The sequence below is a fragment of the Gambusia affinis genome, linkage group LG06 (assembly GCF_019740435.1).
Source record: "Gambusia affinis linkage group LG06, SWU_Gaff_1.0, whole genome shotgun sequence".
NCBI lineage: Eukaryota > Metazoa > Chordata > Actinopteri > Cyprinodontiformes > Poeciliidae > Gambusia > Gambusia affinis.
In genome coordinates, this window is record NC_057873.1 from 1164508 (window position 1) to 1302244 (window position 137737).

Sequence of the window (137737 nt, forward strand, 5' to 3'; positions counted from 1 at the left end):
TGGTTGGGATTTGAACCCACAACCCAGCAGTGCCACCAGTTTAGCTTAACGTAGCTCCCTCCTAACATTTTTAAAAGATTGTTTCTCGGAAAACCGGTTGAGGTTTATTTTCTTTCCTTATCGGTCCGATCTGAGGAGCCGGTTTGTGAGGCAGCATTCCTGCTACCAGGAAGTCTGCAGGGATCCTCCCTGAAGACAGAAATGCATCAAGATTAGACAAACTGCAGCTGGAAGAGGAGCAGCTGTTTGGCTCCTGCTGAGAAAACCAGTTCTGGTCCAAACCAGGAGTCCAACCAGCTGAATGAACCAAACCGGACCGCACAGACTTTACTCTGAGATTTGTTTTCATTACAATCTAAACTTAACAAACAGAACAAAACTTAACGTGATTTTTACTTCATTTCTGGTAAAAAAAAAAAAAAAAAAAAAAATTAAATAACTTTAAAATTAATCAGAGGCAATAAACAGAATCTTATGAAACAGTAAATATGTTTGACTGAAACCGGTTTAATACAGAAAAGATTTTTATCCCCAACAACTTCAGTGCTCTTGGTTCTCATCAAAATAGATCCTGTGTGTTTTATGTTGCAGTTATTGGGAGCAAAACTGACATGAAGTGATTCTATCGGATGGATTATTTCAGCAGAAATAAGTGGAATCTGTTGGATTCTCACCTAATATTCAAAACTTTTAAAACTGGAGAAAAAACGGGAAAATGTACCAGTTCATGCTGCCCTCTGGTGGTTATGAACATTACTGCACCACTGTGTCAAAATGAAGAAAAAAGATAAAAGCATGACAGTGACAAATATAATAATAATAATAATAATAATAATAATAATAATAATAATAATAATAATAATAATAATAATACGACTGGATAACAGTTAAAATGTCTGTGTTTATTTTATTATTGTTTGTTAAGAAGTTTATTTGTAAGATTTTATGACACAGAACCAGTAAAATCCTTATGAACAACAATAAAGCTGTTTGTCTCATACAGACTAATGAAGATGTCAATTCATGGGGAGGGAAAACTTCAGAGCAGAAACGTTTCTGCATGCAGGTTTATGTTGTTACACACTTTAAACACTAGATGGCGGCCAAGAAAATCAAAATTAGAGGTCCTTGTGTCATCGCAGCCATTCAGGACTTTAATTCAACAAAATAATCCTGATAAAATCACTGCTTGCACAATTACTGGCACCTCCAATATTTTTGTTAGTTAAATACAAATGATATTTTTTGTAAATACTTTTCCAGGAGATTTTAATAAGCTATCCACAACTTCCTGTTTTAATGGGATATAAATACATGTATGATATAAAAATAAGCCCTATTTCTTTGTGCTACTGTTCAATCTACACCTAAAACAGAAGTGTTGACTATTATAAGTCAGAAAAGGTCTTAAAGAAAATATCTGCTGGTGTAAATTAGTTTATTTAGACCAGTCAGAGCAGTAATTTAAAGTTTAGATCCACAGAGACTTGAACCTTTGTGATGCTGTTTCTTTTCCAAAGACTTCTTGATGCCTTCCTAGAGGGCAGGACATCAAGTTTCCACCTGCTGGAGGAAACCTGCAGGTCGAGGTAAAGACAAAATATCCACTTTTTAGTCTTCTGGTACTTCAAATCCTGACATGAAACCTCTGAAGGTGGTCCTCCTCAATTCCTCAGAGAATCTTCTGATCTGGATCTCCTGCATGTCAGAAACGTTTCAGGCCTCCAAGAGCCGTTTTGTGCTTATCTGATCACCCTAAAAGCTGAAATGTGGATTAACTGACAGCTTAGATTACAGTTCACAAAAAGCTTTGTTTAGCATGACAGTGAAGATTCATTCACTGTGCGATTCTTAAAATGTACAATCTTTCACTCAAACTAGCTCAAAAATGATTGGCTCACCAATCTTTGCTCTCTCGTTCTTCTTCTGTGGATCGTTCTCTTTAGAAGAGGCCAAAGTGGAATATTTGCCTCTATCTTCTTTATAGCCAACATCTCTGTTATGACATCATGACTTCATTGCACCAAAGAAGCTTCATTGTCATCTCCTCTCTATATCCTTGTCTCTTTGTGAAAATCTGAACATTTTCTTTGTGTCAGTGTAATCGTCTTCAAACCGTCCATCACGGCAGGTCTCAGGGCCTTTTTGATAACCTTTCCTTTACCCCCATGGCTCTCCTTCCATCACTGATCTCCCCAACTCTTGCTTCCATCCTCCCACCATGTTCGTTCTTAATCTTATTGACCTTTAGCTCCTCTGTGAAAGCATCTGCCAGTCCCACAGCACACCTTGCCACTGTCTCACTGCCCTTGTCCGGTAACACCCGCAGTCTGCCATCATTGATCTCTTCATACAGATTTGACACCTAATTGTCTCTAGATCAGCAATAACACATGGGAACTATGTGACATGTTCTGTTCCTTTCTGTTAACGAACTTAAAGTAAAAAAGACAGAAAGAATGTTCTGAAATTAGGCAGTTTTTATTACCAGCATATTATTGGACATACAGGACTCATATAGTCATGACATGAACAACAAAAACTCATTGTGTCAAACCTTTATGGTGACTGCTATCTTATCAGTCTCCACTTAAAGTCTCTCTGTGTCCTGATTTGGTTGGTATTTTCATGTCTCATATCAGTGCAACAAGAGATTCTTCTAAGGACACGGAAAGCACCAACTTTCCCCTAAATACAGGCTCCTACCATCCATAATGTTTCTGGACCACAACTTTGGCCTCATAAATGTTCTCGGTTTGAGGATTCCTCACCAGTTTCTTTCTCCATTGGTGCACAAAAATGTTCAGCCTCCTGTCTCTTGTTGGCCAAGATGTTGCCCGACTCTTTGTGGGCATCAACGATCTGCTGTGCTCTGATTGCCTGCTCTTCCAGGATCTACTCTGTCCTTGTCTTTTCTTTCAGTGTCTCCTCTTGCTTTGCATCCATTCCTCCATCCCCCCTCTACATGTTGCTCAGACTCTGATTGGTTGACCGAGGTTTCCTCCTCTTTTTACTGGACAGTTTTCTTATAAGTGACTTTCTGAAGTTTCGACACATTAGGAAGTAGATCAGGGGGTCTAGGCAGACATTCGTCGCCGACAGGAATAGAGTTCCCTCTTTGATCTGATGAAGCAGGATACTGGTACCTTCACTGAAGCTTGATGATGACATCTGGCTCATGGTGTAAGGCACGCGGCAGATGTGATACGGCACAAAGCAGACAAAGAACACTGCCAGAATGCTGAAGATGTTGCGGTTGGAGTTCCGGTAGATGCCCCTGCTGTCGCGCCGCATGCAGCGGTACGTCTTGTAGACCTGGTAAGCTATGAAGGTGTAGGAGAAGCCTACGATGAGTAGTGTTACCCAGAATAGAGACATGTTAATAAGGACGGATACTCTGTGCCACTGGGCACCAAGTGGCGTCTTCAGCTCCATGCATTTTGTGAAGTTATGGTCTTTGGTTGGCCAGGTTGCCAGCATGGCGTTGGGTGCAGAGTATAAGAAGAGGAGACCCCAGGTGAGGACCGCCAGAACCCGTGCAAAGGTGGTGTTCTGCATAAGATTTAGATCAGACACTCCACTACATTTTGTCTTTAAGGAGGAGGAGCTTGTGGAGGAAGATACATGTTGGGAAATCTTGACATAGCGCTCAAGGCTGATGTAGCCTATGAAGAGCATTCCTACATACATGGACATGTAGAAGAGCACGGCATTGAATTGGCAGTTGAAAATCCAAAGGTGGCAGCTGTTGAAGCCCATTTTCACCGCCACCCTGACAGGGAAGGAGAGCAGCATGAGGAGGTCGGCCACCACCATGTTCTTCAGGTAGACCACCAGAGCAGAATCTGCTGGGACTCTGAAGAAGATCCAGGCGGCCATGCCATTTAGCACCACACCCACAACGAAGAGGACGATGTAAAACGACGGGAGGACCTGGTTGGTGAAGACAGTGCTACTGCTGGGTTTGTTGGTGGAGAGCTTGGAGCAGTTAAAGAGGTCCATACCTGGGAAAAATCAATAACACATGATACAAACATGTTTAATAAAACTTCAAAGCAATTTTTATTCAAGACTGAAATCCTCTTACAGAATTGGTATTCTTAGCTTAACTGAGTTACATTTTTAAATGATTGCCTGATCGTAATGTTATGCTCCCGGGATCTGCTGAGCCTAAAACCTCGGCAATAATAGCAGTAAAGGTTAGGAAGGTGTTCTATTAACTCAGGCTTTTTTGTAAAGGTTTTGTTGGTTCTAGTGGCCTTTATTTGAAAGTACTTCGACAGGAAAGACGGTAACGAGAGAGAGGGAAGACATGCAGCAAATGTTGGCAGGCCAGGAGTCGAACCTGCGACCATCTCATAAAACATTTAAGTCCATTTCCATCTGTTGCTTGAGACTGCCGTCATCAGCTGCCAGTTTGACGTCAGTGGGAAAACGACCATCATCAAACTGTTTTCATGCATCATATGCAAATCTCCAATTCCACTTAATGGTGCTGAAATGCCACACATGCTGTTTCTGGTTTCCAGTTAAAACACTGTAATGATCTTCCCAGCTGCTTCAGTAGAAGTGATGTTTGTACACAGTGGGACAATTTTTGCATGAGTCATTTGTTAGGCAAATCTGCCTCTGTGTGCAGCTCTGTGTGTCCAGCAGAAAACCAGACTGGACCATATTGTTCTGGTTATGGTCCAGTCTGATCAACTGGACCAGGTGTCTAGGAAGATGCCGTCTGATGATTCCCAGATTTTCCTCGACCATGTTGACGTGTGGGCAGAGATGAGACACCTGGAGTAACCTCGGTTACCAGCCTCCCTCACCTGAACCCAGGTGAGGTGGTAGCAGAGGAAGTTTCCTCTCTGCAAGTCATCATAGACCAGGGCTGGCCAAACCTTTGACTAACCAACGTGAACAGAGACAAATACATTGTTGCTTAGCAAGGCACCGGTACCGGCATCAGGTACAAACCTGAAGTTTTCTTTTTTCTTTTCCATGATTTTTTCTCCGAAGCGTTTCTGCGGCGCTAGTGGCTCATATTTTTGTGACAGTAGGCAGACAGGAAAGAGGGTGAGGAGAGGGGGGAAGACATGCAGCAATGGTCGCCGGGACCGGGAGTCGAACCCGCGACGTCCGCGTCGAGGACTAAGGCCTGCAAACGTGGGGCGTGCTAACCCGCTGCGCCACCACAGCACGCCCCCAAACCTGGAGTTTTGCTTTGATTCTTTCATGGATGTTTGAGAAATCCTTTTATCTCCATGGCAACCATTCAGCTGCACAACACCGGGACGGCCCTAGCCCCGCCTTCAAGGCGCGGCACCTCCCCCCTCAGCTCCTTCAGACTAGCCAGTAGCAATTAGCAAACACCCGATGGAACTGCTGAGCTCGTCAGAGGAGCTACTGCTCAGAGCGGCGCTGGTAAAAACATTAAAGTGATAATAGAGGAGCCATGTTGGGATGACTTCCTTCAGAAAGCTTCAAACTTTCAATCTGATTTTAAATACATGATTCAGAACCATCAGAATCCCAGAACAGACAGATCCCCCTGACCTCTGACCCCCACTCCCAAACAGTGTTACATGACAGTAGTTATACCGTTTTGTACAAAAATTAGGAGTCATCCTTCATTGTATTTGTTTTTGTCCAGCATTCTGAGTTTGATGGAACAATATCTCACCACTTGTGAATTGAGTGACTACTTGGAGAAAAACATACTTCTGTTTTTACAACACCACACTTTTTGCTTTTACATGATTAATGTTGTTTTGAAGTAAAGTTTCTGCATACTCTACACACTGTGAGTAATCTCACTGAATGGAAAGGAAACATGACTGAAACAGAAATGCACCAAACTCTGAGCTCTGAAGTGAGACCTCTTGTCTTTACACCGTCTTCGTTGTTTTAACGTTTTCTTCTATCTGCCAGCCTTGATGAGCCGCTTGGAGGCCGACTGAACATACAGTAGAGTCATCAACAATTCAATCCAACAACACTTTATTAACCCCAAAGGGAAATTAAATAAACACTTTTCCAAGTTTTATACAGTAAATAAAATGTTCTTGTGCCTGAATCTGATATTTATTTATTAGTATTTAAAATATTAGAATATGCACATAACTTTAAAAATGTCATCAAGGTGAATTCACTGAAGTCTGCTACTTTTGGTACTTTTACCAAATATGTCTCCACTCTTACCTGAGTAATTTAACGGACCCGGTTTTTAGTAAAACATGATGGAGTGCTACTCTTACTTGAATCCAGTGTTTGGGTTACGCCACCCACCTCCGGCTGCGTATGAGAAGGTTGGAATTGGACCTTCCTCCCTGCCGTTGTCTCTGGCTCTCAGACCCGTATCCTGGTTCTGCTCGGCTCCGACCCGTTGAATTAATTTGCTGTGTTGCTGCAGAGAATCTGCCTTCCTGTCCAGGTGCGCAGCATGTTGCTGTCATCGTCAGTGTGACCACAAACCACACCTTCCTGCATCAAACACTCATTTCAGACGTTTCCATGATGGTGCTGATCTGGTGTCAGACTGATTAGGATGAAATAAAAACAGACCTGAAGAGAGCAGCTTTACTGCACCGAGGAACCCGATCCGGTCAGCAAACATCTGAAAACATCAAAACAATTATTAAAATCTGATGCAAAACTGAATAAACACGACTGACACCAGGATGAACAGTCAACCGGGTAACAGCGTTGATGGCTGGAAGCAGAGGAATCAGAACCAATCAGAACCAGCTGCATTGGTCCAGTTTCATTTACGTATTCAGGGTTTTTACAGGACAGGGAGCCTCTGGAGCTGCTTGTAAAGTTACACAGTCAAAGATTACCAGCAATAATTTGGTTTTTTAGCCTATTTAGAAATAAACTGGTTTCATTCTTCAGCATGTTTTTCATTCATTAGTAAATGTTTGAGTTTTAAGCTAAACAATTAGCCTCTTAACTAAGTTAAGCTGAAGGTTTAGTTTCAGGCTGAATATTTTACTTGCTGACTAAAAGTAGAAACTAAATATTTAGTTTGTTATTAAAATGAGTTTAAAACTGTAACATTTCTATATGAATAAATGATGGTGGATGTGCTGTGGTGGTTCAGGGATTAAGCACAACCCACAAATAGAGACCTTCATCCTCTATGCGGCTGTCGCTGGTTCGATTCCTGGTCTGGTGGCCTTTGCCACAAGTCTTCCTCTTCTCTCATTATCCACTTTCCTGTCAATATCAAATAAAGGCCACTAGAGCCAATAAAATAAAATAAAAAAAGACAATTCAATTTTGAAAAATGAACCCTGATTTTAGTTTTCTCTGTCGGCGTAAAAGTTTCCACATAGTTCACCTGAAGTCCCAGATTCGCCTCTCGTTGACATTCCAACAGCAGGCCAGACTTTATCAGAAGTCTGTGTGAATGTCGAGGGGTTTCTCAGACGTTTGTTGTCGTGTTTTATACAAGAATTTACTTGGAGTGCAATGTTGATACTAGTCGGCTCCACTTACTTGGCTTCGACATCCGCAGGACATGAATACTTTTTGTTTATCAGAGGCGGTGAGGATTGATGTACATTTATAGATGTCAGGTTTATGCACCTAGAACATTGAAATACACAGGAAAAGACAAGAGGGAGTTGGATTCCTTTTACTCGTGAGGAGAACGGACAGACGTACTCCAGTTACAATCTCTTCCCGCTCTGCCTCTCCTTCTATTGACAATCATCCCTAGTTACAATGAATGTTTCAGCTCTTATCATAACATATGCAGCTCCAACGTGATTCACAGTTTCATAAGATAAACTGGAACATTTACTACAAACAGTATGACTGAATAAGGCTAATCAGCACCATTACACTATAAACTATGTTATTACAAACATGAAGAATAGGATGTCCTTCTGCTGAGCAGCCGTCTGACCAGAACAAGCTGGCGCCGGATGTCTCTGCATCCTGCAGCAGAGTCTCCTTCAACATACTCAGAAACACAGTTAAAGCAATTCAACATGTATGATGCATGAACAAAAGAAGCAAATGTTTGATAACTTAATTGCATATACAATTTCTCTAACAGCATCATTCATGTTAGCTGCTGTTTTTCTGACTTTAGACTGGTACAATCCTGGATGGAGGGAAATTTATTCCTGATGGTTCCCTCCAGTCTGGTCCGGTTCTGTAGATAATCCAAGCCACACAGTGATGGATGAACAGGACAGGCTGAGTAGAAGATGACGAGCCGCTCCTAAGGAAGTTCATCCACAGGAGACCCAGTGTTGTTGAGGAGTTCTGCAGAAGCCCATCATCTCCACTGTGGTTCTGATCACACTGGTGGATGAGCTGACCCACATCCTGTCAGTCTGCAGACTCATCCCATCCTGCACCAGAACAATAAATGATACATTTTGACAGTTATTTTGCTGCTTTACTCTAGAAAGCAGTCACCTTTTCAAATGCACGTGTATTTAAACACCAACTGGTTGGCAACTTGGGGTTAAGTGCCTTGCCCAGGGGCACATCAACGGGAGGAATCAAACCTACAACATCCTGATTGCAGGACAACAACTCAACTCTACACTGAGCCACAGTCGCCCCTCGGTGTCATCTGAGGATTTCAGGAGTTGCGAGTCCTTCTCCAAGTCCGCTTCAGGAGGAAATGTCAAAGCAGAAGAAAATGTGAAGATGGTTCATCCTGCTGCGGAGGGCGAGACGGTTGAGTCTGTGGCTTCAGAACAGAAGCTGCAACCAAAACATCAGGAAGTGGTTTCATGGTCGTTCCGTCTGTTTGCTTTGGGTTGACGATGATTGCTCTCAAGTTGTGATTGTACAGAAAGTTGAGTATCTGTACCAGTCCGAAGCTGATAATCAGATGCATTGACCAGGAGGGGGAAACCTTCAGAATAGCAGCTAAATGTTTACATTGTAGTTAAATATCTAGTAAAGTAAATGTTTAGTTAGAAAGCTGAAGATTGAAATAGAGGCTAAATATTTAGCTAGCAAGCTGAATGTTTAGTTAGTTTCCAAAGTAAGTCCTAAATGTTTTGTTCCCAGTAATCAGATTTTTAACTCTATTTTGGTCTCATAAAATATTTGTTTTGCTTTCATACAGGTTTGTGTGTTGAACCCGGGACCTACTTGATGCAAGCCATGTGCTACCGCTAATCATCTATGCATATTTAACCGGATAAAAGCCAAACATTCCTCCACTCCGCCTCCTGTGCAGAAATCCTGTTATTATAGATTTTGGCCACCAGATGGCAGCAGAGAAAAAGTGAAATTAAAAACATATGTCGCCGTTCCCCCATGAAAGGAGCCAAATGAAAACAGTTCCAAAGGTTGATGCTTTATTGAATATAACAGTGACATAGATAAATAAAAAGCATGTTTGCTGTTCTTGCGAGCTAAGCAAAAAGACAGCTGGTCTGAGTTTTTCAAAAGCTGCAGATCTACGAGGATTTCAACCCACAACCATCTCTCAGATTAAGAATGTTCTGAGAATGTTCTGAAAAAGAGAAAATATCTAGTGAGTAGCAGTTTATCGGATGAAGAGTAGTTATTGATGTCAGATGAATTTTCCGGTCCAGAAAGTCTCGGGTTCAGCTGGTTGGGTCAGTATTTGGCGTAAACATGAAGGCCTGGATCTGTTCTGCTTTGGTTCAGGCTGCTGGTGCTGGTCTAATGGTAGGGAGGAATATTTTCCTGGAATCAACTGAGCATCACTGAAACTTCAAGGCCCAGCTGAGTATTGTTCTGGACCATAATCAGTCCTTCATGGCCACAATGGACCCGTCTTCTGATCTTCCAGCGGTATAATGGACCCTGTTCTAAAGCTCAGATCATCTAAGATTTCTTTCTGGACAGCTTGGCATGTTTACGAGGTCCACACCGCAGTATAGTCAAACTATGTAATTTCAGCAACAATGTCTATTATTGCGGCTTCTGCACAGTCCAAGTTTTACGCACCTTTGAAGCTTAATGGATGCTAATATCTGGACCTGGTAATCTGGAAGATCATCGGTTGATTCAGGTCCGGTGGAGAAGTGAAAGATCTAAAAGATACCAGCCCATAAGGACTGGTTTTGGTCTCCATATAGTCCAGTTTGGGTAGTCGCCAAGGATCTTGTCGCTGCTCACCGCCTTCTTTCTTTTGCTCCCCTTTTCTCTAGGACTGGACTTTGTCCTCTGACTCCTAGATGTTGCTAAGACTCTGAGCAGTGGTAAGTGACTTCCTCCTCGCTCTCAATGACATTTTCCTCAGTAGGGACTTTCTGAAAGTCCCACACATCAGGAAGTAGATCACGGGATCGAGACAGACATTCATTGCAGACAAGAAGAGTGTTCCCTCCTTAATCTGGAAAAGCCAAAATTTGACATCTGAGCGGAAACCTGAATGGCTGAACTGACTCAGAGTGAACGGCACGCGGCAGACGTGGTACGGCACAAAGCAGATGAAGAACACCACCAGGATGCTGAAGATGCTGCGGTTGGACTTGCGGTAGATGTTGGTGTTGTCGCGACGCGTGTGGCGGTACGTCTTGCACACCTGGCGAGCGATTGATGTGTAGCAGAAAGTCACAATAACAAGTGTCACCCAGAACAAGGACACGCTGATATGGCTTGAGACTTTGTGCCACTCCTGGCCCAGTGGTGTCTTCATTTCCGTACATCCTGTTGTGTTTTTCTTGTGAAGATTGCTTGTCAATATGGTATTGGGGACACAACACAGGAAGAGCAGGCTCCATGTGAGGAGCGCCAGAACCCGGGCAAAGGTGGCCCTCTGTATATGCTGTAGCACAGACACAACACTGAATCTGGACCTGAAGGAAGGGATGGTGGAGGAGGAAGGGGAGTGGCAAACAACCTTGACGTAGCGCTCAAGGCTGATGAAGCCAATGAAGAGGATTCCAACATACATGGAGAAGTAGAAGAGTACGTCGGTGTAGCGACACCTGATCACATTGAGGTCCAAACTCTTATAACCCAAGTAATCAAGCACCCTGAAGGGGAAGGAGAGCAGCATGAGCAGGTCGGCCACCACCATGTTCTTCAGGTAGACCACCAGACCAGAGTCTGCTGGGACTCTGAAGAAGATCCAGGCGGCCACAACATTTAGACACAGGCCCAGAACGAAGATGGCGATGTAGAAAGGGGGAAGGACCTCCTGGGTGAAGATGCTGTGAAAGTTGGACCGGTTGGTGGGGTTAGACGAATTGAGGATCTCCATTCCTGGCAACAAAAAAGACAAGATGGCTTTAATGTCTCAACAAAACAGCGAACCCAAAAAAATACTCTTCATACAAATACACAATAATGCCCACAGTGAGACCATATCCATGTAAAATCAGTGGCTTCTGTCATTGAAAACTTACAATAAGGTCACATCTGCTAGTCATGTTGTATGAAATGTTTATGAACTCTCAACAAAAGGACTATTTGAGTTTCATGTAGAAGGTTGGAAGTTGTTTTCTACAGCTGCATCAGAACCAGACTGTCTCTCCTCTTGTTGATTCTTTATCTTTGGTATAAAACTCTTGTGTTTCTCTGACTGACAACTTTTCATCCAGACCTGCTTCATCACTGTATTGTGCTCAATATATGAATAAACCTGACTGAGTGATTTTACCTAAACGGTGTTTGGAAATAGGTTTTTTTCCACGACACCTGGGAACAAACTATGGGAGGGCAGGACAGGACAAAGACTCAGAGACAGGAACTCAAAATAAACACACAGAGAAACTCAAATCATGACATTAACACAGTTGTTCAAATGTGAAAATTGGCATAAGCCTGCATGCAACTTAAATTTAAAAAGTAGAAAATTAATCAAAGAGTGGTATCACAAGCAGAAATTAGTATTAAAATAGTGATTGAAACGTAAAAGCAGTGGCAGAAACTTTAAAATACCAAAGACGTGCCAGCAGATAACCCAAGTAACAGGACAGCCTGAAGGGGAAGCAGTAGTGACAGTTGGCACCAACCATTATGTGGTGGCAGAACAACACGTCCACTGCATGGCATCAGCTCTAAGAGGGATCGATGTTACCAACTTGCTGACGCTGTCACTTTATTTAGCAACTCTCAAACTCCTACAGTGAATTTCTTTTTCTTCCAAAATATTGAGTGATAAATCCAGCTACAGTTTCTGGTTTATTGGAGACTTTGGTGACTAAATGCCAAAGCACCGATAATCCTGCAGGGCCAGCACGGTGCGCTGCAGGGCGGCCAGCAGGGTGCGCTGCAGGGCGGCCAGCAGGGTGCGCTGCAGGGCGGCCAGCAGGGTGCGCTGCAGGGCGGCCAGCAGGGTGCGCTGCAGGGCGGCCAGCAGGGTGCGCTGCAGGGCGGCCAGCAGGGTGCGCTGCAGGGCCAGCAGGGTGCGCTGCAGGGCGGCCAGCAGGGTGCGCTGCAGGGCGGCCAGCAGGGTGCGCTGCAGGGCCAGCAGGGTGCGCTGCAGGGCGGCCAGCAGGGTGCGCTGCAGGGCGGCCAGCAGGGTGCGCTGCAGGGCGGCCAGCAGGGTGCGCTAGCCATGCTTCATTACTCAACTCACTTTTAAAAAACTGCTTATATTCTTTGCGTTTTGCTGAAATGCTGCTGTGACTCCAACACACACCGCCTGCAGCTCTGCACAGCAGCGTGTGTCCGTCTTTTCCCCCGGAGTAAAACCGGCGGCTCGGGAAAACTCATTTCAACGTGTTAGCACTGATGAAACAGCTGTAATGGATGGAAAACGTGCAGAGGAGCAACGGCACAAATACGGTCAAATACATCAGATGGAGATAGAAGTAAAAGGAAGTCAGTCGCTCCGAGGTGAAAAACAATAAAACCAAATCTGAATAAAGTCAACAGCTTCCAGTCCAGGTGACCAAACATTTTCTCACAATAACTCATTCAAGAGATTTCAAATGAACAAGGATTTACATTTTTAGTTGCATTTTGTAAAATAATCATTCTAGATTAATTTAATTCCCTCTTGGTCATTAGTTCATGGTAAGGTTGCTAAAAATATGTTTTTATATATTTTTTAACAGTTAAAGGACTGATGCTGTTATGTCTGAAGGATAATAAATACAGTTTTTAATGTGTTTAATGTGCTTTTCTCCAACAACCAAACTCGTTTTAATTCTTCGCTCCTCATTTGATTTATATTGTGAATTTTTGTTTTCATTGATTTTTAATTGTTTTTTTGCTTTTTCATCCAGTCACATTCAGTAGAAAAAATAAAAACTGGAATCAGCTCTAGAATCAGCCTGAGAACAGGGTCAATATGAAGTCATGAAATGTGATAAGAAGCTCTATCATTTCTCAGAAAAGGAAATACATCATTGATGGTTTTAATTTCCTGGAAACTGACTGATCATTTTTAGTTTTGTTATTTAAAGTCCTGGACTTTTCCTCCAGATCACATTCAGAACCAGACCAGAACCAGGTTAAATGTTCCAACCTGCTGAGTGAATCCTCTCTAATTCGGCTTTCAGATCTGATCTGATCTCTGCTGGATCAGAGTTTCCATCCATCTGGGACGTTGGAATCACCAGAGGAAACGAAGCCAGTCGAGGCGTTAAAGTGTCAGATCAGATGTGAGTCTCCAGCCGATGTCCTGCATGTGTGCGCTCACCTCCAGCAGAGCCAGCTGTGCGGCAGCCGTCTGTGCAGATGTTGCCTGTTCCTGCAGTCTGAGCTCCTCCTTGTGAGTCGAGTCATATGAGGGAAGATGAGCTGCGCTGGAGATAAACTTCCTCCTTTCCTGTGTGACGTTGCGTCCTCTGGTCATTCTCACGCCTTCTCTCCTCTAATGACTCTACAAACCACATCACTGTGGCAAACACTGCATGCCCACATTACTGCTACAGCCACGAATTCATGCATTCCTTCCTGCTCCACTTCATTCAAATCACCCTGACAGTCAGAGTTCTGGTCCGCCTGCAGTTTCATCAGTGGCAGCAGAGGAAGTGAACCAGCCGTTCTGTTAACGTCCACTGTGGCCTCGTCCAGCTCAGTGCAGACGGTTTCCACTGAGCTTCACACGTCGGTCATCCTCCTGCAGGCAGCGACGGTTTCTGGACCTTCTGGACGAAGCAAAACGTCGGACAACCAGGACAGTTAAAAACATTCAGCTCTCAGTTTAAACCCAATAAGATCATTTTAAAAGAAACGTTTAAAAATACAAAACTTTCACTCTTCTATGCATGAGTGCATGGTGGAGGTTCTGGTCTGGTTCTGATCTGGTTCTGGTTCTGGTCTGGTTCTGGGTCTGATCTGGTTCTGGTTCTGGTCTGGTTCTGGTTCTGGTCTGGTTCTGGTTCTGGTCTGGTTCTGGTTCTGGTCTGGTTCTGGTTTTGGTTCTGGTTCTGATCTGGTTCTGGTTCTGGTTCTGGGTCTGATCTGGTTCTGGTTCTGGTTCTGGTCCCAGTTCTTTATGTTTTGTGTTTTTTGGTTCCTTTCTCTTGTGGTTCATCTTTAACTGTTTCTTAGAAACGTTTCTTCATTCCTGTGTTAACAGCTTCCTGTCAGACGGGTCGGTACCGGTCGGTACCGGTCGGTATCGAAGGATCCGGTTCATCCTGTAGTCCAGGTCACTGATCCATCAGCTTCCATCTGCTGCAGAAAATCTCTTTGTGTTTCTGGTTGATTCCTTGCAGGTTAGGAACTGAAATGGACCCACCAGGTCCATCATGTTCCCCCAGCAGAGGAACTCAGAGGCTCCTTGGTACCATCAGACTCTGGATGGTGGAAACGAGAGAATCCAGGTCTGGATTTTCTCTCCTGGTGGTTTTTATTATGTTGTTACTGGTTTTACTCCAGTAACGATGGAAACTTGCTCGGTTATCGTCTCTTTGTGCTCCTCTCTGTCTCCATGCTGCCTAATCCTTTTAGATTCTCTGTTTTCATACTTTTTGAATTGCAAATTATTGATCTGGTCTTTGGTTTCTCTACGCTGCTGATCTCATCGTCTCTGATCAGACGGGACAAAGACAGTCCTCTGGTCCAGACGGACACATGCAGCTGGAAACAGGATGTTGTCCATGTTGTGGTTGGAAGACATTGAGGATTTGTTCTTATCTGGATTTCTGGTAACAGGATTTCTGCAGTTTGAAGTTGGTGGTGTCAAGAAAACCTGAGATCTTCCTACTTCCCCATTTTAGTTCAGATTATTACTTATTTCAAAGGATGAAAGTTTTAAAGAATGAAATCTAAACATTTTGAGTAATTGGATAAGATTCAAAGTAAAATAGTTATATTAATATTTACATTAGTGGGAACTCTTTGTAACTTTGGTGTCAAATAATTAGGATCATGGATTATTCTTGGTTTCTCTTCAGAAAACATCTGAAATAACTCACATTATGATTATAATAAGAGTAACTAATAAATTATGGTTATCATAACATTATAAATGAATGATAAATCAGAAAGTTAAAGAAGTTATAAATGTGATTTTTACTCTGAACTTGAAATGGTGTAGAAGGTGTAACTGCAATTAAAGATCAGAAAAGTTAGAGGAGAAAGAGGAACTAACAGGAGAGCAGAGATGGAAACAAACTTATTTAGAAACAGGTTGTTGAGCAACCAGAGACATTAACACAGACATCAGGACACAAAGTCTCTAAGACAGTGATGGACATGAGATCATCTGTCCAAGCAGGCAGCCAATGAAACAAACAGCATCAGTGCTAGTCAATGCAAATGAACCAAAAGGTGGATGAACCCTATAAAAGGTGGGAACAAAAGAGGAAACTTTGGTTGGATCCTCCAGGCAGCTTCGAGTCAAGAACTCTGCAGCTGAAGAAGAGCCGGGGCCACAGAGCCCAAGACTGTCCTGTTCATGGGGACCAACCAGTCAGACCAGCAACATGTGGCTTCAGATCAAACTTCTGTCATCAGCTGGTTCAGACCACAAAGACAAAGAAGAAGAACTGATGTCTTCCTTCCTGCCAGCACCAAGTCCTGTGTGACCTCACCATCCATGAGGAGAAGAAAGATCATCAGACCTACAGAGATCCCTGCCTTCGTCGACCAACATCCTCCTACTGCTGCAACACCTTCATCATCATCATCATCATCAGGCCAGGTCTGGGGTTCGAAAAGCCAAACTGTCCGTCTCTCTCAAAGGTTCCCTTTTTAGTTCTCAGTGTCAGCATTAGGGAAAGATCGACTAGATCAGGGGTCTCAAACTCCAGTCCTGGAGGGCCGCAGTCCTGCAACTTTTAGATGAGCCTCTGCTGCACCTGAACAGAATAATTAAGGCTCTGGAGAACTGATCTACACAAGGTGGAGGTAATTAAACCATTTTATTCCAGAGTTTTGTACCTGTGGCTCATCTAAAAACTGCAGGACTGCGGCCCTCCAGGACTGGAGTTTGAGACCCCTGGACTAGATGATTGATTTTTCTTGTTTGATTATTTCTGCTGGACTCATCCTTGCAAAATTGCCTTAGTAATAAAATATTTAGCATAAAGAAAATCTAAAAGATGTTGTGGACATTCAATTAATGAGTCACCTTAAAGTTCTTTGATGGTTGTAAAATAGCTCTGATGTTCGATTCTGGAGAGGAAGAGGTGGAAAATGTTTATTGGTTCCTGATAGCCCATATTTAAAACATCATCCTTGGGACTCGCTGAGTCACTAAAACCTACCTGGTTCAGTAACAAGAGCAAGTTGTACTAAAGAGAAGGAGCGACCGTTAACAGGTGAGCTCTGTGAAACTAGTTGGCTGCAGGCTGATCAGTCTGGATGATTCACAGAGGGAAGAAGGTTGGGACACCTGGATGGAGGTCGTCAGAAACCAGGCCAATCGTTTCTCGATGTTTGAACAGAGTTTACTTCAGTTCAGGGTAAATCTCAGCAGATTTAGGAAACTCAATTAACCCGTTAGACGGAGAGCTGGTAGCATCTCCCCTCTCAGAAGAGGAAGTAGAGAGTAGAGAGAGAAGGGGGGATGTTGTGAAACAACAGCGGTCACCTGGTATGTCGTGAAATTCGGAAGGTGTGAGCAGCAGCTCTGGCCGTCGTCAGGCTGCCCGGCTACGAGGGAAACAGCCGAGCGCTAAACGCTCAGGATGGGGCATTTTTCTGCCATAATTCCAGAGAACACGTTTTCATTTTGAAAGCAGGACTTCATGTCTTTCTTCTACTTGCTTACATTTTCATTTTGATAGATAGATGTGATCAGAATCAGACGTTGCGTGAGCAGAACTGAAAACTGGACACGATTCTTCCAGAGTCTCCAGCCAGCTGCGGATCCAGGGTGCAACGGGCCGGTCTTCCCGTCTTATTGTCGGTTTCTGGTCTTTCTTTGGACTGACTGGAATGAAATGACATTTTGTTGAGCTTCTGTTTAGTGGCAATAAAGGCATTCTGATTGTGAAGAGTTTAAGGCCGTTCCTGCTGGAAAAACCTCTGGAGAGTCTGAATGGGTTCATAGGAACAGCTAGTCGTTAGGGTTAAGGTGTGATTCCTTTTTCATATGAATCCCAGTCCGAATAGATAAATGCATTCACCTAAAATTAAATCATTATTTGGAAATTGATTTTTTATTTTCTCAAGATATGTTTTTCTGATATTCTTGTTTTTCTAATCAAAAACATTAAAATATGATTATAAAGCAAAACATCTGAAAGAGGGCCAACACTTTTTCATTTCACTGCATTTTGTTCTTATTCAAAAGGTTTAACTTGTGAATATGGTGCTGCTGAGAGCTGCTGGCATGGAAACCTGTTAGTGGAGGATGAACGTCAGAAACAGGAAGTTTATCTGAACCGATCTAAAACAATTGGTCCAATTTAATGGGTTTCTTTGTCTGGATGTAAATATTTGGTTCAACTGTTCAGGTTTAGTTTCATGATCAAACTCTCCTTCTGTTTCAGATATTAAAGTGAATTTTGGTTCAATTGGGGAACTGAAACAGTTTCTCTGAACTGGTGGAGAATTTGTTCGATTTAGATCTGAAACCTCCTCCGTGGTCGAGGTGGTTGGCGTCTTGCTCGTAGATGGTGCCACCATCGTGGGTGAATGTAGGAAAATGCAAACTGCTTCTGCACACTGAAGCAGCTCTTTACCCGTTAAAGCATGAAATTATGTCCAATCCACAAAAACCTTAAGTTGTGTTTTTGAGCATTTCATCTACTGTTAGTGTAAATGTAGGTCTGATGCTGATTACATTCACCAGGCATTAAACCAACTAAACTGACTTTTCAATCTCAATATGTTGATTGTTTTATTGAAGCTGCTGATTCTCAAACAAGACTTTTGAACCGAGTCAAAATGTTATTGAACCATGAAGGAAGATGGAGTCTGCATGTTTCCTGAATTTCTCTGTAGTCGAGCTCTTTGGAACAGGAAACAAATAAACTGAACTTATAGGAGATGACACCTTTAAAAATATAAATCTCTTTAAACTCCAACATGTTTTACAACATTCACTCTGGTACCAGATTTATTTCTGAGGATTTAAAACCAAGAAACACTTTTGATACCAAAACCCCATTTTACTCAAAGAACTTCTTGTTCTGCAGTTTCCTTCAGTTTGAGTTTGAAATCAAAACTCTCATGGATAAATCCAACTTTCTACGGAAGCCTCCTGTGCAGAAATCCTGCTATTATAGATTTTGGCCACCAGATGGCAGCAGAGAAAACGTGTGAAATTAAAAACAGACGTCGCCGTTCCCCCATGAAACGAGCCAAATCAAAACAGTTTGTTGGATTTTTTATTCTTTATTTCTTTATCCATTTGAATTTTGTTAGTTAATTCTTAAATGTATATTTTTTTTATTATTTACAGAGTGTTTTTGCAGGTTAATACTTGTTGATTCTGGTTATATTTTGTTTTATTATTTTTCTTGTTTATCTTTGTTAAGGCAGACAGGAAGTCATGTGGGTCGGTCCACTTTCTATAAATGTAGGGGCTGGTAAAGGACCAGCAGGTGTTTGGGTTTGGGTCTCGTGGTTTTTACCAGAGCGAGAGAAGTAGACAGGAGAACAAATGAAAGTTTGAACGTTGTAATTGTTGCTGAAAAGGAAAATAAAAGCAACCAAGACAGTCAACAAGTTTGGACATTGAACTTCTTTTGCCTGCGTGAGGAAACTGGACCCAGTTCAACACAAGTTGATGCTTTATTGAATATAAAAGTGACATAAATAAATAAAAGGCATGTTTGCTGTTCTTCTAGCAGGATGTGCTCCAGTTTCTGACTCTTTCTGCCTCAAACCGACTCAGCTGAAGGTGAAGAGTTCACAGCAACATGATGAGGCTGCAGCCACGTTCACTTCACTCCACACACTCTGCTCTTCCTTTTTCCTTCAATAACAAACACAAACTAAATATGTGCTACTCTTATATACAGAACACATGCATTTACTGGCCACTTTATTAGACACACCTGTTCAGTCCTTGTATATTAGCCAGCTGAATGCATTGAGGCATCTAGACCTGTTGACTACAGCCTGCTGGAGTCCAGCTGACCATCAGAATGAGAAAGAAAGAGGATTTCGGTGACTGTGAACGCAACATGGTTGTTGGTACCAGACAGCTGGTCTGAGTTTTTCAGAAGCTGCCGATCTACGAGGATTTCAACCCACAACCATCTCTCAGATTAAGAATGTTCTGAGAATGTTCTGAAAAAGAGAAAATATCTAGTGAGTAGCAGTTTATCGGATGAAGAGTAGTTATTGATGTCAGATGAATTTTCCGGTCCAGAAAGTCTCGGGTTCAGCTGGTTGGGTCAGTATTTGGCGTAAACATGAAGGCCTGGATCTGTTCTGCTTTGGTTCAGGCTGCTGGTGCTGGTCTAATGGTAGGGAGGAATATTTTCCTGGAATCAACTGAGCATCACTGAAACTTCAAGGCCCAGCTGAGTATTGTTCTGGACCATAATCAGTCCTTAATGGCCACAATGGACCCGTCTTCTGATCTTCCAGCGGTATAATGGACCCTGTTCTAAAGCTCAGATCAGGCTTTCTGGAACATGACAATGAGCTTAGCGTACCCTAAAGCCTGATTAACGTTGGCATGTTTGCAAGGTCACAAGATCAGTTGGGACGAGCTGCCCAGGCCATAATATGAACCAGAACCTCTGAGGAATGGTTCTGATGGCTTGTTGAACCATTGATATGAAAAGTCAAGGCAGTTCTGAAGGCACAAGGCTTTCCAACGCAAAAACAGCAAGATGTTTCTAATGAAGTGGTCAGTGAGTGATCATCAGCATATATTCTGCTTCTCTTGCCTTTAAATACAAAACCATCACATTGCTTTCCTTCCATCGGGGATGTCCAACTGCAATCCTCAAGGACTGGTGTCCTACATGTTTCAGATGTGTTTCTCTTGCAAGACAGCTGACTTCTCAACATGTCCTCCAATGCTGTGAGAGTCTGGTAATAAACTGTTGATTCAGGTGTGAAAGATCTAAAAGATACCAGCCCATAAGGACTGGTTTTGGTCTCCATATAGTCCAGTTTGGGTAGTCGCCAAGGATCTTGTCGCTGCTCACCGCCTTCTTTCTTTTGCTCCCCTTTTCTCTCACTGCTACACATTTCTTTGACTTTGACTCCTTGTCCTCTTCTCCTCGATGTTGCTAAGACTCTGAGCAGTGGTAAGTGACTTCCTCCTCGCTCTCAATGACATTTTCCTCAGTAGGGACTTTCTGAAAGTCCCACACATCAGAAAGTAGATCACGGGGTCGAGACAGACATTCATCGCAGACAAGAAGAGTGTTCCCTCCTTAATCTGGAAAAGCCAAAATTTGACATCTGAGCGGAAACCTGAATGGCTGAACTGACTCAGAGTGAACGGCACGCGGCAGACGTGGTACGGCACAAAGCAGATGAAGAACACCACCAGGATGCTGAAGATGCTGCGGTTGGACTTGTGGCAGATGTTGGTGCTGTCGCGACGCGTGTGGCGGTACGTCTTGCACACCTGGCGAGCGATTGATGTGTAGCAGAAAGTCACAATAACAAGTGTCACCCAGAACAAGGACACGCTGATATGGCTTGAGACTTTGTGCCACTCCTGGCCCAGTGGTGTCTTCATTTCAATACATACTGTTGTGTTTTTCTTGTGAAGATTGCTTGTCAATATGGTATTGGGGACACAACACAGGAAGAGCAGGCTCCATGTGAGGAGCGCCAGAACCCGGGCAAAGGTGACCCTCTGTATATGCTGTAGCACAGACACAACACTGAATCTGGACCTGAAGGAAGGGATGGTGGAGGAGGAAGGGGAGTGGCAAACAACCTTGACGTAGCGCTCAAGGCTGATGAAGCCAATGAAGAGGATTCCAACATACATGGAGAAGTAGAAGAGTACGGCTGTATAGCGACACCTGATCACATCGAGGTCCAAACTCTTATAACCCAAGTAATCAAGCACCCTGAAGGGGAAGGAGAGCAGCATGAGCAGGTCGGCCACCACCATGTTCTTCAGGTAGACCACCAGACCAGAGTCTGCTGGGACTCTGAAGAAGATCCAGGCGGCCACAACATTTAGACACAGGCCCAGAACGAAGATGGCGATGTAGAAAGGGGGAAGGACCTCCTGGGTGAAGATGCTGTGAAAGTTGGACCGGTTGGTGGGGTTAGACGAATTGAGGATCTCCATTCCTGGCAACAAAAAAGACAAGATGGCTTTAATAAATGGTAACTGGTTAATGGCCTATACTTGATAGAGTATAATCAAGTCCAGAGGACCTCAAAGTGCTTCACACTACATTCATTCATTCACCCATTCACATGCTGGTGATGACAAGCTACTGGACTGTAGCCACAGCTGCCCTGGTGCAAAATAAAACATCAACACTAGAATGTCCATGTTTTATGAAATACACCCTGTTTATGCTAATTTACATTTATATCCATGTAAAATCAAGAGCTGTTCATCAGAGTGAGAGTGAATTTCTCAACGTCATTTCTTTGGTTGCCAGTGATAAATTCAGCATTTCAGAGTTTCAACTCCAAACTCGGATCAGCTGGACTTTCAGTCAACAGATTACACTTTTCAAGTCTGTACCTTTTTTTTTTTTTTACATTTTACCAAATGTTTTAGCACTGCCCTCAGCTTGTGATGCAGGTCCAAGATTAATCTTTTGTCTTTTCAATGCAGGAAGGTTTCTTCCAATTTTCACATTTGAACACCAGTTTAAACACTTTCTTCAGGATCTTTAGTAACATCTTGTCTTGTTCGTCTTTGTTCAGTTGACAGTTTTACTATTTATGCACATCAGTCTTGTGATTCTAATGTTTCTGCCACTTTGTTACATTCCAGCAGTTTTTCTGCTGTTGAGTTAACAATCTTTACCAGTTTTTGTCGCATAAACATTAATCTGTAAATTGTCTTACAACTTACAGCATTTTTACAGAAAATGCAATTTTCCTAGTTTTGTTTCCTAAAGCCAGACAGACGTCGCCCCCTGCAGGCGGTCAGCGCCAACAGGAGAAATGGCCGGTTAAATCATCTCAGTGGTTCTGGATCCGTCTGGGCCGGCACCAGGATCCTCCCATCGGCAGGTTAAATCAGTCGCACTGTGACGCGGTTTGCAGATCATCCCCCAGATGTTCTGCACATGTAAACAACTCAATCTGTGCAGTGGCTTCCTCCTGATCTTCTCCTTTTAAGTCCGGTGGCCTTCAGCGCTGCGCTCTGTTTGCTCTGCACCACGTGTGCAAATAATGAGCATCTTTGAGTCCTGGTTGCAACTTCCTGTTCCGATTGATCCCGGTCCAACGGCGCTCCTTCATCCACTCCTGTGAAAACAGGACGGAGGCCTTCCTGTCCTCGCTCGCTTATTTTAGGGTTAAATCCTGACTACTGTTTGTCTAAAGATTATTTTTCTACTGTTTGAAAAAAGCATAAACCGCCTCACATCAATAATAGCACTAAAGAATGCAGCAACGTTTCTCAGTATTTTTCGTTGGTTTAATGTAGCTGCCTCTTCTCTTTCCTCTTCAGTTTCACAATCACTGAACAGTCGACCAGATTAGCAGAAACGGAACGAGGACCAAGTTAAGAAGCATAAAAATAAATGTCATGCTAGCGTCATGCTCATATATTTGAGCTGTAAATATCACTTAAAAATCCAAGTGGCTCCTTTCAGTGAAAATAAAAACGTTGCAGCAGGACTGAAGCCATAATTAATGTCTGTTTACAATTTCTCTGAGTTTCTCCTGTAAACAAAGATCAGAACAACTAAAAATGAGGTCAAAACCAATTTTCTTAGACGGATTGTGGATGTTTTACTGCAGTTTCATCACCACAAACATGAATACAGCAGAAATCTGACAGGTATCCGGTTGAGTCACTTTAACCTCATTTCACTGGAACTCAGTTGAGTTCGTTCATGCGAACTTCCTCAGGGCTTCACAGCCCTTCTCTGATGCTTCGTTCATGTTTTTAGACTCGGAGACGATCAGAAGAATCCTGTCAGCCAGATTCACAAACATCAGCTGAATTAATGCAAAACGCAGATTTTTAACCAGGATGTCATCATTTAGATGACAATCATTTTCTACCTCATGAATGAACTGAGAGTGAAACATTTCTGGTTAAATCTCACAAGCTGGACTCGGACCTGCAAACGGCACCGGCTGCAAGCTGAAGACGGCTAAAAGCAACGAGTGAAGAGTCAGGCACGGTGGAGGCAGAGTGATGATCTGGGCTGTTTCTGCTGAATCAGCTGGTGACGCTAAGCTGGAGCTCACTTAGCTTCAGAGTCTTGTTTTAATATTTACAATAAAAATGTAAAAAATATAAGAAATAAAAATAAATAAAATTAAATAATAATTCAAATTTTTTAAATTAAAAGTAAAAAAATGTAAATAAATATAAGAGAAAGGGTTTTGAAACCCATTTCAGATTTTTAAAATAATTAAAAATAGAAAATAAGATGCAACTAATGAAAAAAAAACATAAAAAAGAAAAATAATAATAATATTAACCTTTTAAAAATGGTTTTATTGAGTCGTCTCAGTTTGTTTCCTGGTCAGACTCACAGAGTTTCTAAGTTTTATTTAACATCCGATTCATGATGATCTCATGTAATGATGAACATATTTACAGAAAAGCAGAACCAGAACCAGAACCAGAACCTCCGTTTGGAAATGAAACATGTGAAACTGAAACTGATCTAAAGTTTCTTTTGTCGTTCCTCTTCGCTCAGCGATCAAACTGAAACCAAGCCACAAAAATAACCTGAAGAGAAAATTTCTCTTTGGTTGCTTTGACTCTGATCCACTTCTGAACAGAAACTCTGGTTCCACCAACCACTCAAATTATTTTTATGCATTTAGCCAGAAAGCCGAGCGGCTTCAGGTCCAGTGAGGCGGAGAGCAGCTGGAACTGGATCCTGAATATTTACAGGATTCCTCTGTCAGCCAGGCGGAGATGATGGAAAAACCTCACGACGAAAGTCTGGTAACCCTAAACCTTATGGAGTTCAGGTCTAAAGCCTCCACCGCCACTTCCTAACAAGCCCAGAGCATAATCCCTCCACCACCGTGCCTGATGTCAGGTAGGAGGTGCTGATCTGACGTGAAACGGCTCAATCTGTCCCCAGACTCCAGAAGTCATTTTTAGTTATTATTTTATTATAAATCAAATTTCTATTGTTGGTTTTATTCAATTATTTTTTATTTATGAACTTTAACCTTTAGCGTGCAGCTGAAGCATCCGGCGGCTGAGATGAGTTAGCAAAAGTGTTTAACCCTTCAGCCCGCCGTTAGCTAGCGCCCGCCCTTAGCTAGCGCCACTTCTAGCGCCTAGCGTTAGCTATTAGCTAGCCTCGCCGTTAGCTAGCGCCAGACTGAACAGAAAATGACAGAAATGTTAAACAAGATGTTACTAGATTTCATTCTTCCTCTCCACAGCTGTGCTGCTTTTCCAAAACAACTGTTTGTGTTTCTGAAAAGTGTGGCCAGGTCATCCTTTCTGGAGTTTCCTGTTTCCAATGCATTGTGGGAAGACGCAGCATGTGTGATTTTCCTGTGGTTTGATCATCTGCCCTCATGAGTTTCATGCAAACCAGAGTCATCCTCACCAGCCTTCATCTGCTGACTGCTGTCAGGCGCTCAGGTAACTGCCAGGCAGCCTGTGTTCTGGTGGACGCCTGGGGCGAACTACACCTGAGCGACGCCCGGCTCTGGCTGTGGAGAACGAGGGACTCGAACAGCGTGGCTGAGCTTGAAAGGCCAGAAAATAGAAGTGATCAGCAGTTATCATGTGAAAGCTGTGATCAGGTTTCCTGGAGAAGAACCGACAGGAAGGAAAACTCGAACAATGTAATTAAAGCTCTGACTTCCACTCATGAAAAACTGAAGCCGCAGTTTTGCATTGTGATCATAAAGCAGCTCAATTTTGTAACGGTGTGAAAAACAAAACCCAGCAGCCATACGACAGGTTCTGGTTCACATCAGGAGGCAGAGAAGACTCTCATTACATTTGATTTTATTACTCATCTTCTTATTGGACCAGTTTAAATAAATCATGCATTTTATTAATAACTCAGTATTAAATTTTTATCCAATCATTTGGATTCTTTTCAACCTTTGGCTCCTCATTTGATTCATAATTTTTTTGTCACAAACTGACCTTCTTTTGTTTTATGTTATTTAATCTGGTCACATTTAAGAGAAAAATAAAATTTGGAGTCATTTCTAGAATCAGCCTGACGATGTGACGAAACATGAAGTTATGAAATGTGATAAGAAGATGAATCAGATAAACACAGAAAGTCCTGGACTTTTCCTCCAGATCACATTCAGAACCAGACCAGAACCAGGTTAAATGTTCCAACCTGCTGAGTGAATCCTCTCTAATTCGGCTTTCAGATCTGATCTGATCTCTGCTGGATCAGAGTTTCCATCCATCTGGGACGTTGGAATCACCAGAGGAAACGAAGCCAGTCGAGGCGTTAAAGTGTCAGATGTGAGTCTCCAGCCGATGTCCTGCATGTGTGCGCTCACCTCCAGCAGAGCCAGCTGTGCGGCAGCCGTCCGTGCAGATGTTGCCTGTTCCTGCAGTCTGAGCTCCTCCTTGTGAGTCGAGTCATATGAGGGAAGATGAGCTGCGCTGGAGATAAACTTCCTCCTTTCCTGTGTGACGTTGCGTCCTCTGGTCATTCTCACGCCTTCTCTCCTCTAATGACTCTACAAACCACATCACTGTGGCAAACACTGCATGCCCACATTACTGCTACAGCCACGAATTCATGCAAACGTCTGCACACACACTCACACCTAGAGGGTGTTGAGACAGAAACCAGAGAACCAAACTGTTCAGTTGAATTCATGTTTAAAACATGAGGTGGAACAAAACGTGTCACTCTGGGTTCAGTTTAAATCCAACAATAAATCAAATATAAAGTATAAAACCAAGTAAGACGATGTGTGAATCTGAAGGACGACCTGCTGCTCTGAGCCTCTCAAACATCAGGATGTTGTGCAACATCCAGCGCCGTGCAAGCCACTGAATTTATGCAAATATTTCAAAGTAAGTTATATTTTCTAACAGAAGGAGGAAGTTGCATGTTCACCAGGCTGCTGCCCTACAGGAGGAGCAGCAGCATGTACTGGGAGAACTGGGAGAGCTGGGGGGTGATGGCGTGCTCTGCTGGGTCTGACTGGTTTGCTTCCTGCGTCCGTCTGTCCGTCTGCCAGCGGCTGCTGTTTCCACACGGCGCCGCTGAGTTCTGCTGCAGAACGATGATCCAGAGAACAGCAGCAGGTTCGCCTCAATGCCCCACAAAACCCAAAGGAGCCGTTGAAGCGGCCTAGTCAAAGTCTGGAAATAAAGTTGGGGCGTGACTTCAAGGTTGGAAAAACCTGTGAAGTTTCGTTCTCTCTCTGATTTTAATATTTGATGATCAGAAACTCTGCGACAGACTGGCGACCTGTCCAGGTGACCCCGTGACCCCGCCTCTCACCCAGAACGTAGCTGGAGAGGAACCAGCAACCCTCCGACCCCATTAGGGACAAAAGGTGAATAGAAAATGGATGGATGGATGATCAGAAACATTAAAATGTGAGTAAAGCAGCAGAGGCCACCTGACAGGAGAAATATATTTTCATGGAGCTGTTTTTGGTTTTTATTCAGAAATTCTCTGGTTTCATCCGGGTGTTGGAAATTTGTTGGAGGATCGGATCAGAAACAGGAAGTTAGCACATCTCCTGATTAAATTCAGCTTAAGTGATTAATGTAATTAAAAATCCTTAAGTGCTGTTTTTATATTTTCTAAAACAAAAACCTGCTTCAGTTCTTCTGATGTGAGTGATGATAAAACAATCATCGTTGGATGGTCGTTGGATGGTCGTTGGATGGTCGTTGGATGGTAGTTGGATGGTAGTTGGATGGTAGTTGGATGGTCGTTGGATGGTCGTTGGATGGTAGTTGGATGGTCGTTGGATGGTCGTTGGATGGTCGCTGGATGGTCGTTGGATGGTCGTTGGATGGTAGTTGGATGGTCGTTGGATGGTCGTTGGATGGTAGTTGGATGGTCGTTGGATGGTAGTTGGATGGTAGTTGGATGGTCGTTGGATGGTCGTTGGATGGTCGTTGGATGGTAGTTGGATGGTCGTTGGATGGTAGTTGGATGGTGGTTGGATGGTGGTTGGATGGTCGGATGGTTGGATGGTGGTTGGATGGTGGTTGGATGGTGGTTGGATGGTAGTTGGATGGTCGTTGGATGGTAGTTGGATGGTAGTTGGATGGTCGTTGGATGGTCGTTGGATGGTAGTTGGATGGTCGTTGGATGGTCGTTGGATGGTAGTTGGATGGTCGTTGGATGGTCGTTGGATGGTAGTTGGATGGTCGTTGGATGGTCGTTGGATGGTAGTTGGATGGTCGTTGGATGGTAGTTGGATGGTCGCTGGATGGTCGTTGGATGGTAGTTGGATGGTAGTTGGATGGTCGTTGGATGGTAGTTGGATGGTCGTTGGATGGTCGTTGGATGGTAGTTGGATGGTAGTTGGATGGTCGTTGGATGGTCGTTGGATGGTAGTTGGATGGTCGTTGGATGGTAGTTGGATGGTCGTTGGATGGTCGTTGGATGGTAGTTGGATGGTAGTTGGATGGTCGTTGGATGGTCGGTGGATGGTCGTTGGATGGTCGCTGGATTGTCGTTGGATGGTCGTTGGATGGTCGTTGGATGGTAGTTGGATGGTAGTTGGATGGTAGTTGGATGGTAGTTGGATGGTTGTTGGATGGTCGTTGGATGGTCGTTGGATGGTCGTTGGATGGTAGTTGGATGGTCGGTGGATGGTCGCTGGATGGTCGTTGGATGGTCGCTGGATAGTCGTTGGATGGTCGCTGGATAGTCGTTGGATGGTAGTTGGATGGTCGTTGGATGGTCGTTGGATGGTAGTTGGATGGTAGTTGGATGGTAGTTGGATGGTAGTTGGATGGTTGTTGGATGGTCGTTGGATGGTCGTTGGATGGTAGTTGGATGGTAGTTGGATGGTCGTTGGATGGTCGCTGGATGGTCGTTGGATGGTCGCTGGATAGTCGTTGGATGGTCGCTGGATAGTCGTTGGATGGTAGTTGGATGGTCGTTGGATGGTCGTTGGATGGTCGCTGGATGGTCGTTGGATGGTCGCTGGATAGTCGTTGGATGGTAGTTGGATGGTCGTTGGATGGTCGTTGGATGGTAGTTGGATGGTAGTTGGATGGTCGTTGGATGGTCGCTGGATGGTCGTTGGATGGTCGCTGGATAGTCGTTGGATGGTAGTTGGATGGTCGTTGGATGGTAGTTGGATGGTAGTTGGATGGTAGTTGGATGGTAGTTGGATGGTTGTTGGATGGTAACATGTCAGATCAGTTTCCATTTGTGTTCTGGGATTTTTCTGTCGAAGAAATTAATTTATACCATCTGGATATAAGTTTACCCCACATATCAAACATTTTCATAAATTCAGCTAATAATTTTGGTGTTTTTGATCAATTGTTGACTAAGGATGTTTTGAATTTAACGATGTGTTTAAGTCGTTGGTAGTGGAGAAAATGTCTTTCCCAACTCCAAGCCTCTGGACCAAATCACCAAAAGATATAAACTGATTGTTGTGAAATACTGTATATGTTGGATTTGAGCAATTCCCTTTTCTGCCCATGATGAACAGTAGATTGATTTATTTAATGCTTGAAAGTCTGGGTTGTGCCAGATTGGAGTGTATTAGCAAGGATTTAATGATGTTTTAGTGATTTTTATAACTTTCCACCAGGCTGTCAGAGTAATTTTATTGTGGGTGTTTGAAAGTAATTCATTTTTTATTGATTGCGTAAAGAAAGGTAATTCTGATATTGAGGTATTTTTACATTGTTTTGTTCCATGTTTAACGTGGAGGTGTTTCCCAGGATGGGTGTTTGTGGACACTGCAGCCGGATAATGGGAGGAAGAGGAACCCAGCGGAGAGGAGGAAGATGTCCGACACGCCAGAAGGAAGTGGAGCATCTCCGCTCATCTCTGCTGAAACAACAACCGACACCTGCTCAGTCAACGCAGCTCAGCATGTAACACATGGCTGTAACTTTCACTAATGTTTTAGTCATCACAGTGACAGAAATTTACTTTTTTCCTTATTCATCATAAAATGTCATCATGCCAAAGGACTTAGCAGGATTTTGTTCCCTGTTTTGGTTAAAAACTTGTTTGTAGACACTAATGGGATCCGAAACAAGTGAAAGATAACATGTTTTTTGTTGTAATAAAATATATCTTTTAAATGTCCTTTTGTTGGAGTACGGAACCATGTAAAATCCGGTCCGGAGTTTACCTCGTTCCACTTGTCCGCAGCTCATTTCCGGCTTTTAGCTCCCACCTTCATCGTGTAGCAGGAAGTGCTTTGTTGACTCACTTTCTGCTCAGAAAATGGATTAAATTAATATTTTTCTGGATTTATCCGGTCACTCGGTCTCTGGAGAATGTCTTCCCCGGTGAAGAGTGGGGATATTATCCACCTAAATGTCGGTGGGAAGAGGTGAGGAGCACCGGAAGTTCTGGGCTAACCCGGCTAGCTGGAGAGATGAGACTAAGCTAATGTAGCGGCTTCCATTGTCGGACAGCTTGCCATCCTTTCATGATTATTTCTCTCTTTATCTTAAATAGACCGTTTTATACAACATAACAGGGAATAGTCAGGGTCTTATATAAAGAATTGTTTGATTCACACCTTTTTTATTACCCCAAGTGTCCCTTCTGAGGTTGAATAAAAACAAATGAAGCTATAATTCTAAATTGGTTGGGTTTTTACTTTGTGTCCGAAAATGGACGCATGCAGGTGGAATATAAAGCTTAACTGTCACTTTATGCTAAAAACTACAAATACATTAGATTTGCACAAAGAGGAGTCTTTTTTTCTGATGGTCTGGATTTAATAGATTAACTTTAGAGACGAAAATAATACAAATATCTTCTTGTCCGATAATGGAACCTTAACTAATCAGCTGCAGGAATTAGCTTTTTCCTGTCAGATCTGGTGTTGGCACCAGGATCACTAAACTGGAACCCTGACTAGAAGGTTTAGTTTATGTTAGAAACAAACATCTTGACAGGATGAAACAGTTCCGTCAGCGTCCTGCCTTGTGAAGAAATGGATCTTACTGTCAGTAGTGGAAACTTACTGAGTATGGAGGCAAAGGAGGAGAGTGGGGAAAATACGGTTAGTTCAACTGAAAGTTAAACTCCTGATAGGAAAACTTCCGCTAATGCGCTAACAGAGGAGCTAATTCTTTCATTTAAATACCATATGGTATATTATTTTAGCATAGCGTCCACTCAATACCATTTTAATTTAGCATTAGCTTATGCTAAGGTAGTGTTTTAGCAATAATGGAGCTACTCTTTATGCTTAGTGGTTAGGGTTAGCATAGCTAGCGGCGCCCAGCCCTAATCAGAACCTGATGTTTCAGCTGGTTTTGTTGATTTAAATGTGATTAAATGAATTTACTAGTTGGATTAAATCCTTGAAGAATAAAGCGATGGGCTCTGTAACATCTTACAGGTTCAGTACCTCCAGACAGACGCTCACCTGGGTTCCTGACTCCTTCTTCTCCAGGTGAGTCAGCCTGACTTTATTTCTCTCTGTTCAGCCTAAGACCAGCTCCCTGAACTCTTCTTCTTCCTCTTCCTGTTCTCCAGCCTGCTGAGCGGCCGCATCTCCACCCTGAAAGATGACGAAGGAGCCGTGAGTGTCCCTGGACTCGGTTTCTGGTCGAGTCGTCTTCCTCTTCGTCACGCTGCCGTTTCTCTCCTCAGATCTTCATCGACCGCGACCCGTCGCTCTTCGCTCCCATCCTTAACTTCCTGCGCAGCAAAGAGCTGTACCCGCGCTCCATCAACGTGCACATGCTCATGCACGAGGCCGAGTTCTACGGGATCACGCCGCTGGGTGAGAGCAGCTCCCACGTTTGGCTAAAGTATTCACACCCTTCGCTGGGTCTCAGGTAGAGGGAAGTTCTGCTGACATGAACCATCAGATACTCTAAAAACGGCCCCACAGCATGATGCTGCCTCCACCGTGCTCAGGTCAGGATGAGGAAACGGGAGGTTCGGGCGTCGCATTTCGTCCTGAGGCTTCTGGTTCTCCAGCTGAACACACATCTTATATTTTAGATTTCTGTTCTGGTTCTGCTTGGAAACAGGAAAACCTGGAGAACAGTTCAGTTCAATCCAAACTTACTTCATTTATCCTAAAGGGAAGTTAAATGACATCATCACTTGTTAGCTAGCACTGCTAATCCGCAGCCTTTGCTTTTGCTGCTCCTCTTTAATCTGACTGGTTGGAAGGAGGAGCAGAGATGTTGGAGTTTGGGATAAGATCCTGCAGCCATGACCCACTGAACGCCGGGACAAATATAAAACTGGTTGAAGTTCATCCAGTTTGTCCGTCATGATGGAGGAAACGGATTAAAATTCTTTCTCTGCATCCATGAAGCCTCTGATCTGGGGTCAAAGTTCAGGGAATATTTGAGCTGCTATCAGCTGTAAATGTCTTCGCCATGGTGACGCATCACAGCTAAAAAATCCTTCCAGATGATTCCAGAACCAGAGGGAATAACTGTGGGAACAAACCGACCCGCTGCCAGCAGGAGGCGCTGTTCTGGATTATTGTTCTGGATTATTGTTCTGGATTATTGTTCTGGATTATTGTTCTGGATTATTGTTAAATCAGTTTTTAATTTTGTTTCAGTGCGAAAGCTGCAGCTGTGTGACGAGTTGGACCGGTCCTCCTGCGGAAACGTTCTGTTCAACGGATACCTGCCTCCCCCAGGTACAGCTGGACCAGCAGCGGGCCCGGTTCTGGACCTGACCCGGTTCTGGACCTGGCCCGGTTCTGGACCTGACCCGGTTCTGGACCTGACCCGCTCTGATCCGTGTCCGTGTTTCCCCAGTGTACCCAGCGAAGCGTCGGAACCGCCACAGCGTGGCCGGGTCTCAGTTCATGGCGGGCCGGGCCGGGCCGGCGGAGCGGGCGCCGGTCCGACGCAGCAACACGATGCCGCCCAACCTGGGGAACGCCGGGCTTCTGGGCCGGACCGGCGCCGAGGACAGGACGTCTGCAGGTAACGGGTCTGGCCGCCGCCACGGCTCTACAGGAAGTGATGTCACTAACTCTGCGGTTCTGCAGGAGGATCGTCGGATCCCGGCATGGTCCGGATCATCTGCGGCCATCACAACTGGATCGCCGTGGCGTACGCTCAGTTTGTCGTCTGCTACAGGTAAGCGACTCCTGGGCGCTCTGATTGGCCGGTTGGCGGGCGGAACCAGGAAGTGAAGGTTGTCCTTCCTGCCGTCAGGATGAAGGAATCCACCGGCTGGCAGCAGGTCTTCACCTCGCCGCGCCTCGACTGCGTGATCGACAGAGTCGCCCTCAACGCCAAAGTGTTGGGCGGGTCGCTGGGAGACAACGACAAGATGGTGGCCGTCGCCTCGGTGACGGAAATCATCCTCTGGTCCATCTGTCCCGACGGCAACGGGAACGAAATCGGTACGATTGACGGTCAATTTTCAGATTTGCTGCTTCAACCTGCAGGAAGTAAAAAAACATTTATTTTATTTTTTGTTTCCTGAAGCAAATCAAAGTTATCAGTTTAAATTTCTATGAATTCTTAGAATTAAAAATAATGTTTTAAAGTGTTTTATAGATGTTTTAATTTTATTTACTATAAAACTAACTGTCTAATTTATTTTGTTTAGGTTTTTTATTTTTGGTATTGTTTTTATAGTATTTTAAAATTTGATTTTTTTCTTTGAAAATTTTCTCAATTTTTAATTGATTTTTTAGTAATTTTATATTATGTTTCAGTGTGTTTACTTTATAAAATATACATTTCTATCTGAAGTAATTTTTTCATTTCTTTTTATTTTTCTCAGTTTTCATTCTTTGGTCTTATTTTGCATGTCTTTCTCTTTTTATTGAAATATTTTTCAGCACTTTTACATCACCTCACTTCTTTAAACATTGACTTTAAAGTTTAACTTGATCAGAATCAAACAAACAAAAACCTTCTTGTAGTTTTTATTATGGATTTGATTCCATGTATGTGAGAAGTTTTGAGGTTCTTCTTTCAACTTAGAGGAAGTTTGTTCTGATTGGACGATGAGAATCATTTAAATGACTTCTGTCTAACTGGCATCAGGCTTGTTTATGATAATCAGACCTGAACAGAACCTCAGAACCGACCCGTAAACGCTTGTGCTGCCCCCTGTAGGCGTCTTCAGCCTCAACGTTCCGGCCGAGGCGCTCTTCTTCGTTGGTAACCAGCTGATCGCGACCAGCCACACTGGGAAGGTCGGTGTCTGGAACGCCGTCACCAAGCACTGGCAGGTGGGTGGAGTCAGGTTCTGGACAGTTTCAGGTCCAATGTGGGTTGCTAGGTGATAAGCCCCGCCCCTTCCCCCTCTCTGCAGAACCAGGATGTTGTTCCCATCAGCAGCTACGACACGGCCGGATCCTTCCTCATCCTGGGCTGCAACAACGGATCCATCTACTACATCGGTAAGACTGGCGGGTCCAAGTCCATCGCCACGGCAACATGGTCCAAGTCCATCGCCATGGCAACAAGTAGCTGGTGTTTTTGTCTCCGTCAGACGTTCAGAAGTTCCCTCTGAGGATGAAGGACAACGACCTGCTGGTGACGGAGCTCTACAGGGACCCGACCGAGGACGCCATCACCGCCCTGAGTGTCTACCTAACCCCCAAAACCAGTAAGGACCAAACCAGTCACACTGGCAGGACTGGACAGCACACACAGACACAAACTGAACATTACAACATCCACAGCTAAATAAAGAATAAAAGCATCAAATTAGGACTATGGATTAAAACAAAATAAATAAAAACCAAATGTTAATATTTGTGAACTTCTAAGCTGTTAAACATTAAACAAAAGCACAAAAATAGCATTAAAAATATACATTTAGGTGGGATCAGAGTTTCTCTCTGAGCTAGAATGAAATGTAAAAGAAGTGTGAATAATAATTTAATGAATTAAATAAGAAGGAAAACATTTAAAACTCATCAGATAAAATAAAAACAAACATTAAATTATAACCAGAATAAAAAGCTGTAAAGAAAATAAGATAATGAAATATAAAACTGAGCTCTTATAAATGGTTAAAGGATTGATTGAAAATATTAAAAGAAAATCAATGAATTTATCCATAAAACTCTAATAGAAATCAAAATATTATTGTTTTTTAAATAAACATAATAAAATGAATAAATAACATAATTTATTTATTCTTCTCTGATAAAAGCCAGAATTCAACAGCAGCATTAAAAACTAGAATCACTTATAAAAGGAGAGAAAGTTTAATTAAAAACATTTAAATATTTTTAATTAATTGTATAATATTTTTTAAATATTAAATTTCATCCAAAAAACAAACAAAAAATAAATTAAGCTGATGGATTGGACACAAAATTCTAAACTTTAAAGATCTGAAATGGCTCCAGTTTTATGGGTGGCCACCGGGGGCAGCAGCGGGCAGGAGGAGGAAACGCTGCCACCTGCAGGTCAGCGTCAGCATCACATCAACTCAACGCTTTTCACTGTTTTGTAACGAATCTGCAGTAAATCAGAACCGTGGTGTGTTCAGGTGACAGCGGGAACTGGATCGAGATCGCGTACGGAACCAGTTCTGGTACGGTCCGGGTCATCGTCCAGCATCCGGAGACGGTCGGATCCGGTCCGCAGCTCTTCCAGACCTTCTCCGTCCACCGCAGTCCCGTCACCAAGATCATGCTCTCTGAGAAGCATCTCATCTCAGGTACCAGGCCCGGTTCTGATGGGTCCAGGCGCCGGCACCAGGTTCTGATGGTTCCTCCCTGTGTTTTCCAGTCTGTGCGGACAACAACCACGTTCGGACCTGGACTGTGACCCGGTTCCGAGGGATGATCTCCACCCAGCCCGGGTCCACTCCGCTCACCTCCTTCAAGATCCTGAGTCTGGACGACGTGGACGGACACGGCGGCTGCAGCGCCGGAACCGAGATCGGTCAGCGGGTTCTAATGGGTTCTGTTTGGTCCTCACTGATTTTGTTTGATTTTGTTGGGTTTTGTTGGGTTGTACTGAGTTCTGTTGGGTTCTGTTTGGCCTCAGCTGGGTCTGTGTGGTTCCAGGTCCGTACGGGGAGCGGGACGACCAGCAGGTGTTCATCCAGAGAGTTGTTCCGGACACGGATAAGCTCTACGTCCGGCTGTCGTCAAACGGGAAGAGGTGAGGGGCGCTTCCTGATGACGGACCAATCAGAGGCGGCCTGGTGGCGACTGGCCGGCAGTTTGGAGTTTAATCATGGCGGCGCTTTCATCAGCTGTTGGATCCGGATCAAATCTGGATGGAAGTATAAATGAAGAAAAACAAATCAAACATTGAGGACGTTCCATCTCAAAGTTTAATCTGATGTTAAAAGTTTAAAGACGTACTGAAGCTGATGGTTCTCACTGATCAATTTAGTTCGGATTGTCAAAGGTTTTTAGAAGAAACATGTTTTTTTTTTAAACACAAACTTCTGAAATAAATAGTGAAGATGCTGCTAAACAGAATATTAATTATTCAGAACAATTCATAGAAAATATCCTAAAAATACAAATTCATCTGGATAAATCAGATGTTTTAAAGTGCGAAGATCAGATGAAGCAATTCTCCTGCTTCAGGAAATGAGCCGCGCTGTCCTGCACCACCTCCAGAGTGAGCGGTCTCTGGGTCTTTGACAGCAGCTGTCTCTCCAGGGTGTGCGAGGTCCGGTCGGTGGACGGGACGTCCATCACAGCCTTCATGGTCCACGAGTGCGAGGGCTCGAGTCGCATTGGCTCGCGTCCGCGCCGCTACCTGTTCAGCGGCCACGGCAATGGCAGCATCCAGATGTGGGACCTGACCACGGCCATGGAGATCGCCGGGAAGGTCGACATCAGAGGTCAGTGGCGCCCTGAGTAGGTGAGCGCTCTGGTTGATCAGAGGGATGACGAGGTGTTTTTGTTCCTGCAGCTCTGGGCGGGCCGACGGAGGAGGAGCTGCTGGAGCTGCTGGACCAGTGTGACCTGGCTCTGACTCGGACGCCCGACAGCACGCCCAGGGCCTCCACCTGCAGGTACAGAGAGAAAGACTCACACCTACCTCTATCGGCGTGTTGAGCGTTGCCGCGGTGGAACCGTTAGCTAAATGAAACCTGGAGATGTACGCTTAACTAATTTAGTGCTATGTTCCACACCAAAGGGAAAAATGACAGAAAACCATTGAAGAACTCAAAACTCTTCTTTTTTCTCGCTCTTGTTGTTGGCTATGGTACACGCAGACCCGTTGCCATAGCAACTGACTGACAACAGCTCTACTAATGCAACAGGATTCAACACCAAAAAACACTTGAAATATTTCCCACACAAACTGAACATTCAGTCTGTTGCAGTTTTATGTTTTTAGACCTGATGTTTATTTTGTTATTATTAATGTGATCGCTGTGGTAGATTAGCTACCACTGCTATTAGCTAAGCTAACACGGTAGTGGTCTATCAGTTGGTGTGTCGGTCACCTGTTTTTTTTTTTTCATTGAATTAAAATTCCACATCACATCTGCATGTTATGGTTGCCAAAGTCAAGCTAGCATAACTGAACGACTCCCTGGCTATTTTTTCTTAATTAAAACTTATTTAGTTGTAGTGTTGACAACTAGTAGCAAAGCACTGCGTCCCTTTTTCCTTTCTATAGCTGGTGGACATATTATGTTATGTTGCTGATGTTAGTCATCATCAGCATGCGGCTCTTTACAGGACGATGGGTATCTATTCATACTGAGCATTTTTTCTTGACTTCCGTACATTTCAGTCCATTTATGCCTAAACCAGACATTTTCTTAACCATTACCAATCTATTTCTTACCCGAATCTTAACCAGAACTGAACTCATACCAAATATCTAAATCTGACCAGTAGACATAAGAAAAAAGTGAGAGCACAGAAAACGTCCTAACTTCCACAAATGACCTCCTTTTACTGGTGAAAGCTGTGAACAAGGTCCTCAATATGTGCTATAAACAAGTACGCACACACACAGATGCTCGTCACACCAGTCAGGATCCTTGCATGGTTCCTTCCTTGGCTTCAGGGTTTCACACTCAACTTTTTAAGTCGGACAGGAAGCTTACTGATGTCACTTCCTGTCTCTGCAGCCTCCACTCTCAAGTCAGCGACAGTTTCCGGGCCGACCGTTTCCGCGGTTCGCCCGGAGCGTCGGGGTCCTCCACCTCGCTGAGCGGCAGCCTCCCTCGGCAGACTCCGCCCCCGGCTCCACTCAACAGACTGCCCAGAGACGCCGCCCCCTCTGCCAGCTTTCAGGGCCTTTATGGCCCCTTCCACCTCCAGGGTCCCGCCCACCATCAGAGCCCGAGCCCCCAGGTGCCTCGGTACCACCCGGAGCGAGACCGGGAGGCAGTCCGGCGCGGCAGCTTCGTGGAGCGCTGCCAGGAACTGGCCAAGGGCCCCGAGGCGGCGGCCAGCTCGGCCTTCGGCACGCCGCCGTGGTCGGAGGGCATGAGGCGCAGCGTGGCGGTCTGCAGCGAGCTGGAGGCCAGGTTCAGCCTGCGGACCCCCACCAGCTTCACTGTGTCTCCCGGAGCCCGCTACACCCCAGGGACACCGTCCTCCATGTCCGCCTCCCCTCTGTCCTCCTCCTCGCACCGCAGGGCCACGCCCACCTCGCCCACTAGCCCTGCCTCCTCTATCCCCAGTCCAAGCCGCTCCATGACCCCTGCGTCCCCTCGCCGTGGCGCTGCGGCGTCGCCCGTTGATGCGGCGGCAACACCAGAGAGTCCGGAGAGTCCAGAGGCAACCGGAGTGGCGGCGCCGTCCAGCCCCAAACCACACATGAACGAGACCAGCTTCTGATTGGCCGACCAGACCGGCTTCTGATTGGCCGACCAAATTGAGACGTTGAGATTCCTTTAAACCTCTGGATGAACTGCTTTTCTCCAGCAGGTGGCACTACAGAGGAATGAACCCTGCAGAACCAAACCCGGTCCAGAGATCAGGATGAAGGTTTTTCTTCACTGCATTAATTAATTTCACTCAGTACCTGAGGGAAAAGGTGGACCGAACCGGACTGGACTCAACTCAGCTGATGGTGTTTGTGACGTTTTCTAACTTTTATATTCGACAGTTTTCTGCTCCGGTTTCTACAGAAGATTTATTTTTATCATTTGTACCTGAAGTTTGATTTAAAGCCAGCAGGGGGCAGCAGGGGATCCTGTCGGATTCTCTGCCACCATCAGTTCCCAACAAAAGAAAAAAATACTCCGTTTAAGCTCTGAAGTATTTATTCAGAGGGTTTTCTATAATGCAGATGTTTATTTGGATGTTTTGTGTCTCTGCGGTTCAGCAGAAGGTTTGTGTGAAGAAAGAAACTTTGTATGCAAGAAGTTCTTCAGTACAACATAAATCTACTTTTCTGTATTTCTGCCACTTTCCTCTCTGGGACTTTTATCCAAATACTTTCAGTTCAGCAGCTGATTAAATAACCAGCGGTTACTGAAGAGGAGACGCTGCTGAGCGGCGACTACGTTCTTCTGCACATGCGGGTCGCTTTGACCTCATAAACCGTTCAGACAGAAGTCTGACTGCAGGCTCATTTAATTTTAGCATGAACGAAAAAAGTCAAATTTTAACAAAAATATAACAAAATATGAAGACCTGCTGTGTGAATGAAGTTTTACTTCGTCCATGTTTCCATGTTAGTAACAAATAAGTTATTCCTTCTAAATGTTTCAGTGAAATAATCACATTCTAGCTGCTAAATTGTCCATATTTGGTCGTGCCTTCCTGTTCTAACAGGCATGAGAGAGAAAATAATTGATTTCTGGAAAAAACATTTTTATTCTGGTTTGTTTAAATGTCAAATTTTGCTTTTCATTCTTCCTGCTGTATTTAAATCTCAGTCTGTTGCCTTTACTGCCACCTAGTGGCCTGAGGGACAGCTGCATTGATTCGCTCTGATTTCTTTAATGAGGTGTGAAACTTCAGGAAACCCTCCTGAACCAGAACCGTTGATCCGAACCAGTTCAGTGATCTCTAAATTAAAATAAATGTTTGTTGTTTAAAGTCTAATAAAAACAAAATTTCTGGTCTATTAAAATTTTCTCTCCTTTCATATTAAAACCTGAATTCTCGTTACAGAACCATCTTCTCTGACGTCCCGCTTCCCTCAGCCTTTGAACTTCTGTGACGTTTGAACCCGTTTCTGGTTGTCAAACGGTTCGTTTTGAACACTCGACAGATTCTGTTGTAAAAGTTTTGGATTTATTTCGCCTGAGGAAACGGGAGATAAAACTTTACACAGAAATAACAAAAATACATAAAAACACAGGAAACGTGATGACAGTCCCTCCTCAGTCCCTGAGAGATAAACGTCCATAAAGGGGGCGGGGCTTACACAGGAAGTCCTGACATCTGATGCTGATATTGATCGTTTATTGATTAAAAATGTGGATATTTTATTCCCATTTTGCAAACCTGCTAGAAATCCAGTTTTTGTCTTCTGGTTCCGTGCAGTTTGGTCACATGTTCTGCCTTTCTTCCCTCTTATTGACCCGGAAGTGAAGTTGTCGTCTGACCTGGACGACCTCGCTAAAGACGGCAGGATGGAACCAGGACGGTTTGTGAAGAGAAGCTGCTCAGCTCTTGGCGTCCAGCATCTCCAGCAGCAGTTTGTGGATGGGGACGCGGCGCTGGCGGTGCAGCCGCCGGAAGGCGTCCACGGCGCGGGCGGCGCTCTGCCGCAGCAGCGGGAGGCTCATCAGCAGCCGGCCCGCCCGGTGCGGCTCCCCGCGGGAACACTCGTAGTCCTGCAGCGCCTCCTGCAGGCCGTCCTGGAGCCGCTGCAGCGAGTCCGGAGAGTCCGGCGGTTCGGCGTCTGAGGGGCGGAGACCCAGAGGTCAGTCACTGCACAAACCCAACAAAATAAGACCGAGACAAACGGGGGAACCGCTGCTACTGAGAGCTACAGAGGACCAGCTGATCGTGATCATCAGTTATTGATTGGCGCCTTGCTGCGGGTTGATCCGTCCTGCTGTGGCCCCTCACTTAATAAAATAAGTCAGCAGATCCAGGAAATGCTGAGTCACTGGTTGCTATGGTGACTCAGAGGGAAGTGAGAAACGGATGAATGCTGTTAAAGTCCAGTTTGGTTTGATTGATGGTTCTGCTGGTTCTCTCACTGGGATCCAGTTATCGAAACATTTTGATCTGTAACTTTGTTTTGAAAAACAGGCTTCCTGCTTCCAGGCAGGACTGGTTCTGTTCATCCCGAACAGAACCAGAACCACTACCAGGTTCTGGTTGTGATGTGGGTCCGATCCTCTCTAATATTGCCTCTGTTCCAGAGCGTCTGAAAACTGTTTGTAGGTTGAATCAGGCTGGTCACCATGGTGATCGTTCCGTCATCAACACTAGTTCAGCTCTCAGTGTTTTTCCAGAGCCTAATGGCGGCTTCATGCCGTCTAAACGTTTGTACCTGAGTTGGCGAGCGCCATGGCCTTCATCGTCACCGCCTCCTCTGGGCTCATCTTCATCGCCCGGTACCTGGCCGCCAGGTGGCGCACTTCCTGGTATACAGCCGCCAGCCCGGCGGCCCGGCACTGAGCCTCGTCCAGGCGCAGGTTTCCCGCAAACACAAGCTCCTCCCCCGACCTGCCCTGCGAGCGCCAGGCCACGCCCACCAGCAGCGCCTCCATCCAGCCGCTCTGCAGCAGCGACATCTGGTCCACCAATGAGAGCTCAGAGAAACCTGGCGGGGAGTGAGAGCAGAGCAGGAGACGTCAGACGGATCGCTGTGAGACGCTGCTCTTCCAGAACTAAATCTGTTTACCTGGAATCTGCTTGGCCCAGCCAATCAGAACCAGCAGCTCCCGGTTCAGAAGGTCACAGAGGGTCAGGAGGGTCCGCAGGCTGCCGTCGTCGGTCGAGTCGTCCTGATTGGCTGCCAGCGGGGCGGGCTCTGTCAGCAGCAAATGGGAGATCAGCTTGTTCCCTGAAACAGACGGATGGGACCGTCAGACTGGGAATTCTGGGCGGACTGGGAGCCTCCAGAGGGAACGTCGGGGAACTCACTGGAGCCGAGCGGCAGGCTGAACGGAGCTTTACCGCAGGAAGCCCCGCCTGTCTCCACCCGCCTCCGGTACTTCTGCCGGCCTCCTCTGACCCGGTCCAAACGCACCCCTGAACACACAAACAGCGTTTCAGAACCTTGATCCGATGTTTGTTCTGATCGCAGCGGCTGGATCACAACTGTCCTTTAATGTCCCATTAAAGTTTCCTAAAAGCTGCTATTTCAACAGGATGTGAACTTTGACCCTAAAGCCTGGCTCTAGATTCAGTTGTACAAAAATAGTTTTTTTCTGTCAGTTAGATGTTAAATTAATCAGAGGTGATGTCATTGTGTTTACAGTTAGATGTATGATGCTAATTAGCGATATATGTTTGCTTTAATGATGCTGCTTGTGGTCAAACTGGCCTTTGAATCTGAATCAAACTGGTTTCTGAGCAGCTTTGTCATCGTCACCATGTTTGGATGCAGCTGACTGGTGAAAATCAGCCGGAGAAACATTTAGAAAATGAAGTTTTATTACACAACACTTTCAGTTTATCAGTCAGATTAAATGTGGTTCTGCCCAAACGTATTTATCTATGAACTGGGTGTAGTTCACACTCCGACCACTAGATGGTACCAACGCCCTTCTGATAGTATCCTGAGCCCGATGCATCAACGTCCCGTCGTACCTTCCCGCATCATCCCGGCCTGCAGACACTTCTGGAAGCGACACGCCTGGCAGGCTTTCCTCCTCCGCTTCGTGATCTCGCACTCGTTCGTCACCGGGCAGCTGTACTCGATGTTGCCTTGGTAACCAGAAAACAGGAAACGCATCAGGCCATCGTTCAACAATGAAAAGATGCTGCTGTGGTTCTGATGGTTGTTGGGTTTTTACCAGCGATCTGATTTATTATTATTGTTTCTGTATTTATTGAGGAAGGAGACTGAACGGTTTGCATGAACTGACATCATTTTTAAAGGTGGTTTTCCTGGGGGATTTTTCCAGGGGTGTCCAGCCCCCCCCAGTCATCCCTTGAGGACGGCCCTGGTGATTGGACAGAATCTTGTTGGTCCCACTAGACGCTTCTACTGGTATTGATCCGGGTCTGCTGGGAGGACTGGGATGGATTTACTGTATTAATGTAAATTAACATTATATTTTAATATTTTGAGCTGATTTCCTTTTTATAATCTTCATATTTATTTACTACTAATAAACATCAACATTGTATTGAAAAATGTTTCATTCTGTGATTATTTACAGCAGAGAGGATCAGATATTAAATTATTTTATTTTAAGTCGCTGTTTTTCTGTTAAAGTAATTTTTTTTTTTTACAGTAATTAGTCGACATAAAAAAGGTTTTTCTACTTTTTTAGGAGAGAAAAAGTAGAAAAGAAAGTTTCAGTTTTATTTCCTTTTTCCCAAAAATCTCCAGATTTATGTGAAACCAAAAAACAAGAGCAGATATAAACATGTAGCCACAAAATGAAATGGAAACTGTAATAAAATATAATCTTTATTGTAAACTGATAACTCAGTTATTTCTTCATCATTTTGCTATAAATACCTTAAACTGATTTTACACTCAAAATTATCTTAAAAATGAATAATTGAAAATAATTATTGGTTAATTTTAGTTTCACATTATTCTCTGCTGCTGATGAGGATGATGAAGGTCACCTTGGATGGTCCTTTTGAAGAAGGCCTTGCAGGCCTCGCAGGACGCCACGCCGTAATGGTAACCAGAAGCAAAGTCTCCGCAGACCAGACAGAGCCGCTTGGGCCCCAGGGGCCCCATCGGGGCCCGGCACTCCACCTGCCGGAGAACACCAGGTAGACCCAACATGAAGCCTGGGAGACGCTCCAGTCTCATTTCAGATCCTGTTTTACATCACAATAAATGTGAAAACAAATAATCCCTCAATCTAATCTGGATTACGGTTCAGCAGAACCAGAAAATGTTTGTTAGTCCCGATGGAGCAACAGGAAACAGTTCCTACCTTCACTGAAAAAGAGTCCGACCGAAACTCCACGGCGCCCCCTGCAGGGCTTCCGCTGAAACTGCACCCTGCTGGAGAGTCAGGAGTCTGGTCCCCGCAGGAGGAAGAGGAGGATGGACTGGAGAGGAGGAAGAGCGGAGAGGGGCAGAGGGGGGGGGACTGGGAGGATGATGAGGAGGAAGAGCGCAGGGGGCTGGGAGGAAGGTGAGGGATGAAACAGGAAGTAAAAGAGCAGAAAATAAAAACTTTATTTGTATTTGATGTAAAGAAAAGAGAAAAATGATTCAATAAACTTTAAGATGCTGCAGCTACGGAAACCCAGGAGGGCCACAGCGAGGGGCGCTTCTCAAAAATAAAATACATTTATCTTTGTATTTATCTGTGCACCTTTAAGCGTAACTTTATCTAAATGAATGAGTCTATTGTATTTCTGACTGTTTTCTTATTTATTTCTGTTTTATTAAACAGACATGAAAACATTTGGACGTTAAAAATCATGACAAGAACCGGTTCAGAACCAGCAAACAAAAAGAAAGAATCTGACAAGAAATGTAAAAGTAAAACTTCGAAACCTCTCTTTGCATTTTATTAATATTTATTATATCAATATTTACTAATGTTTATATTTCCAAACATTTGAGCCGCGTAAATAAATGAGTTCTGTTGTTTCTGCACTTTTGCAATAAATTGGTGGATTCACTTTTTAAGGTTTTACATTAAATCATATGATTGTTTCTGTCCAACTGCAGACATCTTAATATCAAAAAGTTTAAAATCTAGAATCGCTCTGAAATATTTACACCCATTTTTATATTTCATGGCCAACAGCAGGCCTCAAAGTCGTTGTCATGGTAACGTTCAACAGTCTGTCAGCTGCGTGTTTTACTGTTTTTCTGCAGCTCTCTGTGCTATGAAAGACTTTAGAGTTAAAGTTCAGTAAAAATTCAGAGGATCATTGAACTCACCATGGTGAACCGAGGAAGCGTCCAAAGTCCTTCAGCTCCATCCTGACCCAGTCCGGGTCTGCGGTTCCATGTGGAGCCGCCCGAGGCCGGACTCGTTTATCAGGAGGCGGCAGGGGGCGGGGCCTGCAGCCTCAGCCAATCAGACCCCAGCAGACTTCTTGTCATCTCCATTGATTGGGACAGTGACAGATGTAGGCCACGGCCGCCGCTGCCGAGGTCAGAGTTCACCCTCTGCGCTTCAATAACATCCAGAAATGAATCACTGAAGGAAAAATGAGCTGGAGGAAAATTCAGACATTAAACGATAAAAAAAGATTTACAGCGTCATCATTTTAAAAAGCACTTTGAGGTCTTAGACACAAACATTTTAAACTATTCTAATGCACAATAATTATTTCATAAAACAAGGTTACATTTTACAGTAAGGTGTGTATAATTTATATTTGAAGGTAACCGACCCCCACAGAAAAACCAACGAGTCAATTCAACACCTGCTGCATTATTAACCTGCTACCAGAGCAGCTGAACCTCAAATCAACACTTTTCACAAACTTGTTCTTCTTATTGCTAATTGTTGCATTTTCGTGCAATTTTGTTTTAATTCTGCTCTATTTTACAGCCCTACCTCTCAGCCTGCTCCTCTCGGCTTCTTTGGTCCAGTTTGGTTGATGTTTTTTATTTTATTTATTTATTTTTAGTTTTGTTGATCATTAGGAAGCGGGAGCAGCTAATGGTAGCATTGCCTGCTAACTCAGGACTGTTGTTGTAACCAACGATGTGTTCAAGTGTTGTCGCCATAGAAGTATCCAGTAACACAAAAACTTTGCTATAGGGGCTAAAATGTCACTTAATATATGATAAGTTGCTACGTCACTGTTTCAGTTCAGGGAAATTGATCAGTCTGCCCTCTAGTGGTAACTAAACAGCAATGCAATCGTAAGTTTGGTAGTAACTAGTTACATTTACTCAATTACATTTACTTTAGTAACTTTTTAGTATTTTTACTAAGCTGTACTTTTTACTTTTACTTGAGTGATTTTATTATGAAGTATTTTTACTCTTACTTGAATTAATTTCTGGATTTTCTTCCCACTACATGAAAAACAAACATATTTTATAAAATCCACCAGACAGACTCACCTGCAGTTTCTGCTAAAGTTTTTTATTGATTTAAACTGATTTGGAAAAACTTTCTTCTGCCTGATTTTGTTATTTTTTGTTACTCGCATTAATTATTGTCATTTTGGTCCTTAAAATACCAACATTTCAATTTAACTTTATATTTTGGTTTGTCTGATGATGTAATTTTTAATATTAAATGATTGATAATTTGATCAGTTACTCAGTACGTGAGTCGATTTCTTACCAAATACGTTTGACTTTTAAAAATCAGTTGAAGTTGTTCTACTCTTACTTGAGTATAATCTTTGGGATCTAAATTATTATGTGATGGCAGAAAAATGTTTAATATCTGGATGGGATCAGCAGAACCACGTTTGATTTTGGAGCTCGACCTTCGACTTCAGGTGGTTTTAGGAGTTTGTTTTGATGTTTGTCAGAAAAACCACATTTGGACACTTTTAGGGTTTAAACTCTAAATGTCATTTTTGTGTCCAGTAGAGCATCAACTTGAAGATAAAAACTGGTAAATCGTGGCATCAGGTCCAATCTCAGAGCTTTAAGAACTGCCGGCGTTCCCAGTGAAACCAGTGAAACCAGTAGCTCCAGTTCTCTGGACATGCTTCGAACTGGACCTGCTTCGAACTGGACCTGCTTCGAACTGGATCTGCTTCGAACTGGAGCTGCTGAGGCTGCAGTTCCTGCAGCAGGTGAGAAACAAACAGTCGGTCTTAATCTTACGCTCAGACGCTCTGGGATCAGCCTCACCTACATCTGCTGTTTCATAAGAGCTGCATAACTGGACCGCCGGTCTGTCCGTCCGACCGGGACACGGAGCCGCCCGACCCGCGGGTCAAAGTTCCTCTGAAGCCGGACACGTCCACAAGCAAAACTATCAGAGAATAACCAGAGATGTGAGCAGCAGCTCTTCATGGTTCATTAGTCGTTAATCTGAATTAATACAAATCATTTAAAGTGTTGAATTGTGTTGATAAATTGATTTGACAAAATCACCAAGAGATACGATGAGTAAATCCACAGAGTCCTGAAATTCATGGGGTTATAAATCTGATGAACCAAACCAGCAGTGAACAGAAAACCAGAGAATCAAAGGTTTGGTGAATGAATGAATGAATGAATGAATCTCCGCCAGACGTTTGTGAAACCTGGTCAGTGAGGTTCTCTGTTTGGTTGTTTCTCCTCCAAGTCTCTCAGATTCGTCCCACATCAAGTCAGAGTCGTTCACAAGTCATTTTAGTCTCCATTGAGCGAAATCATCGTTTTCTCATTAAGTTCATGGCGTCTAGTCCGCCTTTAACGGCATCGCCGCTCAGAAACCCAACTGCTATTCCTCCATGTTTGATCTTTAGCTGAACCATCAGAATCTGCAGGTCTGGACCGGAAAGGTGAGACTTTGGAGGCGACAGATTTGTCTCAGCAGCCAATCAGTGAGCAGCAGGCTAACCTGAGTAAAAATATCCTGGACTCTGAGACCCGGCTCACCCAACCCGCTCATCCTCATCTTCATCAGTCCGATCTGGGTCAGAGTGGCTCTGAGTCAGCGCTGTAACCCAGATTGCTGCAGGGCTTAAGGTCCACTCTGGAACATTTCTCTGCCCTGGTCCAAACATTTCACAACCCAGACCTGGTTCCAGCTGCGCTCGGTTCGCAACCGGAGTGTAAATAACAACGTTTGGTGATTTTAGCAGCCGAAATGGGTTTTCTCTGCAGGGTGGCTGGGCTCTCCCGTAGAGAGAGAAGCTCAGTCATCCAGGAGGGACTCAGAGTAGAGCTGCTGCTCCTTCACATCGAGAGGGGCCAGTTGAGGTGCATCTGGTCAGGATGCCTCCTGGACGCCTCCCTGGTGAGGAGTTCATGTCCCACCAGGAGGGGAAACCCAGGACACTCTGGAGGGACGATGTCTCTCTGCTGGCCTGGGAACGCCTTGAGATTCCTGGGAACGCCTTGGGATTCCTGGAGGAGCTGGAAGAAGAGACTGGAGAGGGAAAACTGGGCCTCCCTTCTGAAACTGCTGATCCCACGACCCGACCCGAAATAAAGATGGAGAAAATGGATGGATGGATGGATGGATGGATGGATGGATTGTGTTTTCAGTCACTGCAACAAAAGAACTGTTGCAGTTTGTACTAACATGGTTTTAGTGGTGTTGGCCTCTATGAACAGACATCTTGGAACAGGTCAGGTTTACTTGGAGAACCAGAGTTTAAATTTATACTCACTGATGACATCATTATCCTTGGTTAGTGTCGGAACTCATTTCTTATCAGAAACAGATTCACTGCTTCAATAAAATAATATAAAATGTTTTATTTTTAAATTTGCTTAAATGAAAACAGAATTTAAGTCTGACCGACCCAACTTCAACATTTGACAAAAAAAAGTCCGATCAGTTCCTTCCATATTTGCGGTCTGAACAGTTATATTGTATTTTATCCAGTTTTCATTTTTGAACCAGAAGAAGCCAAATGTGGTGAATTTGATCAGCTTCCTTCCTCTGGTTCTGATCTGCTGAACAACTCAGCCCTGTACTAGTCAGATATGAATATAGAAAATACTGAGAAGGAATGTTAAAACCAAGACGGATGAATTTAACCTGTTATAGATATTGGAGGAATAAAAATAAGTTCTTACTTCTACTCAATCCTTTGGACATGTAAATATATTTTACAATTGTTCCTTTGTTTTAGATGTGTTTTATTTGAATATAACTTTATTCTTTTATATGTTCAATACGGTCAAACTTGCCTTGACTAAACTTTTAAATCAATCCAGAGACAACGGCGGCCATCTTGACTGCTGTAAACAGAGCGCTGCTGGGTGACGGCTACGTTCTTCTTCTGTGCATGCGGGTCGCTTTGGAGGTGTAAACAGTGAACATTATGAACATGTTCATGCTGCATGAAATTAGCAACATGAACAACCGGGCAAAAAAATAAAATTGAGCATCAAGACCTCCTGGGTGAACGTAGCCTTTGTCACTTTGCAGGAACTACAGTTATAGAAAAATAAAGTAAACTGGTTTATTAATTTATTCGATGTTCTGAAGGTCCGGTCATGTAGAAAATAAACTAAAACTTTCTTTGCTAGCTTTAGAAATCCAAGATAACATGATGCTTAAAAACCAGATCAAGAACTTTCAGTTTGAAGTTGATAAAACTGATGGACCAGTTTGAAACGTGGCTTCAAACTGGTTTGAGTCTGTTCTGACATTAAACACCTCTGGGTTTCTAAGAACCAGTTCAGGAGTATCAGAAGAGGACAGGACTTGCCTTCAAGGAGAACAGGATGGATGTTTTGTTACTACGTGCAGTTTTGACCCAAACCGCCTGTTCTGATGCGTTACTGTTCGTTGAGTCCAGTGACATTCTGTTTTCTTCTGAGTAGCGGTTCTGGATGGGATGTGTGCTGAGATTTAGCTCCTTGTTCTGTGAAAGTGAAAGCTGATATTCCGCTGGCTCACAGGTTCAGCTGTGCAGCCTGGACCTGGATAATCCTCTTAAAACTGGCCGGTGTGAGCGCAGGATTGGCCTATAATTCAAAGTGGCTTAGAGACATAGATCTACATAAACATTGAGCATTAAGGTTATGGATCCAGGTGGAAGATTAGAACCAGGCTGCACGAGAAAATCACCTGCAGTGACTCAACAACCGGGCTGCAGCTAACAAGCTAACGCTATGCTAGCAAGTCTCATGAAAACAAAGGTGGTAAAATCCTCTGACATCCAATTTTATGGCATGCAGGTTTATAAAAATGGCTCTTAACTGGAGAGAAAAATACCATCATGATGAATTAATGCTGACATTCTTGCCCCCCTACTGGTGAACCGTGGGTATTACAACTTTTTTCTTCCAATTCTCGTCAGAATATTTTTCTTTCAAATAAAAATCTGTTTCAATAATATTTAGTTATGTAATCAGTAGTGATGTGTTATTCATGCTGCTATTGTTTGTCATCTTTTAGCCCTTTTTTGAAACTCTCTCCTTCAAGAAGTTCTTCTGTCTTTATACAACCTGCAACTATTTTCAATCTGTCCTTCTGTTGAAGTTTAAATATAATAAAACAAACTCATTTGGTTGTGTGTAATTTTCATCCAGATTAGCCTTATGCTAGCTGCTATCTTTTATGACATTTTAACAGCTGTTGATGCAAACATCTGAGGCATTTTAGGACAGACAGTAATTTATTTATAGCTTCTTTAAAATATTGCAAGTTTGATTTATTCCTAAAGAGGTCAGGAAAAACAAAAACCACAACAACACATCTAAGAGTTAATGTGTGCAAATGTATTTGCAGTCCTTGTCAAAGAAACGATAATACAAAAAAGTTTTATCAAACTTTAAAATAAAACCATTTAAAAACCAAAAATATGGTTTCAGATTGGTTAGAAAACCCGCTGAGGAACCTGCTCTTTGGCAGATACAGTGCATGTTTTACTTGAACCTTCATGTGCTGAAGAGGAAAAATAAAGCTTATGACACTTGATTTAGCATAATATCACAAAGGGAAATTTTATACACACATTTCATTTCAAACTTCTGCTGTGGAAAAAATACTGTAGTCACATGAAAAATAGTCATAAAGCCAACTGAAAACAGAAATTAAACATATCACTCACACTGTTTTCCACTGAAAATGTAATACAAATATTTAACAAGTTGAATATTTGGTGGAATATCAGTTCATATTTAGATCTGTACAACAAGTTTATTTAAAAATGTTCATTAAAAAATCATTTCAAATAAAATGAAGTTGAAATAAGAATATATACAGTAAAAAATGGTTACATTTGGTCTAGTAACTATAAAAACCAAGAGCATTGCATTTACTTCTAAACTAGAGGAAAACACAGGTGGCTAAAAACAAGCTAGCTAATATGCTAGATAGTAAAAACAGCCAGAACTATTTACAATTCAACAACTTAAATGAGCAGATTTGATTTGAAAGTTGTGATGTTTTACTCTTTGAAACGTCACCATGGTGTACAGAGTTCAGTCAACTTTCTGCTTTTAGCCTGAAAACTCATCTGACACTAAGCAGGAGGCTGTTAGCCACGTAGCGCTACAACAAAATGTAACTAAATACATTGCAGGAAAAAATAGTCTTAGTGGAATAATAAAGGAGTGAACATATAAGGATATTTGATTTTGTGGATTAAATAACACTTGCTAACAGCTAACTAATTAGCGCTGGTGCCAAATGTTAGGAGAAAAACTAATTATATCCAAAATGAAACTTTTAAGCAATTTAAAAGGTTTTACAAAGGCAACTTTCAAGCCCAAAAGTGTTTGTTGTTTTGACAGTAACACATTTGAGCTGGATTATTAGCATTTGAGCTAACTACAGCCAAACAACCTACAAGCTAATAAACAAACCAAACGGCTCATTTCAATAGTTAGAGTTTGATCTCTAAATGTTTTTCCCAAGTATTTCAGCTACTGCAGCTTTGATGTTAGACCTTCAGATTTCAATCGAATGCTAAGGACCTCATTAATGTTAAAACTTTCTGGTTTTATCTGTTAGCTAGTAAGTTAACAGGTAAAAATGAAAGAAAATATTTTTAACTACTCAATATTTACCCATAAATGACATAAATATTTAATCAAAAACGAGAAGATATTTTATTGCCTTAAACTTTAACAGCTGTATGAATTTTTCTTCAGCTCAGAGTTTTTATTAAACATCTGGAGCTCTGAATTCTATTATTGTTATAATTGTTTTTTGTATCAAATCTTCTGGCCAACAATATTAAATTTGGTCCATTCAAAGCCTCTTCCGTGGATAATGTGACTAGAAACTAAAACAGTCATTTGGGATGAAATGTTTGATCTACGGATACATCATTAATTTAAAACAGGATATGGAAACATTACTTTATATGAAGCAAAACTTCAGTCTGAATCTGCTTCATTGACATTCAGTCCATAAATCTCCTCAGGAAGACAAACTATGAGCGCTGCAGACAGCGGGGATCTGAACCACCAACATCATTTTTTATCATTAATGTTGTTTAATCTGTAGGTAAGCAAGTAAATAAAGTTTATTTACTAAAATCAGGGCTTTACATGAACACTCCTAATCTGCTTTTGTTCAAATTCGAAAGGTTAACATGATAAATTCAAACTAGTTGAGAGAAATATGGTGCTGTTGACGTCAGGTGGGCTCAGAGCAACAATGCTGGTCAGAACAGGAGCAATAACTTCACACGGCAAGATTTAGAAATTTAGACAATAAAACTTTGTATCAACTTTGGTCCTGTGGTGATAGGTTGTAGATTATTTTTAAAAGATAAAAAAACGATACCAAGAGATCTCTGAGGATCTCCAACATCCACTGGACTTTCTGTGTGTCATGGCAGCTGTTTTAGATCCTCTCTGTTTCTGATTGGCTGAACCTAATAGACTGCTGCGTTCTCGTTTGATGCCACGTGATGCGATACCAGGCCCAGATCATCCGATATGATGAAAATACCTGATTTCAGATCGGAGCATGTCCTTCAGAGTGGCTCAGATCCCTGAACAAACGGCAGGAAAATGATCCTAAATCAAACTGATAATCTTTAAGATTATTGGAAATGAAAATTGGGAATAAAATTAACTTAAAACATTAAATATTAGTGCTCTGAATAACAGATTTTGTCTCAGAAATTGTTTGAGACTCACCACAGAGAGCTTTTAAATCCTTCCTTATTGTGCCGGTTTGTTACGTCTCCTGTTTCTCCTGACTTTCTCCTCACAAGATAAATCTTCACTTTTTACTTTGGCCACGTTTCTCCGCATCAACAGCCTCGTTTTGAAGCCGTTTCTTCCATCTTTGTTTCTCATGTTTAGTAATTTTTTGGCAGAGAAATTAAAACTTTAGATGGAGGCCAGTATGTGATTCTGTTTATGATGGAAGATGTTAAATCAGCTCTTCTGTCTTCATTTGGTTTAGTGCAAACAGAAAGAACTGAATACTTCAGTTCAGTGTCATTCCACCTGCTAAAGGTCAGAGGTCAGCAACCTGCTGCTTCTGTTCAGCAATCTACAGATTTAAATTTAAATGTTATAAAAGCTCCTGCTGCCAGCAGGTTAGCTCCTGTAATTAATGAATTTTCCACAACAGAATGGTAGTCCAGTGAGCTGCTGCCAGTCCAGTCGGGTCGCTGGTCCCGCCGGGTCTAAGCGGCGATGCAGTGGTTGTGTCTGCGCGACATGACGTAACCTCTCCTGCAGACGCATCGGAACGAGCCCTCAGTGTTGACGCAGCGAGCGTTGACGCATGGGAACGGCAGCGCAGCAGCGTCTTCGCACTCGTTAATGTCTGGAAAACGGACAGCGAGTCAGAGACGGCCGGCGCGGCGCGGTGGCGCAGCGCGGCGGCGGCACTACGTACCGATGCAGCTCATGGAGGTCAGGTCCAGCTCGAAGCCCACGTAGCAGTCGCAGGTGTAACCCTCGGCAACGCGGATGCACTGGCCGTTCTCACAGCCGTGCAGAATCCCACAATCCTCGGCGGCACTCAGGCTGGCGTGTGTCTCGTAGCGCCCTGGAAGAACGACAAAGTATTCTCTCAGAAACTTATTTTAATGGCATTTAAATGAGACTAAAAGGGGAAACCATTCACGAATAAAAACAGTTTTTCTAGATCGGGGTCTTCAGTCGCTAAACGACTTTTATTCTCTCTTAGTTTGGAACAGGCTGCAGATCAGTTCTCATGTTTCAGGAGTTTTTACGCCTCAGACTTACTCTCATACAGCCTCCGTGGCCCGCCGCCCTCGCTGTCAGTGAACGGAGGAAGCCCCGCCCCCGGCCGCCGCCCCCTGAAGGCTCCGCCCTCCTGCCGGTCGTCGTACGGCGGTCCGGGCCGTGGCGCCAGGCTGAGCGGCGGTGGGTCGGATCTGGACGGAGGCAGCGGCCGGGGCACGAAGGCGATGTCGGACCTGGGGTCTGGGGGGAGCCGGAAGGTGGGCGTCCTGGGCGCGGAGCCGTAGTCTCCCTCCGGGTAGAAACCAGGGCTGATGGGAACAGCGGAGCGTCAGGAAACACGAGGAGCAGCCGGACGTCGGGAGCCGGCGCCGCTGGCCTCACCTGAACTCGGAGCCGCCGTCCGGCGGGCCGAAGGAGGCGGGCGGCCTGGCCCTGAAGTCGGACCTGCCGTCCCCGGCGGGCGAGTAGTCGACGTAGTCCTGACTGAAATCTATGGCAGGAAGCGGCGCTGCAGGGAAGAACTCCGAACTGTAGGGGTCAGCTGGGAAAACCAGGAGACGATCAAGAACCACAAAACTTCTCAGAGAAAAAAACTTCAGTTCAGCAGGTGAAACTTTCATAACAAACGTTTCTAATATTTATTAAAACTGTTTCCATGTTGAGACAGTTTGGAATGAGTCAGATAATCTGAACAGATCATCTCCTCCACATGAGCCTGGTTTGCTACTGCTGTCTGAAGGAGCAACCAATCAGCTGGAGGCAGTTGCTGCCCAGCCTGATGATGTCATCGTCTGATCCTACCTCCTCGGCCCGGCCCGGTTTCTGGTCCGGCGGAGTCTGGGAAGCTTCCTGGGAACGCCGCTGCAGAGTAGGAGCTGCACAGAGAGGCGTAGGCCTCTGCAGACAGACAGACGGCCGTTAGCACGCCGCGGCCGTTAGCGCCCTGCGGCCGTTAGCGCGCCACACCTGCGGCACGACGCTTACCTGAGTCGGTGGCGGGGCAGAGGGCGCAGCCCATCCCCCAGCCCTCGCCGTAGAAGCAGCAGCAGTCGATGAAGGTGACCTGCGCCCCCAGCAGAGGACTCTGGCACAGCAGGTCGGCGCTGACGTGCTGCCAGCACACGGACAGGTTCTCATCTGGACGCAACACAAACAGCAGCTCTGAAGGAGGTCTGACCTTCGACCTCCAGCTGAACAGCAGGCGGCCATTTTCTTTGACTCCACAGCAGAAAGTCAACAGAACGTGATCACAGATGAACCGATTTTTATTTATTTAGGTTTTAAAGAAACGGAGGGATAAATGTTTACGAACATGAAAAATCAGAGATGTTGTATTTTGTTTATGATGTGTGATTTGTTGACGACCGAAGACGATAATCATGAAGAAACACTTGATCAATATGTTGATCACTTCACTGAACTTTGATCCAGAAACACAAGGCATTCTGGGAAAAGGAGGCAGAGGAAAAACTTTAGCTGCTCAACTTCTCATGGCTATCTGAGAGGTTGGTGGCATCAACTAACCCACTCTTTGGTTACCTAGCAACAAGCAGCTGAGTAACTTTGGTTACCTAGCAACAAGCAGTTGAGTAACTTTGGTTACCTAGCAACAAGCAGCTGAGTAACTTTGGTTACCTAGCAACAAGTAGTTGAGTAACTTTGGTTACCTAGCAACAAGCAGCTGAGTAACTTTGGTTACTTAGCAACAAGCAGCTGAGTAAGTTGCGCAGCAGCAGTTTGAGGTTTCGGACAGAGTGAGGAACTGTTTGGGTTTAAACAGCCAACATTCTGACTTGGATTTAAAAATAAAAAAATGCTAAAATCACTGTCAGAAATAAAAATGTCAGTTAGGCAGAAGTCCATAAACTTGTTTAGATGTTGTGAGACATAATTGTTCAAATTGGATTGAACAATGTGATCCAGACAGAACAGAAAGAAAACTAAGCAGCAGCAGGAGATTCAGCTTTTCTGCTCTCAAATAAACACTGAGAACGTAAAACTGGATGTTTAGTTTTCGTGTCCCTCCGGTCTGGAGAGCAAACTGAGCGCAGCAATTTGGATAAAACCAATGGATAATTATCGACGTGGATCGATCTGAGATGCTGGGAGTTTTTCAGCCCCGTTGGTTTGTGATGAAGATGAGGATGAGGAAGGGTTACCCATGGTGAGGTACGAGGCGTTGACGCAGTTCCTCTGCGTGTCGTCCAGCACCAGCGGCGGCGGGCAACTGCAGTAGAACGACCCCACCGTGTTCACACACACGCCGCCCACGCAGCTCTCCACTTCACACTCGTCTAAATCTGCAGACGGGAAACGGGTCAGCGGGCGCAGCCGGAGGTCGGGCGCAGCCGGACCTAGCTGTGTCCGTACCGATGCACTCCAGCAGGGCGGCGCTGTAGACGAAGCCGCTGGAGCAGTAGCAGCTGTAGCCCGGGATGTTGTTCACACACACGCCGTTCTTACACACCTCTGGATGGAAGCGCTTACATTCGTCCACGTCTGGGGACACACAGCAGGAGGCTGAGAGGGAGCTGTTGCTACGGCAACCAGAGGGTCAGACATGGTGGGTCGCAGGTACCTGAGTAGCTGAAGGCGTCCGATCCCCCTGTCACGTAGCCCCTCCCACTGGGACACAGGGACAGGAAGTCAGCTGCAACACAAATGGCAGCTGTAAGAACGCAGCAACGCAAATGAAGCAACGCAAATGAAGCAACGCAACCGCAGCCGCAGCAACGCAGCCAGCTGCGTCCTGCAGGTCCCACCTGTGTTTGCGGCGGGGCAGGCGTTGGCGCGGCAACCCCGCCCCCAGCCCTCCCCCGCGGTGCAGCAGCACTCCTGCTGGCTGGTGTTGGCCGCCAGCAGGCTGCAGCCGCCGGCCGCCAGGTTGTAATAACAGTCCCTCAGATCACCGGGCCGCGCCGCAGACAGGGGCTGCAAAACCGCAGAAACGTCCACCGCACTGATCTGGACCCCGGAAGAGGAAGAGGAAGAGGAGGAGGAGGAGGAGGAGGAGGAGGAGGAGGAGTCTGTGGACTCAGGGTGGGACCCGGACTCTGGAGAGGCAGAAAGACGCTGAACTGTAAAAAACTCAAAATCTTACCAAATATTTGTAATAAATGTATTACAGCGGCCCCCAGCAGAGGACTCTGGCACAGTGAAATAAAACAGTTTGAGTTTCACTGAATTATCAGCAAAATGTCAGAAAAGGTTACAGAGAGATTTTATGAAAACCATAAACGATGTGAAAAAGTTCAATCAGGGTGGAAGCCAACAGGAAGTAGTTCAATCAGAGAGAGAGCATCATCATCATCGTCTTCATCATCCTGACCTGAAACAGATGATGGGAGCCATGGTGCTGCGGGCTGCGAGGACACCACCACCGCCGCCTCCACCGCCGCCACTGACACGGGCGGCCCGACGCACGAGCCGTCGGCGGCGACCCGCTGACCCGCCTGGCAGGCGGCGAGGCAGCGGAACGAGCCGATGATGTTCTCACACCGCCGCGACGGGCAAACGGAGCCGCCGCTGGACACACACTCGTCCACATCTGGGGACACAGAGAGACGGGAGGACTGAGTGAGAAGGCAGACGTCCCGGACGGCGCGGCGGTCCGGCGGCGCTCTGGGCGGGCTCACCGAGGCAGGCGGTCTGCTCCGGGTTGGCGCTGAAGCCCGAGTTACACTGACACAGGAAGGAGCCGTCGGTGTTGACACAGCGGCCGTCCGAACACACACCAGGCCTCACACACTCGTCCACGTCTGGGAGGGAAATTTAAATATGGCCGTCAAGATAAAAACATGAAAACCTGAAACGGTTAATCAATTACTGAAATAATCATCAACTGATTATTAACTGGAGGCCGTTTGCTGAAAACAGATTAAACTACAAAAACACAAACAAAATGATTTTAAATCTGCCATTAAGCTTATTAATTAGTCTATAATTAATCCCCACATGAGGGTTAAACCCAATGAGGCTAAACCTCATTGGGTTTAACCCTCATAATTAAACCCAATGAGGGTGTTTATGATCAATCTGAGCTTTTCTCATGTTTGAGGTTTTTAGCTGCAGATTCATTAAAACAAATAAAGAAATGCATTTTTAGAGAATAAAATTATTATTTTCTCACTTTTAAAATCTTAACATAATTATTTAATTGAGTCTTTTAACGTATTTCTAAGTTTAAAAAAAAAGTTTAGGAGGCTAAATAAAAATCTGCAGAATGTGACTTTTTAAAATCTTATTAATTATCAGAATAATCAATCAATAAACATCATCAGTTGCAGCTTTCCTAATTAGCCTGTGGCTAAAAAGCGTCAGTTTGTTTCATCAGGTAACGTCGTCACCTGGATTAATAAACTTCAATCGAATGAAAAGAGACGTTCAGGTGACGGCCAGGAAGCAGAGCTCAGTCTGAACGTGGCTCACCGAGGCAGGCCGTCCTGTTCTCACTCAGCGTGAATCCAGGTGAGCAGATACAGGTGTAGGATCCAGGTGTGTTCACACACTCCCCTCTGGAGAAGCAGAAGTCGCCCTCCAAACACTCGTTAACGTCTGGAGACACAAACCTGATCAGCAGCTCAGTTTAAAAGGTAAAAACCAACCTCACTGCGCTCACCTGTGCACCGCCTGCCCGGGCCGGAGCGCCGGTATCCGGGGCGACAGTCGCACTGGAACGAGCCCAGGCTGTTCACACACACCTGCTCCGCGTCACACGCTCCGGCGCTCGCACACTCATCCACGTCTGCAGGACAGAGTTAGCTTAGCGAGCCCTTCCTTCTGCTAGCGCGCTAACAGAGGAACGTTCTCGCTAACTTTTTAGAACACTTAGCTTCTCCTAAATCAATGTTCCCAGAGAAAAGTAACTGGCTTTCAGCTGAATAAAGTTCCACATCTGTGTTGAAATCTTCAACAAATATAAACAAATATAAAAACTAAAGGCATTAAAGAAGAAAAATGCTAACGTCAAAGTTAAACTGTTATTGGAGGTTTGTATGACATAATGTGAGCCAAAGTTAGCACTTTAGCATTAGCTTCAACTAAATATTGAGCACTTTAGTGCTAATAAACTAATATTTATTAGTGATTTAGTTAGCGCTGTTTCAAACGTTCAGAGCGCCAAAAGTTCTGGTTCCTCCTCTGAATGTTACATCACTTCCTGGTTAGTGAGGGTAAAACTGAGTGGAGGTTTGGTGGAGACGAACTGAAGGCTTTCATGATGACGACAGTGATGAATCTGTCCAGCACTTTGTTTGATTTAGGCATCAAAAACCAGATATTCCTCCAGGACCCGTGGAAAATATTTGAAAAGACCTTCTCAGTCAGAACCAAGAGCTGCTGCAACCAGACACACATTTCATCTGAAACAAGACAAAATGTCTGCAGGAGAAACATGCTGGAACGTTTACGGATGAAAACCTGAGTATCATCAGCAAACAGGTTGACTCTTATGGCCCAAACTCATCAAATGAGAACAACCATGAAAACAGAACAGAAGTGGGACAAGTACTGGTCTGTGTGGTACACCAGAACTAAAACAAACAATTAATGCTGAACTTTAGAAATGTGAGGTAAACATAAAGTCCAGAACGCCGTGACGATCAGAACCGTCGTCCATTTTTATCAGCACCGCTACCAAGGCCCAAACTGTCTGTGCGGCTGTACGCTGAAGTTCCCATGATGCAATGTTCACTTCCTTTAAACACCGCAAGCATCGCCATCTGGTGGAGTGGTTAGGTACTACACACATCAGCAGTGAAAAACAAAGCAGTTGAGTAAAAATTACTGCATATCTTCTTTATTATTTATGTGACATTTTATTTTAACTCTCACAATATAAATAAGAAAAATGATAAACTAATTAATTTCCCAATAAATGATGATAATATTTCTAATAATGTGGAGGATCATCAGATTTTACCTGAATAGTGAAGGTGTGACAACAGAACCTCGGTGTGTGTTTGTGAGTGTGAACACACCTGTGCACTGCCTGTTGGTCAGTGTGTATCCTGGACGACACGACACACACATGTACGACCCCACAGAGTTCACACACATCTGCCCCGGACACTGAGACGGCTCCGCGCACTCGTCCACGTCTGGACACACAGCGGACCCGGTCACCGACCCCACCGTTCCCGCCCAGCGGCGCCGCGACCAAACCGCGCCTACCTGTACAGGTGTTGTTCTGGAGCCTGTAACCATGGCGACAGATGCAGCGAAAGCTGCCGGGCGTGTTCTCGCAGCGACCGCTGGAGCACGGGGACTGCCGGCACTCGTCAATGTCTGCGAACACGACGGAGAATCGGAGCTGGACGGGTCCGGTCCAATCAGAACCCGGCGTCTCAGGTCACAGGCAGGTGAGCGTTACCTGTGCAGATCCCGTTGAGCAGCCCGAACCCCAGCTGGCAGGGCGAGCAGCGGTACGAACCCGGCGTGTTGACGCACTCCTGACCCGGACACTGCAGCGGATCCACACACTCATCCACGTCTGGAACACACACAGGTAAACACACACAGGTAAACACACACACACACACACGCACACACACACACACACGCCAACACACACAGGTAAACACACACACAGGTAAACACACACACAGGTAAACACACACACACACACACACGCACACACAGGTAAACACACACACAGATAAACACACACACGGGTAAACACACACACACACACACACAGGTTGTGTGCCTTTATAAATAAACGTTCATAACGTTTAATTTTAGGAATTATTTCCTGGTTTAGCTGCTGTCTTTACCTTCACAGGTGTTCCCAGAGAGCCGGTAACCATGGTAACAGACACACCTGAAGCTCCCGGGGGAGTTTTCACATCGCCCGTTACTGCAGGGATTCTGCTGACATTCGTCCACATCTGGGATTCAACACGGGGAAATAAATTCATTTAAACATTTCAATATTTTTTATGCAAATTTATTTCTGTATGTTTAATCTGTTACATTTTGTTGACATTTTTTCCAGTCATCTTTCAACAAAGTCAATGTTTTTGGCACTTATTGCTATATAAAGGTTTTTTCAACTAGAAAATGATGTATGAAATTGAAAAAAAGTTCAAAAATAGGTTTTAAATTTTACCTTTGTCCTTTCAGCTTCAGATTTTGTTTTAATTTTAACTTTTTCTTCAGTTTCAAAACCACATTTTTTGAACAAATTTAGCTCCGTACTGTCAGTCATGATTCTGAATCTGATAAAATCAAAAGGTAGATTTACATTTTTTCCATTGAATCTTTTTTAGTTTAAAGGTTATTCTTCAATTTCAAATATTTTGTTTCAGTCTCAATATTTTTTTACATCCAATTTTTTTCAAAGTTTTTGAACAAATTTTATGGCCTCTATTTAGCTCCGTACAACTTTAAAATTTGGTGGAAGATATATTTTTTATAGTTTACTGTTTTCAGATTTAATAATATTTGCTATAATTCTGACTGAATTGTTCTTTATATTTAATATTTTGCGATGTTTTCTCCATTTGTCTTGATTCAAATTTGTAACAAAATGATCTGAATAATTTATGATTCAGGATGAAAAATGACTGCTGAATATTTTTTAAATGATCAAAAATGATCTAAATGAACAGTTTGATGTTCAGATGAAATGAAACATTTGGAGGTTTCGTCCTTCCAGTGGATTTTCTCACCGAAGCAGCGGCTCTGCTGAGCGTTGGGCTGGAATCCCTCATCACACACACAGGTGTGTTTCCCACCTGGCAGAGCCACGCAGCGGCCGCGCTCACACACACCTGGTCTGATCTGACACACATCACGGACAGCTGCACACACACACACACACACACACACACACACACACACACACACACACACAGTGATGAATGCTCGTTGGCCTTTCACAATAAACAATAATAACAAACTAAATGAACTAAACTCAGATCAATACTTTCCAATCTGTAGATGAATATTTTCTTATCAATATATTAAAAATTGTCTCAAAACAAAATTATTGTTTGTTACAATAATTTCTGAACGTGATGCTGCCAGAAAAATCTTTTAAAAATGTAAAAATAATTGGATTTTAATCTGAAATCATAAAATACTTCAGAGCAGAAAAATGTTTGTAACTTTTTCTTCACAAAACAAAACCTGAACTCAGAACCGGGTTTTGGGTCGGAAGTTCAGAAACGTTTCAGACTTTAGAGGAAAAATTCTTCAGAATTTGGTGAAACTGAATCATATTTAATCTAAAGAATCTGTTTCAGACATCTGGACTTTTAACAGAACTGGTTCCTTTACCAACACACAGCCAGAACCGGATGACCCAGTTCTGGTTCTGGCTCTACTCACCCTGGACTCTCTCTGAACCGGGCGGTTCTGGTCCGGGTCTGGACCCGCGCTCCGAGGTCCGGGGCGGGGCCGGAGTTGGCAGAGAGTCCGCTGGTACCGGCGCCGGGTCGGGTCGCAATCCAGAGGACGGGAACGCCAGCGGCGGCTGCAGCCTCGTCAGAACCAGGTCCAGGCGGCCATTTTGGACCGCTGGTCGGGCCTGAGCTGTCCGGGTTGCTGAACCAGCAGGGGGCGTCGGTCTGGAATTGGCGGTCAGACCTACCTGAGCAGGGACCTGGACCTGGACCTGGGACTGGCCTGGACCGGTTCTGGTACCAGACGGTGACCCGGATGAACTGGGTCTCTGCTGAGAACCGAAGGCTCCAACACCGCTGGACCCTGGAACTGGATCTGCAGGGAAGAAGGAGGTCCAGACCGTTAACGAATGATCATCGGCATCAGAAGTTCTGGAGGTCCGATTCTGCTGAAGGAGAGAAGGGAACCCAGTTTATGTTCTGATCCAAACAACGAGGCGCTGGTTCCTCCGACTGAACACTCAAGACAGAGGAGAGGAAACGGACCTGCTGCGTAAACGGTCTTCCTCCCCTTCAAAATAAGAGCATGAATATAAACGTCTAACTACCTGAAGGATTCTTAAAAGGCGATAATCAAAACTTCAACACAACTTTATTCAACTGAATAGAGCTTTAGAAATTTCAATTTAGCGGAAGCTAACTGCGCTAAATATTGCTAAGGTTAGCAAAACTGCTACTCTAAAAATGTGCTAACAGTTAATTTTTAGCTTAGCATTTTATTTATTCAGAAAATTTTTTTTTGCGGAAGCTGAGAGCACAAAACTACCAAAAACACTAAAGAGATCAAAATTAGCTCTGCTGATAGTGGAGGTGCTAATTTTTAGTTTTGGAACTTATTTCAGTGAAGCTACGTATGTACGCTAAATGTTTTCAAAGTTAGCAAAAGCACTGAACCCAAAGCTAAGCTAAAACTTAGCTCCACAAACAACCATGGAGCTAGCTTAGCGCTTTAGAGTTTATTTGGATCTTTCAATGTCAGTAGAAATACTAGCGCTAAATAAAAATTAGCTCGCTATTAGCGGATTAGTGAACTGGTTATCAGTTTTGCCAATTAAGACCAACAATCAGTTTTTAGGGAGCATTTTATAACGGAGGAATAAAAGGTTTTCCCAAAAGTAAAAATAACAAAATCTGATTTCTTTTTTCTAAAAACCCCATAAACAAACACTTTAACATGTTTAATGACTAAAACCTTCAGAAGCGGCCCAGATAACGTGATGCGCTGCGTTGGGTCCAACTGGATGCTAACCTGAGGCGTCCTGCGCTGTCAGCACAGATTCTCGGCCCGTCGAATCGCCGTCCACTCTTTGGCTGATCTGCAGAGTGGAAGCCGAGTAATGGTAACCCGGGCCGGCCGGACAGATCTCCTTAAAGGCGACTGCGGAGCAAACAAACAGAAAGTCTGATGAAAAGCTCCAGAGAACCACTGGAACAGAACCGACCCACCTGAACCAAAGTAGGGACACCGCATGCAGTCGGGCCCCCAGGCCTTCCCGACCCGGCTGCAGCAGCAGATCTGCTTGGTGATGTTCCGGACGATGGGCAGGGAGCAGGTATACGGACCCTGACTCGAGCCCAGGACCCGGTAGCACTGACCCTTCTCCTCTGAAATCACGCTCTGCGCTGAGGACACAGAGACGGAGACACGTCACCGAGCACATTCCGGTCCAAACGGGCCGAGACCCCAGAGCGCCGCATGCAGAACCAGAACATGCTGATCTCTGGCCAGCAGAAACACACAGAGTCCAGTTCCTGGTGCTTTCAGAGAATAAAGGCGGATACAAGACCAGAACCGGGCCGAGACACAACAATCAGGGTGATGGATGGGAAGTTCTGGACCCAACCCAGAGTCAAACACATCTGAAGCTTTTCAGCCAGGACCAGTTAGAAATCCGCTAATAGCGCAGCTAGCTTTTCCTTTAGCGCTTTAGCATGTCTGCTAACTTTGAAAACATTCAGCACATTTAGCTTCCCTTAAATTAATTTACTAAGCTGATTTGTAAAGTTAAATAAAGTTCAACATCTGTGTTGAAGTTTTGCTTATTGACTAAGAGTTTTTCCACTTGTTAGATGTTTATTCATGCTCTTATTTTGAAGAATGTTTACTCAGCAGTTCCATTTCCTCTCCCCATGTTATTCTGTACCCAGAATGCATTGCTGTAGTTGTACAGGAAGCAGTTAAAATCAATGTCCTGCTGCTTTCTGATACCGTGGTCAGTTAGCAAAACTCAGCAACTATAAAACTGAAACAAAAATCTGTTCCAAAAAAATCAAAAATCACTTCCTGAAGCGCAAACCAGATGGGCTGGAATGCAGTAGCAGATTTGACCCTGCGGAGGGCGATGTGATGATGTAGCTAGCACACGGTCGTTATCAACATGACTGAAGTTAGCGCTTTAGCATTAGCTTACTAAATACTTTGTTGGTATAACTTCTTAGGTACTGCTAAATACCGCGTTGGTACAGTGCTAAAGCAAAGCTAACTTTTATATTAGCAGTAAACATGCCAGTTAGTGTTGCTCACTACTTTATTACTTTCTCCTACTGCAGATGTTGCTGACATTAACTTTCTGTTGTGTCTGTTTCAGAGGTTACTCCTGGCTTGGTGTCGCTGTGCTAATCGGCTAACCCACGCGCTATTCATAGAATTTTACTGCTTCCTGTATCCCAGATGAATCCCTTCTGGATCAGTTTCTGGGCCCGAAACAAGACAGACGCTCAGGAACTGGAGCAAAAAGATTTGGATTTAAAAACAATCCTGGAAAATAAAAGAAGTGAAAACAGAGACGATGCAATCAGACAGCAGCCAGACCAGCATCCTGCAGCTCCTTCCTCCTCCATCAACTCGGAGAATGCCGGTCAGAATGACGCAACAGCGGCCAGGATTCACCGAATCCCCCTGAACGCCTCACCTCCCGTCTGATGGAGACCTGCGCAGCGCTCCGCAGACGTTCAGGAGGATCCTGGGGGCCCCGAGTTGCGTTATTCCTCTGGTGAAGCCGGCGGCAGAGAGAGAGAGAGTGTGTGTGTGTGTGTGTGCGTGTGTGTGTGTGTGTGTGTGTGTTACTTACAGATGCAGATTCCATGTGTGGCGTCGAGGATGAACCCCAACCGACACACACAGCTATAGCTCCCCCTGGTGTTCACACAGACGCCGTTCTCACACAGCCCTGGCTGCAGGCACTCATTCACATCTACACACACCAACACACACGCGTGAGTGACGGGATTTCACTTCCATGACTCCGTCACTCAGAGACGGGAGGAGAAATGCAGCAACCCAAAGACCTGAAGCTCAGCTCAGAAAACCGCGCCTGGTTTCTGCAGGAATATTAGTCTGCAGATTAAAATCTCCTGATTATTAAAACTGGAACAGGTGTGATTTAGAGGAATCCCTGGAAAACAACTTGAATAAAAAAAACAAAAAGAAAAATATTTTCCATTTTTTGTAAAACAAAATAAATCTGAATACAAAAAGGAAAGTAAAACCTTCTGCTCATCTTTTCATGTTGTATATCCTGGAGGACTAGCGCCCCCTTCTGGACTGGATAAACTCATCTTAGGAGCCCTCCACCTGCCTCTGACCTCTGACCTTTCTGTGTGTGTTTAACTCACCGACACACTGCGTTCCATTGGTTCGCTCGAAGCCAACAGGACAGCTGCTGTTTCTTTGACCTGCGAACAAATAAAATATTAATTCAGAAACGTTTTCTTCAGGAAATCAGCATTTATCTACAGTTTTGTGTGTTTGTACCTTCAGGACAGAGGCTGCAGTCGGTGAGGCCCCAGGCCTTCCCGATTCCCCTGCAGCACACCTCTCTGCTCCTCAGACCAGGAAGTGGAGAGCTGCACTGCAAACACACAAACACAGCAAACACAGATCAAACCGCAGCGATAATCTGCTCCAGGAGGATGGAAACTGGCTCAATATCATAAAAATTCACCGTCTGTCAAACAGGAAGCGGTTTGTTACCTGCCTGCTCTCACCTGTCCGTCTTTCACCTCTCTGAAGCAGTATCTGAAGCCAGACTGCTGGTTGTAGGTACCGCCGCCCCTCAGAGTCTGAGCCTGGATTCTAGCGCCACCTGCTGGAACCGGAGCCGGGGCCGGAGCGCCAGCCGAACCTGAAGAGGAGGAGGAGGAGGAGAGGGTCCGCGGGGCCGGACTGGACCCGGACACCTGGAGCGACACGGAGGCAAAACATCTTTTATTCACATCACACAGAAATGTAATAAATAAAAACAATTAAAATAATTAATCACACATGGAGATTAAACAAAACCAAATAAAACTAAATGATTAAAAATATATACAATAAATATCGTCAATAAATATTAATGAATCATAAACACAATTAAAATACTTTTAAAAACCTTCAGAATAAAATATTTAAATAAATAAATTTTTTTAAAATAAAGTTAATAATTATACATTTTTACAACACAGTGCAAAATGAAAAAAAATATAAGAAATAAAAATATTTGTACAAAATCAAATAAAACTATTAAAATAATGTAAAAAGTATTCAAATAAAAAATTTAAAAACAAAAGTGGAATGGAAAAAAAAACTAAATAAATTGAAAAATATTAGCAAGAATTAAATAAAAAATAAAATTACACAATTTAAAATAAATTCAAACTAAATTTGTAAAAATATATAATTGAAAGAAAGTCAAATGAAAATCCTAAAATAAATCAAAATTCAATGAAATTCTTAAAAATCTGAAACCAAAATATTTCTTAGTTTTTTGAGCAACTTGAACAGGAAATGGATGGTTTTACCTTCCTCACCTGGTGGATCTTCACGCTGGCCTCTGGGGGGTGCTGAACTCTGACCTTTACCATGCGGGGGTCTTTGTGTTTGGAAAAACAAACATGAAACTCACAGACAAACCAAACGTTTCTCTGAAAACATCCAAACGGCTCATAAACACTTTGACCAGCGAAAGGTGCGGCGGCTCACCTGCGGACGGCGGCGCCACGCGGTTCTGGCCGAGCGGCAGCAGGAACTCCGACCGCATCAGCGCCTGATTGGCCGCCGCGGAGGAGGGCGGCGGCGGCTGGACGATCTCATTGGTGGAGGCGGCGCCGGGGGGCGGGACGGGGATCTGGCAGAACTTCCCGGTGAAGTTGGAGGGGCAGAGGCAGCGATCCGTCTGCAGGCAGACGCCGCCGTTCTTACAGAGCAGCGGGCAGAGGACTGCGGAGGACATGGACCGGGTTCTGCTCAGTTCGGGTCCTTTTGGGTTGGAAACAGCAGCAGAACCGCTGAAGAGACTCAATAATCACATCACAGCGAAAACTGTACTGCGTTATGAGGCTTTTAACTTTTATTACTGGTAATATTTGAAACTCTAAGCTTTTAAATTTGTTTAAATCCTGGAAGCTAACCAAGGAGCAACATTAGCGTTAGCCTGAAACCTGAAACATATTTTTACTGAGTGGTTTTGCTTTATTGGAATTCCCAGTCTGTAATTACCAACATTCCCAGTTCATTCATATCGGAGCGCTAACAGGTGAAAGGTGAAGATGGCGCCAACAGAACCAGCCACCACTTCCTGCTTCCTGTATCAACCGACGCCACAGGAAGTGGCTGCATTGTTACTCCGAGAGTCCAAAACGCCCCCAAAGAGACGGAAACTCATAGAACCCTCTGGATGTTTACCGTGCTTTTACTTTGGAGGAAGGACCAGCACCAGAGTGAGTGTGTGTGTGCGCGTGTGTGTGTTTGCTACGCTCAGGTTAGCAGCTACAGAGCGGATTTGTCCTGCTGTAAACACGGTTATCGAACTGAACCACAGATGGAGCGCATCAACGCTCAGAGTCTGGAGCGAGTTTCAGGCCCAAACCCAGAAAACAGCCGAGCTCGGGGTAAACAAAGGCGCACTGTGACATCATGAACACAGAAAAATCCCAGAAACACAAACAATCTGTTGGGCTCAGCGTGGGAGGAGAAAACTTTGGAGTTTAAAACCTCCAGCAAGGAATCAGATAACAGGCAACATGGTGGGTTTTCTTCAAAAAGACAAATTTAGTTTATCTTCTGTAAAAACAATAGAAAAAACAATAGAAGGGGTAAAACATCCAGGGGGTAAATACTTCTAAAGGCACTTTATGACCCCACAAAGATCCTGGCTCAAAACGCAGCTATCAAAATGTTACACAATATGAAGTGGAATAGAGAGAAACGTTTTCCAACATTATTGCAAAGAACATGTTTCAGGGATTCATATTTTTAAAATAAACCATTTCAAAACTTTGGCTCTAAGCAGACCAATAGAACCAATAATCAAATCAATCACATGACAAACTGAAACAAACTTCATTTCCATTTCAATGATTTTTTTGTTTTCCTCTTTCTACCAAAAACTGGATGATAAAAGTCTTCAGTCTGCTGCTTTGGACTCAACTAAACTCTTTATTGAAGGATAATTTGGTTTCCAGAGACTTTATATTTCATTTTATTTATTGTTTATGATTTGTTTATTTAAAACATCTTCTGCTTCAAGTGTTAAATGTTCATTAAAATTTAAAGTTTTTATAGTTTATTGATCTTTGCAAATGTTTTCTTGCATTATTATGCCATTATTACCATTATATTACTGGAACATGGTCTCAAAACAACAATATTATCATTATCACAATAACCTCTAGGATAATTTATCATCCAGAAAAACACATTATGAAGAGGCCTGGTTTCAGGTTATTTCAGTCATTAACAGAAGAGAACCAATAACTTCATCATAAGTGACATGAAGTGTTTCCGTTGGAGTTTCGAAACGTTGAAAAACCACTTCAACCTCAAAAACACTTTAATCAAAAAAACTTTTTTTTTTCAGAATTGGCATTTCCATTACGTGAAATTATTTTCACAATTTCCAGGTCAATGGAAACGCAGCTAGCGAGGAAAAATGCTTGGATATGTTACAGTAAATGTCTGGTTTCAACTGTATTATGGACAAAATGCAACTGAAGTACCACACAGCCAGACTCAGGTCGTCTCTCATGTTATGGAGATTTTATGGCTGCATGGGAAAGTCTGACCTGAAGGCTTTCATTTGGAAAACGTCGTGTAAGCAACAGTAAATCAGGCAGAGGGAGTCAGAAGAACTGCGACAGTTGAACTCATTACTGCACCGCTATAATGTTGGCTACAGTTTATACAAACAGAGAAAAACAAGACACTCCTTCAAACATTTCTGCTCTCATGTTAAATCACTAAAAACTGAGCACAGAACAGCTGTGAGGTTAGGGGAGTTGACCTCTGATCCCATGATGTCATCACCCCCACCCTTTTACCTCCCAGAGTGTGTTTGTGTTCATTACCTCACTGCAAGTTCAAACATTCACACATCACCAGCAAAACATCCTGCACACATCAATCAGAGGCGCTGTGTGTGTGTGTGTGTGTGTGTGTGTGTGTGTGTGTGTGTGTGTGTGTGTGTGCTTGCTTATGATACATATAGAGGACCAATTCCTCCACTTTCACCCACAAATTGAGGTCACTGTGAAAAGCGAGGACAGCTCTACTTGTTGCATTTAGAGATGCGGTGTGAATTAAGTTTTGGTTAATATCAGGAATAGACTAGTAATGATTAGACTAGGGAGTGATTTAGGTTTAGGCAGTAGTGGTCACCACTAACTAAACAACTAGTTGTGCTAACCATAGAGCAGTAATCGTAAACATTAGTTCTGCTAACTGCTATACCAATAGAATATTTAACCTAAGCTAATGCTAAAGCTCAACACCAACACAGTATCTAAGTAGATTCAAATATGTTGTGCTTTTGTTTAACACCTCTGGCAGTTTATTTATATAAGTGCTGTATTCCTCTGTATACAACACATACTCGTTTGCTTGTTTGTTGTATACTTGCAATTTGTTCAATCAATCAAGAAAATAAGTTTATTTATATTAAATATTTCAACAGCAAGACAGTTTAAATCTGTTGCACCATAAAAACACAAGAATCATAAAAACATCAGTCAACAACTGAGAAACCAGTAACAAACAAAATGAATACAGATCAATATAAAGTCCTAATATGGTGCAAAATATTAGGACTTTGTATTGACCTCTAACTGTGTGTGTGTGTATGCGTGTGTGTGTGTGCGTGTTCTGGTATTTATAGCACTGTGAAAACCATGAACACAACAGGCATTGCAAGGACTCAACTCTGTAGCAAGAAAAAAAAAAACTACGATTTGTGATTAAATCAGCAGATTTGATCAAGATTAAATATGGTTGGAAATGTTCAGGTAGTAAATAAAGGTTGCTTACTATTGACAGAAATACTTATTTTCAGTTATTACAGCTAAGAACTGGAGACCAGGCCTGAAATCTGGGTGACAGACTCTGAGTTACATGAAGGCAGTTCGAAAGTCGGCCTTCTTTCACCTGAAGAACATTTCCAGGATTAAAGGACGAAATTCACAACAAAATTTAGAGAATTGACTTTAAAATACTTCTGCTAGTTTGTAAATTACTGAACAGCTTAGGACCAAAACTAGTTAAAGACACTGAGAAAATCAAGACTAAACCCACCTGTTCAGAGCTGCTTCAACAGTAGCTCTGAATTTGCTGAGTATTTCCTTGAAGATTCAATATAAATGACAAAATGTGATGTTTATTGGTTGTTTTATAACTGACGACTGAACGATGATTTTATGTTTTTCACTTTGAACTGCCTTGTTGCTATAATGTGTTATACAAATAAACTTGACTTATTTTGTTTTGAGAGTTGTCAGCTAATGAAAAATGAAAGCCACATGTCAGCGCTGTTTCCTCTCCCTGTGACTCTTTATCCATTAAACTGTGCAACATTGTGTACTCATTAAGTTAAAATCCTTTGAGTAGCAGAACATAAAAGACATCTGGATCTTTCCAGCTTTTCATGTTCAACAAATCCAGCTTTAAAAACACACACGACCAGAGCGAGCGAAAAACCAAGTTCATCCGTTCAGTTTTCATATAATTTACGAGGAAGCTGCAGATCAACTGATTATCTTCAGAGTGAAACCTCGAGAGCAGCAGGTGTTTAGCAGCTCCTGCTCCAGGGCGTTAGCACAATGCTATTGTGGAAAGATGACAACAATGACCTGAGAGAAGCAGCTGTTCCTTTATTCTCCATCAGGGTGTGTCCACCTGTGCTGTTTTTGGTAGACATTCAGAGACTGAACCTGAATTAGCATGTCAGCGCTAACAGAGCTCGGCGTGTTGAGTGAAGCTGCTCCAGCTCAGCCATGTGACCTGCAGACCGCTGTCTGAAGAAGAGCCAGTGAATATTTGGGCCTACTGGACTGATCCCAGATCAGGAGAAGTTAAATCATTGCTGTCGGCAGCAGCAGGTCAGACAGATGCTTTCTCCTGAAATGTTGAAGCTTTTCTAGTTTTGATGCAGTTTATGGGACCATTCTTCACCAGTTGGACTAATCTAATCTGGTCCAGTGCTTTTAGTGGGTTTGTATGTTAAATCTGAAAGGGAATTGATGAAGTTTTAGCATTTTTATAAGTAAAATACAGAAAATGTATTTTCTTCTCAGATCAAGATCAGTCAAGTCAGATGGAGAACAACAGCTTTTAGCCATAGATTCTCAGGTGTGAACTTTAACGAGGCCATTTTAACTAAACAGTGAATCAGCTTTGATCTAAACTTCTTTTACAAAGTGGGGATTGCAGCTCCCCTGGGGACACAAGGGGGGCCCCAGAAAGCTGGAGGGAGGATGGCAAAAATAAATGTAACAGTAAAAAAAAAATCTCAATTTCTTAAATAATTTTTTCTTTATCGTTTTTAATTTGTTTATGTTGTCAAAGGCCCATCTGGGGATGCACAATGCTAACTGGCTTAGGCTAGAAATTATATTTTTTAGTATTTGTTTATACAAAACACTATTTAAGAAAGAATAATCATTTTTCTATAACAACATATAATCTGTTTTTCAATCATTATAGCAAAATCAAAATAATTTGTTGTAAAGTAAATTTTTTCTGACTGGCTGCCAATCAAATCAGTCAAGCTAGCATAGCGAGCGTGAAGTGGAAAAGTTTCTGAAGAGAAAAAGAGCAAAAGAACCTGCAGAACCTCCTGTAGATCTGAACGGATCCTTGTATCAAATCATGAGGTTAAAATAGATAAACCCCAAAGACGAGCCGAGCACTCTGTAGACTCTTTAACATCTTTGCTGCCTCTGGCCAGAAATAAACTCGTTTAATAGGAAAACACGTCATTATTTTGTGACAAGCTGCTTTTCATGTTCCATTATTTCTTGGTGCACAAAAACCTACAAAGTTTAATGTATGTGATATTCCTGAGCCCAATGCTGCTGAATGTGAGGCAATCATTGTTCCATTTTTTAACAGAACAAAGTCTGACAGCCCCCCACTGGATTTACAGGAGTTATCTGATTGGTGGTTTGAACACAACCTAAAGCTTTTCCCGTTGCATCAGCGACCAGGCCTAAAAGTTGCCAGGTTTAGTCCCAGATCCTGGGAACTTACAGACTCTGAAGCCGGGACCGTGAGCGCCGTCTCGCCTTCCTGCGGCTCCGCCGTCGGCGCTGTACAGCGTGGTCACGTTGCCCTGCTCGCAGCGGTTGATGCAGCCGTCCTGGTTGCAGAGCACCTTGCAGATGGTCGGCGTGAACATCACCTGAATCCTCTCCCGTCCTCTTCTGGCTCCCGTCTGTCCCCGAGTTGGCCCAGGAGAGGCCAGGAAGATCAAGACGAGCGGGAAGCAGGCGAGTCGCAGCCGCTGCATGTTCACAGTTGCAGACAGAGTTTGTGAATTTGTTGCATGGCCAGAAAGCCTCAAAGCTCTACACTCTCCGATTCTGAACTCGCTCTCCGTTTCTTGCTAGTTGGTGGAGTGAAAACAAGCGCTGGAGGAGGGAAGAAAAAGGGAGGAAGAAGAAAACGCCATCTCCCTCCCCTCCCCGGTCAGTTTTCACTAAACCCTCCAGAGTGTGAGCAGGCAGAGAGAGAGCTGGAGATAATTGGAAGCAGTGTGCAGCGCTGGGCTCAACTCCAAACTAAATGTTTAGCAGGGATCTGCTCCATTGGTCGGCGTGCGGAGCGCCAGCGGTTACTCCTCTTCCTCGCTCCTGAGGCCCTGTATCTCTGGTTTCGTAACACGTTGCCGAGCTCTAGAGGATGTCAGGCTGATGATGCAACCTGGTTTTGGGTTTCAGGGGTTGGGTTGCTCAGTGTCTTCATGTTGCTGCAGGCTGAGCAGGAACTGATGAGTTTACTCACTTGTTGACATGTTGTTGTCTGCTGAACCTGATGTGTTGCTGTCGTGTTTACATGAAGCATCTGGAGCTCGGATTACTCCCAGTTTCCTCTGCAGCTCCTCTGAGGGGCTTCAGGCTCAGCAGCTGGGCTTTAAAGCTGGTCAACTTGTCCTAAAGCTCAAAGAAATAAAAACATCTCTAGATATTTCCTAGGAAGTGATGAAGTATGATCTGTCGGGGAAATGTTGAAGCCTTGGCTGAGAAACACATCGAGGGAAACATCATGTTTATGTCCAACTGCTTTTCTACAAGGAAAGGAGAGTTTCTGGTATTATTGGGATGTAAATTTATCTTAGCTAAATTTATCTGACCGTATATTGGTTTATGTTATTTTATTAGCGTAAGCTTTATTTATCTTAGTTACTCTTTTTAAGCACCTATTTAAGATTAGCTCAGTTGGATTTGTCGTAGTTTACCTCAGTTTAGTTTACCTTATTTTAACATTTACAGATTTGAGCTAAATGCTCATTTTGTGCACAGGAACAAACTCAAACATCAGAATCTTGTCACAGTTTCCGGTCTGACCGAGTTTAGCTTGATTCTCATCTCCCTTCAGTGCGCTGTCTGATTTTTCTCCCATTGAGTTTGATTTGTCTGGTTGAATTTCTGCTGGGATAATCAGCACAGAAAGAGGAATCATGAAAGATTGACGTTGTTGTTTTATCTTAGTAGTCTGCCTGTAGTTTTGGCGACGGCAGCAGAGGAAGCGAACGAAACCGTTCAGTCCGTGTTGGTCACATTTCCAAATATGGAAGAATTAAAGTTGGAGCAAGAGGAATGTTTAAGAAACTTTGTGCCTTATAGAAATTTCATGGCTCTACTTTTCACGAGTTTGTGTAAAATACACGCAATTTCCAGTAAGTTTCGTCAAGCTAACACTAGCAAACGTTAGCTATTAGGTAAAATTGGATCCAATCGTTTAAAGCTCCAGAAAGAAATCGCTTTTCAAGAGCCGAGGGTTCAGACAGACAGAGTGAAGCAAAGAACCAGCAGCTAGTTTTTATCAGGCGTGGTTCAGCTGAGACGCCTGATGTGTTGGTGAGTCCTTTGATCGGAAGGTGTCCAGAAAGTATCGCTCAAACTGGTTCCGTCAGATGAGGAAAGGCTGCGGCTCCACTCTGAACTCAAGAGTGTTAAGTCTGATTAAAAACACCAATCATCTGAATACCAGAGGAGCACGTCATACATCAGGGATGCCACAAAGTCCAATGTAGGAAGGAGGCCATTTGTCAAACACTCGTAGTGAACAGGGATCACAGAGGCACGCAGGCTGTCCGCCATCTTGCTACTAAGCTCTTCTTCTGTGGTGTGTAGCGCCCCCCTGTGGATGGAGCATTGATGGTTTCCACAATGACGGCTCTCGATAAAACACCCACTGTGGTTGCTGTTGCTTGGTGGTTGTTGTTGTTTGTCACGCTGAAGTACCGGGAATACCACAGCGACCGACTGGAACCGGACTGGATGTTCTGGAACCTCGTTCTTCCAGTGGAAACGCACGACATCAATTCAAAACCAAAAACTGATGGGACTTTTCGCTGGAAAGTTCCATCAGTAGCCTTCAAGGAATCGCCGTCCAGAAAACCAGAGCAGCGAATCTTTTTTGTGTTTGTTTCGTCTTCATCTCAAATTATTGCATCATGTCGAGTTCTACAGAAACCCGGTATTAGCCCATTAGCTCATTTCAATGTGGTGTGTGCAACAGGGAGACGTATGGGACATGCAGGACAGTGGTCAGTCAGGTCAAGACTGAGGGTCACTGCAATAAGGAACCAACATCTGGCCCCTGAACCTGGATTTCCTAACAAACTTCCAGCCTCATTGCAGAACACGATCGAACCTCCTCAAAGGTTAAACATCCTGCTGCAATCTGGTTCCCCTAAAGGGTTTCATTCCCACCAGCCCAGTTCAGTCCGCTTTAACTCGACTCCAGTCCGTTTGCCAAGAAAGTCTGGTCCTGTTGGTGAGGTGTGAATCCTAACCAACCTCTGACCTCTGACCTCTGATCCTCCAAACCTCGTCTGGGTTTGGTTGAAGTGAACTCAGGTTGGTTTGAATGTGAACGCCGTGTGGACCAGAGACCGCTCCAAAAGCAGGAAGTGGACTACAGCGCAGGGCATTCTGGGTAAATCCAACCAAAGCTAACGTGCTAGCCTAGCGCTAGCAGCAGAAATGTCTCCTGGTCTTCAGCCAAAGACTAAAGAGAAATCCTCCAACACTAAAATCTGACGCCTCCATCTTGTTTCCATCTGGTGAAGAAGGAAGTTGCTCTCAGTGTCTTCAGAGGTTTTTGTGTGGTTTCCTTCAGTGGTTGTTGGTGCAGCGCCCCCACAGGCCAGGAGGGGAACAGGTTGGTTTGACTCAGAGCCACAGCAGCTGCGGGTTGAGCAGATGATGGAGTTCTGGTTCCAGTAGAACCGGGTCAACTGGACCATCAGGGGGATAAACAACCTAAATGTCAACCCTAAATCTTTTCAACTTGATAGATGACAGGAGCTTAGAGAATTTTATTATGTACTTCAACACATTTACATTCTGTTTTTGAGAGCGCAGTCCCTGATTCTTGGATCAAAGTGAACCGGAAAGAACCAGCTGAGGCTGTAATGTTGGAGCTAAAGCAATAATAATAATAATAATAATAATAATAATAATAATAATAATAATAACAATAATAATAATAATAATAATAATAATAATAATAATAATAATAATAATAATCTCAGCGGGTCGACTTTCTCCCACTGGTGGTGTTTGTAGTGTTTCTGCCTCACTGATCCCGGCTTTACATCAGCCCTTGTTCAGTCATGAGATCATAGACAAACACATGCAGTAACAACCAGGCTCTTTTCAGCCAAACACTGTGGTCCTCTGCCCTACTGGAGCTTTACTGGGGCCTTCTGGGCCCCCCAGACTGGAGTCAGTCTCACAGGTTGATCCCTGCTTCAGGCCTGTTGGAGTCCATCCATTTTCCAGTGCCTTCGCTGGACGTTGGCTGTGCTGGTGGGAGGCCAGCAAGCGAGCGCAGAGAGCCTTAAACGGGCAACTTTTTCCTGCTCCCTTTGAAGCATCATGATGTTATTAAGAACATACAGTGGAAACCATGGATACAGAAGAAAAGAGCTCAGGTTGTTCTAATGTGGGGATCATTGTTGTAACCAGCAGGCAGAAAGGTCCCTACAGTAAAAACCACTCAGTCTGTTTCTCCTCCTGATGGTCCGGTCGACCCGGTTCTACTGGAACCAGAACTCCATCATCTGCTCCACCTGCAGCTGCTGTGGTTCTGAGTCAAACCAACCTGTTCCCCTCCTGGCCTGTGGGGGCGCTGCACCAACAACCACTGAAGGAAACCACACAAAAACCTCTGAAGACACTGAGAGCAACTTCCACTGAACCCAGACCGAGGTTGGGATGACCGTAGGTCAGAGGTCGATTAGTGTTCACACCTCACCAACCAAACCGGACTTTGACTAGACAAACGGACAAAGTTGGTGTTTTTTGCAGCCTTAGTGTTTGGACTTGACAAAAACATCTGTTGATGGAAACACAGAGATCCCAACAACAGAGGAGGTGAAAGTTGGATCTCTTGGCAAAACTAATAGCTAAACGTTACAGCTTAGCTTGTGTACAACAGAAAACCATCATATTAAATGTTTTTGTGGGGTTTTTTGCACCAATGTCCTTCACACATGAATGAAACATTTCGACCTTTAGTTGATCCTGATGAAGAACGGTCTGAGGTATTTTCTTCCAACAGCTGAACAATAACAGGAACTGTTTACTGCTCTAATCGCAGCGATCAGGCCTGAACCGTGTGACTGTTTTAACACCCAGCTTATCTGAGTTTTACAGCGAACACCAGGCCGCCGGCTCCATTAACGCATCATGGATGGAAAACATTCCAGCAGCAGCTCAACGGCCTGCGCTGTATTCACTTTATCTCACAGAACCAACTTATCAGCCCCAAAATGATCCACGTTCTGTGGTATGCTGCATATATGACCCTGTTCATTTACTTTAACAACAAACCAACCGACTGTCTGCAAGACAGGAAGGAAAAACACACTGAGGTCCAACATTTACAGGACAACATCAGGCTGTATGCTGTTAAAAATGTAGAAAATATCAATGCGTGTAATTAAAGTGTGATAACATTTATTTTATTTTGACATGACTGTGTAGTTGTCATTAAGATGCTAAAATCAGGAAAGCTAATCCTGAGGCAAAAAATTATTTATAAAATCTGTCATAAAAACATTTAAAATTAGAAATTTACAACTAATTTGATATAATTTTCTATTTTAAATTGAACTGTTTAATATTTAACTCCTTAAAGAAGGCAAGCTTCTAAGAAACCTCATGCTAATGTGGCGCTAATGCTAAGCCAGCTAATACAAAAATGAAATTTATTGTTGTGTACTTTATCAGCCGTAAAACATTTAAATTAATAGTTTACAATTAATTTCACAGAACAATGTGTTTTAAATCAATCTGTTTTAATATTTACTTCCTAAAGAAGTTTAACTTCTAAGAAAACCTGAGCTAATGTAGCGCTAATGGGTAATGCTAAGGCAGCTAATATAACAAAAAGCTATCTATTTTCACATACTTATCACGTTCATATCAATAGATGTCTTCATGTTTATTCAAACTTTCTGACAGAACCATCTGAAACCGACCCACTGGACCAGAAAATGTTTCCTGTTGGCCTGTGCGAGCCGTTGCCCCGGGTTACAGCCCCGGCAGCCATCATGGTCTGCTGCTGCTGTAGCTCAGCCGCTGCAGCAGCAGACACACACAGTTAGAGTCAGAGCTGCTGCTCTGCATCGTCTGGTTGTAACAAGAGCTGCAACTGCGACGCAACTAATTTACAGCTTTTCAAATGTTTTGATTTGACGGTTTGCTCAGCTTTAGCTACATTTAGCTAATGGAAAACAACAACGTGGTTGTTTAGGATGTACGCTCCCTCACAAACGTCACACAGAACGTTTTGACACAAAAGAGCATTTTTAATTGTTTTTACACTATTTTGTTTTTCATAAAGAGCAAAAGTCTAATAATTATAATAAAAATGTTTTTAAAAGACATCTGAGACTTATAGTCATGTGCGTCCAATAAGAGTCATTTTTTATTTTATTTTTAAATCAGTGCCTTACAGTAGATATCTGAACCTTTCCCCTCTGACCTCTGACCTCCACAAACACTTCCTCCTTCTTGGACCAGTGAGTGAATGACTTCCTGTTAAACGACTTTCTGATTTATTACTTATCTTAACAATCATGGTGTAACTAACTTACAAAAAGGAAACAACGTGTGGAAGGAAAATGAATGCAGGAAACAGAAACGTGATTAACTGACCTTTAGGAGCAGCGAGGTGGGAGTCGAACCGACCTCTCTGGTTCTGGAAGGCCCTCCTGGTCGTTGGTGAAGAGGAGGAAGAGGAGGATGAAGAAGCCAGTGTGTGTAGCTTCCTCTTCTCTTTTGTTATGTGCTTCATCAGCAGGGCGGCCATGTTGCCTCCTCTTCCTCCTTGTGATAAAGAGTTTCTGAGCAGAACGGACTGGGCCTCCCGCAGACTGACGCACAGAAACACAAATATTTCCATCACAAACAGGAAGTTGTTCACGATAAAGCTTCAAATATTTTAATTTCAAAATGTTCCGTATTTTACGTCTCTATCAGCAGTGAATATTTCAAACTTTTATTTTTTTTGCTTATACAAAATGAAAATACAAAAATAAGAATCTCAGGAAACCAGAACCTTCTGAAAAGTTCAAGTAGTCAAAGAAAGTTGAGTGGAAGGAAAAAGTGTGCACCATAAACAGAGATAGCAGCAAGTTGGAGAGGATTGTTGGGAAAATTCATCCAATAATCTGTTGGAGCTACAAACATTTTATAACAAGCTTTTTTTGGTACTGTTTTATTTTATCTAATGAATAATACACTAAATAATTTCAGTTTTATTAAAACGGATCTTTAAACCATCAGATGAGAAACACAAAGAAGTCCCAAAGTTTCTACATTTTCTGGGTTGTTTCCTTATTTGTTTTTGAGGAAAGTGTTTGTGTTTTCAGTTATGATGAATGCAAAAACTTTAAGTGTTAATAAATCTTTTATTAAGCAGGTAAAACATGTTGACATAAAAGATGAGAAAGTGTGAAACAGCATCAACAGAAACTAAATCCAGTTAAACCAAGCTAAGCTAAAAAAGGGAAGCTATCACAAATAAAACCAAATTACTGTAAGCTCTGTCAGCCTGAACTAAAGTATAAAATAATTGAGATAAACTAGAACAGAGTAATCCAAGAAGAGCAACAGTTAGCTAAGCTAAGATATGAGAAACTAAGCTTAGTTAAAGTAAACCGCGCTCAAATAACCCAAACTAAATTAAACTGAGGTAACCCACAGTAGAATGACAGAAGATAAAATTAGCTAATGTGAACTAAACTAAGAAAAAATAAACTAAACTGAGCTAAACTAAGCTTAGCTAATTAGCCAAGTTCAGAAATAATTCAATATAATTTAGCTTGTCTTAATTAAACCATGATAACACAAACTGAGCCACAATCAAATGACCTTAGACCATCACAGTTTACTTCTATTTCTATAGCTTAGCTTCAACTCAGTCACTATAAACTAAAGGGCCTCATTTTCCTGATAATTTACAGGAAAACAAGTTTTCAGCCAACAGCTCTCTTCCAATCCCTCTGCTGGAGTTAAAATCCTTATTTTTATCTTTAAGGCTGAGTTTGGTGATTTTCAGGGATTTACCAAACAAACTGGAACAAGCAGAGATGAACCTGAAACTCTTTAGTGAAGTTTTCTGTGTTGAAGCAGCAAAAAATGATTTGAACGCTTCATAGCCATGAAACAAGTTCCTTCATCTGAGAATGGAAACGTTCTGGACTGAAATGGAACAGTCAAAGTCCCAGGAAAACCTCAGAATAACTTTCATAAACCCTGAATTATCCACAGTTGGTGCGTTTAAAGAGGATTCACCGAGAATCCCTCCAGATCTTCCCACAGGCCGTCATGACCCAGGCTCTGACCTCTGACCTTCACCTCTGACCGCTCAGAGCGTTGAAGTTTGTTTCATCTACATTTTGCACTGTGGCAGAGAAATCCCAGTCAGCTGGTTTACTTCTTTACAAACAATTGGCTCTTTCTTCTCTTCTGCTTGAAAAAAACCCAAAGTAGAGGTTGAGTGTTTCAGTACAAACCAGAACTCAACCCTCCAGAACTACTGTCCTTTGGTCCTTTGGTCCTTTTGGACCCTTTGGATCTACAGCCGGAAACTGCTGATATAAACGATGCAGCTGTCTGATTCAGGACTGAGACCAGAGAGGAAAAAACGGTTTACTGTATAGAACAGGTGACAGTCTCCACCTGCTGGCTGAACAGAAAACTGCAATGAGGTGTGATGATTTGAGACGTACTGAGAAACAGACAGGAAAGGAGTAGAGAGCAAACAGAGGGAGGACAGAAGAACGTGACAAGACTGAGTGGAGAAGGTCAAAGGTTTGAAAGGTAGGAAGGTCTGCAAGTGAACAGCTGAAGATAAAAGATGATGAGAGAGTTGAGGAGATCGCACAACGTTTTGTGACTAGGTGTGAGGAGACGTCAGAGGAACCAAGGAATTGACTTTTACCTCGGGATCTGCCTCTTCATCTCCTCTGGCCTCCTCTCTGCTCCAGTCGGATCCTCGTCCTCTTTAACTTCCAGACTTGCTTGCAGCTCCAGGGACTCGGATCTCAGTGGGTTCCTGTTTTCTCTGTTAGTTTGGGGCTTCGACTCCAGGACATGTTCTGAATCTGAGCTTTGCCTCTCTGGATCTGGATCTGTCCTCATCAGATTTGTGCTTCTAGGAGACGTTTGGTTCAGAAACCTTAGGGTAACATCTCCTGGATCCCCCTTCACGCCTTCAGCCTGACCTGCTAGACGTCCAGACTTCAGAGGACCAGAGTCGTTACCGTTTAATGGCTTCTGAAATGAACCTGTAGGTTCAGGTTTCCGACTGGAACCGATTGGTCCAGCTGCTGTGGTTGAGGAGGCAGGATGGCTGGATGTCTCTGGAGGCCTTCCCACAGGAAGAGGAACTTTAGAAAATTGGCAGCGGACGCCATAGAAACCTCTCCTGCACAGACAGTTGTTAGGAAGTCCACACGATGATCCGTTACGGCAGGGAGGAAAACATCTGGCTGCGGGAAAAGAGGACAGTTATAATCCACACTCCAGTAAATGTCAAGCACGGTGGTGGAAGGATGATGGTTTGGGAATGTTTTTCCACAAAGGGATATTTTGTGGATAAGTCAAGCAATGGATAATATGTTGGGACATCGTATCATGACACTTGGTTATTGGAAATGAAATATAATTATGCTAACAGTCACAGAATCTCTTAACAGGACAAGAAGGTTGGGACATGGAGTCAGTAAGGCAGAGGTGGGAATCCACTGGAAAACATGAAGTCCAATTCAGGTCTGATAGCTAGACCCACATAAAGAATAATAAATAAATGAAGGGAGAATGTCGAGTACTTCCTGGTGGGACAGGGAGCAAAGCTGGAGGCGGCGACCAACAGCAACTCAGAGGAAACGTTTTCACCAGGTAGGAAGGAGGTGAACTCTGCCCGTCCAGGGAAACGGCAGGAAGATAGACAGATGTCAATAATCTGAGAGGACCAAACGCCTCCACATACCTCACTTGGTGTAGTACTTAGTAGCAAGTCCTTCACTAGACGTAGAGTCAAAGCAGACTGCTAGTGTCCCACAGTAAACTACTCGGCAGAAAAACTCTTGACATCAAACTGAAGACAGGTTGATAGTCGGCGCCACCAGTCGACGTTACTGCGGCTCTCTGACCGATGTGTCATGGCGGCCCTGGGTGGGCCTAGCCCAACTAGGTACTTGAACTAGCTAACTTATCTACAGAACAGCTGGACGTGAACACTGCGTGCTGCCGAACAGTTTACTGTGTGACACCGAGTCGGACGTGTCCAGCGGACCTGCGAGGAGTGACTCCCTCACACTCCGGTGGAGAAATTCCTTCATTAATCCTAATTGATAGTTGAGTCGGCGCCATCTTGTGGTCACAAACGAGTCAAATTTCGAAGAGCCTCTGATGGAAGCGATTATAAATAACTGATACGTGAGTCAGGGAACATATTACATATAGATTTATGATCTGTCTGAGAAAAGATCATGTTGGAAAATCTGACACCTGCAGGAAGACTAGGAGAAAATAACACCTGAACGTCTTCATGGCGAAAATTAAACAAACATCTGAACTTAAAAAGAAATAAATCCCAAAGTAGAAAGTAAATGCTTACGCTTGGTGCACCTCCTGGTTTTAGAGGACACAGTCCAGCCGAGACAACATCGACCTCCACAAACACGAGGTCTGCGGAGAAAAGGGTCATTTATGGTCTTAAAAACATCATTTATTTATCAGGAGTTGGTCTGTTATTGAATAACGCCTCGACTTTCAGGTCCATGTCAGAAACAGCTCATAAAGTCTTCCAACAAATAATTTGTCTTCAGACTGTTGGACCATCAGCTAAACAGCTAATCAGCTAATCCATCATCCATCCATCCATCATCCATCCATCATCCATCCTGTGTTGGTCTTCAGATCCTCTCATGGGTTCTGCTGGTTCTGGGTCAGAGGTTCTGGTTTCGTTCAGCCCCTGAATGCGTGGCGTCCTTGTTGTTGTTTCGGGTTCAGGCAGCGGTGAGTTTGGATCCGGCCTCAGCAGAGGATTTAGTCATTACTCACGGCGTACTGGTCGTATTGAAGCGGAGGAGGCCCGCTGACTGGATCCGAACTGGACCCAGTGACCGCATAACCACAGACAGTTTCACTTTCAGGATCCAAGGTTGCAACAGGAACCAGCTCTCCGGTTCTGCCGGTTCTCTTCCGGATGACGGGCCTGGAAGGCGTTTTCTGCTCGTGGTTCACGAACGAACCGAGTGTCTGAAGTCGCTAACTGACTGAGAAGAAACGGGCCTGAAGTCTGTTTCTGCCCTGCAGCTCAGAGAGCAGTGGAGTCTGAATGCTAGGAAGCTGCTAGGAAGCTGCTAGGAAGCTGCTAGGAAGCTCCTCTGTTCTCTGAACACAAAGGGAGGAGATGTTTGAAGCTCAGCCTGTCTGCGGCGCAGAGGAAGCAGCTGCTGGTCCTCCAGGCTGAAGAGTCTGGGTTTAGTTTCTGCTGCCTCTCCATACAAACCTGAACTCAACTAAAAAATAACAAAGTTACTCAAAAATAATTTTGAGTAATTTGATGACCAACAGATGACTAGATCTGCTTGTTTTCCAGGAAGCAAAGCCATAGTAGAGAGAAGTAGATAAATTAAAAGCAGGATGATGTATTTTTCTTTACACCTGCTCTGCGTTCTGATTGGTTATGATGCTGCCATCACCTGACCGTGATTATTAACGTTTCACCTTTCATATCACTTCTTCTGTTTCTGTGTCTGCTCCGTTTTCTCAAACCATCAGAACCAGAGATGGCCGCTGGTTCTGAACCCGGTTCTGGTTCTGAACCCGGTTCTGCTGAAGGTTTCTTCGTGTTAAGGGGAAGTTTTCCTCTCCACTGTCGCTGCATGTTGGATCGCTGTAAAGTGGACGGTCTCCTGTCGCTGCCGTTGGGTTTGGAGCCTCAGACATCATGAAAAGTGTTGAAAAGATGAAACACAAAGTTGAAATCGCCGCCTGCTCCGTCAGCTGACAGGGTTTAAGACTCAGACGTGCTGCTCTGCACACAGGCTGTGTTGACTCTGAATCCGTCACTTGACTGTCGCTCACCAGAAACTGAGTTTCAACACATTCCTGATGTTTCTGAAAGAAGCTGAAAGGATTCAGGATGCAACAGGTGAGATCATTAAGCTGCAGCAAAACAAAACGCCTGAGCCATCCGCACTCTTCAGCTGTGAGTCTCAGATACAAAACAGCAGTAACTGTGAAAACTCTTCAGCATCAGAACGAGTGTATAATTCACGTCGCATTTTATGGATACAGGAAACATTTATAACATAAACACTGAACATGATAAATAATCCATCTCCTGTGCATAAAACGTAAAAAAAAACCCGCAAAAAATGACTGATAATGTGCTCAGAAATTAAAAGGATTAATTGAAAATGGTGGAACAAGTGGCTGTGGAGGGAAGTCTGGGCCTCCCTTCAGAAGCTGCTAGCCCGCGACCCGACCCGGATAAAGCGGAAGAAAATGGATGGATGAAAATATTAAAAAATAAAAAAGATTAAAAGTGTTCAGAGAATTATTTGCGGTCAATCAGATGATGTCTTACATTTAAAGACATAAAGAAAAGTTAAAAATTAACTTTAACACTTCACCAGCACTAAGTTTTATTTTAGTGAGTTTCTGTGAATTCAAGTTCCGGACCGCGGTGTTGTTCCTGCTGCTCACCCGCTCAGAGCTGCTCTCCTCCGGGCTCCACCTGCCGGTTCGCCGGTGCTCTGGCTCCGGAACCCGGTCCGGACTCCCTCCGGGTCGGTCTGCAGCTGTTCGCCGGGTCGCACGCCTCCGTCCTCCGGCTGAGGAGGCTGCGACGCGGCGCTCCGGAGCATCCAGCCGGTCCACAGACACAGGAGCCCCAGCCGCATGATGAGAGCCCGCAGACTGCGCTTGGAGCGGAGCCCGGACTCATTCACCTCCCGGTGATGCGTTCAGGGTCACCGCTGCGATGGGAAAGTCTTCACAGACCGGGCACAGAACCAGGGCCGGAGGAAACTGAACCAGGGACCAGGGCCGGACTATGCCTTTTCGGGGTCCCCCATACCAACATGTCAGCACCAGATTCTTTATCATTTCTAGCTACTATCATAGCTAATACTGTTAGCATCATTTCTAATTAGCTTACATCATGCTGGTGTTATGGCAGATGATTTTTACTTTAAAGGAATGAAAACCTAGAAATAAATAATTTAGGTTTTGAAATGCAGATCAAAGAAAGTTTGCCACTTTATTTTAATTATTTGAAATTAGACACTAAATTTACAGAAAACAAGTTGACAAGTTTGATATCTTATATTTCCCCAGTGGCAGCAGGAAGAGATTAATGTGTCACTACTATAAAAATTATATAGAAAATGATTTCCATGTATAACAGCATTTAGTCTACAATATTCAATGTCATTTATTTTGAAAGATGCTAATATTATTTTATGGATTTTTATTCTGAAAGAAACTAATTAATTTGAATTACAAAATGTTTCTTTTACTAAAATTATGTACTTTATATTGTGAACATTTTTATGCTACGGTAAAATAGTATTACTTGCAGAGTAATAAAGGAAACAGTCATAAATGTGTGCACTTTTATTTTTGAAAAAAGTGCTGTACATATAGATGTTTTATTTTTAATTATTTGATTAAATGTTAGCTTTGAACATTTAAAAATTATTTTAAAATGTGTGTAAATATTAGTTTGTAAAGATTTTTCTTTTTTAATTTGTGAAAGAAATTATAGTAATTATAAAATACTAGCTTTTATTTTGTAAGAAACTCTAAGAAACATTTAATATTTTATTGTGAAACTTTAGACTACTTTTATTTTATTTTTCAAAGACATTTATAAAGTTCTAAATGTAAATGTAAGCTTTTATTCAGAAAAAAATCTAATTGGAATGTGTGTTCAGTATGAAAAAATCTATTACAGATTGGAAGCTTTTATTTTGAAATAAACTCAAGAAACTCAAGAACTCAACGAGCTTTTATTTTGAATGAAATGACCGGAACTTGTATTAGCTTCAGCTAGCTTTATGTTAACCGTTGAATTTGGTCCGCTGCCTGACTTTCTGCGGTAAAGCGGGACGAACCCGACGACCTGTTCACTATTGGACCGTCGGAACCGGTTTAAAGTATAAACGGGGTTTGGAGCCGACCTGTTTGTGGACCGGGTCAGAACACTCACACACACAGCGGAACCGAACTGAAGGTTAGTTAGCTTAGCCTGTTAGCTGTTGGGCTATTCCAGGAGAAGAATGGACCTGTTCGACGACCTGCCAGAACCGACACAGACGTCCGGTGAGTTCATAGCGACGGTAGCGGCAGCAGCTGAGATAAGGCACGGTTTGGTACCGGAATCAGTCCGGGTTCAGCAGCCAGAACCAGCTTCTCATTGATGCATCTGATAAAAGAAAACATCTGCAGTTTACACCTCTGGTTCTGCTGCAGAAATATAATCATTACTGTTGACATGAACTGATCTATAGCGCATCCGGAACCGAACTGAGTCCAAACCACAGCCAGTGATGGTTCTGCAAAACGGAAGTGGTAACATGACTTTAACTTAAAGAAATCTGATAAAACACTGAAAATAAATCAATTAGGGAGGCCGATATATCGATATCGGTCCGATAAGTAAAGCTGGATCAATATTAACAACAGATGTTTATTTCCATCGTGTTGCTGCTCGTGTTTCTGGAGGGAGTCGGTCTGTTTGTTTGGTCATGTGACCAACAGGGAGGTCTGTAAGCATTGTGGTCACATTATTTTAATAATGTTGAAATGTAGGACAATATGATTAATATCAGCCATAGCAGTAATATAAATATTGGATATCGATGTCAACTAAAGTGTTCGTATTGGTGAAACCCTAAAACCCACAAGGTGAATCATCTGGGCGTTTTCTTCTGTCCTTTGGAGCTAAAAAATTCAAACCTAAAAATGACTTGAAACTTAAAATATTTAGGAATAAAAAAAGATTTGAACCTGGTGGAAAATTGTAATAAAAATCTGAAATGAATTGAAAACCAATTTTGAAGCAAAAAAAAAAGTTTGAAACAGAAAAGAAATATCCAAATTTTTCTGTAAAGAGAATCTATTCAGCTGTATAGCAGCTAACGGTCACAGACCAAAATAAGCTAAGCTACATTCAGCCAGCTAATGCTATGCTAATGTTAGCATGGTGATGTGAATGACATTCTTGTCTTTAAATGTTTTCTTTGTCTCCAGTTGCTCCTCCAGCTCAGGATGAAGAGGACAGAAGATTCAAACGGAGGCGAGACGACGAAGAGGAAAAGGAGGAAGAGGAGGAGGACGAGATCAAGAAAGTTTGTAGAGAAGGTTTTCAGCTGTTCCACCACAATGTTTGTTTTCTTCCTTTGCTCTCATGAAGCTGAGTAGACGAGGCGAGGCAGCAGCCGACCCACTCCGTCCGTCCGTCTGTCTGTCCGCCGCAGGTCTGCCCCGGCTCAGAGGCTACGTGGCGGCGCGGCGTGGCGAGCGCGACGAGATGCAGGACGCCCACGTACTGATGCCCGACATGAGCAGCTGTCTGTCCTCGCTGCCAGGACACGTGTAAGACCGCCTCGACTTCCAGACTTCCTGTTTCCTGTCCTGCTCTGGTTCAGGAGGACAGAATCAGTCTCTGGGTGTTTCTGTGTCTCTGCAGCTCTCGTGTCTCGTATTTCGCCGTGTTTGATGGTCACGGCGGCGCTCGAGCGTCTCGATTCGCCGCTGAAAACCTTCACCTGAACCTGGCCAAGAAGTTCCCCTCAGGTGAGTCTCACTTCCTGTCCTGATGGGATCTTCTGACGGATGCTTTTTGATGGTGTCTTTGTTCCAGGAGACGCTGAGAATCTGGACAAGCTGCTGAAGAAGTGTCTCCTGGACACGTTCCGGCAGACAGACGAGGACTTCCTGAAGAAAGCCTCCAGCCAGTAAGACGTCAAAACGCTTGGAGCTGGAGGAGCTCAAGGGGACGCTTGTTGAGACGCCATCTTGTTTCTGTGAGCAGGAAGCCGGCTTGGAAGGACGGCTCCACGGCCACCTGCGTCCTGGTGGTGGACGACACGGTGTACTCCGCCAACCTGGGGGACAGCAGGGTGAGCCGGGCTCGGCGCAGCGCCCCGCGGTCCTGCAGGGGGCCCCGCTGAGCAGCAGCTGCTGTGTGTCTGCAGGCGGTGCTGTGTCGAACGGAGGTGGCGGCAGACGGCCAGAGGAAGTCGGTCACTCTGGCGCTCAGCAAGGAACACAACCCGACCATCTACGAGGAGCGCATGAGGATCCAGAGGGCCGGAGGCACCGTCAGGTCAGCCGGCACCCAGCAAAGGATTGTGGGAGGTTTACCTGAAGCATAGAGGTGATGGCAGCCATGGGAACAATTTTTACAGCGTTGAAAAGGAAATATTAATATCATTTATTATCTATAACAATAATACTAATATTGAATATCAATATCAGCTCACACCTTTGTATTGGAGGATTATTAAAACCAATAAACTCGCAGCATTCGGCCATTTTCTCCAACCCCGTCGGCCCAAAGTCCCTACAGAACTGAGTTCTATGGAGCTACATTAGGGCCGAATGGTTTGTCAAAAATAATATAATTTGAAACTAAGAAAACATTTTGAAATAACAGACATGGATTTGAAACTGGAAAATATTGTAATACAAAAATTATTTGAAACTGGAAAAAAATGGAATAAGAAATTATTTTAAACTGATAAACAGAAAAAATGCAAACAAAATCAAAAATAAATTGAATCATAAGAAATCAAAACTAAAGAAATGTAAAGAAGAAATCAATTAAAACTGAAAAAATAATGTAGAAAAATAATTTGAAACTGATAAAAATTATATTGAAAAAATCAAACTGAGAAAGTGAAATAAAATCTGAATCTGAAGAAGAATCTGTTCCAGAGACCCGTCCAGCGTAAAGCTGTCTGTCCGTCCCCACAGGGACGGCCGCGTCCTGGGCGTCCTGGAAGTGTCCCGGTCCATCGGAGACGGTCAGTACAAACGCTGCGGCGTGATTTCTACGCCCGACGTGAGGAGGTGCCAGCTCACAGCCAATGACAGGCAAGAACGCCGCCGCACACGCTCCCTGCTCCACAACACCGACCGGCTGGTAGAGTAAACTCAGGACCATCCACTGAATCATAACGGTCTGAACTCCTTCCTTCTCACTCTGCCTCCGTTTTTCAACTCCGTTAGGGTCAAAGGTCAGGGATTATTTGAGATGCTAATCAGCTGCTTCCAGTTGTTGCCATGGTTACTGAAACACAGAATTCTTTTCAGCTGCTCAGCATCAATAACCAGAAAGAATAGTTGTCCAAACTGGCAAATATTCAGCCGGGAAATGATGAACAAAAGTTAAAAAGAAGAAATCAGAGTAGAGCAGCTCCAACATGCTGCCACCAGGAGGCGTTATTCTGGATTACTCTGGATTATATTCTAGTTCTCTAGACAGGGTAAAGGAAAAACACGACAAAATCAGGTGTGAAAACTGTTTAAAGATAACCAGTCTAAAACCAGGCAGTGTTTAAACTGGTTTATGTTTAAACAGATTATGTGATTAACCCGTTTAATCCCATCTGCAACAATTGTTGCCAGACATTTTCTCTAACTTCTAGAAGCTCTAAAAGGATAATTTTGACTTTTAGCAGCTGATTGAAGTTTTAAAATAAAACAATAGTGTGTCTACTCTAAGCAATATCAATGTCATGTTTCTGGTGTGAAAGGTCACATGACCAGAGCTCTTTACTTCCTGCCTGTGACCCTGGAGGTCAATGTCTGTCACAAACCTGTCAGTAAAATACTTTAAGAAACAAATATTTTGAACATATGTTCTTTCAGGTGTCTTCTACTGATGTATAAAGAAAATTGTATCCCTTCATCCATATTTTGACCATAAGAGGAGTGAATGAGACAGACAGCACTGTGCTCTGTGCTGTTTGTTTTTAAACCCTGCTGTTCCCACACAGCTGAAAACGATCAGATATTTTAGATCTTCCAGACCTGAAGGAACCTCAAAATGATGTCTTCTACATCCCACAGTTGAAACCCTCCCCTATGTTACCTCCCAAAAGGTGATCCTTTATACATAGTGTGGCCTATGCACTGAATGACGACTGCAGGATGAGCCACGCCTGAATCTACTGTAGGACAGGGCCACAGTGTAGTTCTTGGTCTGGTGGAACTGGGAGAATTTCCTCCCAGATTTGTTCACACTAACATTTTCACATGACTGTGATGAAATGACCAAATCTGTATAAATATGAACAGATTATGTGATTCATCTGTATAAATATGAACAGATTAATCTCCTCCAACATTAATAAACGTGTTTTTCTGCAGGTTCATCCTTCTGGCCTGTGACGGTTTGTTCAAAGTGTTTTCAGCCGACGAAGCCGTCAAGTTTGTTCTCGGCGTCCTCCAGGTGTGATGTCCATGTCGAAGCTGTAAATCCGCCTGGATATGGCTCGGGTCTGACAGGAAGTGAGGTCACAGAGCTCCTGTGTCTTCCAGCAGGAGGCGAGCGTGGAGCAGAAGGACGAGATGACGGAGGAGGAGCTGCGCTTTGAGACGGCGTGTCAGCAGCTGGCCAGTGAGGCGGTGAGGCGAGGCTGCGCCGACAACGTCACCATCATCCTGGTTTCTGTCTGCCACTGAGCGCGCTCAGAACCATCATCAGCAGCAGCAGCATCCTGCTGTTTCCTTTCCGCATGTCTCGTTTAAATAAAATCTTTTTTTTTATCTTGTGTCCTTTAGATTTTCTGTGATGGGCTGAGATGATGCGTTCAGGAAAAACACACATTTATAAAGCAGCGCTTATAAATGTGTGTATATATAATTTATATATTCTGGAGCTTTGAAGATGAAAAATGAAAATGATTCTGATATTGAAAGGGTTTAGGTTAGTTGTGATACTGCATTATGAAAATTTGAATAAAATAAAATATGGAAGGAAAATTAGATCCAAAATTATAAATTCAAAGACTTTTAAGGCTTCTCTAATCATTAAATCCTTCGTGATTTTATTTTTCCAAAATTAAAATTTCAATGAATCAGGCAAGATGATGAAAATATTAAACATGTTAAATGTTTTGAATGTTTATTTTCTTCGTTTTATTGGCGCTCAGTGGCTGCAGTCCCACTCCCAGCCGCTGGGTGTCGCTTTATCCTGTTGAACCGACGCCAACCAAACCGGGTTATTATCTGACAGTTAAACGGAGACATCTGTCAGGGGAATAAAACAACTGAAACAAGACATACCTTTAGTTTTATCCGAACCGAGCCGGTATGCGTATCGGACCGGGCTCTCCCGAAGGCTCCGTGCAGGTTTGTGTCCACAGGGTGTCATTTTAAAGACACGTATCACCGGAAATTAGCGGATTCTGCAGCGGAGCTAACAGGCTAACTGCTAACTAACGGTTAGGATGTTGAATAAACTTTATTAAGAGTCGGTGACGTTCCCAGGGATCCCGTGTGACGTCATGGAATCCCTTTTAGACTTTGAGGAATGCATCAAAGACTCACCTGAGTTCAGGTAAGTTCTGTTTTTATTCAGAGTTTATGAATAAATAAGAGATGAATTCAACTGTTAATGATTATACCGACTATCAGCTGAAAAAAACCTCCAGGAAAGTGATTGCAGGTTACCCTGATGATTAGTGATGACCAAATGAAGCCTCATGAAGCAATGAAGCTTCCCGGCCCATTGATTTGCCCAAAGGTTCATAACTCGATCCTTCAATCATTTCTCATTAGTGACACCTGCTGTTGAAACAGGCCTTGTCACTCAGACAGACATATTTAAAAACAATTAGTAAATACAATATTGTCACAAAGTTTTTGTCAAACTCACGTTTAGTAACAGGAGAGTCAATTAAATCCTATTTAATCTTTTTTAGTTATCCTGATATATGTTGACTGTTAGTGGCTGTTTTCTTCTGTCATTGACTGATTTAACAATAAAGACATTTGTTTTAATGTATTCGGAGTGCATCTTGTTGGGGCAGACAGTTTTCTTTGAGTTTTGATTTGCCTCCTGAAAAACTAAAATTCTTCATAAATTCTCTTTTTCTTGGATTTCTATTGGCTCTCTGATCTGATCCCTCATATTTTTACTCATCAGCCAGGATTTTACTTTCCCAACAGCTTAAGTCTGTTTCTGCTGTTAGAGACTGATATATTTTTGCAGAACAAAGAAATAGTGGAAATTTCAAGAAGGTGAAAATTTTGGAGGTGAAGGTTTAATTATTGTTATTTAAGAATCTTATGAATCATCATCTCAAGTTTTTCCTGATTTTTTTTCTTCTTGACTTAGACAGACTTTATTATCATTTTGTATGCACAGGGTGAATACATAACGAAATTTCGTTGCATACGGCTCAGGACAATGTTTTGAGGTTTCAATGAGGTTACTCAGAATAAATAAAATACACAATAAAATATAAATATAAATATTAAATATAAAGTGCATATAGTGCTGGCTCCATTTCAATAAAGTTTATTTGTGTAGCACATTTCAGCAGCAATGCAGTGTCAAAATGTTTTACTTAATAAAAACACATAAATATAAAGTCATGAAATATACCATAATCAACCATTGAGAAAACTGGTAACAAACATTACACTTTGATGAGTGCCATCATCAAAATCATTAATACACATGAACTATAAAAGGTTCCTTTTATTTCGGCCACTTATGAAGACAAATACTCCTCTGATGCGATCAAGCAGCGGCTCATCACGCTTTTATTTTGAAAACCGACACGCAAAATGAAGCAGTCATGTGACCCCTGCAATGCGAGGCCTCGTTTGTCACGTGGTTTTCAGCAAGACGACACAAACCTGGAAGCGGGGCTTCATCAGACACGCCCCCTTACTACTCGGTACATGAAGCCTGGGTTCAGATGGCCCATCACCACTGATGATGGTGTGATTTATTTCTTCAGAATCACTCTGGATCAGTTTGAGGCAGATGTTTCCCTACTGGAGACTCATCTGGATAAGGTAAACTTTGGTTTTAATCTGGTTTTTCCTCATTCTGATCATCTGACCTGCTGTCAGCGCATTTAAAACACGCTTCATTAACTTTTCCAACATTAAACCTTCACCTGCTGCTGGATGGACAGTCTCTCTGCTCACTCTCTCTGACCAATCAGGTGATGAAGCTGTGCGGGAAGATGGTGGAGGCGGGACAAGCGTACAACGCAGCTAATCAGCTGTTCCTGAGCGGCTTGGCTGAGCTCCTGTCGTATCAGAAGAAGGAGTCGGTGATGATGGTGAGACGTTGCGGCGCCATCGCCGCTGGTCTGATTAGTTGGGACGGTTTCCTGTGTGTGACTTCCTGTTTCCTGTGTGTGACTTCCTGTTTCCTGTGTGTGACTTCCTGTTTCCTGTGTGTTACTTCCTGTTTCCTGCTCCACAGAGTTGCCTGAACCAGTTCCAGCAGGGTCTGCAGGAGATTCTGAGCTTCCACACCGTGAGTCCTCCTGTTGTCTTCTTCTCTGGCAGCTGGAACTGTCCAGCTGACCTCTGACCTCTGCTCCTCAGATGCTGCTGGACCAGATGCAGAGAGCCATCATCCAGCAGCTCTCCAGCCTCTGCTCACAGTGAGTCGCTCCTCATCCACTAGGATCCTGATCCAGTCTTGATCTGGTCCTGATCTTATGACATCCTGATCCGGTTCCAAGCCGATCCTGACTCGGCCATCATTGGATCCTGATCCAGGTCCTGATCCGGTCCTGCTCTTTGTTCCTCCCAGGTTCCGGCCACAGCTAGCCGACACCAGGAAGGAGTTTGTTCGGATCGGAGAGGATCTGGAGACGGCGGCGGCGAAGAACGCCCAGGTGTCGCGCCACAAGGCGGCCGATGCGGAGCGGGCGAGCCACCTGCTGCTCGCCACCCGGAAGTGCTACCAACACTTCGCCCTGGATTACTGCCTACAGGTGCGACCCGGACCGGAGGGGGGAACCGAGCTGACATTTAGGTTCTCTGAACTTTGGTTCTGATTCTCTTCCAGCTCAACACCTTTAAAACCCAACAGAACATCGACGTCCTGAACTCTGTGAGTCATTTCTGCAGCGTTTTGGATAAAAAACTTTGTTTTGTTGTTTTTGTGAGCTGCGTTAACCACCTGGTTTCTCAGGTGTTCTCCTTCGTCCACGCCCAGTTCACCTTCTTTCACCAAGGCTTCGACCTGCTCAGAGACCTGGAGCCCAGCATGAAGACCATGGGAGCTCAGGTTCTGACCTTTGACCTCTGACCTCTCTGGCGACCTCTGTTGGATGATCTGACCTGATATTTGTTCCTCAGCTGTCTCAGCTCTCTGTCGCCTGCGCTGCCAAGAGGAAGGAGCTGGAGAACCGACACCTGCTGGTGCAGCAGCGGGTAAGAGCCGCCTGGGTCCGGTCCGGTCCGGTCCGGTCCAGTTTGGCATCACACACAGCTACAGATCCCAACATTTCACTGAATCCTGATGATTAAACTGAGGCAGGAAATCTGAACCGAAATGACTCCCACCACCAGGGGGCAGTATTTCTTCCTTCTGCTGCCTCAGTGTGGCGAGTAACAAAATTTTAGACACTTGGATTCTTTCCTCCTCGTTTTCTTCAGGTGTCGTGTTTCCATCAACTTCTTTTTTTAATTTGCATCAGAAAAGGTTCATGGAAAGGCAAAATTCAAAATAACTTCCTCAGTTTCCTCAAAGAGGAAACACGTTTTCTGACGTAGCGAATGTTTCCATCCTGGTGGGTCTGCGCCTTACCAGAGGCACCAACTCTCAGAAACCTCCAGCTCTTAGCGCTCCATGCTAGTTAGCATCCACAACTTCCTGTTAGCATTTTTTACGTCCTGTTAGCAACTGCTGCTTTCTGTTTGTTGTAGCCATGTGTCGCATCAACATCTGATGACATCACACTCTGATTGGCCAAATACATGGAAACCCGACTAATTCATAGTTTCTTTTTTGTTTTGTTTTTTATGTTTTTGTGAGATTTTAACCTTAAAATTTGCATGAAAGTCAGATGGAGATGTAGTCAGTATGTTTCCATCTTTGGTTTAAAGAGGAAAATATGTTGCAAATATTTCTACATCAGCACCACAAAATGAGATCTCTGTATCCGGCGCGGCGTTCCCACTGTGTTCTCCGTGTTTTTGGTCGTTCACGTTTAAGATGTGAATGGTCAGCAGGAAGTGACGCTGTCGATGTTTCCTCAGGACGCTTCGGGCGAGCCGATGGTCAGCTCGTGTCCCGACAGCGGCGACATCATCCAGGGTTACTTGTTCAAACGGTCCAGGAGGAAATCCAAGACCTGGAAGAGGTACGGAGACGGGGGCTGCTGTTTGGAAAGTCCAAATTAACACCAAAAATTTCATCAATCAATCAATCGATCAAACTTTATTTGTATAGCACATTTCAGCAGCAAGGCATTTCAAAGTGCTTTACATCAAATCAAACACAAAAATACAATGCAACATAGAATCAACAATAAAAACACAACATAGTCAAATTCCGTCAATAAATTTGCAATTGATTCATAAGAGGAAACACTGGGATTCACCTTTCACAGTCATGTTTTCAACATGTTATTTAGTTTAAAACTCTAAAGATTTAGTTGGCAAACTAAGTATTTAGTATGAAGCTAAATATTTGTTTAGGAAGCTAAATGATTATCATCAAACTAAATATCAAAATTAGTTAGTTAGTTTGAAGGTAGATATTTAGGTTGGAGAAGCTAAATATTTAGCTAATTATTTGGTGTCAAAGCCTAAATGCGTAGTTATCAAGCTAAACAAAAATTTTAAATATTTAATTTCTAATGCTAGCTATTTTGATGAAAGTTGACTATTTAGTTAGTATGCTAAAAGATTATCTTCAAACTAAATATTGTAGTTAATTATTTATCTAAATATGTATTTATGTAAAATTTTCATTTAGTTTTTAGTTTGCTAGCTAAACTAACTAAACATTTAGTTTGAAGGTAAATTTGTGCAGAAGTTGCTGAGGCCCTCTGGGATGTTTCCTCTGCTTCAGGTGCTGGTTCTCCATCAGAGACAATCAGCTGATCTACAGGAAGTCCCACAAGGTAAGATCCTCCGCTGCTCCCAGGAATCGCTCACCTCCTGCAGATCATCGGCTGATTCCTTTCTAAAGTCGTTCTCAGTTTCGTTTCCTGTAGATTTACATTATTTATGATTCAGAAACTTTGACCGAATGAAACTGATCAAACTGAAAATCTGATCTCCTCATGAATCCTGGAAAATGTTCTGATCCGTAAATTGCTGCTGCTGATTCACTCACCTCTAGAAATCCAGAATCCGCTTGTTTCAAATCCAGAGTCCAGAGTTTAGATCCTTCGATCATAAATGTTCAGCTGAATCAGGACATTCTGTGAAATCGTTCAGCCAATCCGGCGGCTCTCTGTCGGTCATGTGACCCGCTCCTGTTCCTGGAAGACGGCGCGTTAAGGCAGCGAGCGGCGGCTCCGTGGTGAGTCTGTTCCCTGACACATTCAGGTTTGGGTTCTGATGGGATCCGAGTTCTGGAGTTTCATTCAGAACCGGAGGCGGTTCTACATCCAGAGTCAGAGCAGCTGCAGTTCTTACAGCTGGAAACCTGAGAAAACTTCAGAGACGCATTAAGACAGTTGCAAAGTCAGCCTTTAATCTCCACTCAGCTGTGCAAAACGCCTGGGTGGACGAAGCCCCGCCTTCAAGGCGCAGCTCCTCCCACACTTGGCCAGCAGCAGTTAGCAAACAGCCGGTGAAACTGCTGAACTCCTCATAGGAGCTGCTGCTCAGAGCAACGCTGGTAAAAACGATAAAGGGTTAATAGAGGAGCCATGTTGGGACGACTTCCTGGAGGCGGAGCTTCAGAAAGAGCAGGAGCTTCTTAAAGAGACAGAGGCCCAAGGCATTAAATCAGGAAGTAAAATATTATATATATATAGTGTTTTAATAAGAACTGAAGGTAACATAGTTACTAGGTTTTTGCTATAAAATGTCTCTAAGTGGTTGGAAAACACGTAGTACTGCCCCTTTAAATCAAGACTAGAAATCCACCCAGTTAGAATTGACTTTGATTTATAATATATGGATTATTGATCAACATATTTGTTGTGTATTTGCTTGATGAATTGATGACATTTGACAGAATTAAATGTTTGATGAGTTTTGATGATGTAAAACGTTTTGAACTTCCTTGTTTCTGAAATGTTTTACACTTTTAAAAGGATCCAGGACTAGTAGAACATGTTGGCCTTAATATGTTGCATTTTTCCTATTACTTGAAAAATTGTTGTTTGTGATACGCCAAAACTCATAATTACTTCAGAAATGTACATCTTTTGCTATATTTGTCTCCCATGGAGGTCGCCATTTTCTCACCGATGGGTTGATGACGTCATCAGGTCCAATCTGTACTGAAGTCTAGAGTAAACACAGGAAGGCTAACTTTACCCCAGTAGTGGTTTATCATATTGGGTTTTACTGGTGTAACTTTAGGTAATGCCACACTGTGTCACTATCAGCTTTGAGCCTTTTATACCAGCAGAACCAACGAAGGCTCTAACAGGTGATCGTTAAAAATAAATGCCGGGCAGAGCTGGACGCTCTTTGAGATGCTAACAGGACCTATGCTGTCCGGGTACTGACGTCACCGATCCGACGGATCGGTGACGGTCAGGGGTCAGATTTAGGACTAAGGTGTAGGTCCGGGTCGGTGTTAGCACCCTACCAGACTCCACACAGAAGAGCTAATGCCGAACCGGACACACCGCTACAGACGCTGGGAGAATCAAAGACAAGCTGCTCTAACGGGGCTATTATTACCGGAAGGCTAACGGGGCTATTTCTACTGGTACTGAATGTGAAACCACTACCAACACCGAACGAAGTTCAGACCCTAAAAACTGCTGTTGTCTAACTGGATGTAACCATGACAACAGAAAGCCTGTTTCAGAGTCATAGCGACTGTTGTTGATGATGTCACATGTGTCCCCTCAGGATGATGCTGCCGTCTTGTTTGAGGACCTTCGGCTGTGCGCCGTGAAGCCGGCGGAGCATCTGGATCGCCGCTTCTGCTTCGAGCTGCTGTCCGTCCAGAAGTAAGACTCCGCCTGGCTGCTGCAGCATGGTGCAGTAGGCGCTGCTCATGCACTGTGTGTGCGTGTGTGTGTGTGTGTGCGTGTGTGTGTGTGTGCGTGTGTGTGTGCGTGTGTGCGTGTGTTTCTAATACCTTGTGGGAACCATTTCCCTGACATATAATACGTTGTGGGGACCAACTTCCAGGCTTCGGTCCCCACAAGGGGAAACTGTGTTTTTGGGTCAGGGGTCAGATTTAGGACTAAGGTGTGAATTGAGTTTTGGTTGGTTAGGGTGTAGAAATGAATGGAAGTCAATGGAAAGTCCCCACAAAGATAGCTGCGCAAACGTGTGTGTGTGTGTGTCAGGTGCTGCGCCCTGCAGGCTGACTCGGAGCCGCTGCAGCAGGCGTGGCTCGCCGCGCTGCAGGGCAGCATCGACCTGGCGTACCGGGAGCGTGGCGACGCCTGCCTCATCCCACCGGGCACCGGAGACTCCGCCCCCCTGCCGGCCACGCCCCCCCAGAGGCCGGCGGCTCTGGCCGTGGCCCTCGGGGGCCCCGGGAACCAGCGGTGCTGCGACTGCGGTGAGCCGGAGCCGCGCTGGGCTGCCGTCAACCTGGGAGCCACCGTGTGCATCGAGTGCTCTGGGATCCACCGGTGAGCCGGAGAGCTGGGTTCTGATGGAGCCGGGCTTTTTGGCGGTTCTGAGTTTCTGTGTCTCTCTGTCCCAGGAGCCTGGGCGTCCACCTGTCCAAGGTGCGGTCCTTGACCCTGGACTCCTGGGAGGCGGAGCAGCTGAAGGTACGGAAAGCTGCCAATGGCAATAATGCTCAGAGAGAATCAACAGTGAATTTTGCTGGACGTTAAACTTGGCGATGAGCGACGTGTTGAAACCGTTTTCGTTGGAGCCGCCAGAAACAGAAACATGAACAAACCTCCAGGAACTTCCTGTTTTCCAGCTGCTGTGCATTCTGGGAAACGACGTGGTGAACGCCATCTACGAGGCCAGGTGTTCTGAGGAAGGCCGGGTCAAGCCCCGACCCGACAGCCCCAGGTGAGCCGGTTCTGCTGCCGGGTCGGTGCCGTTTCCGCCGGTTCTGATCCGAGCCGCTGCTCTGTGCCGCAGGTCAGAGCGGGAGGCGTGGATCCGGGACAAATACGTGGAGAAGAGGTTCGTCCAGCGCCGCCCTGCAGGCGGAGCCGGTATGACCCACTGTCCCTGAAAAACGATCCGATGTTAACGTCTGTGGTTGTGGTCCGATTTATCAGCATCGATTTCCTGAGTTTTGGTGAGGGGCAGATATTTACATGCAGCTGATGGTATCTTCCTCAGCGAAGATCTAAAGATGAGCGGCTGTTGGACCGACAGCCCGGCCCACCGGCCCACCGGGTCACAACATTTCAGATAAAACCTCAGAATCAGAAGGTCAAACGTTTTGCATTGAGTGTTGGTGACACTGTGTCCGACCAGTGAGGACGGATCTATTCAGTCTAACTCTATGCTTTGTGCTCTGAGTCTTGGCAGGCTGCCAGAGTTCAAATCCTTTAGCAAAATAAAATGTTTATTTCAGCCGCAGTGGAGTTGTCAAATGAATGTGTAACTCAATATATTTCTGTCTGTCTGAAAACAATCAAAATGTTTGTTTTCCGGTTTCGGACGATATTTAATCTCAGATAACGGAAGTGAAAACATCAGCGCATCGCTAACGTTTCCCTGTGATTCTGCTGCATCGCCTCAAAAAGGGGCGGGGCTCCGACTCTACCAGGCCTCTGTGGCGGGAGACCTCGTTTCCATGGCGACGGCTCTGGCGGAAGGGGCAGAGGTCAACGGCGGCGTCGCAGAGGAGGAGGGGCGAACGGCGCTGATCGGAGCAGCGGTCGGAGTGAGCGACTTTCCGACTTTTTCCGTCGATCCGATCCAAACTTTCTGACTGTGACGCTGCGATTCCATCTGCCACCTGCAGGGGTCACTGCTGGCCTGCGAGTTCCTGCTGCAGAACGGAGCCAACGTCAACCGCCGAGACCTGAGGGGGCGTGGCGCCCTGCACGCTGCTGCCACCGCTGGACACACGGGGTAACTGCACTGACACACACTGATACACACACTGATACACACACTGATACACACACTGATACACACACTGATACACACACTGATACACACACTTCACAGCCAACACGCCTCGCTCTGATTGGTCACACAGTCAGGTGTGTCTGCTGCTGAAGAGAGGAGCCAATCAGTACGCTGTGGACGAGAAGGGGCAGGACCCGCTGGCTATCGCCATGGAAACCGCTAATGCTGACATCGTCACTCTGTGAGTCTCACTTTCATCTTCATCACATTTTATCTTAGGTTCTGGACCTCAGCTGGTTCTGGTTTGTGACCCAGTCGGTCGGTTCTGCTCTGTGATGCCGGCCGCTGCCAGACATGGAGGAACTTCTGAACGAACGAATGAAGGGGAAGCTGGTAGTCATTTCTGTTTCATCCAGCAGGGGGCAGCACGTCACCCTTCATACCATCAGAACCACTTTATTCTGACCGGTGGCCTCCTGTCTGTACGCCGCCAATAAAATGGTTAAAAATATTTAATATATGACCTAATTTTCCACCAATATTTGCCGTGAAAATAGCTAATAAAGCCTCCAAGTAGTTGTGAAGGGTTTTTGCGCTTACGTCACTATGACGTCACCGCGACTAGTCGACATCGACTCGACTATTATCATGATGTAGTCGACCTTAAAAAATATGTAGTCGTTCAACCCCTAATACACACACTTAGACTGGGGTCGGTTCTGATGGTCGGTTCTGATTGGTCTGAGCTGGATCTGTTTCAGGCTGCGAATGGCCCGGATGAACGAGGAGATGAGAGACTCAGAGGGAGTCTTCAGCACCACAGGTCAGTCGCCTCGTTAAGGAGAAGCTCATTAACTCATTTCCTCCCTAATTGGTATTGTTAACTAATTGTGTCATTAAACAATCACCTCGTTAAGTAATTGTTTTGTCTCATAATTGCCTCATCAACTTAGCAACTTAACTCATTACCTGTTGCACTCAGTGCTGCGTTAACTTAACATCAGCTTACCTCGTTAAGATATTGCTTCATTAAGATCCTCATTATTTAATTTCCTGGTTAACTACTCATAACCTCGTTAGCTCATAACCTCGTTAAGCAGCGTTCCTGGTGTGTCTCCTAGGTGACGACGAGACGTTCCAGGACATCTTCAGGGATTTCAGTGACATGGCGTCCAACGACCCGGAGAGGCTCAGCAGGAGGCAGTTCGGCCGAGGAGGCGAGGAAGAGGAGGAGGATGAAGGAGGGGGGCATAAGAGCAGCCACTGCTGACCCTCCAGGTTACCATGGCAACGTTTTTAGAGACTTGGGACCAAACCAGCTAGGATGCAGATTATCAGAGTTCAGCTGTCGGTTCTGACCCGGAGCGACCTGGTTCTGTTTGTTTAGGAGACGGGCTTTTATCACTGTGAACGGTTCAGACCATTTCACCAGAACCGGAACCGGACTGGAGGATTCACGGTTGGGTCCAAGAGGTTCTGGTTCTGGAAGGAGGTCAACACTAACCCGATTGTTCATCTTGTTGTTAATCATGAGAATCCAGAATGTCAGAAACATTTCCTGGTGAATAAAGTCAGAACCGGTTCTGAACAGGTCCAGAAGCTGTTTGTGTTCTTCTGTTTCCTTCCCGCCTCGGATCAGAACCGTTTCGCTTTCATAACAAAGCTGCAGAATACACAGGAGGTCTCACTCCGACACTTTTACAGACATTGAACTCATCATCAACCAGTTTAACAATTTAGAATTTATCCAAGAAAAACTAGCTTGTGTGCTAATGCTATGTGCTAATGCTATGTGCTAATGCTATGTGCTAATGCTTTCAAAATTAGCTCCTCTCTCTTTGGTTCTTCCTGTCCAGGATGTGTTACACGTTGAACTGTGTTTTCTTAGGATTTAGTTTTAGTGATAAATTCTTCAGTTCTGGGAATATTAATCTGTGGAGAGAAGCTCATTAGTGACCTGCAGGAACAGAAAAGCTGCTTTTTATCCAGAAAATATGAGCTGGTGACTAACAGGGTGTTTTTATGCCCCCTGCTGGCAGAACCATGGAAGTTCCCTGATTACTGCAGCAAACATCCACCGCTGCTTTACAGGCAAACAAACAAAAGATAAAGGGGATTGCAGAGGCAGCCATCTTTTCTTTAAGGCACCAGAACAACAAAATCCACTGTATCTTTATTCAGTACAGAAAAACCTCAACACAGTGAACCTTGACACGTTTTATTGGTGTTCGAAGGAGCGATGAAATGGATGTTACTGAATGAAGCGTTCTGTGTGCTGAAGCACCACAGGGGGCCGACGAAGAACTCGCTGCTGTCTCCTGTTTAAAGTCACATTTTGGAGCAGTAACAGATCTGAGAAACAAGCTGTTTACATTCCATAAAAACAGAAACAAAGTGAATAAATGAAGCATAAACAGAAACCAATTTAGACATTTTCATTTTTATCACAGATGGAACCATAACAAATCTTTCAAGCGACGATTCGGCTGCCATCTACATCTTGACCACTAGATGGCAGTGAATACCACAGCCTGCTTATTTTATCCAGGGTTGTTGCTCCTCTGGATCAGAACCTAAACGATGACGGAGGTCAGCTGGACGTCTCCTTCGATCTCCAGGCCGGTGATGTTCTGCAGCGGAGTGAAGCGGTGGTTGTAGTTGTGGGCCTGCATGCCGTTCACCACCAGACGAAAAGACTTGTTCTCACAGATAATGGTCAGCTGTAAGAACCAAAGGTCACAGAGGTCATCCCAGCTGCTGCCACTCTGGGATTTCTAACAGAACTGATGAAGGAAAGTCATTCAAACTGTTTCTAGCCTGGGAAGAAAATGTTTCCTTCCACATTTAACTTTAACAGAAATAATCAAAGGTAAGACTTTATTGGACAAATATTTATTTTTAACTTGGTAGATTCTTTCCCTGTTGATCATCCATGAATGAGGAACGTGATTGAAACTGGCAGCACAACCTAATTTGTATTCATTCAGCTGATGATTATCACTCTTAAAGCATTAAAATTTAATTCCCAGATGATCAGTTGATCCATAAATATGTAAAAAAAACAACAATGAGATTGTAACATCACAGAGAAAGCAACACCCCAGTGATCCCAGTACACATGCACTGTTCAGGTGTGAAGATGCTTTTAGAGGCGTCGTACCGTGAAAGGCTGACCCCGATGGAAGGGCATGCCGCCGCCGCGCTCCTCAGAACCCCACTTGTCCCACTGCTTGGTGTTTCGGACCACAACGTTCTCGTTGAATCGTGGATTGTAATGTAGAGCGATGCCAGACTGGTGGGTGAGGTTCACGTTGAACCTGAGGGCAAAACAGAACAGGCAGAAAATGTTTTTAATGTCAGACATAAAGAACAAACCTTTACTGAACATCAGAGGCGACACGAGTTTTAGACAGACTGTCCACTAAAGTTAGACAGAAACTTCACTGGAAAATCTTCGTATAATTGAATGTTGAACATCAGACTTATTTACTGCACCTAGTAAGGGAAGGAGCTACAATAAAACTACTTTGTGCACTGAGGATGCATGAAGAACCGGTTTCTGTTTCTGTTCCAGTTCTTTGTTTCTGCTGCCTTCAGATCCAGTCATTGTCTCATGACAGACTTCCTGCTGCACCAGCCGGAGTTCTGCTCCGGTTTCAGGGAACTCCGGATGCCAGCTCTTTTCCTATCTGGTCAAGGTTTTCTCCTGAATTAGTCAACACTTTTAAATCCTGAAAGTCCGACTGTGATAGAAACAGGTTTTCCTGAGATGGACTGAGGGACCGATGAGTCCACATGTTGTCGTCTGAGGAACAGCAGCAGGACTCCGAGACATTTATGGGTTTTATTGGATGTTACGTTATTCTCTCTGTGTTCTCTACAAGCTGATCGATCCTCGTTAAACTCCACTTGTTTCAGTATTTGATGTTAACAGAAATGGACACTAATGCTAATAATGGAGCTAACTTTTAATTTCGTTCTTTAGCATCTTTGAACGTGTTTTGGAAACGTAGCTTCCCGTAAATTAATTTTTCCAGATTATGTTGGTATCACACTTCAGCATTGGCTTTTGTGAAATATTGTGTTGTTATAACAATCTAGCATTAACTTCTTCTACTTACTGTGTCAGTATTGCCCTTTAGCATTAGCTTTCAATAAATACCATGTCGGTATTGTGCATAAGCTTTAGCTTCAGCTACGTATTGTGCTGCTAATATAGCGTTTACCATTAGCTTTTGCTAAGTACCTTGTTGGTACAGTGCTTTTGCATTAGCATCTGCTAAATTCTGTGTTGGTATAGCACTTTAGCATGTGGTTAGCGCAGGTAGCTTTTCACTTAGCGGTTTCACCTGGTGGCGCTGGGCTGGACGACGCCCTGGATGGTGATGGTTCTGCCGGGCTGGAGCCCGCCGCTGATGAAGTTCTTGTACGGAACAACCTGCAGAGAGATGGAGAAGAAACTACCAGTGAGAAAAGTCAAATCTCTGGGAGCTAAAACATTGACTGAGGAGGTTCATGTTTTATCTGAACTCACAGGCACTGCTGGAGGAAATCCAGGCTGAGCTGGGAATCCAGGCTGGGGGGCGAAGCCGGGGTAGGATGGGAAGGCGCCCTGGGTTGGGAAAGCCTGCTGCGGAAACAGCTGCACAGCAAACAGTTTGCTTCAGTCACAGGAAGGTTCCTCTACTGGACAACTTCATTATCATCGCAAACTCCCACGCTCCCTGAACACAACATGTTTTTTGCTCACCACTGGAGTGGAGAAGGAAATGGAGGAAATTTCCACCCTTCCGCCGACTGTGATGGTGTCAACCTGCTGGAACGGGATGCGATGCCTGTAGTCCATGAAGTGGCTGCCGTTCACACTCACCTGCAGGGAAACTGCAGTTCACTTTCAATCCTTCAAACTGGAAGTCCTGACATCAGCTCTTTCCCTTCGATTTCCTCCAGTTTGGAGAAAACAGAAAAAGAAAGTAGCTTCTATCTAAATAAATTGACTTTAATTATTTTAATCCATACTTTGTCTTTGTTTTACTTTTATTTATTCCTCCCACAGTGATGGAAACATGATTATAATGAAGTTCCTGAGAACTTGTGAGCAAAGCTTCACTGTGAATGTTAATGGGAGGCAGTGAGTGAAACCAGATGTGTGGACCTCAGCAGCTCAGTGATACTTAATGCCAGAACCTTCATTCAGTGACTAAATGACTCACTGGCAGGATCTGAGTTTTTCTGTTGTTATTTGGAGTTTCCTGTGTTTCTGAGTCTCCGTGTCGTCCTGTCTCTCCCTTTGATTAGTTCCCAGCTGTGTCTCGTCCCCTGATTACCTCTTGTGTGTTTAATGTCTCTGTCGGATCCTCGTCACACTTGGCGTCCTGTTCCCTGTAGTCCGTGTTGTCATTAAATTTATCATTTTGCACTTCAACCTGGGTTTTCAGTGTCTGCCTCACCTCCACCGCACCGCACTTCGTGACAGAAGGATCAGACCACGAACGCCGTGAGGTCGCTATATTTTGGCCCAGATGGACCGGGACTGGATCCAGCAGCAGTTGGAGTTGGATCAGAGGGATTTCTACAGGGATGTAGAGATCCTGCTACTGCTGGAGGAGTTGGGTCTGAAGTCAAACTACGACCTGCAGACGGAGTTTTTCCAGGGGAGACTGATGTTGGCACCCCCCGGATTCGGTCTCAGCCCGGGAGGCAAGTGACGTGAGCCGCCGGTGGACCCGACCCCGGGTCGCCTCACGGAGCCATCACCTCCGCTGCCGTCCCCAGTTAGTGGGTCATCGTCCCCAGTTAGTGGAAGTCTTCCTAGTACCAGTTCCCGAGTTCCCTAGTGGTTCCTCCTGGCCTCCCCGGTGAGCAGATTGTTTAGCTTTTCATCAGAAGGTTCTGAGTTTAGAAATATTTCATATCTTTTACACAGTACATGTTTCTATTTCCCACAGAATTAAGCAAATTGAAATTAGAAGTATAAATTTATTGTTTAATGGAAAAAAATTTTTTTTGCCAAGGTGGTTTTTGAGTTTTTTAATAGAAATTAAGTAATTGTTCCAACCTGGATAAAATGTAGACTCTCCTCTGATTGGCTGATAGATAATGAATTATTTGATCTAATTGTTTGTCTGTCTTGATGTGAACAATCTTGTTCACATGTGATTGGAATTTAACACAACTGTGAAAATATGTTTTGTAGACATTAGCAGAACAAAGACAGATACTGACTGTGAGCTCCCCTCCCCCGCTCTGCCCACAAAGTGAAGGGAATCACCATAGCAACCACAGCAACCATAGCAACCAGTGACTCAGCATTTTTAGGGGAGACATTTTGACTCTTTAAGAAGCAAAACTCAGACCCAGTCGGAGGTGGTTCTGGTCAGGTTCTGTTGGTGTTGTGGTCGGGTTTTGTTGGTGTTCTGGTCGGGTTCTGTTGGTGTTCTGGTCGGGTTTTGTTGGTGTTCTGGTCGGGTTTTGTTGGTGTTCTGGTCTCGTTCCGGTCGGGTTCTGTTGGTGTTCCGGTCGGGTGCAGTACTGGACCTGGTAGAAGTCCCGGCTGACGGTGATCTGCAGGGTGAAGTTGCAGCCGGCGGGCAGCGGCACGTTCTGCTTCCTCTCCTCGGAGCCCCAGTTGCCGTACTGGAAGCTGTTGGCGACGACGTAGGGATGTCCGTCGTATCGCGGGTTAAAATGGAAGGCGATGTCCGCTCCGTTCCTGGAGCCACACTGGAGGTTCACATGGAATCTGGGGAACACAAACCAGTTCAGACCAGTAACAACCAGCTCCATTCCTACTGGGCTGATGGAAACACTCTGAAGACGTTATGTTGGCCAGTTTTAATAAAAGAAAACTGTTCTCAGTTTCTTTTATAAGAAATTACAAATCCTGAAACACGCTTGTTGGACAAGATGGCCTCCCTGGGTGAGCTGACCTCACTGGAGAGCGATTTATGTTTTATGTTGTGTAGAAACACCAAAGTCTATAATAACAGAAAAAAGTCTCAAAATATTCCCCTACTCGCTTTTCTAAGGAAAAGTCATCAGAGGGCTCTGAAAAATTGCAAATGGAGCAACAAACTTGCCAATTTGGCAACCCTAACCCTCTGGGGTCCGTCAGTGGGCGGAGCTTAGCTAGCTAACATGTGGCTGATGGTTTGATCAGATGTGAGCGAAGCTGAAGACGACGGACGGACGGACTGACCTGTCCACGCCTGGAATGACGCGTCCGCTGATGATGATGGACTTCCCCTCCTGCAGGCCGCCGTGGATCGATCCGGTGAAAGGGATCGGCTACAGAACAGAGGACGACATTTAGCTTACAGTGGAGAGAACAAAGGTCAAAGGTCACTGAGGGAACTGGCGTCTGTCTGCCACCCTGCTGCAGCGTACCGACAGGAAACTCAACTTTCTGTTACAAACCTCAGACATGCAGCTGCTGCAACTTGTTTTAATTTGTTTTTATCCGTTTTAATTTGTTTTAATTTGTTTTTATCCGTTTTAATTTGTTTTTATCTGTTTTTATCCGTTTTAATCTCTGCTGGCTGAAATGCGCAGCAGTAAATAAGTAACGTCGCCCTTCAGTTACTCACCGACTTCCATTCACTTCAGGGGGAAATGAACTGGCAGGAAGTTCAACGTCGCTGCCGTTCGTTTCATTTATTACCTTCAGTCAGATTTTTACTTTTTTCTTCTGGTTTCAACTGAGAAAACCGGTTCTGTCTGCTTGGGGTTATCTTGAGTTATCTCTGTCGTCATGCTGCTACAGGCTGAGGAATAATTCTCCACTTTTACTCACTTCCTTCTCCTACTGCTCTCCAGTTTGCTTTACTTGCTGGATTTCCGACTGTTGGCTTCATGTTTTCAGTTATTTTCTCTCTGCGTTCTGATTGGCTGATTCCTTCCTGGAAACTAATTTGAATAATTAACTGAATTTTATGTATTGATTGATAACTGGAATGGATGATCAGATTAAAATGATTGTTTTGGAAATAACCTTGAGACGACGTGTTGTGAATTGATGGAATAGAAATAAAGTGAATTAAATTAATTTTTTTAGTGTGAAGCTACAAAACAAACTGAGCTGCGTCTCATTCACTTCCTTTGGTTGAATTGTTTTTCAAACTGTGGTTTGTGGTTTTGAGCTCCATGTTTGTTTATCCAATTTGAAAATGAACTTTAATCAGCAGCAAAATGAACGACACAAAACCTGAGTTATAAAAATTATGATTACAAAAATCTAATAGGAATTGGTTTTAAAGTTGTAATTGTAAGACAGAAAGTCATAATTCTGACTTATTTTCTGAATTATGACTTTTATTCTCATAATTATGACTTTAAAACTTGTTGACTTCCAGCTGAGCTTGTATTTTTTATTTGATGGCAGAAATGGGCTTCCGTAGTGATAGAAAAAAGAAACGTTTTTAAAAACATCTCAAGGCGGTGAGAGAAACTCGAGAGGAATTTTAATGTTTTCTGAATCCTTTGTGAATATTTTTAGTAGATTTTACTAAAATAAATTCACTCAGATTATCATTCAGTCAGTTCTGCTGCATAAAGCAGCGTTAACACAGATCCTTCCTCAGCCTGCTGCTCTCTGCACATCTGTTGTTCATTATTGTTGTTTTTAATCCTCATTTTGAACGTTTCAGTTTTCAGCTTCGATTCTGGTGAATCTGATCTGATCTGCTGTTTTGGATCAGATAACTACAGGATTTATGTCATCATTTTGTCCTGTATGTTGCTCTTTATTCTGTTTTTGTGTATGTAACACATTTATCTGTGTGTGAATGTTTTAACTTCCTGTCATTTTGTTCCTCTCTGTGGGACAATCAGATCTTTCTATTCTAGTTTTTTCTGTAACAGGATATAAATAACCAGAATGTGATGAAGCAAAACTCCAGCTTGTATTTCTGGTAAATCTGAGGCTCATCTGTACAACATCTCTACTCCTGATCAAAATCTTAAGACCAGTCAAAAAATTGCAAGAATTTGCATTTTGCAACATTGAATCTTAAGAAGGTTCTAAGTAGAGCTTCACAATGTTAAAAGGACAAATCAGTGCAAGAGACAAGAACATTTGAGCAGGGAATTGTCTGAAAACTGCATTTACACTCAAACATGATTTTTTCAGCTGATCAAAAGTTTAAGACCATAGCTCAAAAAACCCCCGAAACCCCTAAAACAGAAATCAAAATGTCAAAAAAAGGACTAATGAGCAGCTCCACCCTTCTTGTTGATGACTTCAAACAATCGTTTAGGATGCTTGATGCCAGTGTTTCCAGGAGGCTAGTGGGAACGTTGCTCCAAGTGTTGAAAAGTATTTCATGTTGAATTTTACAGAAACGTTTGTGCAGAAAGTTTGGTGGAAGGCGAACCGCCGGCAGAGTTTTTCTGCTCTGGGGACGTTTTTATTTTAGATTTTCTCCTTTAAATAACTGAACCTCATTAATGTGCTGAACGTATCAGAGACCAAATAGTTTCAGGCCCGGTTCTGACCCAAACTGCTTTATCCATCCATCCATCCATTTTCTTTACACCCTTCTTCCCTAAATGGGGTCGGGAGGGTTGCTGGTTCCTCTCCAGCTGCGTTCCGGGCGAGAGGCGGGGTCACCCTGGACAGGTCACCAGTCTGTCGCAGGGCAACACAGAGACATACAAGACAAACAACCATTCACACACACACACCTAGGGAGAATTTAGAGAAACCAATTAACCTGACAGTCATGTTTTTGGACTGTGGGAGGAAGCCGGAGAACCCGGAGAGAACCCACCATGCACAGGGAGAACATGCTAACTCCATGCAGAAAGACCCCGGGCCGGGAATCGAACCCAGGACCTTCTTGCTGCAAGGCAACAGCTCTACCAACTGCACCACTGTGCAGGCCTGCTTTATTTATCTCATATTTTAATATTTTCTGGAGTTTTTCTGGATCTTTTCTTTCAATTTAATCTCCTCCTGTTGTAGATCTTTGTCTTTCAACACTACCTCTTCACTTCCTGTAATTTTCATCACTTCCTGTCTGTTTCTGTAGCTTCAGATAAAAGTTCTTGATCCAATGAAACACAACAAATAACAGAAATCTCCCTGAAGGAGAAATGACTTCCTTACTCTGTAAAGTTTTATTATGAAAGTATGAGACGATTTCTACTTTATAAAAATTAATTTGCTTTGAAAACCACATTATCTGTTCTCTAATTTGGTTTCTTTTGGTCATAAAATCAACATTTAATATATCATTAAACTGTAAATACGCACAAAGAAACAAACAATAAAAGGTTTGTTTTTATTGTTTCCATATTTAAATCTGCAGTTTGTAACTTTTATTTAAAAAATATATATTTTTGTTCCATATTTATTAAAACTGTTTCCATGTTGTGACAGTTTGTTATGAGGCAGATAATCAAACGAGTCTTAACGCTGTCAATCACCCTTTGTGTGGCGCTGCTCATTCCCCTTTAGTACAGCTAGCATAGCCTGTTTGATTGCTATGGCTAGTTGGCAGAGCTAAGCCCCGCCTCCTGGCTCTGATTGGTTGCTTTTGGTGCTTTTCTTCAGACAGTAGCTCAGGGAGGAAGACGAGGAGTTTGATCTTTTCAGATTATCTGACACAAAACAAACTTTAACCACATTTTCAATAAATATGTAAAAAGAACAAACAATTTTTATAAAAGTTACAAACTGCAGCTTAAAAAAGTTGGTTAGTTGGTTTGTCATCATTTTGATCCAGAGCGCCACCTGCAGGATGGATTCCCCTGACCTCTGACCCAGAGTCAGTTATTCTGTTAGCGCCATTAGCATAGAGATGCTAATTATTTACATTGACTGGAGGAATGTTTTGAAACAAAAGCACATTTACTGGCAGTTTTACTTTTACATAAATGTTATAATGAAATGTTTGCTAACGGGACTCAGTGTGAGTCACTGCTGACGTTTTAGCCAAAAATACACGTTAAACAGTCCCAGAGTTTATGTTGGAGTGAGACCTCTTGTTCATAAACCAGCTTTGTCCATGTGTTCCACCTGATGACGCTGTTCTAACTGATGTTACATTATTTATTGCAGTTTTCATTTTAACTTAATATTTTTTTTCCTATTACGTCACAATTTTACATAATTATTCAGATGATCTGATCTGTTCCTCCGTCCTCCTGTCGACTTTTTCTTTTTAATCTTTTTTTTCCCTCCAGCGGGTCTTTTTGTGGACTCTAGCGTCTCTTATATGACAGTAGGCTGACCGGAAAAGGGGAGAAAAAGGGGGGAAGAATTGCGGCAAATCTTTTTTTTCCTTTTTTACTGAAGGTTTCCTTTGTTGTTTTTTATAGTTAAAGCACATGAAGATCTTCGCTCTGTGATCATCAGACAGAATAGAAACTTTGTTCTACATGAAGAATCAGGAAACCGGAGCTCCATATTTTCCAGTTTGCGTCAGAATATTTTGAGCAGCTGGAGGGAAACGGAGCATCGTGGAAATGTCGCACAAACATCTGCATTCAGGGAAACATGTGGAACATCTGGACTGGACCTGCTTTAGTTTTCATGAAGCTGATTGTCGGAGCGGCTGCAGGAAACGATGCGCTTTGCTTTCATAACGGAAACATGAAGCGATGAGAATTAAACTTTACTCACCGGGTTGTAGAACGGAGACTGGTTGAAAGCCATGAGCAGAACCGAGCTGTGGGAGCAGAACCGACACCAGAACCGAGCTGTGGGAGCAGAACCGACACCAGAACCGGGCTGTGGGAGCAGAAAGTCTCCTTCCGCAGACTTTGAGTTAAAATGGAGGCGATTAGGAAGCTGCGGCTTTTTAAGCTCTCTGGAAGGTTTCGGTTTCCCAGCAGTGGGAGGCGTTTCTACGGAACCAGGGGTCGATTCTGGGGCGATTACTGGAACCAGGAGCGCTCCCAGTCTGGCCCCAGACGAGTGGGGGAACGGTCAGCACCGGAAACCAGGATTTATTCCTCTGCAGATCCAGTTTCACCTGAAATATTCACAACTTAGGAGAAAATCTGACGATCCGATCAAAGAGGCCGAACGGGGAAAAGTTTGGTTCACATTTACCAGAACTAACCAACACCGGGCCTCGTTACTGTGAAACATGGTGGTGGCAGCATCATGACTGTTCGCTTCGACCATTTCCTGTGAAGCGGTTCCTGACGGTTACAGGGCCGGTCCAAGACTTTTTGGGGCCCTGAACAGATTTACATCCGGTCCCAAAACCAACATGCCAACACCAGATTGTTCATCTCTGTGTGTGACGTAGCTAGTAGCATTAGCATCATTAGCTTACATCCTACCACTTATGGTAACTTACAATAGAAGGAACCTAAAAGTATATATTTGGATTTTGAAATGCAGAGTGGAGTTTCATTGTGCCCTATTATTTTAAATATTTGAAAATTATATCAGATGATAAACAATAAATTTTCAGTAAACAAGTTAACAATGTTTTATATTTCAGCAGGAATAGATTAACTATCGAGTCTGTAACAAATAGAATACTCTTTTATGGGCAATAGAATTTAGTTTGTTTCATCCAAAGTTATTTTAAACATATTATCATGCTAACTTATTAGTGCTCTTAGGGGCCCCTATGGTGTGGGGGCCCCAAGCAGCTGCTTAGCTCATGTATGCCTTGGGCCGGCTCTGTCCTGGGGCCCAATTGAAAAAACAATAAAATATTTATATAACCCTCGAGAGAATTTTAGCATTAAAATATAATATGAACAAGATCAGTCAGACATCACATTTTACAAATTACACTCCAGAACCTAGATTCACAAATAAAAGAAATATTTCAGGCATTTATTTAATTCTCTGCTGTTTTCATGTAGTTTATTACTGAGTTGTTCTGCAGATGTAAGAGGATCTGATGAAATGATCAGAATAAATCAGTTTTCCATAAAATGACTGAAATAAAGCAGAACATAAGAAACTGCAGATGAAGAAGGATTTTAGTTCCCAGGAGTCCGAGTTCGGGTCCAGATTCATGTCTGGGTGGGAAAATAAAAGTTCTGGAGCGAATCCGATAGAGGAAGGCTGCAGATTAATCTGAAGCTGCTGCAACAAACTTTCAGGATGTGAAACCAAATTATTGAAGTTTTTTTTATGTATTTTTCATTTCAGTAGAATATTTCCCAAACGTCTCATTATTCTCAGGACCAGCAGGTAAACGGACCTGGTACCGGTACCAGCACTGGGTTTCCACAGCTGTCAATAAAACCATAATGTTTTTATTATATCATAACTCAGAAACCTTTAGAACCGTCCGGTATTGTTTACCCAGATATATGGAACTAAATTGGGGCCGTAAAGTTGAACATTTTTCAAAATAAATTTTCTGAAACTGAAAAAACTCTTTAATTTGAAAAGTATTTTTGTAATTTTGTGGAGTTTTAAAACTAGACTGCAAAAAAAGAATAAATATATTTATGAGAGAAAACTTGGATGAGAATATTCATACGACAAAAAAAAGTTGAACAAGATCAAAGTCAAAATAATATAATAAAGTCATTTGAACAATATTTTGACTTGAACAATTATGTAACTATGCAAACATGTTGGCCCATCTTCACTGTTACTGTTTAAAAAAATTAAAAAATAAATAAATTTTCAGGTCAAATTGTTTTCATTATTTTTTTTAAGTTTAAAAATAAGTTTAAAAACAAATTTTTTGGTATTTGTAATTTTCCAGTTTCAGTTTTTAAAAAAAGTTTAAAAATTATATATAAAAAAAGAAAAACTTGAGATTCAAAGTTACTGTTTTGGTTTAAATTTTTCAGTTTTTTTAAAAGAAATTTTAAAGTAGTTAAAAAAAACTTTATGAGATTTGAAATTATCTCTCAATTTAATATTTTTTTTCAGTTTCAAAAATAATTTGTCAACAAGCTTTGTGGCCCTAATGTAGCTCCGTAGCTCTTGTCTTATCAGCGGCTTTACGGCCTTCTGCCGGTTTTACTGCTGCGACCTTCTGAAGCTCGTCACATGAAGTCTTTGTCAGTTCGTTTTGCTTCCCCTCTGTGGTCAAAGTTCAGGCGCATTTCGCCACACCTGCAGCTTAACAGAATAATCCGGATTATAGTTTTATTACCAGAGGAGGAAGAAACCAGATGAGGAAATGGAAACTAGAAGTAGAGATGGACTTTGGCTGTGGAGTCTCTGCAGAATGATGGACTTCAGGTGGATTAGAGATGACCTTTGACCCTCCCCAGAGTGATGGGCAGCTGCGGTCACAGGAAGTGAGAGTCGGAACGACTCTGGCAGACCGGCTCTGTTGAAGCCTCACAGGTTTCATCACTTCTGCTTTGTGGTTTCATTTTTAGTGGCTTAAAGCAGCAGAAGAGAAATTCTGACTGACTGACTGGCTTTGGTTCCGGTCCGGTTTCAGACGATGCTGACGCCTTCAGCACACAGGGAGGGCTGGAGAAGAAGCAGGGCATTATGGGAGAAATGAACACCAATAGTTTGGCTTGTTTGGTCATCAGAGCAAAACATGCAGATTAATTTTACAAAGAAATATTTCCACCTTATTATTCAGTCATTTGTAACTATTCTGGTTTCAAGCTCATTTATTTTTCTTGCTAAGTAAATATTTATTTTGCTCATAGAAGTAAAGATTCTAAAAGAATATTATCCCACAGGGGAACATTTAGATTGGGATAAATAAAGTATTTTTAAATCAAGGATCTGATAAAAGTTCAACTTTTCTTGGTCATAAATGTGTTTTAAACTAAAGTGGAAACGTCGCAGTGAAGCCAGAGTTTCGTTTACTCTGGACTCATTCTGCATGTTTGAAAGCCTCTGGGACCAGAAAACAGATGAGCTCAACAGAACCTCCATCTGACCCACTGACGTCACGTGAGACCGGCTCGGAACCGGGCCGGGTCCAGGAGCAGGAGGCTCAATAACCTGACAGGCAAATCTGTGTTGATACAAAGCAGAAGCCGCTGTTCCTCCGGTTCAGCCCGCAGAACATTTCAGGTCCAGTTTCTGACCGTAAACAGAACCAGAAGATCGCAGCGGATCAACCAGAACTTTCCCTTCCCTCATATCCGGTGGAGCCGCGATCCGGCTAACCCGAACCCAACAGCTAGAGACGGGCTCGTTTTTCAAACTCCTGTTTCCACCATTTATGGACAAACTAACATTTTAGTTAGCAATTGAAATATTTAGCTTTAAGCTAGATCTTTAGCTCCAAGGTGCATTAGACCATCATGCTAAATATTGTTAGCAAGCTAAATATTTAGATTCAAATATTTTTTCCTGAGCTGGCTAAATATTTAACCTGTAAATATTTTTGCTAACAAGCTACATACTTAACTAGCAAGCCAAATATTTAGTTTGGAGCTACGTTTTTTTGCATTTTACTCTCATATTTAGCTGAGTTAAAAATGTAGCTTGCCAACAAAATGTTTAGATTGAAACTGATATTTAATGTTTATCACAGGATGATGACATGGTGAAAAAATGATCCATGTTTTCCTCTTGTGACAGGCTAAATAAACCAAATTATTAATCTTGGTGGAACTTCATTGGCTCCTGCTGTACAGTCGGGTTTTTTACATGTTGACAAATCAACAGAAAACTTTGCAAATGCAACCAATGAGAAACCAGAACTTTTTTATTCACCAGATTAAAGAGAAACAAAGTTGTAGTTTCATTTATAAAAAAAGGTAAATTTATTAAATTAGTTACAGAATCTGAGCAAAGGAAAAACCGAGTCAGAACAGAACCGATGAGGCGTTCAGGTGGAAATGTCTACAATCAGTCTGAGATTTCCCACGCTCTCCCCATACCCTGAACGCCTCTCAGTCTCCTCCTTTCTTCTTCTTCTTCTTCTTCACCTCCTCCTCTCCCGCTGCTGGTTTCCTCTTGGTCGCCTCTTCCTCCTCCTCCACCTGCTCCATCCTGTCCCACACCTCATCCTCCTCCTCCTCCTTCACTTGAGGCTCCGCCCCCTCCGTGGCCCCGCCCCCCGGCCCGGCCTGCAGTTCCCGGCTGGCCAGCAGGAGGCAGGTGAGCCGGGACTTGAGGTAGACACGATGCAGCGGCCGCCGGTCCTCCAGGCTGTGGACCCGCAGGAAGCGGTCCAGGCCGCAGGACGCCACCAGCGGCTGGGAGGCGTGGCACTGCAGGGCGCGCACGCCGCCCGCCGCGCCCTTCAGGCGCCCGCGGACCAGCCCCTTCCGGAGGTCCAGCACCGCCACGTCGCCCTGCGTGTTGCCCACCACCACGGCGCCGCCGGCGGGCGGCAGAGCCAGCGCCGTCAGCGGATACTCGCCGAACTCCGCCTCCAGGACGGGCCGCCGCTGGGGGGTCGCCGGGTCAAACACGTGAACCTGAGAATGACAGGACGTGTCAGTTGACATCACTTCCTGTTCCGACCCAACAGCACCGCCGTGGAGGTTTGTTTTTACTTTAATAACATTTACTGACAACACAAACGTGATGAACGATGAATCTAAACCACATGTGGCAGAAATGAATCAATCCTGAAGTTCAGTAATAAAAACATTTAAAACGTTTTGAGCCTTTAACTAACGTAACGAAAAACTCGTCACGAATCAGTCAATATCAATAATTATTGATTGGTTTTTAACTTGGTTCGCCTGTTTTTCCGTCTCATCTGTTTTTTCTTTTCTCCGCCTCATCAGGCTGCAGCTCCTGTGATGAACCACTTTGTTTCTCTTCACGCCTGCAGCCTCCTGACTGACGGGTTGCTGCTCGGTTCTTCCTGGAATCACAGCAACAGTTTCTGGAAGAACGTCCAGAATCCTCCTTTACTGATTTCTCTAAACATCGGATCTTTGTCCTCCTAATCGATTGTTTGTTGCCTTTATTCTTGTATTATGAAGACGATTTTATTCTGCTCATTTTAAAACTTTATTACAACTTTAATCTTAGAATTCAGATTTTTTTGTATTCTTAACCTGGTTCCAATATTCCATCTTAATCATAAAAAACTAATAAAAAAATCACAGGTTCTGATCCAAACTGTGGATCAGAACATCCAGAACTCAGCTGGACCTTAAACTGGGTTAACTGGTTTTAGAATTGGTTTAATCTCAGAGTTTTGCAGATATTTATTATTTTAATGTCAGCAGTTATGATCACCTGTTGTTCTAACAGTTTAATGAGTAAAGAATGAAACATTCAAAGCAGATTTGATCTTTAATGGACCTGACCAAGCTCCGCCCACAACCGACCCACGTGACCGCGAGTCTCACAAACAAAGCCTGGCGGCGCCTTGTTTCTATGGAAACATGACTCCATTAGTGCTTCATTTCTACTGGATATCACAATATATCAGAGGAACTAACAGGTTCATGTCATCAACTGGGAGGAGGTTACTGGTTTCTCAGTCACAAGCTGGTTGAAAACCTGAGGCCAGCAGGTGTCAGTCAGTTATGGTAGATCTGACCTTTGACCTCAATATGAGAAGCTACAGACTGACAGGAGGAACCAAAGAGCTCTGTAAAGGTAAAGAAGCCATTTGTTTGTTAAAATTTGATGAAATCTATTTGTTTTATGTGATGTTTGTTGTGAATGACGTATAGTCACAAATGAAAACTACAGCGGCTGTAATGAGCCACAGCAAAGGTAAACAAAGGTAAAATAACCCGAACAGGTGATCAACTCAAAACCACTCCTACCTTTTTACTCTCTCTTTGTAGTTTAAACACACCTGTTACCGTGGCAACCGCCTGCGCCCCGCAAGACGAGTAAAGATTACGTTAAAAACAAAACATTCAGTCCGTTACGATATCAAGTTTATTTCTGGATTATTAATCGTTGCTTCCCTGAACACAGTGATGGTTGATTGACCAGCTGTACTTGGTGCTAGAGAGGCTAACAGGAGGAACAGTTTAGTCTAAAACCTTTTCTGCTAAAATAAAATCTTCAGTGTGTGTCAGATACACGTTGCATATTGATCTGTTTAGCTAACGTAAGACTGTAGCAGACAGGCTACAAGGTGTACAAGTTGTATCAGTGCTGCTATTATGCTGTACTTAGCTAACAGGAAGCTGTTTGTGAGACGGCCAATCAGGTGACCACGTAGAACGGACATCAGCCAATGAAAAGCGGCCCTGCGGAAAGGTCCATGCCTCCAGCAGGTTCACCTGGGCAGCTGCTGCACGCCTTCACTTTGTTTACATTAACGAGTGACGTCATGCGGACCTCACCAGCAGTAACTCTAACCCTAACCTGCTTTACAGGTGTAAAACCAGATGTAACCCAAGATAGGTGAGACAACCGGAAGCAGTTACCTGATGGTAGCCCGTGCAGGTGACCACCTTGTCGGAGTCCGGGATGAAGCCGATGTCTCTGACCCAGTGCGGCCTCCGTAGATCCAGCCAGTCGTCCCGCAGGTTCTTCGCGGTGAATAGCGGCTTCTCGGGCCGCTCCAGGTCCCAGATCTTCAGCCCGTTCTCCTTCCCGCCCGTCGCCACCCGGTTCGGGTCCACCAGGCTCTGCCGCATCCGGGACACGTTGCTGCCCGCGTCCAGCTCGGCCACCGGCCCGCTGCCGTCCTCCCGCCACACCCGCACCTTCCCGCACTCCGCGCAGGTGATGACGGCGGAGCCCCGCAGCGAAGCCAGCCCGCTGAAGCAGCCCTCCTCCGGGTCTCCGCAGCTTCGGGTCTCGGTGAAGACGCCCTTCTCGGTGCTGAAGGTCCGGACGGTTCCGTCCGCGCAGCCCAGCAGCAGCTCGCTCTCCGCCGGGTCTGCCCAGCACAGCGCGCGCACCTCCTGGTCGCGGCTCAGCGTGCGCGTGTTGGAGAAGTTAAAGGCCTGCTTCCGGTCCAGACTGACCCCCTTCAGGATCCCGGTCTCGGACCCGAGCCACACGGAACACAGTCTGCTGCGTTCCTCCATCACAGCGGGCTGACAGCAGCCAGAACCCGAACAGAACCAGAATCCGACTGAACGCACGTGGAGTTGCTGCGGCGACGAGAAAATACGTCACTGTGTTGTGTTCTTCTTCCTCTTGCTTTGTTTTACGGCGGTGCATTGCAACTGCGATGGCGCCTTACCGCCACCTATCGGACTGGAAATAAACACTAAAAACCTCATTCTGGGAAGTCAAATAATTAAAATAATTAGAATAAATAATTAAATTAAATAATTAAACTTTGCATTAACAAACAAAATTATCCGACGGCAAATTACTGCCAGCCAGAATAAATTTCCACAAAAAACAACAAAATATTGCAGAAAAAACAGAAAATTCTGAGCTTGAAAAGTCAAAAATTTGCTATAAAAAATTCTGAAATTTTTAGATTAATTCTCAAATTTCCTCGAAAAAAAACCCCATAAAATTTTCTGAGTTTTAATAGTCGACTTTTGAAACTTGAAATCTTTCCTGAAATTTTCTGAGATTAATCTCAAAATTTCCAATTTTCTTGGTGGAAATTTGCTAATTTCTTATGTCTACAATGGCCTTTAACCTGTCCATCCATTTTCTGTTCACCTTGTCCCTAATGGGGTCAGGAGGGTTGCTGGTTCCTTTCCAGCTAACGTTCCGGGCGAGAGGCGGGGTCACCCTGGACAGGTCACCAGTCTGTCACAGGGCAACACAGAGACACACAAGACAAACAAACATTCACACACTCACACCTAGGGAGAATTTAGAGAGACCAATTAACCTGACAGTCATGTTTTTGGACTGTGGGAGGAAGCCGGAGAACCCGGAGAGAACCCACCATGCACAGGGAGAACATGCAAACTCCATGCAGAAAGACCCCGGGCCGGGAATCGAACCCAGGACCTTCTTGCTGCAAGGCAACAGTGCTTGGCCTTTAACCATAATCATAAAATTCTCTCTTTTAATTTTGCATTTTTCAAAAATAACTTAATCTGACCTTCACTTCAAATCTTATCAATTGTAAATTTAATATTTATTTAAGTTACTCATTTCTTTTGGAACTGATCTGAACACAGAAGCAACAGTGTCGGTCCAATAACCAGAACATCAGGATAAAACTGAGCACATTTCCAGTTTCACAAACAGTCCAAAGTATGAGAGAGTCAGCAGGAATCTGAGTATCAGTCTGAGTTTGGGTCTGGACACAATTATAATGTAATGAAAATGAAGGGTTTTACTCAGACATATACATATAAATTAATATATAATTTATAATTTAATTTATATAAATTATAAATATATAAATTAATAATTGCCAAAATATTAACAAAAATGTAAAAAAAAAATTGGAAAGGTGTTTGTTTGGTACTGCCTTTCCTCCAGGTCTATAGGTGGCGGTAGGACACATTTATGCTTGTTTGCAGTTCAACATGAAGCACCAAAAGAGCAGAACTAAATTACGTAATCCACCACACATGCGCAGACGGTGGTGGTTCCGCCATTTTGGCTCTCGGTGTGCTAACGGCAGCTAGCTTCTGGTGTATGTGCGTCTTGTTTACGCTCCTCTGTTGGTTTTTTTGTTTTTCCCTCCAGCTGCGGTATTAAAACCAGTAAAGCGGCACCAGTCCGCCCAATAAGGTCGGAGCCGGAGTCTGTCTTCGTCTGAGAGATGGACGGAGGAGAGGAGGAATTTATGTCGGGTAAATGCGCTTTGTTTCTCGGCTGACAAACTAGGAGCTCGCCCATAAACTCTTTTTGTTTTCGGGGTTTTCCGGGTTTCAACCCGGTTCTTGAGTATCGGTCCTGAAGTTTGAACCCGGTTCTGCGTTCAGTTAGCTGCTCCGGTTCTGATGGAGCTTGGTTTCAGATCTAAACCTTGCGTGTTTTGTGTTTCTTTCTCAGTCAGTTTTCAGGTTTTCCTGTAAATTAGCGGTTCATGGCTGAAATCTGCTGCTCAGCAGAGCCTGGGTCATTCTGGAGGGAGATCCGTTCACATCCTGGCTGACCTCTGACCTCTAGCCCACAGCATCACTGACTGAATCTTTCCAGCCATGATTGTTTCTCCTCAGGTCACTAAGTTGGTGTTTTGGTCTGTTCAGCTGCTGGTTCTAGCTGATCTTCTTCTCTTTCGCTTCTCTTCTTCTGCTGTCAACATATCTTGGCAAACTGCTGTATTGATTCCAAAGGAAAATGAAAAGCTCCTGTAACTCATTTAATTCAAGGTTCTTCAAGAAGTTATTCTTGTGCTGGTTGTTGTTGGGAGGAAGGACCTCATGTAGCAGTCTGTATTCCAGCTAATCTGAAGAAGCTTCTGACTGAAGACACTTTGTTGTTGATGACTGAAATATTTTAACCTTTGATCCATGAATCATTTGGACAGGAAAATCTCCTTGGCTCTTAAAACGTTGGTTTTTGCTGCTGATTTAATCAGTGCTACAGAAAGCCTTCAGTCGGTAAACTTCAGGTCTTCAGAGAGTTGAACATCTAATCAGACCAGATTCTTTCACATTGTCTCTTTGTCTTTGTTGTGATGAACGAGCGTCATGCTCGGCTCTCTGAGTGGAGCTGCTGTTTCTGCAACATGTGAAGTTTTAATCTCTGAGTTTGTTTGATGTTGAAGATTTGTTCTTCTGTTTGTCTCCAGACGATGGAGGCGGGACTCCGGTTCAGGATGAGCATCCTCAATCCGACGGCGAGGAGATGAGGAGCGACGGCCGGCAGTCAGAGGTCAGAACTGGCGATTAGTTATGAGTTATTAATGTCCTGGTTGATTCCAACAAGGGAACCAGATGCGTTTCCAGTGAGTAGTAGGAGGAAGTAGAGCAGTCTGGTGGTGAGGAGCTGAGCTTGACCTGCTGGCTGATTCTTCTTCTGCTGTTTAATGTCGGTTGGTGCGTTGAACTTCTGCTCTCTGCAGGACGACGGCAGCAACGACGAAGACGCTGCCATTGCCATGGAAACGGGTGGGGCAGCCAGCAGCTCGGACACAGAGGAACGGCGCCGGGTCGACAGCGACTCAGAGGACGAGGCCCCTGGGGGCCGCCGAGACAAGAGCGACTCGGAGGCAGAGACTCGTCTGCCCGGCGACAGCGACGATGAAGACTCTCCGGCAAAACGCAGGGCAAGCGCGTCGGACGAGGAAGAGGAGGAGTCGCCGAGGAAGAGACGGCCGAGCGGCTCGGAGGACGAGGCGTCGTCTCCGGTCAAACGGGGAGCGTCTGACAATGAGGGAGAGGAGGAGGACGTGTCGTCCCCCGCCAAGCGGCGAGGAAGCAGCTCTGAGCCGGAGGACGCCCCCAGAGGAGATGGCGCCCACAGCGACTCCGACAACGAAGAGGACAAACCGGTGCCAGTATCGCCTCCACGGCAACACTCCGACAGTGACTCTGACACAGAGCCGCCCGCCAGACGCCAGACGGTGGACTCTGACGAGGAAGATGAGGGTAAACGGGAGGAAGAGGAAGAGACCGGGGGAGGGAAATGGAAGGGTGTGATGCAATCAGACAGTGAGGATGAAGGGCAAAGGAAGAAGGCTGCAACAGGAAGTGATGAAGAACAGCGCGAGGAAGAGGAGAAGAAGCAACAGAGAGATGACAGCGAGGAAGAGGACGACAAACCAGGTAGAGACATCAGAGCCAGAACTGATCTGGGGTTTATCACATCCCACATCATCATTCTGCCACCACCATGCTGCATACAGACGTCTCCGGTTTATAAACCGACAGAACTTCCTGTCCTTCAGTCCAATCAGCTCCGTCTCCGTCCCTCTGAGTCGGACAGTCCGAACCGTTTAATGACCGCTGTCCGCCACCATCACGGTCTTGAATTATTTAATCAAAAATATATTGACAAAATCAGCAACATTTCAATTTCCAAACATTTTTCCTGCTAAATTATTGAATAAATATCCACATGAGCTCAAAACCGGAGATTTATTTACAGATTTTATTCTTCAAGTTCTTCAACCATCAGATTGGAGCAAAGTGCTTGAGGAAGCCTGGACCATCCTGGGCTTCTTTAGAAATATGGACGCTAACATTAGCATGTTTAGCATTCAGATGTTACATAGGCTAGCATACCTTCACTGCTAGGCTAACTCCGTTTAGCACAGCTTGAACCCAACAGTAGTCTTCCATTGTGTTTATATATATATATATATATATATATATATATATCGGTGTGTGTGTGTGTATATAATTACTGGTTCTGGACCATTTGGGTCGGGTTTCTGTGGTGGTTCTGAGGTTCTCTTCATGTGTTTCTGCAGTGAAGAGGAAGAAAGCCATCTTGTCTGACAGCGAAGACGAAGATGAAGAGAAGGAAGACAAACCAGGTGAGCCAGCCTGATGTTCTGCTCTGACCCGGTTCATTATCCCAGAACTCTAGAACCGATCCAGTTGTTTCATCTGTCCACTTCCTTGTGTCTCAGCGGTGAAGAGGAGCCGGGCGGTTTCCGATGACGACGAGAACTCTGGCAGCGGCGACGGCTCGGTCGGCCCTGATCGAAGCTTGGCGGCCAAGCTGAGGGAGCTCGGGTCAGACAGCGGCAGCGACGAAGAGGACCGGTCCAAACCTGCGGTGGTGAAGAAGGACGAGAAGGCGCTGTTCGGCAGCGACAGCGACTCTGGCGAGGATGACGAAGAGGAGTGAGTTTGTCCACTGATTCCTGCTGGCAGGAAGCGGAACTGCAGCTGATCCAGAATTAAATGTGTTGCAGGAAAATGATCGCAGACATTTTCGGAGAGTCTGGAGATGAGGAAGAGGAGGAGTTCACGGTAAGTTACCGCTGTTGGAGCTGGAACCGATTAGGAATCGGCCCCTCTTCATCCTCCTCTTCCTCTTGCAGGGCTTCAACCAGGAGGAGCTGGAGGCCGACAGCAAGCAGCCAAAGCAGCAGCAGCAGGCGGCCGACGAGTCCGACTCTGACGAAGGAGTGGACCGCAGCGGCCAGGAGTAGGTGTCCTCATAAGGTGGCCGGTGCTGCGTGGACCCAGCAGGGTGCTAAACCTGTGTGTGTGTATGTGTGTGTGTGTGTGTGTGTTCAGTACTAGCTTCATGTCCGACTTCGACATCATGCTAGCCAAGAGGAAAGCCATGAACAGCCGGAAGAGGAGGCACCGAGACGGAGGAACGTTCATCAGCGACGCCGACGACGTCGTAAGCGCCATGATCACCAAGATGAACGAGGCCGCAGAGGTCAGCCTTTCACAATTAAAGCCTAGAATGTTTAGCCTCGCCTGCCATCCTTTCACAATAAAAGCTGAGCTGCTGTCTCCGGTTTGTTGACCAGGAGGACCGGACTCTGAACAGCCAGAAGAAGCCAGCGCTGAAGAAACTCACGCTGCTGCCGCAGGTCGTCATGCACCTCAAGAAGTGAGTTTCTGTCCGCTCCGTTTGGACCTTGGAACCAGAACCGACCCGGTCCAGTCTGACGACCGTCCTCTTTGTCCCCCAGGCAGGACCTGAAGGAGACGTTCATCGACAGCGGCGTGATGTCGGCCATCAAGGAGTGGATCAGCCCTCTGCCCGACAAATCGCTGCCGGCGCTGCGAATCAGAGAGGAGCTGCTGCGGATCCTGCAGGAGGTAGGAAGGACTGGGACGGACTGGGAGTTACTGGGACGGACTGGGAGTTACTGGGACGGACTGGGAGTTACTGGGGCGGACTGGGAGTTACTGGGACGGACTGGGAGTTACTGGGGCGGACTGGGAGTTACTGGGACGGACTGGGAGTTACTGGGGCGGACTGGGAGTTACTGGGGTGGACTGGGAGTTACTGGGACGGACTGGGAGTTACGAGGACGGACTGGGACGAAATGGGATAATATATTTTATTATAATTAATTAAGAATAATAAAAACTGAAACAGAAAATATTTTTAACTGAAATAAATAAAAATGGTAATTAATGGAAAATCTATAACTAACTGGAGCTGAGTATATAATTCATTTATAAAACTTACTGAAATTTTAGACATCCTTCAGTTTTTCATTTTATGATTCTATTTGCCTTTCAAACTGATGTGAATTTAGCAGTTTCTGTCTGCACATTACGGCGCTCCATCCTCATCCTTCTGCAAAATGTTTGCAAAATGGCGACAGCAAAAGTTGGGAGAAAACTCCCATCAGTGCTTGTTCAACAATAATCAAATACATTTTTTTGAAACTTTCTTCTGAGTATTCATTACTAGGCTTGTCACGACAATCAATTGTACCAGAAATTATTAAGATAAACGATAATATTGTTGTTTGAGACCATTGTTGACTAATTTCATAAAAATAACAACAATGCAAAAACACCCTCAAAGAACACTAAAATAATTTCTCAAGACCATTTAGCACTAGAACTGGGGACGGACTGGACGTCTTCTGGACCCCAGTGACGTCCTGTTGTCCTCCTGCAGCTCCCCAACGTCAGCCAGGAGACGCTGAAGCACAGCGGGATCGGACGTGCCGTCATGTTCCTCTACAAGCATCCCAAAGAATCCCGGGCCAACAAAGACCTGGCGCTGAAGCTCATCAGTAAGACCTGACCCGGTTCTGGTCCAGCTCCAGGAAGTCCAGACTTTCCTGACATGTTTCTGGTCCGTTTCCTTCCAGACGAATGGTCGCGGCCGATCTTCGGTCTGACGTCCAACTACAAGGGAATGACGAGGGAAGAGCGGCAGCAGAGGGACCTGGACCAGCAGACGCCTCAGAGACGCCGGCTCAGGTAACAACAGAAATAAGATTCAAACTTTGACTAAACCAGATCGCTTTGAGGCTTTTTCAAGGTCTCCATCACACACACACACACACACAGATTTCTGACTGGCAGTAGCAGGTAGTCAGATGATGCGGCAGGAGGTTCTGGTTTCAGCTGGTCAGATGTTTTTAATGGGAAACCCAGGGAAGTAAATCTATCCTTGTGTGTGTGAGTGTGTACTTGTACTTGTTTAGCTATCGTGTGAGGACCTACTGAAACTGTGAGGACATGTGTTTTTGTGAGGACATTTTGCCATCTTCACACAATGTAAAAACATAATTTTTGGGTTAGTAATAGGCCAGTCACGATAACAAATTTGGCTGGATGATAAATTGTCCCAGGAGTTACTGCGATAAGCAATAATTTTGTTGTTTTGACACCATTTGTAGGTATTATGATGACATTAGTATAGCAATGCAAGAACAACTTAATAAACTTTAAATTCTGATGAACATTTAACACTTGAATTGGAAGACATTTTAGATATCCAAAATAAATAAACAAAACAACAGAAACAATAAATAAATTGAATTATGAAGTCTCACTCAATTTGTTTTTACGAAACAGTCAGAGTACATCTTTCTCCAGATGTTGCACTGTCCATCCAGAAGCTTTTAGCTATTTGACAATCTTTGTAATTATTTTATGTATAATTGTAAAAAAAAAAAAAAATTAAATTTGTTATTCATGTTGGCTGCGGAGTAAAACACCGGCTAATGGACGCATGATGATTGAAGTAAAAATGTCAGCATTAACTTCTGAGCCATCACACAACATGCTGAACAGAGCTTTGTACCTTGGCTTTTTCCTTTTGTGAACCTTGAACACAGTGAAGCTCACGAGCAGTTTGGTCTTCTTGGGAATTGGTGTGGGGGGAAATCTGTCAATATATTTTCCTACAATAAAGACGATTCCGGCTGAATCTCTGTTTCTTTTTTGTAGTTGTCTCCTTGTTTTGGAGCTTTCAACCATGCCTATGTTGCAGTATTCTCTGCATTGTTACAAAATGAAAGCCAAAAGACGGCACGTTCGTTTTATTTTTTAAAAACTGATTTTGGGGACATTTAAATCAATTCTCAATCATAGTAAATGAGAATCGTGATTCTAATGTGAATGTATATTTTTTGGCAGACCTCTGTTAGGCTACAGAAATTAATGGAAGCCAGTGCAAGTCCACACAAGCTTAGGGAAACAGGAATGTGTGTGTGTGTTTCTTCCTCTCATCCTCCTTCCTCCCCCAGTGAGCCTCAGAAGGTGGAGAGGGTGCAGGAACCCGACGTCTTCTCCCCACCGACCAGGTCCAGTCCCAGAGCTGCTGCATGTTTGCGCTGCGTGTTTCTGCTGCAGCTCCTCTGTGCAGCTGCAGCCTGAAGATGAATGTTAATGATGCTGCAGAACTTGAGGCGCTCCAGAAGCTATAAAATAAGGAATGTTTGTGTTGAGAGAGACGGGCAATCAGGCGGCCCTCTGAATTTACAACCTGTAATAATTAAGATGAACAGTCTGTAGCTGTAGACAGCAGGGGGCGCTGCTGCACAGAGGAGCTGACTCTCAGGATGGAAATAATTTTGAATCTGATCTTAACGTTCTGGCAGGAACATTCTCAGCAGTTAGAAACCTCAGAGTGTGAAGCTCAGTGACACTAAAACGTGGTGCAGAGTTTCTGCTGCAGGCCGATCGGATCGGAACCGGCTCCAGGTTCTGATGGCTTCACTAACCTGCAGTGAGGTGAAGCCTGCTGATAACAGCATGGAGCTTCAGGAGGAGGCCCTGGTGTAGCGGTGTGAATCTGAATATTACAGCAGAGCTTGTGTTTGTGTTGGTCTGCAGCTCTGGAGGTCAGACGCCCCGCAGAGACCTGGAGAAGCAGCTCACCGGCGAGGAAAAGTCAGTTCATCACTGTTCATTTTAACATAAATATAATTAGGACATTTTGTTTAGGAATTCTGTTATTTACATTGTTTAATATTTTGTTTTGTTACAAATTGTTTTAAAAATTTTTATTTTTTTAAATTTTAGAGGTTTTTTTTTATACATGTATTTTTAAGACTTTTATTTAAAAATCTTTTAGTATTGATGCTAATTATAATACATTTATTTCTACTTATACATTTTTAATTTTGTTCTTTATTGTAATTAATTTTATTATTTTTAGGTATTTTATAGTGTTTTCATTACATTTAATCCATGTAATTTTTAATGAATTTTGTTTTGTATTTAAATTCATTTAATAAGTTAGTCTTTTGATTTTGTTGCAAAATGTTTCTTTTCTGTTTTGAAATGTATTTTATACATTTTTCATTTTATTAATTTTACTATGAAGTTTTTGTTTTAATTTGAACTTTTTATAATTTGTAAATCTGTTCTCATTTAGATGTATTTAATTTGAATATAATTGAATTTACTGATTGCGTGACCAATCACTCAGATTTTTTTAAAGTTGACGTGAACCTTATTGATGTTTCTGACCTGCAGAGCTCTGCGACCCGGTGATCCCGGGTTCTGTGCCCGGGCTCGGGTGCCGATGCCCTCCAACAAGGACTACGTGGTCCGACCCAAATGGAACGTGGAGGGGGATTCCAGCAGGGTGAGTTTCCATTTAAAACACATTTATTCTGGATCATTTTGAATAAACAAAGTTCATTAAAAGTTTTAGAAATTTAAAAGTTAATTTGAGTAAATGCAGAACCTTTCTCTCAGTGGATATTATTTAATGGTCATTACCAAACACTTCATGTTTTATTCAGATACTGTTAGAAATTTTTGAAACAAATAAAATTAAAATATGAACACTTCATATTAAAGTTGGAAAATACATTTTTGTTCCATAATTGTAATTTATTACAGTTTCTGTTGCTGCAGACACCAGATTGATTTTGTTATTTAATTTTTATATTAGACAGAATTCTATTGTTCTTCATGTATTTTTATATTTTTCATTTTGGATTAAGATTATTTTTATTTTTTGTCTGTACTTTAATTCAAAATCATTCATGACTTAACATATTTTAAAGTACATTTATCTGGTTGAGGAATATAAATTTTATTTGAATAAAACAATCAGTTCATCTCTAAAGAATAAAAACAGTTGAGGGTAAAAATTAGACCTGGACCTTCTCTTTGATTGTTTAAACTCTTTGCTTATGTAGTTTGTAGATATTTACATGAAATAGATTATACCATCAAAGTAAAACCCGTCACTGAAGGACAGAACCTCGTAGAGCAAAGACCACGCCTCACCTGCGGGTTGTTACCATGTGACTCAGGTGAGGTGTGCTGCTGAGCTCTGATTGGTCCTCTGTAGAGCGGCTATAAGAAAGCCATGAGCCTGCTGGAGAAGCACAAGCGGCGCTTCGCCGAGCAGAGGAAGCTGCGGCGGCCGCAGGGAGCCGTGAAGATCAGCATAGAGGGGAACAGGATGCCACTGTAGCTCCGGCTGCTCGCCTGCAGGGGGCAGTAAGTCCGTCTGCATGGTGTGGAGCGCAGCGGCTACGTAGAACTAATCAGGTCGATGGAAGTGAAGTTTTAGCCACTTCAGAGCTCATTGATCTGACTGCTGGTTGTGCTTCTATTAGAGCTGAGCTGATTCCACTAACAGAAGCTACTGGTTCTGATCCGATCAGAGCTCCAGACACAGGGTTCCTACACACAATCGGTCTTTGTTTCCAGGAAGCTGCTGGTATGTTCAGATGCTGAATGGGGAAAAGTTTCACATTTAGACACCTTGAATCCGCTGTAGCTGCCATGCCAAGCCACTAGATGGCACTGTGATTTTAGCATGTTATTAAAACTCTCATGTGCTTTGGACCCTTAACTTCTTTCTCCCTGAGAAAACAGCAACCCGTCTCTAATGAACCAATGCTAAATTAACAAGTTGTTAAACTGAACACGTTAAGCGATGCTAGCCGCTGTTGGGTTTGGTTTTTTGCCCACGCATGAACAAACCAAACCCAGCTGCTGTCCATTCTGTACATGTACGTTTTCACACCTCCTGCGGTGACGCGCCTTGAAACGACCCCCTCCGAAACCTGGTTTCATAAATCACCAGTCAGAGAGTCCAATCACTGGAGACGTGAATACAAGCAGTTGGATCGCAACTAAATGTTACGGTTTTATTGAAGAGCGCATAAAAGGGGCAAAAGTCTTTCTCTCTTTCTCTCTCTCTTTTTTTATTCACTGTCTGCATTCTTTCCATGTTTCTGTCTTCTTGTCTTTCTTTATTTCTTACTTTCTTTCTATCTGTTAACTTTCTCCCTGTCTTTTTATTCGTCTTCCTGCCTTTCTATATATCTTTGTGTCTTTCTCTCTTTTTTCTTTCTTTTTCTTTTGTTTGTTCTTTCTATTTTTCTTTTCTTTTGGTCTCGACGTTTACATCAAAATTTTAGGCCTAGTTGAGTTTATGGTAAATTTACAGATAGATAACTCTGGAAATTTGGGAAAATCTGGAACTGTTCCCTGAAAACTGCGTAGGAACCCTGTTCAGAGTTATGGTGATGCTCTTATTTTGAAATCTATGCTTGTTGCTTCCTGTCTTCCTTCTGCAGGGGCCGGTGAAGAAGGGTTTGTCCCGGGTCGATAAACAGATGCGTAGGTTTGCGGACATCCGACGGCTGACGAAGACTGGTCACGCTGTGAAGATCAGCGTGGAAGGAAACCGGATGCCACTCTGATCCCGTCTCCGTCTTTAGTTTTTTAGGATTTCTTCTTCGTGGTTTTGTTTTAAGGTGGTTCTCCTGAACCGTCTCAGTCGCTCCCTCCTCAGGTCCAGCTCTGCCTCTCTAAGGGCTTCTTAACGAATGTGATCATCTGCTGTAAACTTTTCTGAAAATTCAAATTCAATAAACTCTCCATCATGACGTCACCAGCCGTCTGTTTTTCATCTGTTAGATTTTAGCTGTAGGAGCTGGCAAACCTGCAGGAACTGTAACACGTTTAAACCTGAAACTGTTTCAATATCTGCCAAAGTTTAGCGAGTTTGGGTTGTTAGCCGTTAGCAAAGCCTGATTCAGTCTGTTAGCCTTCATTTAGAGTAACTGAAACGTTTACAGGCTGTTTGCTTTTATTTAATATATTAAAGATAATAAAGCAAGCGTTTTGAAAAAGCATGACTCAAATCCTGTTTCTGAAACTCAGAATACATTTGTCCAAACAAACCTAAAAGAATTTTGTCATTATCCTGAAATAATGCTATTTTTTGCCACGTGTGTGTGTATACATATATATATATATATATACATACATACATATATATATATTTATTTTTTGTACTAAAATTACTTTTAGAAAAAGATTAAACAGGCCGTTATTTTTAAGAAAGTAATGATTTGAAAGCTGGATGCCTTTCTTTTAACGAAGCAAATGTGCAAAATCCTTTTCAGTGTTTGGTTGACAAATAACCCAAACGGACGACTCCTTGCTTCGTTTTGTCTTTATTATGCACATTTAAATACAGGCAGAGAAACATGTTTGAAAATCTTTTACAATTTTAGCAGGAAGGTTATTAAAATGAAGAAAACTGGATTACAGCTCCAGTCAAACATCGACTGAACTGCTGTAACCAGTCGGAAAACTTAAGTGCAGTAGCACTGTTCAACCCAAGGAGGATGGAACGGACAGATTTAGGCCACTATTACAGAATTAAGTAAATCTACATAAAAATTCAAACATTTGGACTCAAACACAAAGAATTTAGACAGTTTAAATGCAAAACAAGTTAATTTTGGGTTCAGATGTGGTAAAGTTTAAAATGCTTTCAGTTCATACAGTTTAAACTTCTGAATTCACATTGTGGTGACAAGATACAGAAAATCATCTTTTCATCGTAGATGTTGAAATAAATGGGGTAAATTTTTTTTTCTTTACAAGAATGAAGACAATGTGAAAACTGTTTCAAATAAAAGTTCAGCATATTAACGTGGTTTTCTACCTTTTAAGATGACACTTTTCTGAATTTACATACATTTTGACTTTATTTGATAAGAGAACATTTCAAAAAAGTCTGTCATGAATTGTTTGGCAGATTTAACGTCGCTTGTTGAAGAAACAAGTTTAATCGTTATAGTGGAAAGCGGCTGCAGCCTCCCATCGGTGTGTTCCTGTGTGGCAGCAGAAATGCGTCCTGGAGCAGGAAGCTCCAGTCGTGTCGGACGTTTTGAGTCGAGGCGGCGGTCGCCTCCCGTCAGGTGACAGCAGGGAGAGCCGGAGATGGTGCGTTCAGGTGGAGCTAAAAAGTCTGATGCAAGATCAGCCCTAACAGTAATAATTATTATTAATAATGAGCTTTTCTAAATAAATTACATTATTTGACCAAAGGTATTTTTCTAACACCATTAATAGATTGTTGGACTTGAGGTGTTCAAATCATCTTAATCAGTTCTGGTATTAAACATTTATATTTGATCATAATTGACTTTGTTGTCGCATTTATTTGAATATTTTGGGTGTTTCTCATAATTTTTGCCTAAAGAATTCGATGCGGTTTTTTTCACTTTAAGAAAAGAACCATAGTTTTGGTGTTTGATGGAAAGTTGCATTAAAATGCATGAAAGGATGTAATGAATGTTGTGTTTTTGTGAAGAAGTTTGTCTCTCCTTAAGACTTAAGCTGCTGGTCTTCAATTTATTGAACTGCACCTGAATGCACCATCACTTAGAGCGTGTCCAGGTGAGGTGACGAGTCATCGTGGTTCAGCAGGTGGTTGGCTGATATTTATGCAGAGACTCGACTGAAGAGAGATGAAAATGGATTCCTGTGTTTAAAATTAGAAGTTTTGTTGACATTTATTGCTGAATATGCACAGTCATGTGCAGTTCCTCACCTGTCCAGATGAGGGCATCCTGCTATCCTCGAGTCGTCGGTAGACGCCTCATTCCGACTCGGTCGATGGGAGGCAGATTGCTTCGTCGCCGTGGCGACTCCACCGCCTTGCTGGGAAGAAAAGATGAGCATCAAGACGAGTGGAAGGTGAAACTTCCTTCACCTGTTGGTGGTTCTGATGATTTCACCTGGGAAAAGTGAGTCCTACCTCTGCTTCTTCTTGCCCTGTCTGGTTTCCATGGAGCTCACAGACAGCCGGTCCAGCGGGGCGTTGTTCCCAGGGAAACTCCTCTTCCTCTTGGGCTCAGTCACGTCGTTCTCCATCATCATCAGGTCGTCTGTTCGGAGGAGTTTGGCGCTGAGCTCCAGTCTGGGCTTCATCCTTCCTGGATGCTGCCACAGGACGGCCAGCCTCCTCAGCCCGGGCCCGTCTATGTGCTGGAAAAGGGTTGATTTAATTTAAAAGAAACAACAACAATCCTCCTGTTTGGCTTGAAGAAATAACACTGACATGACAGAAAAAAATCATTTTTTACTGAAGGAATTTGGGTTGAATAATAATTTAAATTCCCAGAGGATAAAATGGAACAGAGTATATCCTAAAAGATAAAATGTGGAAGTAGTTTATGCTCTGAATATAAATAATCTGCTTTGAGTTTCTGAGATTCAATATTTTTCTGCAAAGTCTAACTAATAGGTTGCAACCAAATAATCTTTCCTCTGAAAAGTTTCTGACTAATGTGGATTGAGGGACAGTAAGAGGCAGAGAACATCAGAAAATCCCCGGCTGCTCGATAGTGGTGCTGTTTGCAAAGACAGAAATTTACAGCAAAAAACTGGTTATTAAGTTAGGGTTAGGGTTAGGGGTTAAAGGATGGAAAAAGCCTCCAGCTCCTCCTGATAGGCTTTGGTTTTGTTGTAGCGTGACTTAGCTTTTAACTTCCTCTCTACCTATTTGTCTCTAAAGACTCCAGCAGATCTGGTATACAATAGACTGAGGAGAAAACAGATTTCTGCTTTTCTTCTTCCTGCTGCTTCACACCATCTGATACCAGCACCCAGGAGGAGCTGCTTGCTTTGGCCCTCAGGAGGAGCCGATCTTCTGTCTGATCAGTCAAAAGCACTTTATGGAAAATGTGGCTTACTAAATACTAAAGTGAGTATGAGCCACACTAAGAGATACTCCAGGTTTTTACAGTCCTATTTGAGAATCTGCTTGAGTTTGTCACTTTTTGAAGACTCTTCTGATTCATGGAAATAGACCTTCCTTACGGGGACCAGCTAGTTTGTGAGGACATTTATATTTTCAGGATTTTATTATATTTTCTTGGCACTTAATAACAGATTATGCATTGTGGAGGCATTTTCACATGACAAATGCATTTCTATAAGAAATGAAAAGTCCTTTGTCAAGAAATGTTTTTGCTTGACAAATCTGCGTTATGAGGACATGCTGAACTATGAGGACATTTCTGCTTTTTGTACTTATTTGAACCTTTTCATTTCTACATCATTTTAAAGATCTCTATAATTTAAAGAGATAAACATAAAATAAATACAGATTAAAAAGATCTGCATATCAGTTCATTTAAATGGGTATTTTATTTATCTTTAGTTGTGGGTGCACAGGATGTTGCCTATGCATCATATTTATGGATGTCAACGTCCTGGCTCGATGTATCCATCTATCCGTCCATCTGTCTGCTTTATATTTTTTGATTAAGGGCATCTCTGGTTTCTTTTAAATGTTATAGCAACAAAATGATAGTGAAATCTTATGTTTTAATTCAAACATTACAGGTCTTTTTTGAAGGATACCTTGTAGACCTTTCAGCATGTACAACAGCATTTGTTTAGCTGTCTAGAAATGTCTGATAAATTCAGCGCATCACTGCCTTTTCATGGTTCACCTATTAACACATTATTCTGTGGAACGTGACACCAAATTATTTTAATTTTAGCCTATTTGTGGATATATTTTTTTAAAGAATATGTAAAATTTTAGCCTTAAATTAACCTTGGAAGGTGAAATTCCTCTGTGCAATTCGGGTTGACCTGCTAATGGAACGGCCAACCCTCCGGTTGGAGGATGAACCCTGTACTAGCACCCTGATTCTAATGCTTCACACACCGACTTGAGGTTAGTTTGGTTTAGTTCTGGTTCCTCTTTTGGAAATGTGTGTTTCTGTGTCTTAACCTGAGCCGGCTGCTGTTGGACTCCAAGGACGTTGCATTGCAGGATGATGGACAGCAGGCAGATGATCAAAAGATGGCTGCAGAGCTGCATCTGAACACAATGAATCACAACAGAATGCTGACAACTAAACTCTGAGCTCAGTCGGATTTAAGAACCTGGTATAAAAAATACAAGCTGCACAGCTGAACATGGTTATGGCGATAAAACTAAATAAAAATAAAAACTTAAGAAAAAATTAAAAGTTAGCCAAAAGAACAACAGACCAAAGACTTAATTAACCCAAACAAACTTTAAAATTTCTCTTCTCAGCAGATGAAATAAAAATATTTCAGCCTTACATCATTTTGAATAATCATATTATTATTCAGAACCTAAAAGCAGGAGAGAGAATGAATCTCTGCTTTAAAACATCCTCTGATTAGAACCAGAGCTAACCTTCCCATTCATGGTTTCAAACACAACTGGCTCCCACAGACAGCGGGACACGTTTAGCTCAAACCTATTGTCCAGCAACATCTTCTAATTTTAGCACTTTCCATTCCTGCAAATAAACGCCTTTTGAGCGTCACTTACACGCTTGTTGATGCGCGTGCTGCTGCATTCCCTCCATCACAAAACACACACACACGCCTCGTGATGCACACAATCCTTGTTCTGCTGGACTCAGAGCTTCCTCCTGAACTCCTCCTGACACAGGAGCTTCACCTTCTCCAGAACCAGAACCTGCCCTTTCAAGATCGTTTAACTGCTTCAGCTTGGACTTTTATGCAGAAATAAAGATGTCTTCAAAGTACTGTTATACAGAAAACAGCAACTTTACACAAGAAAAGTGTCACAAAGTAGGAGCACTTCAATAGTTAGAAAATTTCTTACCGACAGTCTACAGAAGCCTCAAGAAATTCAACATTTGTTAAATTTAAGTTTAGGCATTAGAGTAAAAACATTTGGATTGAAGAAAGTATTTTTTTGCAGGTTCATCCAGTTTCATGCTGCTTGTACCTTGATTCTGGAGATAAAACTCTGCTGTCTGTCGTCTTCTCTGCGTTTCCGTGCCTTCCTGCAGCTTCAGGTTTTATAGCAGCTGCTCAGGAGCCTCCTGTCCAATCCAGACCCTTCCCTCCTGTGACATAATAACTTCCCTTGCTTCTTTTCCACTCTGCGTGATCACCAGGTCCATTACCTGTTAAAGAGCTCCTCTGGGATCGGTCACACCTCACCTCCTCCTGGAAGTCCGCTTTTAAAATAAACACAGTCTGACTCTCGTCTGCTTCCCAACAGCACGGCCGTTCCCTCAGCGCCTGGATGTGGAGGCATCCGATATCCTCGCAGGAAGACCTGCACTCAAACCTTTCACCATCAGTTTACACACTTAATTTTATCAGTAATTCATCAGTATTTTATGAAATAAGGGAAAACATTGAGGCATAAAGCTCCAGAACCTTTTAGTTTAATCTTTGTTTGGTCAAATTTAACTTATGACATCAAGGAACCTCTAGATATCAAAAGAAACTGTTTCCAAAAGCAGGTGTTTAGCAGAAGCTAATGCTCAAATTTTAACCTTGTTGATACGACAATGTGCCAACAACACCACACAGTATGTCATACTCCATAGGGTTTAATATGTCATTACGCATCCATCTGACAGGGTTACTCTTCAGTTCCGCTAACGCTAAAGCGCTATACCAACATGTGGAAGCTAATATTAAAGTGCTAAACACAACCATGTTGATACACACGCATATAATGCTAAAGTACTAAACAAAATATTAGCTCTGCCCTCAACGTATTAGCGGCAGTGTGTCCACCACCAAACTGTATTGGAAGGTTTCTGTTTTATTTATTTGGCTCCATTTGATCCTTTTTTGTGACTTTTCCTCAAAGTTCTGCGATAAATCCAATAGAGTCGTTACACTGATGAAGTGAAGTCTGTTTTTATTAAACCCAACGAGAGAAAACGTTTTAAATACTTAAAGAAGTTGTGAGGAAGGACTTGTTTGCTCACTGATGGACGACCTTCTCCAGGTGATGTCATCCTGCGCCTCTCCCCGTTGCCATAGAAACAGGATACATGAAAAGTGGAGCAAAGTATCCTCAGAAATGGTCTCAGTCGCTGTCTCTCTGAAACATGCAGCGGTGTGTGAAGGTGGAAAGATCCCAGGAGTGATCTCAGAAAGGCAGCTGGGAAAAGGTCAAAGGTCATGCCCAAATCATCTGAAGCAGATTGATCCCAACGTCAGAGCGTGAAGCTCACAGATGAACTCAACAGCCCCATCTACGACTCTGCAGGCCTCAGTTAGCAGGCTAAAGGCTAAAGGTCACAATAGGACAGTTAGGGATGAAAGAGAATGTTTCTTTCTCCTTAAAACAAAATGGCCGCAGAGTTAATGGTCTGTTCTGACTTCTGGGGCAACATAGAGATGTTGAACCATGATGGAGGAAACCCAACGCCTCATACCAGCTGTGAAGCACGGTGGTGGAGGAATGATGGGAGGTAAGAATGAGTCCATCTGTAGCCCAAAGTCTTCTAGAATCCAAGATGAATCTGCTTCTGACATCTAAGAAATACTCAGATGACCCTGAAGTTGTCCTCTGAATGCAATGTTGACACAGCGCTTTAGCATTAGCTGTTACTAGTTACAATACTGCTGTAGCGCTTTAGCATTAGCTGTTACTAGTTACAATACTGCTGTAGCGCTTTAGCATTAGCTGTTACTAGTTACAATACTGCTGTAGCGCTTTAGCATTAGCTGTTACTAGTTACAATACTGCTGTAGCGCTTTAGCATTAGCTGTTACTAGTTACAATACTGCTGTAGCGCTTTAGCATTAGCGGCTACTATTTACAATACTGCTGTAGCGCTTTAGCATTAGCGGCTACTATTTACAATACTGCTGTAGCGCTTTAGCATTAGCGGCTACTATTTACAATATTGGTATAGCGTTTATTGCTGTTTTTGATAAGGAATTCAGTGTTAGCAGAGCTAAGTTTTTAGCTAGCACTGCTGGTTCTTTTGTTGAACCTCTGAATTCGATGGTGCAAAGAAAGATTCTTCATTGTTGTAGGAGCCATTTATCCTTTTCTGTGTTTATCGCCACCAGGGGGCGTATTTCATCTTGAGTTCTGTGTCTGATGGGGGATGGGGTTATTTAAGGTCAACCATGATTCTGTTCAGGTGTTGTTGATAGGAAGAGGCAACAGTTT

General features: G+C 43.6%; 12 protein-coding genes across 31 annotated transcripts; 4 read left to right on the forward strand and 8 right to left on the reverse strand.

Moving 5' to 3' along the window:
* Positions 1-2513: 2513 nt before the first annotated feature.
* LOC122832707 (P2Y purinoceptor 14-like) lies at positions 2514-6458 on the reverse strand. Of its 2 annotated transcripts, none has more exons than XM_044119730.1 (2): positions 6280-6458; positions 2514-4004 (listed from the first exon to the last, which is right to left on the reverse strand). In XM_044119730.1, exon 2 carries the CDS (start codon positions 4000-4002, stop codon positions 2962-2964), a length of 1041 nt encoding a protein of 346 aa, XP_043975665.1. In that variant the 5' UTR covers positions 4003-4004; positions 6280-6458; the 3' UTR covers positions 2514-2961. The 2 variants fall into 2 exon arrangements, with proteins under 2 accessions (XP_043975665.1, XP_043975666.1); XM_044119731.1 differs by having other exon boundaries at positions 6249-6458.
* A 2843-nt stretch (positions 6459-9301) lies between these two features.
* Positions 9302-13805, reverse strand: LOC122832708 (P2Y purinoceptor 14-like). The gene is made up of 2 exons (XM_044119732.1): positions 13592-13805; positions 9302-11205 (listed from the first exon to the last, which is right to left on the reverse strand). The coding sequence occupies exon 2, from the start codon at positions 11201-11203 to the stop codon at positions 10169-10171; it is 1035 nt and encodes a 344-aa protein (XP_043975667.1). The 5' UTR covers positions 11204-11205; positions 13592-13805; the 3' UTR covers positions 9302-10168.
* A 5262-nt stretch (positions 13806-19067) lies between these two features.
* LOC122832634 (P2Y purinoceptor 14-like) lies at positions 19068-26190 on the reverse strand. Of its 4 annotated transcripts, XR_006370854.1 has the most exons (3): positions 24999-25210; positions 19353-21570; positions 19068-19270 (listed from the first exon to the last, which is right to left on the reverse strand). XR_006370854.1 is itself a non-coding variant. In XM_044119585.1 (2 exons), exon 2 carries the CDS (start codon positions 21566-21568, stop codon positions 20495-20497), a length of 1074 nt encoding a protein of 357 aa, XP_043975520.1. In that variant the 5' UTR covers positions 21569-21570; positions 25924-26190; the 3' UTR covers positions 19068-20494. The 4 variants fall into 4 exon arrangements, 3 of the variants coding, with proteins under 3 accessions (XP_043975520.1, XP_043975519.1, XP_043975521.1); XM_044119585.1 differs by lacking the exon at positions 24999-25210 and adding an exon at positions 25924-26190 and having other exon boundaries at positions 19068-21570; XM_044119584.1 differs by having other exon boundaries at positions 19068-21570.
* A 3548-nt stretch (positions 26191-29738) lies between these two features.
* On the forward strand, positions 29739-38471 carry shkbp1 (SH3KBP1 binding protein 1). Of its 2 annotated transcripts, none has more exons than XM_044119579.1 (17): positions 29739-29928; positions 30952-31005; positions 31089-31134; positions 31206-31338; positions 32140-32220; positions 32342-32512; positions 32578-32668; positions 32747-32937; positions 33662-33777; positions 33861-33948; positions 34041-34157; positions 35052-35222; positions 35294-35449; positions 35575-35671; positions 36184-36368; positions 36440-36542; positions 37617-38471. In XM_044119579.1, the coding sequence occupies exons 1-17, from the start codon at positions 29873-29875 to the stop codon at positions 38329-38331; spliced, it is 2571 nt and encodes an 856-aa protein (XP_043975514.1). In that variant the 5' UTR covers positions 29739-29872; the 3' UTR covers positions 38332-38471. The 2 variants fall into 2 exon arrangements, with proteins under 2 accessions (XP_043975514.1, XP_043975515.1); XM_044119580.1 differs by lacking the exon at positions 29739-29928 and adding an exon at positions 30461-30609.
* Positions 38472-39894: 1423 nt separating this feature from the next.
* On the reverse strand, positions 39895-44620 carry esrrd (estrogen-related receptor delta). Of its 3 annotated transcripts, none has more exons than XM_044119582.1 (8): positions 44495-44620; positions 43530-43722; positions 43210-43345; positions 42217-42333; positions 41548-41655; positions 41306-41434; positions 40952-41224; positions 39895-40351 (listed from the first exon to the last, which is right to left on the reverse strand). In XM_044119582.1, the coding sequence occupies exons 1-8, from the start codon at positions 44533-44535 to the stop codon at positions 40113-40115; spliced, it is 1236 nt and encodes a 411-aa protein (XP_043975517.1). In that variant the 5' UTR covers positions 44536-44620; the 3' UTR covers positions 39895-40112. The 3 variants fall into 3 exon arrangements, with proteins under 3 accessions (XP_043975517.1, XP_043975516.1, XP_043975518.1); XM_044119581.1 differs by having other exon boundaries at positions 41306-41467; positions 44495-44619; XM_044119583.1 differs by lacking the exon at positions 44495-44620 and having other exon boundaries at positions 41306-41467; positions 43210-43410; positions 43530-43620.
* A 5277-nt stretch (positions 44621-49897) lies between these two features.
* On the reverse strand, positions 49898-84681 carry LOC122832604 (latent-transforming growth factor beta-binding protein 4-like). 4 transcript variants are annotated; one of them, XM_044119515.1, is made up of 32 exons: positions 84436-84681; positions 82337-82407; positions 80657-81206; positions 78367-78584; positions 66689-66925; positions 66517-66578; positions 65713-65904; positions 65480-65576; positions 65341-65400; positions 64797-64919; positions 63172-63348; positions 62975-63103; positions 61652-62041; positions 60991-61122; positions 60094-60207; positions 59691-59810; positions 59492-59605; positions 59299-59418; positions 57939-58064; positions 57749-57874; positions 56956-57078; positions 56649-56867; positions 56083-56373; positions 55899-55970; positions 55691-55819; positions 55480-55620; positions 54305-54457; positions 54122-54217; positions 53702-53861; positions 53360-53628; positions 53007-53159; positions 49898-52934 (listed from the first exon to the last, which is right to left on the reverse strand). In XM_044119515.1, exons 1-32 carry the CDS (start codon positions 84630-84632, stop codon positions 52792-52794), a joined length of 5304 nt encoding a protein of 1767 aa, XP_043975450.1. In that variant the 5' UTR covers positions 84633-84681; the 3' UTR covers positions 49898-52791. The 4 variants fall into 4 exon arrangements, with proteins under 4 accessions (XP_043975450.1, XP_043975449.1, XP_043975451.1 ...); XM_044119514.1 differs by having other exon boundaries at positions 66508-66578; positions 84436-84680; XM_044119516.1 differs by lacking the exon at positions 64797-64919 and having other exon boundaries at positions 66508-66578.
* Positions 84682-85757: 1076 nt separating this feature from the next.
* LOC122832747 (integrin-linked kinase-associated serine/threonine phosphatase) lies at positions 85758-90510 on the forward strand. Of its 5 annotated transcripts, none has more exons than XM_044119793.1 (10): positions 85758-86055; positions 86986-87096; positions 87213-87330; positions 87425-87531; positions 87599-87692; positions 87770-87857; positions 87933-88063; positions 88714-88833; positions 90112-90193; positions 90283-90510. In XM_044119793.1, exons 1-10 carry the CDS (start codon positions 86013-86015, stop codon positions 90424-90426), a joined length of 1038 nt encoding a protein of 345 aa, XP_043975728.1. In that variant the 5' UTR covers positions 85758-86012; the 3' UTR covers positions 90427-90510. The 5 variants fall into 5 exon arrangements, with proteins under 5 accessions (XP_043975728.1, XP_043975729.1, XP_043975730.1 ...); XM_044119794.1 differs by having other exon boundaries at positions 85759-86055; positions 90286-90510; XM_044119796.1 differs by having other exon boundaries at positions 86018-86055; positions 86986-87119.
* Positions 90511-90920: 410 nt separating this feature from the next.
* zgc:162872 (BAR_ACAPs and ArfGap_ACAP domain-containing protein) lies at positions 90921-101520 on the forward strand. Of its 3 annotated transcripts, none has more exons than XM_044119791.1 (22): positions 90921-91095; positions 91216-91303; positions 92715-92772; positions 92925-93044; positions 93191-93244; positions 93316-93374; positions 93527-93710; positions 93785-93829; positions 93911-94006; positions 94078-94152; positions 94981-95084; positions 95798-95849; positions 97768-97868; positions 98214-98504; positions 98579-98648; positions 98807-98901; positions 98974-99050; positions 99591-99730; positions 99812-99921; positions 100052-100162; positions 100683-100744; positions 101043-101520. In XM_044119791.1, exons 2-22 carry the CDS (start codon positions 91251-91253, stop codon positions 101189-101191), a joined length of 2106 nt encoding a protein of 701 aa, XP_043975726.1. In that variant the 5' UTR covers positions 90921-91095; positions 91216-91250; the 3' UTR covers positions 101192-101520. The 3 variants fall into 3 exon arrangements, with proteins under 3 accessions (XP_043975726.1, XP_043975725.1, XP_043975724.1); XM_044119790.1 differs by having other exon boundaries at positions 91234-91303; XM_044119789.1 differs by having other exon boundaries at positions 90921-91303.
* Positions 101521-102123: 603 nt separating this feature from the next.
* Positions 102124-111833, reverse strand: LOC122832748 (galectin-9-like). The gene is made up of 8 exons (XM_044119798.1): positions 111545-111833; positions 107120-107208; positions 106459-106663; positions 104672-104791; positions 104456-104563; positions 104271-104359; positions 103082-103238; positions 102124-102641 (listed from the first exon to the last, which is right to left on the reverse strand). Exons 1-8 carry the CDS (start codon positions 111575-111577, stop codon positions 102495-102497), a joined length of 948 nt encoding a protein of 315 aa, XP_043975733.1. The 5' UTR covers positions 111578-111833; the 3' UTR covers positions 102124-102494.
* A 3736-nt stretch (positions 111834-115569) lies between these two features.
* On the reverse strand, positions 115570-118952 carry wdr74 (WD repeat domain 74). Its single transcript, XM_044119803.1, has 2 exons — positions 118183-118952; positions 115570-116253 (listed from the first exon to the last, which is right to left on the reverse strand). Exons 1-2 carry the CDS (start codon positions 118789-118791, stop codon positions 115723-115725), a joined length of 1140 nt encoding a protein of 379 aa, XP_043975738.1. The 5' UTR covers positions 118792-118952; the 3' UTR covers positions 115570-115722.
* Positions 118953-120248: 1296 nt separating this feature from the next.
* Positions 120249-130384, forward strand: LOC122832749 (protein IWS1 homolog). Of its 3 annotated transcripts, XM_044119800.1 has the most exons (17): positions 120249-120480; positions 121425-121507; positions 121698-122400; positions 123048-123113; positions 123210-123426; positions 123498-123555; positions 123627-123733; positions 123826-123976; positions 124071-124153; positions 124236-124365; positions 125183-125300; positions 125379-125490; positions 126765-126821; positions 127354-127410; positions 127999-128110; positions 128828-128979; positions 130068-130203. In XM_044119800.1, the coding sequence occupies exons 1-16, from the start codon at positions 120450-120452 to the stop codon at positions 128951-128953; spliced, it is 2211 nt and encodes a 736-aa protein (XP_043975735.1). In that variant the 5' UTR covers positions 120249-120449; the 3' UTR covers positions 128954-128979; positions 130068-130203. The 3 variants fall into 3 exon arrangements, with proteins under 3 accessions (XP_043975735.1, XP_043975734.1, XP_043975736.1); XM_044119799.1 differs by lacking the exon at positions 128828-128979 and having other exon boundaries at positions 120250-120480; positions 130068-130384; XM_044119801.1 differs by lacking the exons at positions 126765-126821; positions 128828-128979 and having other exon boundaries at positions 120252-120480; positions 130068-130384.
* A 668-nt stretch (positions 130385-131052) lies between these two features.
* Positions 131053-135682, reverse strand: ostn (osteocrin). 2 transcript variants are annotated; one of them, XM_044119804.1, is made up of 5 exons: positions 135536-135682; positions 134537-134626; positions 132548-132777; positions 132341-132450; positions 131053-132247 (listed from the first exon to the last, which is right to left on the reverse strand). In XM_044119804.1, the coding sequence occupies exons 2-4, from the start codon at positions 134624-134626 to the stop codon at positions 132363-132365; spliced, it is 408 nt and encodes a 135-aa protein (XP_043975739.1). In that variant the 5' UTR covers positions 135536-135682; the 3' UTR covers positions 131053-132247; positions 132341-132362. The 2 variants fall into 2 exon arrangements, with proteins under 2 accessions (XP_043975739.1, XP_043975740.1); XM_044119805.1 differs by lacking the exon at positions 131053-132247 and having other exon boundaries at positions 132360-132446.
* Between the last annotated feature and the right edge of the window lie 2055 nt (positions 135683-137737).

Bases quoted from the DNA above. Each gene is read 5' to 3' on its own strand.
- LOC122832749 (XM_044119800.1), top strand. From the start codon at position 120,450: ATGGACGGAGGAGAGGAGGAATTTATGTCGG. The intron at 125,301-125,378 runs GTAAGACCTGAC...GTTTCCTTCCAG, and splicing joins CCTGGCGCTGAAGCTCATCA to ACGAATGGTCGCGGCCGATC. The intron at 126,822-127,353 runs GTCCAGTCCCAG...GTTGGTCTGCAG, and splicing joins GTCTTCTCCCCACCGACCAG to CTCTGGAGGTCAGACGCCCC.
- LOC122832707 (XM_044119730.1), bottom strand. From the start codon at position 4,002: ATGGACCTCTTTAACTGCTCCAAGCTCTCCACCAACAAACCCAGCAGT.
- esrrd (XM_044119581.1), bottom strand. From the start codon at position 44,535: ATGGAGCTGAAGGACTTTGGACGCTTCCTCGGTTCACCATG. The intron at 42,334-43,209 runs GTGACCTTCATC...CTGGTTACCAAG, and splicing joins CTTCAAAAGGACCATCCAAG to GCAACATCGAGTACAGCTGC. The intron at 40,352-40,951 runs GTACAAACGTTT...TCCGCCCCTCAG, and splicing joins CATGGCGCTCGCCAACTCAG to ACGCCGAACCGCCGGACTCT.
- LOC122832748 (XM_044119798.1), bottom strand. From the start codon at position 111,577: ATGGCTTTCAACCAGTCTCCGTTCTACAACCCG. The intron at 107,209-111,544 runs GTGAGTAAAGTT...TCTGTTCTGTAG, and splicing joins AGTCTCCGTTCTACAACCCG to CCGATCCCTTTCACCGGATC. The intron at 104,564-104,671 runs GTGAGCAAAAAA...TTTGCTGTGCAG, and splicing joins TTTCCTTCTCCACTCCAGTG to CTGTTTCCGCAGCAGGCTTT.
- LOC122832747 (XM_044119793.1), top strand. From the start codon at position 86,013: ATGGACCTGTTCGACGACCTGCCAGAACCGACACAGACGTCCG. The intron at 88,064-88,713 runs GTCAGCCGGCAC...CCGTCCCCACAG, and splicing joins AGGGCCGGAGGCACCGTCAG to GGACGGCCGCGTCCTGGGCG. The intron at 90,194-90,282 runs GTGTGATGTCCA...TGTGTCTTCCAG, and splicing joins TTGTTCTCGGCGTCCTCCAG to CAGGAGGCGAGCGTGGAGCA.
- LOC122832708 (XM_044119732.1), bottom strand. From the start codon at position 11,203: ATGGAGATCCTCAATTCGTCTAACCCCACCAACCGGTCCAACTTTCAC.
- LOC122832604 (XM_044119514.1), bottom strand. From the start codon at position 84,632: ATGCGGCTGGGGCTCCTGTGTCTGTGGACCGGCTGGATGCTCCGGAGC. The intron at 78,585-80,656 runs GTAAAAGTCAAT...TCTGTGCGTCAG, and splicing joins ATGAAGAGGCAGATCCCGAG to TCTGCGGGAGGCCCAGTCCG. The intron at 58,065-59,298 runs GTGTGTTCACAC...TCTGTCCTGCAG, and splicing joins GACCAACAGGCAGTGCACAG to ACGTGGATGAGTGTGCGAGC.
- ostn (XM_044119804.1), bottom strand. From the start codon at position 134,626: ATGCAGCTCTGCAGCCATCTTTTGATCATCTGCCTGCTGTCCATCATC. The intron at 132,778-134,536 runs GTTAAGACACAG...ACCCTTTTCCAG, and splicing joins TCCAACAGCAGCCGGCTCAG to CACATAGACGGGCCCGGGCT. The intron at 132,451-132,547 runs GTAGGACTCACT...TTTTCTTCCCAG, and splicing joins CAGGGCAAGAAGAAGCAGAG to CAAGGCGGTGGAGTCGCCAC.
- zgc:162872 (XM_044119789.1), top strand. From the start codon at position 91,251: ATGGAATCCCTTTTAGACTTTGAGGAATGCATCAAAGACTCACCTGAG. The intron at 95,850-97,767 runs GTAAGATCCTCC...GTGTCCCCTCAG, and splicing joins TCTACAGGAAGTCCCACAAG to GATGATGCTGCCGTCTTGTT. The intron at 98,649-98,806 runs GTACGGAAAGCT...CCTGTTTTCCAG, and splicing joins GGGAGGCGGAGCAGCTGAAG to CTGCTGTGCATTCTGGGAAA.
- shkbp1 (XM_044119579.1), top strand. From the start codon at position 29,873: ATGTCTTCCCCGGTGAAGAGTGGGGATATTATCCACCTAAATGTCGGT. The intron at 32,221-32,341 runs GTACAGCTGGAC...GTGTTTCCCCAG, and splicing joins CGGATACCTGCCTCCCCCAG to TGTACCCAGCGAAGCGTCGG. The intron at 34,158-35,051 runs GTAAGGACCAAA...TGGTGTGTTCAG, and splicing joins CTACCTAACCCCCAAAACCA to GTGACAGCGGGAACTGGATC.
- wdr74 (XM_044119803.1), bottom strand. From the start codon at position 118,791: ATGGAGGAACGCAGCAGACTGTGTTCCGTGTGGCTCGGGTCCGAGACC. The intron at 116,254-118,182 runs GTAACTGCTTCC...TGTCATTCTCAG, and splicing joins CCTGCACGGGCTACCATCAG to GTTCACGTGTTTGACCCGGC.